General features: G+C 47.5%; 3 protein-coding genes and 1 pseudogene across 6 annotated transcripts; 2 read left to right on the top strand and 2 right to left on the bottom strand.

Moving 5' to 3' along the window:
• Window positions 1–3,034: 3,034 nt before the first annotated feature.
• On the bottom strand, window positions 3,035–7,666 carry LOC115313785 (annotated as a pseudogene).
• Window positions 7,667–26,618: 18,952 nt separating this feature from the next.
• LOC8043498 (protein transport protein Sec61 subunit beta) lies at window positions 26,619–29,664 on the bottom strand. Its single transcript, XM_002416349.3, has 4 exons — window positions 29,566–29,664; window positions 28,929–29,023; window positions 26,891–26,989; window positions 26,619–26,803 (listed from the first exon to the last, which is right to left on the bottom strand). Exons 1-4 carry the CDS (start codon window positions 29,566–29,568, stop codon window positions 26,716–26,718), a joined length of 285 nt encoding a protein of 94 aa, XP_002416394.1. The 5' UTR covers window positions 29,569–29,664; the 3' UTR covers window positions 26,619–26,715.
• A 351-nt stretch (window positions 29,665–30,015) lies between these two features.
• LOC8043499 (importin subunit beta-1) lies at window positions 30,016–56,542 on the top strand. 3 transcript variants are annotated; one of them, XM_029972781.3, is made up of 18 exons: window positions 30,016–30,261; window positions 31,010–31,068; window positions 33,070–33,252; window positions 35,923–36,300; window positions 37,546–37,671; window positions 37,789–37,899; window positions 40,949–41,050; window positions 43,342–43,513; window positions 44,419–44,663; window positions 45,403–45,533; window positions 46,028–46,395; window positions 48,779–48,861; window positions 49,126–49,233; window positions 49,746–49,889; window positions 50,221–50,326; window positions 51,861–51,975; window positions 52,532–52,696; window positions 55,424–56,542. In XM_029972781.3, coding segments are annotated over exons 1-18 (2,637 nt in total). In that variant the 5' UTR covers window positions 30,016–30,221; the 3' UTR covers window positions 55,425–56,542. The 3 variants fall into 3 exon arrangements, with proteins under 3 accessions (XP_029828641.1, XP_042144762.1, XP_029828640.1); XM_042288828.1 differs by having other exon boundaries at window positions 30,051–30,261; window positions 37,546–37,899; XM_029972780.3 differs by lacking the exon at window positions 55,424–56,542 and having other exon boundaries at window positions 30,051–30,261; window positions 52,532–52,700.
• A 1,864-nt stretch (window positions 56,543–58,406) lies between these two features.
• LOC8043501 (ankyrin repeat and IBR domain-containing protein 1) lies at window positions 58,407–99,126 on the top strand. 2 transcript variants are annotated; one of them, XM_029972766.4, is made up of 22 exons: window positions 58,407–59,054; window positions 60,324–60,525; window positions 62,305–62,361; window positions 63,182–63,307; window positions 63,400–63,456; window positions 63,680–63,797; window positions 64,367–64,572; window positions 65,884–65,966; window positions 68,432–68,576; window positions 69,970–70,127; window positions 73,835–73,923; window positions 76,497–76,627; window positions 76,897–77,031; window positions 79,442–79,528; window positions 80,945–81,157; window positions 84,604–84,834; window positions 89,082–89,259; window positions 90,275–90,382; window positions 91,220–91,337; window positions 93,961–94,095; window positions 94,386–94,459; window positions 95,719–99,126. In XM_029972766.4, exons 1-22 carry the CDS (start codon window positions 58,867–58,869, stop codon window positions 95,865–95,867), a joined length of 2,988 nt encoding a protein of 995 aa, XP_029828626.2. In that variant the 5' UTR covers window positions 58,407–58,866; the 3' UTR covers window positions 95,868–99,126. The 2 variants fall into 2 exon arrangements, with proteins under 2 accessions (XP_029828626.2, XP_029828627.2); XM_029972767.3 differs by lacking the exon at window positions 93,961–94,095 and having other exon boundaries at window positions 58,408–59,054.
• Window positions 99,127–101,848: the final 2,722 nt, after the last annotated feature.

Here is a 101,848-nt window from a genome sequence, read left to right as displayed (position 1 = left end):
TAACGGCGTGCTTCCACGGTTCTTTCGCCACGTGCATTCCGCACCATCAAGATTGCCGGTCTTAGCAGCCTATTAACCTGAGCTCGTTTCGAGCATGCGCTCTGAACATCGCCCTCAAATATGGCGTCCAGTGAATACTCCATAGGGCACTCAATGGACACCATATGTTTGTGCTGTTAAACAGCGCATGCTCAGAACGGGCTCATATAGGGAGTATTCACTGGCGGCCGTATCCGTGCGCGCTGCTGCTGAGCGCGTGCTGACGGCCAGCTTCCGCAGTCCTTTTGGAGCGTGCATTTAAAGGATACTTCAACGAAATTTAAAATATTCCCGTCGTGTTCAAAAATATCCGTAAATGACAATCGCACGTTTGAATTTTGAGTTTGATGGCTGTATTTTTCGCTATAAACGGTCCACTCTGGAGAGCGCTCGGACAAGGCCCAGCGGAGACCACGTGACATCCAACGCAATCGTGACGTAGGTCGTCTCAAGACAAGCAAAGCTACGGCGAGGCGGAGAGGATGGCCTAGTCGTTTCAGCCACCGAAGCGGCTGCTTTTGTACGAATTTTGAGTGACTGGTTAATCTTCTGTAATCTTGTAGGGGGACAATAGCGACTTCTGCGACACACAAAAGGCATTCTCGGGAAGAGGGGAGTTCCTCCTGCCCCTTTTCTCTCGTCGTGGCCGAAGGCGAGACAACCCCCGTCACTAGCTGTCAAGGTTCCTAGACGGGCATTACAAGCGAGGCGTTAGCGACATCCACCAGGTGCTCTTTGCTAATCGTTTAATTCGTTTTAAAATTCCTTTTCGTGACTTTTTTAACAGAAAATTGGTATGTTCGATGTGATGCTGCTCCTTTGAACACATATAGACCAAAAAATGAGCGCCGAAATTTCGTTGTAGTATCCCTATATGAAAAATGCACACGATGCATTTTTCTCGCGCATCTAGTGTCGCGAAATGGTTGCGCCGTCTGAACGAGCCCGAAAAGGACGCGCGCATCTAAAAAAAGTTGCGCGCACACCTCGCTTCTGGAGCGAGCTTTTGCTGAATCTTTGCCGAGTCCTGTCAATCACTCGGAGGGCGCCGTCAATGGCCGCTCAGAAACGCTCTCACGTGGCCCTTGAGGGGGGAAGCGAGCTGTTTGAGAAGACGACTTCACAGTGTCCTTGAACAATGCTTGCACTGCAAGAGCGCGCGTGCTTAATTTTTTTTTTTTTTTTTTTTTATTGAGTGTGTGTTTTTGATGACCCGCGATTGTGATCATATTTGGTGGTAGCGTCTGAACCATAGAAAATAGCACATGACTACGGAGAAGAGAGTGAGCGCGGCTCAAACCGCAGTTCTCGATCGACAATTTTCGGGCGGCAAGAAAACGAATTACGAGCCGAATGTTGTGTTCTGGGTAGATGGGCTCTCATATGTCATGTACAAATAAAAACCTTGGCGAGCATAAATACCCTGTCAATATCGGGTTGGAATGTTCGTGACTTTACAGAGGCGTATGGGACTGAAAACATTGGAATAAAAACGCGGGCGTCCTGGTGGGCATCCATATTAAGAAACCTTGAGACCAGGAACATAAGGGACAAGAACAACAGCGTACCATAACCAGTACTCAAACAATTTACCTAAGGACAAGCTTTTTCCTTGTACACTAGAAACACATCCCAACATCATCGGCAGTTCTACATCGTGAAGGTCTTAAGGAGGCACGCACAGATTTAAAGGCAGTCTGAAAAGTTCGGTTCACACCAACATTTATAAATGGTAAAACCATGACTCCCAGAAGCGACGGTGTGGGAAGCTTCATTACAAAAAGAAGGCGAACACCGCACTGCCACAGGTCACAGGGGGACTAGAAAGGCACAAACACTTGTGTCTTGGACGTACAAAAAGAAGAGGAGGATGTCGAGCAGAAACAAATACCACAAGAGATAAAGTCAACAAGAATAAACATATATTCACCGCACGGCAGAAAGGAACTAGACACACAAAAACGGCTGTGTCTCATCGTCCAAAGTCAGTGACTGCATACTTATACTATTTTCAGCCCGCCTAATGCTAATAGTTTCTTTAATTATCCTCTTATGATATTGTTTTTCGGAAACAATTCTTGGTGCTCAACAACTTCAGAATTGACGGAACTCGAGTTAACCAGCTTTCCACCGGAGAACGGAGTTGACTTACTTAATTTGAAATAATTTTTTGAAGCAAAGCTTACGTCATACATTTCTGCCAGGGCCTTTAAATTATGAGAAGGGAGATGAAAGAAAGGCACACACATCCATTTATCAGGCTTCTTCCGCGGTGCCATAATCATACCAAAACTATAAACTTACCAAAACAAAGCGTACTGGATGTAGTCAGGCCCGAGTATACTTGCACGAACCGCCATTGATGCAGAAGCTTCTTGGCCGTGGTGAAATTGCGAGGATGGCAGAGGGGCTATTTCTTTCAGCCTTCCCTTCGCAAAGCGTAATGATTGTCGCGCCTGCACTTCATTCCTAACAGTGAAGATATAGCCATGAAAATATTGCACCCTGTATTGCCTAATGACCTCTTCCAAAGGAAAGAAAAAAAAAAAGAAGAAAGAAACCTTGAAATATGGTGCCAACAAATACGTATTGCGTCTTATGATGATGTAATGCTTGTTTTGTTTTCGGACGCCAAGCGCAAAGAAAAATCAGTTCATTTGTTTCTAGCACAGCGGCACTTTGATGCAGTTCAAATGACGCATTTTATTCCTTTTCTGGTATGTTTGCTTTGCTTTTTGTGCAGAACTACAATATATAATTAAAAAAAAACAACCTTTGCATAAATATGCAATGCACAGTCATAAAGGATTATTTAAAAAAAGCAAATTTCTGAACGAGCATACTCCTTGTCTCATAGGTATAGATTAAAACGCCCGTCATCGGTAAGCAAATATTGCTATTAGTTAAAGCATCCATGCCGCACTTGTATGTATATGATTAAGCATATCAATGCTAGGCTAGCACGCTCGTGCAAGTATGTTTTGTTCATGATATGTAAGTGGGGGTATTTTCGACGACAGCGCGTGTCGCCATTTAAGTCGAGTAACACGTTCCCGATACAAAACGAGTCATCTTGCTTCCGTTCCGACAAGAAAAAACTTCGCTAAAGCCTGCGTTAAACATCAGTGGTACGTTACATCGATGACGCGGGAGTGTCTGGCCAATTAAATGATCGCCAGTACCGCCACCTGCCTTCGAGCACCACTTGAAACAGGAGCCGATGAAGAACAATTGCTCGGATGAGAAGCCGGCAAGTTCCGTCAGTAAGTTGAGGCCTTTGTGAACCTCGTATGCCGTCTGGAGGCCCATGACGTCAGCGAGGTTTTCAACGGCCGCAGCCTTAGTATTTTCCATCTTGCTACCAGCCGCTTCGTATAGTGACATCAGACAAGAGTGCTGCGGGCGCTCGACAGAGCCAATGAATGAAGATGCGCCAATGTCGATGTCACCCAGGGCTGCATGCCAGAGCTGATTGGCAACGCCGAGGCTGGCAATGGTGAATGACCAACTTTCTGGCACGAGAAAAAAACCGAAGAGCGCGGCAGGGGGTACGAAGATGCTTTGGTACCAGTTTGAGTACCTGGAAGTAGCCCTGAACACTGCCACCGCGTTGTCTTCTTCTCCAGCTATCTCCAGAGACCCTGGAACAGTTTTTATCTGTGCCTTCTGCTTGTTCCTCAGGCTCTCGATGGACTTGACGTAAATATCGATGTAGTTGCCTTTGAATTCAGGGAGGTACGAGTAAAACTCGTCTACCGCTGCTGGTTTATTAAAACTCTCAGGCCAGGCAACGATGTACCGCAATGCTCTTAGACGAGCTTCTGCCGCGCTTAGTTCGCTACCCGTGAGCCAGGAGAGGGAATCTTCCGTCTTGTTCTTGAGGAGGTCATAAAGAAGTCGAGCCTCCGTAACCATCTGATCCGTTAGGGCATCTCGGAACACGAGGCTAGCAAGAGCAAACGAAGTCAGCGAGCTGGCAGCTTGGGCACACTTGCCGGTCACGTACCGCCTCACTATCGACTCGTTCGAAGGTTTGCTGAACATTGACTTCACTAGCTTACGAGACGTGAAGGGCGCGAGTTGCAGCAATATGTGCAAGGCGACGTAGTAGCGGACCAGAGACAAATTGTTCTGGGTTAGAACCTCGCTGACCAGTTTGAAGATCTTGGGGTTGGCCGCGTAGATCTCGTCGTCGTCTGTCAACTTGGTGCCGCTCGACAGGTGTGTGTTGAAGGCGGTCAGCCAGACCCCAACCCGTAGAGGCTGAGTAGGCAAGTTCTTCAGCTGGACATAGCTTGGCTTGCCTGCTGAGGAGAATGCAAACGCGCTAAACGTCGTTGTCACTTCCGCTTCCATTTTCACGAGTGCGGCAGCAAGCATCGGCTTGGACCAGCCGACTGCCTGCATGATGCCGACAAACTCCTGAAAGCATTTAGCAATTGACATTGGTGACAGAAACTCTTTTTTGTGCCTCATCCAGTTAACGATCGCGGGGCTATAATTCAGCGCAATGATTCTCCTGTTCTTGGCTCGTGGATCTGGCACTATAAGGACTTCGAAAAGAACGGGGACGTTCCAATTCATTGCGGCAGCGACAAGCAGCTTTAGAACATTTTCAGCGGTCGGTACGTCTTTGAATCTTGCGTGACGGTTCAGCTTGTTCATGAGTGCAGCGGTGGCATCCAGTCCCTTGTCGTAGACTTTGGTGCACGAGAGAAAGCTCAGAGCTGCTTTCTGCCTCACGGTCTGCTGTTTGTCTGTGGTAGAAGGGAGTCGATCTTCTTCTTCCAGTCTTCCTGCCAACGAATCATAGACTTTAGCCTGCGAAAAAGGCGTAGCGGTTACCGTGGAGTCTGGCGCATTGTTCCTTGCATTGTTCATTGTAAATCGTTTTTATACGAAGGTTCTAAAAACGCAGGCACAGAGACGTAAAACGAATACGACAAAATACAGACGTTATTGCACCGACCACTAAACGATATTGAGCATGCATATGTCAGAAATAGAAAACTCTCCTTGTCAGTAACGTCCCCTCCAAAAAGTTTTGATGTGTCTGCCTCTACGGGGTGTTTTCTTTAACTTTGTAAAGATGGTACATCTACAGAACGCGACACAGGTGCCACGAACCAGCAATTGCCAGGTTTTCGATTTTTTTTTTAATTCTTTAAGTTTAAAAGTTGTGGTGAAAACTAGCACTGCAGCGAAATTTTCTGGGTATAGGGGGGGGGGGGGGGGGAGGGTGCGGGTGTTTCTAAGAGGTGTTGGCGGTCCGCCAGAGGTGCCCCCCCCCCCCCCCCACATACACACACACACACGTGACTGGGACGCGTGGTATCCGGAGCCCCCCCGACCCCTCCCGTTGCTACACCACTGCAAGCAAGCTACATTTGAGTATCGTAATCTTTCCGCGTGCTTTAGACTTTTAGTGCAGAATAGACACGCTGGTGGGAACTACCCTCGAAGGATCTGTTTTAGAGCACAGCTCTTAGGGGCCCGTTTCCAGCCTGAGCGGCGTCGGCGTCGCCGTCGGCGTCAGCGTCGGCGTCGGCGTCGGCGTAACCGGGGGGGGGGGGGGGGTCACGTGCCCCCCTCCTGAGGTCACGTGACCCCCTTCCCCCGAGGTCACGTGACCCCCCCCCCCCCCGAGGTCACGTGACCCCCCGGGGTCACGTGACTAACCGCAGGTGACGTGACCCCCCTCAGTACCCTTCCCTGCTCCTCCTCAAGAGCTGCGCTCCAATTCGGCGTTACAGGGATTTGTAAACGGCTTTCATTTTTTTTTACTACAAAAATGCACTCGTTTGTAGTGCACACATAAAAAAAAATGAGTAGGAACAAATAACAATTTGTAATGGTCGCTAAAAGGGGAGGGGGTGACAAGATATGTGTCGAGTTGACAGTTTTGACTTAACTTGCGAGGGTTAGACATGAAACCAGACCACGCGTAAGTTCTTTTTGTAATTCTAACTATTATTATCCGTTTCAGTGATCTGCCTTCTGTGCGACCTGCGATTCTCGGCTTCTCCGCTCGGTGTTCGACAGAGAACTCAGGAGAGAAGCCTCAAGGTCGCACACGCAAGAGGATGTCTCACCTCAAGAAGATGGAACTGGTCGTCGAACTCGGGATGCGACTTCGGCCACAGACCGCAGACGTACTCGTAGAAGTCGTCGCAAGGGTCCGTGGCCAAATTCATGGACGTGTGCAGCTCGTCTCGCAGGTTGTAGCAGGTCAGGTTGCGGCATGTCGGCCACGCACGAGTCACCCCGGTCGGTGGCGGAACGAACGCCACTAAAACCATCAGCAAGGCGAACAACAGCACATTGAAGAACAGCAAGGTATTTTCGTTGGCGTTCAAGCACAGGTCTTGGTCCGGTACACGATCGTCGGCGGTCCCTGCGGCCTGCGTTGCCAGCTCATCGTCGGTCAAAGGCCGAGACCCGAGGTTTGATGTTAGCGCTGTTGGATGTCGCGATCCTGGTGGTCGGTATAGTACAGAAATGCTGGCGAAAAAAGCGAGCGAATGCGAGGGTCGCTGTCGTCGCGGCGTCCCGTGTTTGGGCCTGCTTTGGTTTCCGTCGATTCCTTAGATGCGGAGCAAGCTACAGCAGAACATGTGTCTGTTGCGTCCACTTCCGCTACTGTGTAACCGCCGGAATCACAAAAGGCAACAACATGACATTGTTGTGGAGTCCTCAGTAAGTAACCGAGAAATCCCTTTTGAGGACGGAGTAAACGCATCAGCCGGAGACGCGCTCCAGATGCGAGCGAATACCAGAAGCGACGAGAGCGAGCCCCGGGCTTTCAGCGTCCCTGGCAAGTCCCCTGCGGCGGTCGTGCAGTGCTGCAAGCACAGTTCAGGGGAACATGCTCGTGCTTGTAGATTCCACTTCGCTCGCGCATAAAGTGAAACGAATTATAGCGTGCTACGGACGGCACTTCTCTACAAAAGTATAAAGCTTGTGTTGAGGAATTCCAGTGAGCTTGCTGCTAGAGAGTTTCAAAAACAAAATTGTTTTTACAGCTCGACGGTTTCTTCCAGCCTACTTCTATAGGCTTACTTTTCCCCTAAACCGCCGCGGTGCATTGACATCTTGGCAGGGCCGGATCCAGAACTCCGTTCGGGAGGGGGAGGGGGGGCGCAAAATTTGTGAGGATACTATTCTCCCATTCTTTCGTGTGCATCGGGGGGTCCACCCATGTCAAATTGCCCTCCAAGAAGGGGGGAGGGGGGGGGGGGTCAACTTGGTTGGGGGGGGGGGGGGGGGGGGGCGGCCACCCCTGTCGCCCCCCCCCCCCCCCCAACCTCCCTTGGATTCGCCTCTGCATTTTGTTGATGCTTGCCTGTTCTGCCTGGTTTGAAACGCGCTGAATGTTTGTGAAGGCGTGAGATTGTTCTCAAACTCTTGCAGACTTTTGCCATCGATAGCGTTCACACCAGTTACCTACATGCAACACCCATGCGAGACAACGTACGTACATGCGGTAGGTCAGCCAAGTCCGTAGCATATTATTAATACACTTACCTTTGAAGATTCCTTCTCCTCAACCTCAGGCGCCGCTTGTTTTTTCCCAGGGGCCATTTCCGGAGGCCTAAAACGTCATCTGAGTTGCTGCACTGCTGCTAAACATTTGTATTCCCGGAAAGTGCCCAAGTGTGCCCAAATGAGAAGAACGGCTCGCGCTGAAAACCTTTGCTTCTTTCTTGTCACTTTTCAGAGATTCTTTCGCGGATATGTTTATTTTTTTTTAAGCATGCTGGAGATGGGCAGTGCAATCACTTTCGTTATTGTTTTGTTCATTGGTGTATGTCGTGCATTACACAAGTGGATCGGTTATTCATTTAATTGAATGAATCGCAATAACAGCACGTAAAAGGAAATGCACGATTCGAGATATTTCGGTATGAAACCATGCTCGCGCTCTACGAACTCACGACCCACTATGATTTTAAGCGAGAGCTTTCTGCATATGCTCGTGGTGTACACGCGCGTTCACTATCAAACCCTCCCCAATCAGAGATTTTTGTGGAAATTAACTTTAAACACGCGCCAGATTGAGCCGCCATTGCCGACCTTCTCTTGTCTTACCGAGATGCCGAGCCACACAAAGGCCTATGCTGGGGAGAAGGACACAGTAACGTTTCCTGCTGTGGCACTGATGAAGTGAATCGAACAGAATAAGAGGGAACAAAAAAAATGAAAGCCGCTTACAACTCCCTGTAACGCCGAATTAGAGCGCAGCTCTTGAGGAGGAGGAGGGAAGGGCGCTGGGGGGGGGGGTTAGACTAACCAGGGGGGGGGGTCACGTGACCTTGGGGGTCACGTGACCCCCAATGCCGATGATGTCATCCCTGACGTCACTGATGATGTCATCAGTGACGATGACGATGCGGGTACCGATGACGTCATTAGTGACGTCACTGATGACTTCACCAGTGATGATGACGATGACGATGCGAATGTCGGTGACGTCATCAGTAACGTCGCTGACGACGTCATCAGTGATGATGACGATGCGGATGCCGGTGACGACATCAGTGACGTCACTGATGACGTCATCAGTGATGATGACGATGACGATGCGGATGTCGGTAACGTCACCGGCATCCACATCGTCATCGTCATCATCACTGATGACGTCACCGGCATCCACATCGTCATCATCACTGATGACGTCACCGGCATCCGCATCGTCATCATCACTGATGACGTCATCACTGATGACGTCACCGGCATCCACATCGTCATCATCACTGATGACGTCATCATCATTGATGACGGCATCGTCACTGACGTCATCATCACTGATGACGTCACCGGCATCCGCATCGTCATCGTCGTCATCACTGATGATGACGTCATCAGTGATGATGACGATGTGGATGCCGGTGACGTCATCAGTGTCGATGACGTCATCGGGGAGTCACGCGACATCGGCGGGAGTCACGTGACCTCGGGGGGTCACGTGACCTCGAGGAGGGGGTCACGTGACCTCAGGGGAGTCACGTGACTTCGGGGGGTCACGTGACCTCGGGGGGGGGTCACGTGCCCCCCCACGAAGTCACGTGACCCCGGTGGGGGGCTCGCGCGGTGCACTATGGGACATTTCCCATGATGCACCGCGCGGTTACGCCGACGCCGACGCCGCTCAAGCCGGAAACGGGCCCCTAAGAGATGCGCTCTAAAACTGAAGGGCGGTCATGGCGGCGCCCATGCACAGCTTCCTGAATGCATCTATAGGCGATTGCAATCAGGGCGTTTGACCGCCGCCATGTATCCGCTCGTGCTGGCAAGTGCGTGCATTTACAAGCTTGCCAATGCTACATTCACGCGCACGATGCTACTGAGCTGTTTTTTTGCCAGGCAGATCTGCCACTGGCAGATCAGCCTTCTCGTGTGTGGGCAATGCATTGGGGAGCAATAAACTAGGCCACCCGGTTATTGCCACATCTACACACTAAGTCATCAATATGACGTCACATCAAAGCATAGTAGCAGGCTTTAAAACGGAGCATGCTGACGTTTTGCCTTTTCATAAATGGGTACTTCCGCATGAGCCGTGCCAAAAGTAAAGCCCCTTTATGGTTAAAAAAAAATTGGGCTTTCTGTGTGTGTTAATACAGCCTAGAACTTGGTCTGCCTCACAGGGGCGACGAGTCTCCCAGCTGTAGATGAGAAATTTAGCCAGTGCGGTACAGCCGCTAGCCTGGGGTCTTTAACGTGCATCACGCAGTAGTGATACACGACCGCACGCCGGTACGATGCTCATCCAGATCGAAACGGGCAGGGGTGGGGCTCGAACCCAGGATCCCTGGGTTCTGCAGCGCGAGCTTTCGCTCCACGTGCCTTTATGGTTCAGAAGTAGTGCACGGTGCGTCGATGCACGAGGCACGTGCAACGTGCAGCTCTTGTGAAGATCATGGCGGCACAGCGGAGCACTGAGCGGTTGCGATAAGGCGCCCGCGCGATTTTTCCTTCTCTTATCTAGCCCCAGCCTTGTACCTGCTCCACGAGTGGTAACTTTAGTACAATACTACGCTTCTCACTCGTCGAAAGTCTTTCTGAAAATGACTGATTTAGTGGTTTTCGATGACGCTGAGCAAGTTTCTAATTGAAACCATATGTCTGTCTTCATTAACTAAAAAGTTAATTAACGAATTTTAATGAATTAGACAACTGATCATTACGATTAGCCCCTTATATTATGTCCCCCTGGCCGTATAACTCACCTCCGCAAGCGGCATAAGTGTAACTTTCACGGCTTTTTTCAAACAAATCTGTTAAGCTTAAAAAAAACACAAAAAAAACAACAACACCCTGTATATATGATGATGACGACGCAACTGAGCAAAAAGAAAACGTATTTTCAAAATGTCACGAAAGTTTTAGGACAAGCCCTTTCAGTCTACCTTTTATAGAAATACTGAGCGGCAATCACAACGCTTGTTGATGCAGGCAAAGAATCAGGCAGAAAGGAGTGATCAAAATGGTTCACTCTATCTATACGCTACGCGTACCCAGATCAAATATCATCTGTAATAGCGCGTATTCACGTAAACATCCTCATATATAGGATAAACTGGCATAGCCTAGCTGTTGAGGTTTGTTCTTGAGAAGATGCCGATCAATTCAATTTTCAAATAAGCATGCACACCCCTTGCCAATTGATGATTTTTTTTTGTTAAATAGAACAACGTGGTATTTCGTGCACCATTGCGACATGGCAGCTACTTAATTTGTCACTTTCTGATGGTCTGCTTTTGTAATCGTCATAATTCCGCGTCCGCCCCTGTGTACTTTGTTTTTGTCCAGCTCACAGACACGCAAAATTGCTGTCCATCACATAAAAGAGGCAACACTATGGATGTGTCAGCAACACAGTTATTGAAATCAACTTCAAAATCAAAATTCCCAATCGAGGATGAAATTTCATCCTCAATTGGGAATCTTTTAGATAATTTGTGGGTGCATTTACTTAGGGATCTGATCGGCCTTTTTTATGTTAAATGTTCAGACAGCAATTAAAGGTATATATAATTTTAATCACCGATAAGTGTGGGTGTATGAATTTCACATAACCGCTTGAGACCAACGTAGGAGGACGATACTCGGAAATACGCCAGCTGTTTAGCCGAGCTGCGGAAACGTGCTTTATTGTTTGCTGTTTGTAAAAAAAAGCCGGGTCGCGGTGTATGCCAAAAAGGACTTTGTGCTCACACGGTTACGAAGGCAAATACACGAAATGTGCGTATGACGTTGCGGTCTAAACTTTGCCCAGATCTATTTTGTTGACCCAATTTGCTACAGTGAAACCCGTTTAGAACGAACCCACGTACAGCGAATTATTGTCGATATCGAACTCACGAAAAATTTAAATAAAAATGCACGTAAAAAGTACTTTTTATAAAGAACAACATATGGGATATATCAAACATTTCCCCCCGGGAAGGCTTCCAAAAACGCGCAAACGATCCCAGGCAGCACACCAATGTTGGACCTACATTGGGCCAACAATGGCACACGCTGGCTCCGGAGGTTGGTCCAACATTGGTATTCTGGCCGAGCGCAACTTCTTCCAATGTTGGCCCAGCCATTGGCACCAACGTTGGGCCATCGTTCAACCAATGTTCCAGCCATCATTGGCACCAACGTTGGGCCATCGTTCAACCAACCTTCCAGCCGTCATTGGCGCCAACGTTGGGCCATCGTTCAACCAATGATCCAGCCATCATTGGCACCTTTTTTAGGCCATCGTTAAACCAATATTTCAGCCATCGTTGGCATCCACACTATGTCATTGGCTATGCCAATTTTGGCTTTCACACTAATTCAATGGCTATGCCAGCATTGGTATACAAGTTCAATCATTGAATAGGCCGTTATCTGCAGTCAAGCTGATTCATTGGCATGTCCCAGTGTTAATGCCATATCTTTAATGCTGGCCATGCAATGATGGCAATGTGTTTAAATCCTGGTTATTCCAACATTGGGTTTTAAGAACCCCTGGCCTGTTTCTTATTAGCAGCCCACTGCAAGAAAAACATTCTGGGCACAAATGGCAAGGTCCTCCTATGCTTTGTCTGTGCACTATTTTATCTGGCGAGCAAATGACTATTTCAAGACCAATTAATACTTTTTTCGGAACTTTTATTAAAAGGGGCTAGGGAGGAAGCTCAGCGGGGAGCCTATGCCTGGTCCTGGGGAAGGTCCTGGGGCGAGTCCTGGGGCTGGGGAGCCATTACGGCTTCCGAACGCCTCTTCCTGCAGCCTCCCCTGTCGCAAGACCCTGGCAGCCACTTCAGCACCATTTTTAAGCTGCCGATTCTTCAATTGTTAGCTTCGCACTGATGGCATCTACGAAAAGATCCAAAGGTCAAAGATCAACGCTTTCAAACCCACATTGGTCTTAGTAAAGCACACTCCCAAGCAGCACTTCAACAAATGTTAAGGTTTGAGTGTCCCCTAAAAAGTCCCTCGCTCACGACTTTTCAGTCCTTGCGGCGTAGCACCCGTGGTAGCCGATGATCAGGGGTCTACGACGTCAGGGCCGAGGTCCGGACGTAGTGACGAGGCAGTTGACCGATGGCCGAAGGCTTGAATCAGGCCCCGTACGCCGGTGGCAGCCTATGACCAGGTGTCCGCCAAGGTCTGGGCCGAAGGACGTAGCGACGAGGCAGTTGGGCGTTGGCCGAAGGCTTGAGTCAGGCTCAGAACGTCTGTGGCACGGAGTGGCAGCGGGTGTTCAACTGCGCCACGCATGCAGTCTTGTCTACCTCCGGAAGGTTGGCGCCCGGACTGCGTGAGAAGTGGGTTGTGGGTCGGGCCTCTTGACGTCTGGTCACGCCGACGGAGGTCCGGCCTGGTCGCGTCTGCACCGTCCTTTGTCAACCGCCCGAATCCCCTCTCGCGCTCCTCGCATGCCCCCACCTCGTCTTCTTCTTTCTCGTCCTCTTCGGCTGGTCGCGGGATCGCTCATCACACCAGACTAAAGCCTGGTTCAGACAGTTGCGTTTGACTGCGTTTGACTGCATTGCGGCAGCGAGAAACCAGGACATCCCTGGTGCTTATATCGCGTGCCAAGATGATTCCTTGGATTGGATTCCACGCTTCATACGAAGCACAGATGTGCCGGTGACTAGCTTTCCGCACTCGACGCAACGCAGTCAAACGCACTCAAACGCAAGTGTCTGAATCGGCCTTAAAGCCTGGTTCAGACAGTTGCGTTTGACTGCGTTCTACTGCGCAGTGTTGTACGGAACGGCGTTCCAAGGAACGGCGTTCCTGGAACGCGTTCCTTTTAGGAGGAACGAAGGAACGCCGCCGTTCCATTTTGCATCGCTGGAACTGGAACGGGAACGCGTTACATTTTTACTGGAACGGAAAGAGTAACGAAGTTACTTTTTTTCGTCCAGTGGGATAATTTTTATTTTATTTCTAACAGGGAAAGTATGAAAGTACAAAAACAATATCTTTACGAAGTGCAGGATCTCGTTAACTTTTTGGCTACTAATCTTATAAATTATTTTGTGTGGTCCTCGCTTGCTAACAGTTAAAGGTGCAGGAGAGCTGGTGAGCATTGATTCTTTTTTGGGTGCCCGAAACTGCGGTACAAAAAGCAAAACTTTTAGTAGTAGGAAAAGACAAAAAAGGAGGGTTGTTTTCAACTCAGTTACTTTCTTTGGTTCCACGAATCCTTATACACCCAGAAATCGTATTCCGACTAAAGCAATTTCTGAAGTTCAATAACGAGACCTACAATTACAAGATCACAGATTGCCAGTTATCGGACTTACCCTTGTATCCCGAACATTGGTCACTTAAAAGATAAACAAAAAATAACCTTTATTCTTTCTCTTGTCCCCCACCTTCAAACTGAACAGCAAATCCAAGCTTCACAACGAAGTATTTCTAGCTTTCAAGACTGACTTTCCAAAAGCCCTACCCTCTCCTTTACTTGCTTGTCTCGCGAACAGCAACATCGAGAAGCAACTGTTGTTAAGTTCTAACAGGGGAGTCTGTTAAATTGAAACGTGTGAGGTTGTTGTAAAACGCTCGTGCAATCTTGGGTAAAAGTACATTTGGCTCGTCTGAATTGTGTTCTACAAGCATGGACATGGTTAATAGCTGAGATTTTTAACATGAATATATCAACAAATGAAACCCTGCTTCCGCGTGTTTTCTTCTCCTAGTGCCCTTCCATCACGACATACAAACTCGTATGTTGATTATTAACGGGATAGATAAAAAATATTAAAACTCTGCTTGAATTAACTAAATACGGTAATTAGCAAAAATACAAATGTAACGTATATGTAACGATACGTTCCATTTTTTTAAACTGTAACGAGAACGAGTTCCTTTCTCACAGATGGAACTTATTTGTAACGGGAACGCGTTCCAAAAATCAGAAGGAACGAGGAACGAGCTTTAGTTCCTTTTTTTGAGGAACGTGTACAACACTGCTACTGCGTTGCGGCAGCGAGAAACCAGGACATCCCTGCTGCTTATGTCGCGTGCCAAGATGATTCCTTGAATTGGATTCCACGCTTCATACGAAGCACAGATGTGCCGGTGACTCGCTTTCGGTACTCGACGCAACGCAGTCAAACGAAAGTGTCTGAACCGGCCTTAAGCCAATCAATTGGCGACGTGCGCGACCGAAAGCGTCGCTGTGGTCGGCCTTTCACTAGGGTGCCTGCATGTCTGTCTGTCTGAGGGTGAAGACATCCATTGTTGCCCTGAATGCCCAGCGCGTGACGCTCTCGCGCACTCGGTGCGTGACTTGAGCGGTAAAATGGCGTCTATGCATTAGCCAAAGCTACGAGCTCGAGCTGAGTGACACCGGATTGCGCGCACTTCAAAATGCATAAAAAAACGATTGGGCGGTAAAATGGCTGAGATGTCACCACTCAAGCAAAAGCGCGCGTGTGTATGAAGGCACTCTACCTTTCACGATTGGCCCAAAAGCTGACTATGACGTCGGAAAGGGTATACCATCGACGGAAATAACAAGAATGAAGGAACTTTAATTTCGACGGTGTTGGCAGTGTTCCTTTGAGAGCGCAATGATTTCAGGCTTCCACCATGCTATTTACAAACACCATCGAACTTGTTGTTCGCAAGGTAATGACGTCACAAGGGGGAACCATAGGAGGGCGCCACCAAAACATCTCGCCGCTAATTACCAACGTTGGTAGGCCACTGGCTAAGATAGGCAATTGGTGGCCAGCTTAAACCAATCGATTGCCAACTTTGGTAACCCGTTGGCTCTATTACAGCTTATATTTCTGAGGGCGTTGTCACTACCGTAGTCAGTACTGCAGTTGCCGTATTTTGCACGCACTTTGAAGTCATTTTTGGGCAAGCAGGCATAATGCTCAGCTTCTTTATAGACATTTCCAATGTTTACAAATCCACAGCTCAGCGTGCGATCTCCACAGCTCAGCGCGCGCGTGTGCGTTTTTTTTTTTGCTAAAAATATTAGTGCTTTTTATTTCTTTTTTTAATTTTGTCCGGTTCAGTCTGAATTATAGGCCGCGTTTTGCGGCTCAGCAAAGCGGGTTGCCTTGAGATTTTCAAGATCACATACAGCTGGCAATACACCCGTGTCCTCGGTTGGGGAGGCGGGTGGAAATTTCGGGGTTGAACCCCGCCCCGCCCCCCCCCCCCCCCCCCCCCCCCCCCCCCCCCTCTTTGGAAAGGTTTCCCGGCTGCGTCGCTAAATGGGCATAAGAGAAGAGGCACTACGCTTTTTGCCGTATAAACGTATACACAAATCGAAGGTAGCGTGCATTTTGTATTTTGTGTGGAATTTACTAAGCATAACTATCAGTTTTGGGAAGACGCGTGTTGGTTATAGTCGGTGACAGGTGGTAGAAGCTCCTCCCATCTTTTTCCATATTTGTAGATCGAAAGATCAGGAGGAGTCGACCTCCTCCCCAGCGTTTATTTTTAACCTGTCACCGAACACGGTTTTTTTCTGCGTGGACGTTCAAACTTGCTACAGCTCGCAATGCATACAGCGTTCTAATTCAGTTGCTAACTTGCTCTGCGTGTGAAAACAGAAGAATCGTTCCCCCCGGAGGCATAGCTAGAGATTGCTCTCAGCGTGCGCGATCAGCACATTAAAAGAACTAAGCCAATTATATATAACATTGGTAAGCCCCCTGGCTAAGACAGGCCAATGTTGCCCAGCCTAAGTCAATCGATTACCAATGTCGGTAATTGATTTGCTTAAGCTGGCCAACATTGGCCTGTCTTAGCCAATCGATTACCAATGATGGCAACTCATTGGCTAACATAGACCAATGCTGGCCAGCCTAAGCCAATTGATTACCAATGTTCGTAACCAATTGGCTAAGACAGGCCAATGTTGGCCAACCTAAGCCAACCAATAGCCAACGTTGCTAAGCCGTTGGCTGAGGTTGGCCAATGTTGGCCAGTCTAAACCAATCGATTGCCAACGTTGGTAAGCCATTGGCTGAGGTAGGCCAATGTTGGCCGGCCTAAGCCAATCGATTACCAACGTTGGTGAGCCGTTGGTCAAGTCAGGCCAACGTTGGCCAGTATATTCCAGTGTACCCAGGTAACACGAAAACATTAGAATAATGTTATTTTTATGTTCGTCCCAAACGTTCGAGGAATGTTCTTAATGTCCGCCTGTATAAAGCTATTTTAACGTTTGGCAGAACATTCTTATAACGTTTTGATAAACGTTATTTGAACACTTGGAAAACATTTTTGCAACGTAAATACAATGTCCGGAAAACATTAGCATAACATTACTCTAAACATTGTAGTAACATTTGTACAACATAAATAATTTTTTTACGCAGCGTTATTACAACAGAAATATAATGTTTACAAAACATTAAAATAATGTTCTCGTAAACGTTATAGTAACATTCGAAAAACATGTTATTACCACATTATAGTCGGTGACAGGTCAAGAACCAAGTAGAAGCTCCTCCCACCTCTTTCCACTTGAGCAGAGCAAACGCTGGAGAGGAGGTCGCCTCCTCTCCAGCGTTCGCTCTACTAAAGAGGAAAGAGGTGGGAAAAGCTTCCACTTGGTTCTTGACCTGTCACCGACTACAGCAAAATGTATGCAAAATGTTCAGAGGAGTGTTCTGAACCATGAAGATAAATATATACTGTAAAAGTCTGGTTGAGACAGTTGTGTTTGACTGCATTGCCAGGGCTGTTGCCGAGAGACGGTGAATTGCCATGGCAACACCTGTCACGTACGGTAACTCAGTCGTCTTACCAAGGTGCAAGCCCTGCAACACAGTCAAATTAGTGTTTGAAGCAGCCTTAGTTCAGATGTGCCCTACACACAGTATATATATGCCTTTATGGTTCAGAAGTGTTCCTCCAAACTTTGCAGACATTTCACCAGTGCAGTAACATTCTCTTCTGTTTCACAAGCTTTAACACTCCTTGAAACAATATATGGTCGGCCAAAACAATTCTACACAGATATGACACCCTAGCTATTATTGAGTATTGTTTACTCAGAAGATGGGGGCTTTGCAATGAGCATAAAAAATGTGAGGCACAATCATTATTAGAGCTTTTCAAAACAGCAGATTAACACATTTCAATATTCCACACCAGTGAAAAAACTAAATAAAACAAACATGTATGGTTTGTCTTCGTGACTCTTAACAGTCCCTCCAAACATTTTTTCATAAGAGCAATTGCATTTTTTTTTTCGTAAACACTAACCAAGCTAGGTGCGCTTTTTGCTAATACAATCGTAAAAAAAAAAAACAACAACAACAAAGCCACAGTGGCGTGCAACCTCGAACTATGTGTGCGCGTCCTGCCGGTGGCGTGGGGAACTATCCCCTCTAATACTGGCAGATTGCGAGATTAGCGACTATCAACACCCAGTTATATTACCTGCACTGCTGCCGTACTGACAGTCATTTGCCTAAAGTGGCGCACTGTACACTGACATTGAAATGTTTTGTCAGCTGAACAGACAATGCGCTTTTCAAGAACATTATTTGCAACGATGCATGCTTTTGGTTCAATATGGTTGTCGTGATGTGAATCAAAGCTTATTGTGCTTCACTGGAACTGTAGCGAAAATAAAAAGGAAAGACATTCTGTTGCGTTCCGCAATTCCAAGTACACACGATCAGCTTATTCGATACAGATAACCAGCCTTATCGAGATGCAGTGTAGAGAGTGCCACTCTAGGCGTATGGTCTTTAGTATGGTAGCAGGGCGGCAGAGCAGGTCATCTTAACAGATGCTGACAGCAGCTAATTTCACAGCTAGCTGCAGCAGCCATCGATACTAGTTCTTTTCGCTGCCGTCATGAAGTGCGCGAGTATCTCGAGGCCGCACGCTCCTGTGGCTTCGTTGAATCTTTCCACGTCTGTACATATATGTCAGAAAAGGATTCTACTCCAAATGGCCTTTTAATTTATGATTATTGTAATATCTTTGCACTCTTCACCCAAAGTTTCAAGTGAGATGTAAGCAGAGAATGATAAACAAGCAAACAAAAGTTGATCTATGTTTATCATTCTCCCAAACTTGTCAAATCTGTTTGGCCATATACTGGTTGTCCCAGTAATTGAACAGAGTGTGTTTGTGAGAGGCATAATAATTTAAAATATTGAACACTAAACCATCACAAAGCTTCTTTGTGACAACAGATGTAATCATAAATATAGAAAGACACTTGTTCTGAACATAAACAGCTGTGTGCGCCTCACACTTTCCCGGGGAGGAATAATCAGAAATTCATTTATTCAGCTTAGCCATAATGCCACTCGACACACCACTAATTGAAGAAAAAAGTGTTCCCTTGGTAGAAAGTGTGGGATACAACCATCACCAGATTTAGCACAGCACAAACAAGCTACCATACAGGTGATTAATTTTAGAAGAACTTGTAGTTGGGCTAGTTGGTGAACGTTGGAAATCATAGTGTAAGGCGCAAAAAAGCAATGGACACAAGAGAGAAAACAGACATACAGGTGCCACTCACAACTGTACTTGAAAAGTGCAGAAAGAAAGGAATACATACATTGTCATCTTCATCACGTCCACGCATGCGCTTAGCCATGTGTTAGATGAGGCGTATATTACATGGCTAAGCGCATGCGTGGACGTGATGATGACGATAGATGTATTCCTGTTTTTCTGAACTTTTCAAATATATATAGTCGTGAGTGGCACCTGTATGTCTGCTTTCTCTCTTATGTCCGTTGTTTTTTTTGCGCCGAACACCATGATTCCCAGGTGATTAATTACAGTCTACCCCTGCTGTGAAAGAAAACAGTTTGGTACATGTTTATGAGTACATTTATTAACTCTCCAAATTGGGAACATTGAAGTGTACATGAGCAGCGACAATATTGCTAGACTATGCAGTTAAAATTATTTTCCCTCTAAAAAAAAAATTAAAGTAAACAATTATGAAAAAAATTCACACTTTCGAAGAAGCTTGAAGGCCTGTAAATTGGGTTTATGAAGCTCACATAATTAAAGAAAGGGGCGAGAAAACTCAACAGTGTTTCTCTACCGCAAAAATAAACTAGACATCACAACGACCTCAAACTCTGGTAGAATGTAGCCCTGGCGATTGGAGTAGGGTGCAAAAGTTTTAAAACACGACATTACATAGATCAGAAGATAATAAAAAAAAAATTCTCTATGAGTTGACGTCCATTTTAAGCCCAATTTGCGGTACATAAAAAATAGCACCCAGAATGCTAGCACTAATTTTGGTGGAAAAAGCTTGCCATCATGAAAGAAAGCATAATTATCTTTCCTGCTCACAAACTTTCTCATTAAAATGAATGCTACAAGAACTAAAATGTCATCTTACGGTTTTACAGTGGACTCGCTTCATACCGAAATTGTTTCTCTTTATTATAATTTAATAAATGTTCTCAAACGTTCACATCCTACTCCAACCGCGAGGGCGTTTCAGAGGAGTTTGAGCTCTCCGCATTCTCATACCGAGCAGCTATAAATGTTCAAGTTGCAAAAGTAAAAATAGAGCTATAAAAAGCTTAAAAACCTGTCTGGAACACATGATTAGGAAAAGGTTTTAAAAGAAATGTCCACAACTGATGACTAGATGAAAGCAAGACAAAAAACAAAAACAAAAAAAAAAACATTATTTCCATACTGAGCAGGTGGCAAATACTCACGAATAAATTGTTTTTAAACGATAAAATAAAAGTAAACACAGAATGTCGTCTTTCTAGAGCTGAGATTCGCACCAGCACTTCCTGCTTTGGACACGATGCTTAGGACTTCTTTGCCTGCAAACAAAACAACACAATACTAAATGCAAAACACGTAAACTTGTTAATAAGGTGCTATAAAGGAAGCATAGCATGCTTTCCTAAACTTACTTCGCTTAGTTCAATATTCAGCCCTTTGTCAAAGATTTGCAGGGATGACGGAGAGATAATGTGGGCAGTTGTCGACTAATAGCAAACATTTTTGTTGAAAAAGTAGTGCGAGTTGCACCTGTTTTCAAACAAGCTTCTCGAAAAGTTCTCCTGTCCTCCTTGCCATTGTGCATACCTGTGGGGACTGACACTTTCAGCTTTTGCAACAGGCAAAACAAACAGTCGTGTCTCCATGTGGGACCAGACCTCTCACTAGCATTTGCTCAAATTTCACGAAGAATTTCCAAAATCGCAAAGAAACTGCTGGGCACACCGTCGCACTGATGATCTAGCCCATGTCGCTACTATAGCTCGCTTGCCAAGCTCGAAAGACCTTACGACCGGATTTCAGTACCACCCGACTCTGAATCTGTGTCCACGCAAAGATCACTGAAACCGTTCGGTAGCACTGCTTAAAACCTCTTTCGCTCCGTTGTCGCTGTCCTCTGCTCTGTCGACCATCAAATCCCTATCCGCCGCCACAAAAACTGAGTTCGTAAAAATGTCTGCAAGATGGTCGCGGACGCTCTCGGCAATAATTATTTTTTGCCGGTTGCACAGACGATGTAACGGTTTTCTATGTATGTCATTTCATTTTTCCCCCTCTTGTTACTTTTGAAACAAAGAGAACGACAGGGGGGCTATGTTGCGCTTTTTGCACTCCCTGGGGTGCTATGTTGCGCTTTTTGCACTCCCAGGAGACTTGGAAGAGGGAAGTGACGTCAACGACACAGCAAATGCAGATTGGATGTTGACAGAAGAAAACGAAATCAACACCCAATCTGCGTGTGCTGCGTCGTTGACGTCACTTCCCTCTCCCTAGTCTCCTGGGAGTGCAAAAAGCGCAACATAGCCCCCCAGGAGACTAGGGAGAGGGAAGTGACGTCAACGACACAGCAAACGTAGATTGGGTGTTGATTTCGTTTTCTTCTGTCAACATCCAATCTGCGTTTGCTGTGTCGTTGACGTCACTTCCCTCTTCCAAGTCTCCTGGGAGTGCAAAAAGCGCAACATAGCACCCCAGGATACCAGTTTACGTCAGATTGTTTTCAAGAAAAGAAGCACGTGCACAGTGGTTATCAAAAAGGTGGTTACTTACGGTTCTCGAGTCCCGCCGTCCAGAAGCTGTTCGGTTGTCCGCTTTATCGGTCAGCAGTCACCGTTGTGGAGGCAGCTGGACGTAGCTTAATTGGAAATCAAAGTAACTCAAAGTTCAAACTAGTTCAAGCTATTCAAACTGTCCCAGAAGTTCGCTCGAAGAAATCGAACCGGCGAAACCAGCGGTGGCAGGGGCCACAGTTGCAGCAGTTGCAGTGGCGGGAACGCGGATGGATGAATATTGGCTGTTCCGGCTGGTCCCTTTATAACGGGCGGTAGCTTGCGCCACCTAGCTTTGAATTAATTAATTGAGAAAATTTCCTTTTTTCTTCTTTCCGTTTTCTCCCGTACTTAATCCTCTTCCTTCACCTCCTTGCAACTATCACAGGGCAGGTAGAGTACTTTTCAAAAAGACCTTTAAAAAATCGGGCAAAAAAAAAAAAAAAAGGAACCGGCGAACATATAGTTTTTACATTATTTTATTGTTTTACAAATAAAGTTATTTGAATGTTTTATTTTCAACATTATTTTATTGTTCTACAAATAAAGTGACATTAGCGTTTTATTATTAACACTGAAATAATGTTAGTAATGAATCTTCCAAAATCATTATTTTAAAGTTCTATTTTTAACATTATTTGACAATTACATATGTGATGTTACAATAATGTTTCAATATTAACACAGAAATAACGTTAGTAATAAATGTTCCAAAATCATTATTTGAACGTTCTATTTTGAACGTTATTTCACAGTTACATATGTGATGTTACATTAACGTTTCAATATTAACACAGAAATAACGTTAGTAATAAATGTTCCAAAATCATTATCTGAACGTTCTATTTTTAACGTTACTTCACAGTTACATATGTGATGTTACATTAACGTTTCAATATTAACACAGAAATAACGTTAGTAATAGATGTTCCAAAATCATTATTTTAACGTTCTATTTTTAACGTTATTTCACACTTACATATGTGATGTTACATTAACGTTTCAATATTAACACAGAAATAACGTTAGTAATAAATGTTCCAAAATCATTATTTGAGCGTTCTATTTTTAACGTTATTTCGCAGTTACATATGTGATGTTATATTAACGTTAATAACACAACATATAACATTATATGTTTTACTGGAACATTGTACTAATGTTTCAAATACAACTAAAACATAATATGTTAAACTTGAACGTTACATTAATGTTCAGGTATAACACATAACATTATTTAAACATACGCAACAATAAAATAACGTTACTACAATGTTTGGTGCTACCTGGGTACCGCCAATATTGGTTCTACGATGGGCACATTGGCCCAATATTGGACCATTGTTTGCCAATTGGATACCAATGTTGGCCCGACGTCGTGTGCTGTCTGGGATCGTTTTCTAGCCTCCCCACCCCCGAAAAAAAAAAGAGAAAAAAAGTGGGAAAGAAAGAAAATTCTAGCAAGCTCAAGTTGCGAACAAAATTGAGCGGAGAAGCGACTCAGAAGCAGGGTTGCCAGGTAGGTTTAGCTCAAACCGCCAAAATGCCAAACGGTGTAGCCCAAAAGTAGCCAAATGCAAAAAATTTGTATAGCCAAAAAGTAGCCAAAATCCAGCTGAGTGTCAGGGTCCACAAAATTCAAAATTATGCTCTCGCAAGTAGGAACTGGAGCCGGAACTGCATCTAAAGAAGCTTCCAAGAACAGCAACATCTTGAAATGTATATGAAACATTTTATTGGAAAAACACACAAAAAAGTATCGGCATTTTTAAGTATTGACACACGTTTGTGCAGTCACATAGAGTTAACAATCGCTCGTGCAGGGCTGGCTGACCTCATACATCAGTTACGAGTTGAAGCGCGCAAAAAATTCTTCTGTGGGCTTGAAGTCCTTGCAGCACTCTTTCTTCCCAAGGAATGCGAACTTCACAAACAGGATGCTTTCCAGGGTCGAATGGGACAATCTGTTTCTGAGGTCCGACTTCGTGAGGGACACCTAACTAAGCACCCTCTCAACGGCGGCATTTGACATGGGTAGTGTCAAAAGCGCGGTGCCAAGCGCAGGGAGCAACGGGAACATGGCTGCCCCGGAGCTGTTTCTTGCCTCCCTTACAATTTTCCAAGATAGCTCTAAACAATCATCAGACAGATCTCTGATATTCGTCTGGAGAAGCCTGTACTCGGACTCCATGGCCGAGATCACCGAAGTCTGTATAAAAGGCGAAAACGCTTTGTAAAAACTGTCAAAAGAAAACTGTGTGATGCTGCCATGCTTGAGAAACAACAAATCGTTGAGAAGCTGCATGTTCGCAGGGAGGCGTTTCATCACACTTTTGATACACGCAATCACAAACCTCCGACATACTTCCAAGAGCGCAATTCTGTCCTTCTCGCAAAGCGAGGACTGTTCAAGAGTATTCAGAAAAACACTTCCGAAGCCACATGCACGTACATGAAGCACATTCGTTTCCCAGTCCGCGCATTCGGGTGATGCGTAATTCGGCATGATTACTCGTTTCATCAATATCGAAGAGTTGCCCCTGCACGGCTTTGACCTAGATGTAGCCTCCCAATCCACCTCTTTCCTAGGAAATGGTAGGGTGATGAAAAGAAAGGTCAGGGAGGAGGATGCAGGGGCAAGGTCCTTCTTTGTGTGAACTAGGAGGCATAAGATAAGCGACAATGAATACAGAAGCGATGCCATTAGAACTGAATCTAGGTCAAAGCCGTGGTCCTGACGTCATGCCTACGCATCTTCACAGAAAACCTTGAAAGCAGGAATCCGTAAAAAATGGACTGTTGATTTGTGTCCATCCTAAAGTGTCTTTTATCTCTCTACCCTAAAGCAAGCACAAGAAAAATAAATAATAGAGATTTCTGTGTCTTCGTGTCCCCTTATATTGCCCGCAGTCTCAATGTTTGTCATGTTGAATTATTTTTCTCCGTCATGATTTGAAATAGCCCAAAAATAGCCACATAGCCAACCGCCACATTTTGACGCCAAATAAAAAAAGAAGTAGCCCAATTTGGCTATTAATAGCCCAATCTGGTAACCCTGCTCAGAAGGGGAGGAAGCTAAAAACTAGTCTGCACGCACGCACAGAAAAAAAGTTTCCATCCCAAAACGGTTGCCCGCGAGGAGAAGCGATTCAGGAGATAAGCTAAAGAAACAAACACTGTACGCATGTAAACAAAAAAAAAAAAGAGAACTTTTTAGCGCGTTGTAACAAGGCGGAAGTGAAGAGATTAGAAAGGAAGAGAAGCTCTCGCCTCAAGAAGACATCACGGAAGTTCTTTTTAAATGGTTTTACTATATCGAATCACTTGCTATATCGAACTGATCGTAGCGTTTCTTACTGTTCTTATAATTGCATACCCAAGCCAGTAAAACGTCAAACCGCGACCTCGAAGATGGCGGGTCGACGGTGGCGCTCCCTGGCAAAATCGGTGAGTGGCCCAAGTGGCGGTCACGAGAACTAGCGGCGCTGCAGTCGGATCTTGCTTCCCTGTCTCGCGCGTCGTCTGCTACCACCGCGTTGAAAGCTTCCCTTTTATTTTTTTTTTTACTTCCATGTGTACAATAGCAAATATATATATATATATATATATATATATATATGATGAAGTGTAATACGCCACAGAGATCAGAGTCAGCGCATTGTGAGTGTTCTTTCTTTGAGAGTTTGAAATTTATTTTTGTGTGCGTGTTTTCTTGCATTGTGAAGTGTTAGTATGACTCAACAACTCGCCCAAGCTCAAGTATTGCTAGACAGTCCGGAAGTAAGGCTCGACTGCAGCGCTGCTAGTTCTCGTGACCGCCACTGAGCCCACGTCGCAAGCGGAGCTGTGAAACTGAGCTTGCTCCAGCCTCCAGCAACGTTCGGCAGGGGTTCACTCTTTGGGCTGTAGACTTTGTTGCCAACTGATTACAAACAGTTTCATGGTGTCAAATGAATGCTGTGGAAGGTCGCTCCAGCCCCCGCACAGCAGCACGAAACAAATGCTCGGCATAGTTCATTTTTAGACAGCCCGCTCGAACCGCAATCGCCTGCCATCCCGCAACGTCACGGCAACGAAAAGCGCGGGTATATTCGAATCTTGGTTTTGGCGTCATTTTCCATGTCATTTTCCATTTACCGATTTCACAATAACTATTTTAAATTTCGCGATACTAAATAGCATACCAGAAAAAGATGGCGATTTCGAAAATATAGTTAGGTGGGGTTGCTCAAAATAGGCCGACGTACAATTCGCCCTTTCCATCTTTGCCCGCCTCCCCCTTTCTTATGTCCTCCAATCTTTACCCCGCCCCAGCTTGGCTTCCCACGCAGCTTAGGGAAGGGGAGCGTAAGAGGATTATCTTCCCTGCAGAAAACCGAGGTTGTACATCGTCAAACGTGAAAACAGCGCAAAAAATTGAACAAAGGAGCAGTGAAAGAAGTGTGTCCTTTGTTCAATTTTTTGCGCTGTTTTCACGTTTGACGATGTTCAACCAACTAGCCCAACTTACCGCCTTGTTGTACATCGACCTTTAAACTATGCCAGGACTAATACATAACATACTCAGCAGATAAAAATAGCAGATTGCTTCATTTTGTACAAACATACTACTAACACATCACACAGGGGTACACCATCAACACTGTACTCGGAAAGTGCCGAGTTTGTAACCAACGTTCCTTATACTACATATATTGCAAGCAAAGCAGTATTCTCACAGAAGGCAATCCCATCTTGTCACTTAAGTGCAGGTACTCCCAGCAGAGGGAATGCTGCTGCCACAGGAAATACAGCAGGTATAGCAAGTGCTGCACTCTGTTTGGCAACATTGTGGCAGAAAACAAAATCTAGAGCATGCACCAGACTGAGCATTCTAATACCCATTAGCACTGCCCTTTGACGTGTTCGTGCAATCCATGTAAGCAAACCATCTTCCCCGGCAAGCACTTGCTGAGGTACGTTAAAGTATGTCCGGCTTTTTTTCTCGACTCTATAACAAAAAAAGCGATAGTCTATCACAGATGCAACCACAACCAGTCAGAGAAGAATGGATGAGAGTCCAGGGAGAGAACATTGCACGTGTATTGATTGATCCATTGTACAGACAACTTGGGTGGAGCAGGTGGTCCCAGAGGGAGGTGAGGTAGAAGAGCCTTCACGACCTGGTGTACTTTCCCCAGATGTGGAGCATGAAGACGGAGGCAATGAAGAGAAGGCTCATCACCAAAACTGGAACTGGGCCACTGCAAAAAGAGAGGACCCCCAGTTATTCCCCAGAACCGACAGCAGCGTCGGCTCGCGTCTCGAGATTCGACGGGCGAGAGGCGTACACTTTGATTCCGGGCGAGTCGTCCGTGTAGAACTTCCACATGCCACCGCCTGCGGCATTGGGCGTGCGCGTCCTTCCACTGCTGGCGGTCGTGGTTTTCCTGCAAGAGCCCCCAAACATGTACTGCCAGTCAGATTCTCTCGTAATAAAAAAAAAAAAAAAAAAAAAAAAGGACAAAAAAAAAAAAAAAAGGTGCGCACATTTTCTGGTTTTTGATCTCAGTGGCTTGTGAGCACCACCAGCAAGGTCCCTTCTTGCACTACCATTTAAATGATGATGTCCTCAAATCGTACAGTTGGCAGAGATGTCACCAATTAAATGCTCGCGAGCCCCTCTTTTTTGTAACAACGGTGAACAGAAATGATGCTGCCATCCCCTTGGCTTTTAAATGTAACAGCTGTCAACCACACAACATTGCTCCTCCCACTGCTCGATCTCGCGCACGGTAGAATTAACGTGATTTTGCCACCATTCCGGCGGAAAAAGAGGAACCACAAGATGGTCTGTGCAGTCGCCTCATCTCGGAGGCCATGATGGTCATGCGAGGTCGTTTGGCATTCGCTCAACATTACTCCCACACCTCAAACGAATACACAGGATGCTCTCGAGCGCTATTCGGAAATAAACCAATGAACTGAGTGCAATAAATCTATCGCAGTGTTTAGCGTTACGTCCGACGGAACTCGAAATAAAAATTAAAGTAACGTCCTACTGAACTCGAAGTAGAAATGAAAGCTTCATTCAACGACGCACGAAATAAAAGTTCCGTCTTGTGTAACCTCCGCAGCCTTACTGAATGTTTTGCATTACGGCCGATACATGAAGTAAATACAAGAATAACGCGAATTATTACTGCATTACGTCCCATGCAGTATTTGCAAACCGGTTGAAATTGCATCTACATCTATGACTCCAGGTTTGTCGAGGGGCTAGGGCCGTGTTCCTCGCATAGGGAGGCTGCTCAAGCCGTCACATACATTTTCTTTCTTTTTCTTCTTCTCCTTTAAGCAGATTTATTGAATTTTTTTTTTTTTTCTGATCTGTGAACACTTTTTGCTAATACGACACCCAAAAGAAAAGTGAAGTAACATTAACCGAATGGAAACTAAACTGTCAACACACCCCATCCCCACTTTTTTTGCCGCACTTGTTATGCCAGCTTGTAGCCCTTGCTGAGAGCAAAGTAGATTTGGCTAAGGGCAGAGGGTCTTTTGTCATTCTCACACCTAGGCAGCTCCCCAAAACAGCTCTTTATTTAAGACAGTCTGAAAGAAAACACTGCCAAAGCTAGCACCCGTAGAGACTCGAGTGGTGGGTGAAACTTGTGCCAGTTTTTGTATCAGATGTCAGAACGCTAAACTCTGATTGGCTGATTGAAAAAAAAAAAAAAAATAGTGGGTAAACCTCAAGTATGGTGCCTGGAACGCGTCTCCGACTGGTGTGTTTACCGGGTTCAAAAAAGTGGTCCCTCGATTTCCGCCTGATGACGTCATAGAAGTGTCATGCTGTCGCCTGTTGCGACCCTGGCGGCGCCCCAACAGTTGTGGTATAAGTGGCAGACGCCTGTTCTGCTGCAGGTCGCTTTCCACTGTGACAGTTCATGGAAGTTGGAGCAGCCGGAAGTTGGGACGCCTGAAGGGACGTGGTGACGAAAGCGACACTCGCGTTCGCTCGTGCTTTTCGCCAGCATTTCTACGGCCAACCGCCAGGATCGCGACAGGCAACAGCATGACACTCGCGTCATTTGTTGCCACATTGGGACCACTTTTGATGTATGGGCGGGATAGGACGCTAAACACACCAGTCGAAGACGAGATCCAGGCACCATACCTCAAGGCATCTAGCGTTGAGGTCTACTCCACTATCCTTTCAATCAAAGCCAATCAGAGCTAAGCGTCGTAATGACGTCACCGGAAGTCCTGCGCAAGAAGCAGATGACTTGCTCTCCACATATGACCCCAAAGAAGCGGTCGCTTTTGCACCGCGTCCTCATTTCAAGGGGCACGTGCGGGGGGTCCAAGTCTGCGATCGAGCCTTACCTCTGTTTCACGGTGGAGCTAGCGCTTGATCGGGGTGCAGTTGTCTTGGGGGACCTGCCTCCGGCACCGACCGACGTGGAACTTGGTGACGCTGGCTGAAAAAAAGTACAGCCATCAGGAAAGGCCCATGACCGACATGCTGGTTCCCATAACAAAAGGGAGCAGAATCTGGTCTCGGTCGAATCTTTTGCGATCTGATTTTGTCACTTCCTCTGATCGCTTCGGCGACAATCCGAAAAGCAGGTACCGGCAGTGCGTAAGACTACATCTTCCCTAAAACATCGTAGCACTAGGGTATGTAAGCCATCTTTCTTTCTAATGTCACTACGACAAATAAAAACAAAATACAAGTTACTTCTGACGTTCTACTTTCAACAAAGATCAAGGGGTAACTTAGATTCTCGTGACAAATATCTTGTTGTAGGAGCGGCGTCAGGGTCAGGGCGATAGCGACGTTTGATGCGATCTAGCTTACAGGTAGCGAAGTGGCCGAAATGCGGCATCACGACATGGTGCATTAGGTTAATCTTGGCAGTCGGGGATAACAGCACATCGTTATGATGATTTTAGATTGTTTCATGATTGCGTTGTCTTAAAGAATAGGTTAGAAACGGGAGAAAACATCGGTGGTCTTTACCATTGTGACGAGCTGCGAGCCGAGTGAAGGAACTGAGAGAGCGCAAGCTGGCACAACGCACAACGTCACACAAAAAGCGAACACGTTGTTGCCCCCTTTAATAATGTAGGCTTGCTCCTTCGAAAGTGTTGTATCTCTCTTGGCTAAGGGCGCTGCATAACGGAGCATATATACAATCTTTAATTCTTAAACAATCAGTGGTTTGTGATATACAAAAACTTCCGAAATTCGGCAGCATTACATTGTCGTAATTTTATCTTGTTCATTAATTAATACAAAGTTACATTGATCTAGTAATGTTGGCACAAAAGATGTGAAGGTTCTCGTTTTTCTTCGAGGGACGTTCAAGAATTTAACCAATGATAACTAAAACATAGTTACTTGAATTTAATTCGTAAATTTATTAACCATTGAGCGGGATAAATTCTACGGGATTCCGCGTTGTTCCTCAGTTTCGAATGCCGGCAGACCTCAGCGGACCAATCGGCGACGAGCTGCGCTCAGAAGCGCTCTCTCGAGAGTGCGCACTGCTCGTGTGCGCACACCCATGTGCTTTGCGCTCGCCGGTAATGAAGGATCGTAGCGAGGCAAAGCCCAGGTTTTAAAGCGCGTAGTTCCCGTTCAGTGCCCGTCTTCCGACGGACTGGAAGACCACAATGGACCTAATCACAATTCTAGAAAAGACAGTTTCCCCAGGTAAGGCCTTTTTGCGGCTTGGCAACAGCCATCAGCAGCCATTCGCGGTTAGGCGAAAAAAAAAAAAATAATCAGCGTTGCGCTAAGCCTTACCGGCCGAGCTCGCCTCCGCAACGTTTGAATCGGAGCCGGCTTCAAATGCCGGCCCGTGACGACTGTCTCCTTCGACGCGATAAAAAACAACAAACCGAAAACAAAATTTTGGTTTGTCCACGTCCCTGAGTATCACGGGTAGCCGCAGGCGCCGCAGAACATAACGCTCGTGTGCGGTGGTGGTGGGGGGGATTCCTTTCTGCCTTTATGCCCCCCTCCCCCGTTCTCACGACCGGAACATAAAAGAGCGCGCTCGGCGAGACATTTTGTCGATAAACGTGGAACCGGCAGCGTACGTGAATGCATTTCACATTGTCCGCCGCTCAAAGTTCACCTAAAAAAGTCAAAAGAAAGAACAAAAAAACCTCCATGGTTTTGGAATGCCGGGGTATCGCGATAGCCGGCGCCCGTTATCGTGGGAGCAGTGAGCCGGCAAAACTGGCCGACTGATCTTCGAAACGGCATCGTCACTCTAGTTTAATCCCCGTGGATCGTACGACACAAACAAACGAGCACTAAACACGTTTTCGGGTAAACGAACTGCCCGTTGAGGATCGAAGTTCGACCCTCGCGGACGCGTACAAAGCGCGAAAATCCGTTGACGACTGTCGGGAGATCCTTTGTGGAACGCACGGTGTTTTCCCTTTCGTTCCAGACAAAAATGAACTCGAAGCAGCGCAGAGGTACTTGGAACAAGCCGCGCAGAATAATCTGGTGAGTTTGAGGGTTCACCACTGGTAGGTTGTTCGCTTCGTGTATCGTGCGGTGAGTCATCCCTTGTTGACTCTGCGGACGGTGACGTTCTGCCACTCACGGGCGTTTGAAACTTGCGCAGCGGTGTTATGGCTCTCAAATAGCTCTGAGAGTGCTTCCACTAGAAAAATTTATCTCTTCCTTGAAACACCAGATGCGGTGCAAATCGTGATCGCGCATTTGGAACTTGCGTGGAAGTTGTTTTGACGCAGGTTCAATCCATGCTGACCCCTTCGAAACGGGTGCAAATGTGTGTCACCTGTGCTGTTCTCACTCCAAGCTGAATGTCACTAACAGAACAATGATCTTATTTTTTATGTTGGGTGTTGGCTGTTTTGCATGAGCCAGGCTCTGTCAGGTGTGGTGTCGTTTTGGTGTCGCCTCACGATGCAAAAACAAGGTGACCACAGTTTTGTTGTACGACCTTGACCTCGCGAACGCACAGGGACGGGAGTAGTTTTGCACAAGTTTTTTTTTTGTGGGAGTGTTTGCTTCAAGGAAGCATTTCCGAAAGCCACATGCTCATCCACACATTTTTCACACATCTGCACCATTCTACGTCCGACAAGGACAGTAATTGTTTTTGCCAAGAACAAACCACGATCAAAAGTCTCGAGCTGGTGACTTGGGAGTAAACGGTCCACGCGGCGAGACGCTCATAATCAAGCGGTGCTATTCTGTCCAGGACGGCACCATTTGATGAATTATCAAAACATTCCACATTAATAAGAAAATGTCTCGCTCGTTCCAGCACTGGAGAGACTATAAAATAATGCAGTGCTATTTCTTGTGCTATGCGTGGTCACCGACACGGGGAGGAGCTTCAGTTGCCCCTCCTCCAATCTAGTGCGCACAGCTAGAGCTCATGCTCGGGCTTTGGCAAGAGGCTCTGCCATGCTCACTCTGTTAGTTTCACTGACAGCTCAAGGAACGCCTACTGTGATCACACCTGCTTTGCGAGTTGTTCTTGGGCATTCTTATTGCCCGCTGAATAATGATAAAATGCGTGGGACTTGTCACACCCTGCATTTCTTAGCTGCAGCAACTATAAAATAGGTCATTGTTGGAACTATGGGGCCACCAGATTGTGCCTACCAGCTTCCTTGAATATGCTACACTGCTGCGGTAATAGTTTGGGTCGAATGAAGAGGTAGGGTTGATGGAGCAACCTAATTAAAGAGAGTAATGTTAGAGCAGTTCGAAAGTGTGTTTTCATTCAGCAGTACCGACACCTTTTTGCTGCTGTAATAGTTTTACAGTGTATTGCTACCTGGAACTGTCGGAGAATTACGTAACATCTTGAAAAATCTGGGAATTGTTTGGGTTACTCCCAAGAAGTTGACTAAGTCGGGGAAAATGACTGATGAGTGGCGGGGAGGTTCACTGTGAAGCGCGAGAGTGTGGTATGCGTTGACGGTGTTGAAGACGTTTTCCGGTGCACTGAGATACAGTTGCCGAAACTTCGCAGGGCGGTGTAAGCGGCCTCTCAACCCGATTAAACGGGAACGGCCTCTGTTACTCTATCCTCCGGCAAGGACGACACAAATACCCTCGTTTTGGAGATTGGTTCAATGAACCAAGAGTGTTTTTGAACCTCTAGGCCATTCATGCGTGCAATGTAAGTGTGTTCTTTTATTGTGCTTCCTGCAGTTGTGTTTTCCAAACGAAGAAATGTAAGTGACGACGTCACTGCAGAGGAAGCGGTTCTTTAACCTAAGCTGGACTGACCCGATTTTGAGATTATCTCTTTTTGCTTAATGGTTGTTGAGCTTATTTGAAAAAATCTGAGGATCTGGAAGATGTATTTTGTAGGCACTCGACCTTCAGACAAGCACGTTTGTACTTGAAGCTGCCGGCAAAACGTTCCGTCATGCTTGCTAGATGGGTTGTCTAACTCTCAAGAGATGGGCCTGCAGAGAAGGTCCGTTCCGGCGTGTTGCAGAGCCCCCTCCCATGTTTCAGGCGGAGTTCCTCAAGTCGCTGTCGGAAGTGCTCCAGAATGCCGGCAACAGCCCGGTTGCTCGGATGGCGGCCGGCCTCCAGATCAAGAACAGCCTGACCTCCAAGGACGCCGACCTGAGGACACAGTACCAGCAGCGCTGGCTCTCCTTCCCGCAGGACACGAGGGCCTACATCAAGAACAACGTCAGTGGCACTTCTCTCGTCTGGCAGCTCATGGTTGATTGGGGGGGGGGGGGGGGGGGACGTTGGAGGCAAAGCGCCGGCCTGCGGATGCCTAGGTGGCGGGTTCGAATCCCGGCCCAGGTGCCCGCAATCCAACAGAGGCTCATTGCGGAGAAGGTGCCGTGCAACCTCACGGCACCTTCTCCGCGTTTGCGTGTGGTAACAAAATATGTTGGTGGCCTAGTTCATTGAACATCATAAAAAAATATTAGCCAAAAGACTAAAATATTAGCGCGAAATAAGATATTAGCACTAAAGACTAAAATATTAGTGCAAAAGGGGAAGGGAGGACAGGACAGGACTCCCTTGTCCTTTGTCTTTTGTGCTAACATTTTTTATGTACTCTGTGTGTGGGTGCCAGATGCCCTTCACTGGTTTTGCGCATAATACCCCAAATTTGATTGGGGGATGCAGATTCTGTAATGAAGACCGTAGTCGCCTCACAGCCTGCCTGACTCGTAGCTTGCAGCTGGCTCAAGGCTCGTAGCTAGCCTGAATCGGGTCAGGTTAGCTTGCTGCGAAGTAACTGATAAAGGGCATGTTAGTTACCATATTTTTCGGTCTGTAGTCCGTACCCTGTTTAAATTTACCGCACCCGGTAAATTTAAAAATAAATTTAGGTTGAAAAAAAAAATTCTTAGGTGGAGTGCATTTTGTGAATGGTCTGCACGTGGTGCCTAGTCCGCTCATAAAAATCTTGATATGCCGCAAACCTTGACAAATTCCACGCTCTAAGCATCCCAACAAACCCGAAATCACAATCGTGCGTAACTCATTTCCTCGTTAAAAGCGTGTTCAAAGATCTCGACACGCCCTTTTTGGGAAGCATTTTCTTTTGAGTGAAGTGGTCGACAAAGGGCTCATGTCGGCCAGTTGCAAGCGATGGCTTCTCCCGCAATGAAAAACACAAGTCTTCTCCAAATGTGTGCCTATCAGACCCTCTTAGAAACGAGTTATAATAAAATCATTCAGAATCTGCGCGTATTGTAGGGCTTTCATTGGTCCACACAGTGTAGTTTGCGAGAAAAAAAGGGTCCTATGTTTTTCTATTGCCCTGAGATGAATAGGCCGCTTTATAATTTAGGACTTGGTATATCTGAGAACTAACATATTTTAAACAATATCAGATCAAAAACTACCTTTTTCAAAACTGACTTTAGTGCCTCTTTAACTCTCAAAAAATCTTGTATCATTTACAAATCATAATTAACATACCCTGTCATTCACAGTTTCTGTTGCATCTCGTCTTAATGGACGGTATTGAAAAATCAAAATCCTTGTATAGTCGTCACTTGTAGATATTCTGCACCGCGTAAAATTTCAACTTTGAAATATTGCCATCTGCATAGCCCAGTTGGTATAGCTAAGTCGTCAGCGTGCTTGGCTCTCACGCAAAAGGCCGAGGTTCGATCCTTGCCCTCGCTTGTTTTTATCTTTCCAAGAGGTAATAGAAGTTTCTAGCATGTGTGAGAATCACAATTTATAGTTCCAGAACATGTGAGGTCGAATATTTTAGACTTCTAGTAATTTATAATTATTGTAAACAGCTTTACTTTCGCGAAAACTCAGTTTTTTTGGGAATTTTGCGAAAAGTCTGGCTGTTCCGTGCCCCGAAGTGTGGCTGACGTCCTCACCGATATCATACTCGTACGCCAAAGTTGTTTTGCCGTGCGTGGCACAAATCTGGTCCTGTGTGGACAGCCCCTAATCTTAAATATATTGAGAATTTCCAATCCACTATTGCTTAATTGTTGTCTTCAAATTCAAATCTCTAGCCACCAACGAAACGGGAGCAAGATTTTTAAAAAAGTTTGTGCTGCCGTCTGTTGGCAGTGCCACAAACTAAGCGACAAGCGAGCCTGGGTCGTCCAAAACGGTTGAGCGTGTGAACCGGGGAAAGCAGACGAGCCATACTTGTCCCAGAAGGTTTGGGGACGGCTCCACCTAGGCTCAGAGCCGTATATTGGGAGAGTTTGGCCAGTGGGTGTGGCGACGAAAGCGCCGGAGAGGAGAAAAGAAAATGAAAGGGAGGGGAGCGCCGAAGGAGCGAGAGAGGAAGAAGGGAGCAGAGAGGAGACGACCGCCATTTTTTAGCAACGCTGTTGGAGGCTGGTTGGAGAAGAGCACTGCTGAGGCTACGCGTCGTCTGCTACGGGCCGACTTCTTTTTCGCCTGAATAAAAGTCTCTGGCCATACGCCAGAAAAATCTTCATTTATTAGCTTTTTAACCCAACGAGGAATAACAGAATGTCATTTTCTTGCCAGAGCCAGCGATATAAAAGGCAATAATCGAGATTTAGATGCCGATCCCACGCATTCCGCCGGGAGAACAATCGAAGATGGTGGCCCTCCCCACTTAGGTGGGAGCAGCCGGGAGTTCACGCGCATGCGCTCATGCCTCTTGCTCTATGCCGCGTGCTGATTGGCTCACTTGGGAGGAGAGCGTTACGGTGGCGAGATCATAGACTGACCAAACTCTCCCCATATAAGGCTCTGCCTAGGCTCATCCGAAACAGTTACGGTGTCGACTGAGACTCCGGATGCGCGTCACGGGATTTCCCGGCGGTCGATTTAACTCTCAGTCCGAAGTGGGACGCCCAAGATTTACCTTGCCCGTTTCTCGCCGCCCAGATCGTGTCCGCCCTGGGCACGGAGACGATACGTCCCAGCTCGGCGGCGCAATGCGTGGCCTACGTGGCGGTGGCGGAGCTACCGCAGATGCAGTGGGCTGACCTGATCGGGCAGCTGACAGGCCACGTCACCAACCCGAGCTCGACGGAGATGCTCAAGGAGGCCACCCTGGAGGCCATGGGCTACATCTGCCAGGACATCGAGCCCGAGGTGCTCGTGGGCCAGTCCAACGACATCCTGACGGCCATCGTGCACGGCATGCGCAAGGACGAGCCCTCGGAGCACGTCAAGCTGGCCGCCACCACCGCCCTACTCAACTCGCTCGAGTTTACGCGCGCAAACTTCGAGAAGGACTCGGAGCGCCACTTCATCATGCAGGTAGGTCCCTCCTTAGCGTCCCTTGGTGCCCGGGACGGGTGCCTGCTTTTAAAAGGATGGTCCCACGGTTTCTGCCCGACGACACTGTAGACGTCATCGTCGGGCGAGATCCTGGTAGTAACATCCAGTGGTGGTGGATGTGGTGGACGCCTGTTTTGCTGATGGTCACCCTCCAGCTTGACAATATGTTGTCGGTATGGTCAAAGTTACGATTTGCGGCGGGTGCAGCGTGCAGTTAGCTGCTTCATGGTTTGTTCAGAAATAAGCGGATGATATGAATGGCTCGTTTAAGTGAACAAATAACCCTTTATTTCATCCTGAAATGTCGTATGTAATCGGCAAAACCAAAAGGTTAAAAAACAACTTTCAGCTCCACTCTGGTGAAGAAGGAAGACCAGCAAAGCTGTACGCTCGTCCCGTGTGTTTCTTCCTTGTCCTCGTCTGTTTTACACGCTGTTTCTTACAATGAATTCTCACCAACTTGCCCAACTATCCATTCTTCTATGATAGCTGGAAAGGTTGCCGCCATCTACGGGCGATGGCGGCAACCAGACTGGTTGCCATCGTTGCTCATAGATGGCGATAGCTGTCCAGAGTTCTGCATAGTTTTGTGTCGACATTTGTTTGCTACCAGACACGAAATGGGGAAACAGCTCCGCCGTTAAAACCTGAGGAGGGGGGGGGGGTTGGTGTGCGTTTCTGGGTGAATCTGCCGAGCGGTATCGACAGATGCCAAGTAGTTTGTATTTCCAAGCTACTAGTTTTTGACAAACCGCCATCGTTTGACTCTAAGAACTGCAAATATGCTGTCAAAGCGTTAGGGCGACACCTACATTTGCAACATAGGCGCGTCGCAGTACGGGGCCTGAGCGCGGCATTCGGGGAAGACGCCAAAGTCGGAAAATGTGACTGACCTAATAATTAGATGGGCTAGAATGGAATCGAGTGTGTGTCACTTTACTCTTGCGGTCCCCGACGAGGTAAGAGGGAAGATCACCAGCCGTCCCGCATCCTGCGCGAGCTTCCCACCTTCATCGACGCCTTGGGATCTTGTGCACCTTGAGCGTGCGAACATAGCCAAGAGACAACGAAAGACGCGTGCTGGAGGCCGCCTGTCTGAAAGACGCGCCGTCCTTATTCCGCAAGGGACTATAGAGACTGCACTCTGGAACGGCTTCCAGTAAAAGGTTCGAGGCAGACGTTTTGAGTGCATCGCCGACGGTGGTTCTTCCCTTTCGCCCGCAGGTGGTGTGCGAAGCGACGCAGTCCGCCAACACCCAGGTCCGCGTGGCGGCCCTCCAGTGCCTGGTGAAGATCATGTCACTTTACTACCAGTACATGGAGCACTACATGGGGCCCGCCCTGTTCGCGGTGAGTGACTGCGACCGCTGCGGGTGCCTGAAGCGCGACTGCCCACTGAGCTGGATCCCTGAAGTGGGGGAATGCCTGCCGAAACAGACCTCTGGAGTTGCCTTCCGTCTCCCGCAGATCACGATGGAGGCGATGAAGAGCGACATTGACGAGGTGGCCCTTCAGGGCATCGAGTTCTGGTCCAACGTTTGCGACGAGGAGGTCGACCTCTCCATCGAGGCATCCGAGGTGAGCTATGTCTGCCTTGCGTCTGTATCGCGTCCTCTTGGGAGTGCTTCGAAGGCCTACCTTGTTACCTCGAGTAAGGCTGCCGATGGCCATCTCGTTGGTAAATGAGCCGCCGAATCGTTCCTGTGTGCCACATAACAAAGCGTCCAACTGTAGAATAGAGCTTTCCAATTGGCTGATGTAGGCCATCCTGAAGCCGACAAAAGAAAATAATGGAGAAAGCATGTGAAGGTCCAATAATTCCTACACCAAATAAACCGTCTGTGTGGGGTCCAACAGCATTTACAAACCTTGAAATGATTTGTGTACTTCGAAAGGAAACCCTACGCTGTAATTGTAATGCTTCTCATGAAGCTCAAACACAGCCAATATTTTGGCGACTTACTTATTAAAATTTTTTCATCTATACTTATGCGAAGTGCAAGTTTGTCTGCTTCTAGCGCAGGGGTTGCGACGATGTCGGAATGCCGAGCTCTTATTGGCTGCTTGAAAAAAATAGTGGGTAGATCTCAAGGCATCTAGCATTGAGGTCTACCTACTACCCCTTCAATCAGAGCCAATCGTAGCTCGGCGTCGTTCTGACGTCACCGCAACTCCTGGGCAAGAAGCAGATGAATTGCTCTCCGCATAGGCTAATCCATACCTTTTTGTTGGAATTAAGACAAAGCTATCCCCGCTTATAAAGACCCGTCACATTGAATACTGGAAGGTGAACGTGTGCAGAACGAAGTTCCCATTGATATGTTTATTGATGTTGTCATTCTTCGTGGTTCGAAGCTCTTACTTGTATAAAAATGTTGGTGTTTATATAGGTTTTTTTAAATGTCCACTTTCACACTGTTTTCCTGAAGCACTTTCTGCCACACTAAGGCTGTAAGGGGGTCGAGGGCTCGCCAAGCTTCCTGTGGGAGCTTCTTTCCTCGGTTTCTGCCATCGAGTGATGGAAATAAATGGATTAATATTAAACCCGTGCTCTTCGGTACTAATATGTACGTGTGACAGTGGGTTCCTGTGTTTTTGTTCGTGATCGGCACACGCGTTATAGGTTCCTTGGACAGGCAAGTCTGTAGTGGGTTCCGGCATGTTCATTGCACCATAAAATTTTAATCTGTGGTATTGATTCGTGTAAAACGCAAATATGCTGCGTCCGCAATCTGGTATCCTCTCCCTTGATGCAGCCGAATTTGCTATGTACGCAATCAGTGCCATCAGTCTCAGTGTCAAGTGGTTTGTAGCGGGTGCCGGTGTGTTTATCACAAATTGTTTTAATTGAGTTTTGCTGCCGCATCCCCAAAGGTGTCCCACCCTATGTTTTTTTCCATTTATCTTTTCTTCATTTTGCGCGGGCGTCATTACAGGATTTTACAGAACCTGAAAGAGTTACCATCAGCGATACTTGCCGAGCACATACTAAGCTTGTTGTAGCAATGATTTTACTCTGTGGGGTCCAAACACAAAAGAAAAAGCTTTTTTTAAAGATCAGAGTGTGTTGCACATTGAGAACTCCGAATTCGTAAAGTCCAATTCGTCGTGCATCAGTCCGGGGAAGGCGGTCGGGCTCCTGTACGCCCGTCTTCCTCATTAGATACTCAATGAGTTCATACCCTCTGTGAATTCGTGTGGAATCCTCGTAGAGAATTGGTTCTGAAATTCAGGTCTCCACAAATAACTTGGACCTTGCACATCCCACGACAGATTATGTGCAACGGCGTTAACATGGTGGACGTTATCTCATGCCTTGCAATCTCTGAGATCTTGAGGACCTCTGTCGGCTACCAGGCAGCAGTAGCACGCATTCTTGGGAGCCCAGAAGGAGCAGACCTAAAAAGGTGCTGCATTGGGGACAAGACCGGCAGAGCGGGGAAAAAATAATCTTCATAAATATACGAAAGAGTCAGACGAAGAGGACGGACAGGACAAACATCTTTCGGTAATAAATTCAAAAATATACGAAAGAGTCAGACGAAGAGGACGGACAGGACAAACATCTTTCGAAAGATGTTTGTCCTGTCCGTCCTCTTCGTCTGACTCTTTCGTATATTTTTGAATTTATTACCAACGCGCTCAATCCAAATTTAAAATAATCTTCATGCATTAGTCACCGATTTGACAGATTCAGCGGGCACCTACGCTGCAAAAACTGACGTAACATGTGGCGTTGCGTACGGAAATGATGGAAACAACTTGGGAGTTCCCTCAAGGTCTTCTTTAAGGCTTCATTGGCAAAGTATTTTTTTCCCCTCGTACTTTCAAGGCTTGGAGGCATTACAAAAAGGAGCGGTTGTAGCAGGTGAATTTGTTGCAATGCTTCTCGAAGTTTATGGCTTCAGAGACGGCAACGAACGAGACGGAGAGGTGGTTCCAGTCGTTTGATGTTTTGGCATGAAAAATCAAAATAAATGTCTGTTCAACAGGCTGGTGTCTTAACCGTAAACTGATAACTGGTGTGAGATGGCACAGGCCGTAAAACAGCGGACAAGCGCCCAGTCAAAATATAGTGATAATCATGAAAAGATGGGGGATGGACGCTTGTCGAGCCATCAATTTTGCATATCAATGTACTGTGAATTTTTTCTCGGATCTTACAATTTTGGGAATGGGTGCTTAGTGTGGAATAGGTGGATGAGCGGTATTCTACAGTATGATTGGTGAAAGTGAAAGAAGCAGTTGATCTTTAGGAATCGTAAAAAAAACATTGACGAAGATAAGGTAAGCAGAGGGTTGATTGCTTTGATGAAACGCTGGCCGTACGGGAATAATTTGATAGGATTAAACGGGTGGTGCGGATCTGAATTGATTCGAGAAAGTTTGATAATGACCCAAGATCCAAAGTTGAACACTAACACTTTATATAGTCATAGTTTAACGGAAACAGTGGTAGAGATAAAGTATGCTTTGGTGCAATGATAAATGCACTTGCAATGGATTAAAAACATTCCCGTTACAACACGGCTGTTTGCGACATAGCATTGTGTCCTTGAAAGTCTTTGCAAACCCTCAAAGTTTTGTCTTTGAGTGGTGTGCGAACACTTTGCTGTTGTTCTTGCAGGCAAGCGAACAAGGGCGCCCTCCGGCCAGGACGTCCCGCTTCTACGCCAAGGGGGCTCTGCAGTACCTCGTCCCCATCTTGGTGCAGACCCTCACAAAGCAGGTCAGGCCCTTTGCTTGTTTTGCATTTTTATCTTTTCGGTGGGCCAAGATCTATAGCCTAGGTTCAGGGAAGTTAAAGGGACACTGAATAAATTTTTCTACTTTGAGGACACTTGACTATTGCAGGCAGCACCGACGCAAGTAGTGCAAAATGCAGCACAGTGGGGAAGAAACGAAACGTCAATGTGTTCGGCTGCTACACGCTTTGTTTCTCGGTTTGGGTGGTTGACTCCAGTTTAGTCACTCTGTATTCCGTGAAAAAGCATGTCTCGTAATTTTGGAGAAATGTCTAGGCAGCATAATGAACTTTGTTTTAAGAAAGGACCACTTTTAGTAAAGAAATGGAAATGTTTTAGGTGTCTGTCGACATTTAGCTAGAAAGGAAACCTTACCCCTTTTTGTCGGGATCAGCTTTTGTCCCCACCATAGTGAAACTCCTAGGCAGTGAGGTCATTTCTTTATTCAAATCTTGACCGTATTGGCATCTTTGCTAGATACCGATAACTGAGAAGCATACTTCAGCTTTCTCTTGCTACACTAGTCCATCGAGAGGTCTCGCTATTCGGCCATGATGGAGAACAGGGGAAAGGGGTGTAGGCGCTAGCTTTCCCTGTGATGATAGGTTTAAAGGAGCTGTGCAACGATTTTAACGTTGAAGGAATTGGCATTTTCTGCTTTTGATATTGTTCACTGTGTCACAAATGGCAGAAAACACACCTCTTTTCATCGCAATGTTGCGATTCCGCCGCGTAATAGCGAGGCAAAACTTGGAATATTTCCCGACCTGCAGCCACGAGCGGCGGCCATGAGAAACAAGCGGCGTGACGTCACTTGGGTCGTTGTAAGAAAGATAGCAAGTTGTGCGAATACCTGCTCGATAAAAGGTAACTCTTTTTACAAATCTTGTCGTTCCAACATATATATAAATGCGTCAACACCCTGGTATCATCGACAAAACTTTTATTATACGGAGTTTTAGTGGCGCCATCTATCCTAGGTCCACAAAACCGCGAACAGCCGCCAGAAGCCGGAGGGGGAGGGGGACAGCGCCACACTGGCAAGGACGGGTGGTCACGCGGTCGGCAGCGGATGAGTTCTCGCTGCTCGCTGATGGCTCTAAAGAGAGAACTTTTCCGGAACTCCGCGCCTACTCTAGTGACGTCACTGTGCACGTGACCCGGAAGACGATGCACGAGTTGAGAGGCGGCAAAAACCTGGATCTTTTTCATTTTTTTAAGTAAAAACTAGGGTATCCAGGCAAAATCTGTTTTCTGTAGTTCACTGCAGAAGTGTCAGGCATCAACTTCCACAATTATTTAAGCAAAGCCCTGAAATTGTTGCACAGCTCCTTTAACTTCGCGTCATCTGCCGCATACAGTTCAACGAGCGCGATCTAAACCGTGTTTTTGTGCTTTCGTAAGCCATGCACTTCCTGGAAATTGCGTATTTTGTGGCGTTTTTGCTGTTTCTGGGTCGCTTTCTTAAGGCCCCCACTTGCAACCGAGTACGACCGAGAGAGACGAGACCTGTTGAAACGTCTTAAAATTTGTTAGGACGAAAGAACACACTGGCACGCTGGCACCATCTATGCGGTGGCCCTGGAACTGCATTTCCCAAGAGCGAAGGTTTTGCGGGATTTCCGAGGTTAAATGTACGTAATATCTATGAGAAAGGCATGCTTATAACGTTGACAAAAGTTTTTCGAGCCAAGAAAGAAAGGATAATGCGCGAGAGAAATAAAAAAATATGCCGGACCATCAAGTTTACTATGCTACCCAATAGATGGCACCAGTGTGCTCTCTTGTCGTAAGGAACATTAAAGGGCAACTCCGCTTCATTTTTTAAATTTAGAAAGCTATGTAGCTCTCTACATAGTTTTGAAGGCGGGGTTGTCTCTACATAGAACGGCAGGGTTGCCGCTTCAGAACGGCAACCCCGCCGTTCTGAAGCGGCCCGAAATGAATTCCGGCCGCTTCAGAATGGCGGGGCATGCACGTGGACATCGGCGATCCCGAAGGGCCTACATTGCTGGCGATGCCTTAATATATACAAAGAAGCAGCAAAACGTCACTTGTAACGTCTGTGCTTAGATCCTTTTTAGCTTTTTAAAAAAACGCCGGCCTCCTGCATTGCGTAAAAATGAAGCCGACGAGCACTGAAGGCGACTTCAACTCGTCGCGGCCAAACGAACGCGCCTGACCTTTCGTCTGCTTTCTTTTTCGGATGTCGGCACTCGGTATTTGCCGCGTTGTGCTCCCTTCTTTACCGGTCCCGGTCTGCCGTGGCTTCCAGGAGGAGCACGACGACGAGGACGACTGGAACCCGTGCAAGGCGGCCGGTGTGTGCCTGATGCTGATGGCGAGCTGCTGCGAGGACGACATGATTGCCCACAGCCTACCCTTCGTCAGGGAGCACATCAAGCACCCCGACTGGAGGTACCGGGACGCGGCAGTCATGACCTTTGGTGAGTCAAAGTGGACCCTCGCCAGGTGGTTGAGGAGTTGGGGGAGGGACGCAGTCCTTCGAAAGTTTGCCTCAGTGGCGCTGGGGGTTTTGTTTGCCTCTGGGGCGCAGAGTGGATTTTTTTAAAACTGGCGGTCCCTGCCCCAAGTCTTTGGGGTGTTGACACGAAGCTCTGCGATGTAAAGCCCCGGTATTTTCGTGTTCCCTCGCGAAAGGGCAGAGTTGGCCAGTGTATTTGGTGTGAACACTGTGCATTCACGTTTCTGTGCAGCACCTGTAACTCTTGGAGACAAGAATGTGGTCCTGGTTTTCTTAAAAAAACAACAAAGGCAATTTCGGGTATTTTTTTTTTTTTTTTGCAATTGAACTGGGTTTTAGGCACGTCCCAGGCAATGTTGCCCAAATTTCAGTCGAAACCGGGCAAGTCAAGTCCTAAAGCGCGAAACACATGTACGACGAAAACCTTCCGATCCGACGTGCGGACTGCCGGAATGACCTTGTGGGGAGAGGGTTTTCGTAGCATCGGAGAGCTTTGAAAACCCTCGCCTCCGACCGTCGTATTGCGCGGTCGGACGTCGGATCGGACGGTTTCGTCGTACATGTGTTTCGCGCTTAAGACCCTCCATTTGAACTTTAGCTTCTTCCTCGTTGATTTCTGCCTTAAAATCTGCGGTTTGCTGTACTTCCAACGACCATACAACTGCCGAGCAGGATATGGCAGATGACTCTCCCACTCTGGCTTGCTCTCCGATCCAGCCAATCCAGCCAGAATGTCAGGCTCGAGCAATTTGCATCCTTCCTAGGAACGGCGTCGGGTCAAATGAGTCCGTGCTCTGATGCGGTGTGCCATTTCCGGTTCCCGTGGGCAACCCGTTTACAACGGCTGGGAAATCTTCCTGCGCGTAGGCTGTCTCCTGGAGGGCCCAGACCCAGCCATCCTCAAGCCCCTGGTGGAGCAGGCCATGCCCACCCTGATTGAGCTGATGTCGGACGAGAGCGTGGTGGTCCGCGACACAGTGGCATGGACCATCGGCCGCGTGTGCGAGATCATCCCAGAGGCGGTGGTCTCGGAGAACTACCTCGGGCCGCTGCTCCAGGCCCTGGTCAAGGGACTCGGAGCGGAGCCGCGCGTTGCGGCCAACGTCTGCTGGGTGAGTCGGCAGAGCGGAACACTCTGGACGACTCTCGACGTTCGGAGATGCGCGCGTATCTCAGAACGGCGTGTTTACTGCATCCCCAATCGTGGTCCCGCTCGTTGCGATCCTTGGCTCAGTGTAAACAGCGAAACTTGTTGCTAAATGAAGTGATTAATAAAATGAATAAAATGCTGTTACGAGGGTCTCGGTGACTCCGACATCAAAATTAACATTGGAGACGTGCTTAACTGTGGTGCCAGGGGCGATTCCCCTATTGCGACCCGCAGAATTGTTCCCCAGTTTTTAAAGTGCGAGTCTTCGTTCTGGAATGTAGAGGTAATATTTGAGCGTCAGATACGTGAACTGCCGCCGTAGATTCGTTTAACGACGCCGTTTGGAATTTTTGTTTCGCACCTTCGACGCCGCGGCATAACAGACAGCTACCAATGCGTGCGGTTCGCACGCGTTGGTCGCTCTGCGGACGGTCGACGAAAACCAAACCGGGCACAAGTTAGGACGATGCGACGACAACGACCTTTGTGTCCGCTCACCATTTTGCCGGCGTTCCTACGACCAATCGCCGGGAATGCGACATCCAACAGCACGACGCAGCGACCCCCGTGACGCAATTTGTTGCCGCTTTGTGACCGCTTTCGACTTGTGGACGAGACGGGACGCCAAACGCGCCATTTGAGGACACTTTACGGCGGAGTGATCTGAAGACTTTCGGGGGGCGACTTTGCACTCGACGCAGGCGTTCAACAGCCTGGCGGAAGCGGCCTTTGAGGCGGCGGAAACACCCCCCGACCGCACAGAGCCGGAGACCTACTGCCTGTCGGAGTACTTCCAGGGCATCGTCTCCAAGCTGCTAGAGACCACCGAAAGGTGAGCTTGGTTCCGCAGACGTCAAGGGAAGCAGACCTCTAGCCTGGTCTTTTTGAGCCCTTTAAGATGGACCCTCTAGTACCTATGTACTAAGGAATATCTGAGAATTGTGTACGATAAACCTACTGTCGGTGCACACGATAAACCTACAGTCGGTGACTGATTAGAAAACCGGCAGATACTCTGCCTCGAGCGCAAGCTTTCTTCCTTAGATAACAATTTGTGGCACGTGCCGACAAAGTATAGTGGAAGCTTCGTCTAGGTTCTTAACCCGTCGCCGACCGTAGGTAGCGGGTTCGAGTACCGTCCGAAGTGCTAGCATCTCGAAGGAGGGTTGCAGAGAATGCGACGCGCAGCGGGGTTTTGTCGTACGTGGAGATCCCCGGCACGTCTGAGTCAATCTCTGGTACCTCAGCGAGAGCGCGCTCGTGAGATCACTCCGGAGAGACGGCGGTCATTCACGGAGAGGCGGGGCGGTCCTCCGGCTTGCGCAGGGTGGATGGGGGCCAGGCGAACCTGCGCAGCGCGGCGTACGAGGCGCTGATGGAGCTGGTGAAGAACTCTCCCCGGGACTGCTACGTGTGGGTGCAGAAGACAACCATGATCATCCTGGAGCGGTTGCAGCACGTGCTGGCCCTGGAGGGCCACATCCAGAGCAGCTCGGACCGGGCCCAGTACAACGACCTGCAGTCGCTGCTCTGCGCCACCCTGCAGAGCGTGCTGCGCAAGATGACCCTCGAGGACGCCCCCAAGATCTCGGACGCGGTGGTCACCGCCCTGCTCCAGATGTTCAGCTCTAGTAGCTGCCGCTCTGGAGGGGTGCAGGAGGACGCCCTCATGTGTGCCTCCACCCTCGTCGAGGGTGGGCAAAGCCTTTGTTCGACTTCTTGGCGCATGGTGGCTCGAACGCGTCTCCAGACTGGCGCGTCCTAAAAAGTGGTTCCTCGTTTTATACTTTTTGCCGGAACTTCAACAATCAGTGTCCAGAGTCGCGACACCCGACGGCATGACACGCCGACGCTTGTGACGTTGTCGTCTGTTGCAACTTTGGGATCCCTTTTGACGCATGAACGGTGCGGGACGGTAAACACCAGTCGAAGCCGTGTTCGAGACGCCGTACCTGCGGTGCATTCGCGACTCTTTCAAAGCATACGAGGCTGCTCGCAGCGTCCAACGCGCGAGGTGGGGTGTCACATTGCATCAAACCTTGGAGGGGTTAGGGCATGTTGTATGTTTTTGTGTTTACGCTAAATTTTTTTCGAAAATGGCACGATGGTCTTGTGGGTAAATCGATTATTGTGCAGGACCCTCGTGTCCACCCCGTTAGGCCACCAGGTTCGTTGGGTAGGCGACATCATTCACCCAATGCGCGGCGTCCCGTTCCGCGTGCTCTTGAGTTTCGAGGTGCGGTTTCAAGGTAATGACATTGAGGGGGTGGTTGTTATCGAGAGATGTTGCAGGCCGGTAATTTTGACCTAGACCCGCTGGCGACCAGCTCCAGGGACGATGAGATCGTCACGGACGAACTGGGCGTCGTCCTCAACGATGTGGCACGTGCATGCAGGGTGGAAGGTTAACAGGCAAGGGGGCGAGAGCGACAGTAGCGTTGGGTGTAGCCAAGTGACGTGAGTTTGCGGCTATACTTGGTCGTACAGTGGCGGCGAGCATGGGCGCGCCCAGAAGGAAAGAGTGTTCATGATAACGTGGTTTGGGATAATGCAGTTTTGGGAAGTTTTTGGCTCCAAAGATTCGTGTCCCCCCTTAAGGGGGAACACTGGTCTTGGAGCCTTTTTTCTTATTTTATGACTGAACCCAGAGAAACCGCACAAGCTTGTTCAGCTTTTTGTGCTGATTTCATATTTCTGGTCATTTTCTTAGTCAGTAGAATTGTCCTCATGAGAATTAAAACTTGCCTGCCTGTGTTTGGAGCAACGATAGGGAAAGAACTGCCCAACAAAATATCCTTTTTAACACATGGCTAGATACTATGAACTGTAGAGAATACAATGTTGGAAGTATTCTTAAGATAAACCCATTTTTGGTGATTTTACCACACACTGAAGTTCAGTGCTCAATTTAGGGCTAACAAGTAATAAAACAAAATATCCAATACAAAATTTTCTAGGCTTATATTAAAAAATCTACTCTCAACATTGTATGCATCACACATTTAGCTACACATTACAGGAAAGGTTGTATTTCTATCAGCGCTAGATACTGAGATAGCCCTCCTGCAAATTTTCAAGGAGTCCCAAAATTGTGTTTTGTGAAAACAATGTTTTAGAGTCAACTTCAATACACATTCAGCCCGCATAGACATTATAAATTGATTTATAGCTCAAATATTCATCCACAAAATTAGAAGCCTGGTAGATTCAGAAGAACAGCAGCCATTGCCATTTTCAAAAGAATGCAGTTTTAGGAAGTTTTTGGCTCCAAAGACCCATGTCCCCCCTTAAATGGGTGCTGAACTGAAATTTTGAGCTCACAAAAGAAGGCTGGGGTGAGAGGCGGGACGTTGCAAAACCGAGAAACATGACTCATACAGCGACATCTCTAACGGATGGCCGTATTTTTGTCGCAATTTTCATTCCCTCTCCGCTTCGTTTGTCTGCTCGAGGAGGTGAAACAAAGTGGGGTTACTTCCCCTCCTCAACCGTTCGAACCGGGACGTCGTATTCCTCACTTGACCGCACCCTTCTTTTCCAAAGATACAGCCATCCGTTTGAGAAATCGATGTATGAGTGATGTTTTGGAGTTTGTAGCGTACCGTTCAACACTTCTGCGACCTTATTTTGCAAAACCCAAATATCGGTTCAGCATCCTTTGAGGGTTCTATGCAGTGTTGTATACAAAGATTGCATGCTCCACTCAATGGGCTGCCTGGCATGTTTAAAAATTCAAAGTCTGTGCGATTGTATGCGAGTGTGCAACATTGGGTAGAGTGCAATGCACATTGAGGGAAAAAAATTTTTTGGGGTTCTGCTTTGCATTGCAGCTAGTTTGAGTGGGAGTGGGCATTGGGCCTTGTGTTCTTTTATTTAAGTCACTGTTGAAAGAATTCACATTAAGGATTTTTGTTGACAGTTACACTATATTAACAATTTTCTTTCTTTAGTGGTAAATATGTAGCTTGGCAGCTTGACATCTCGCTGTGTGAATGTCCAACAGCAAGTTTGGCTCTTGTATGGGCGTGTGTGTGCCGTGATGGGAGCTCGAGCGTTGGGCCTGAATATCTGTTGCAGTGCTGGGCGACAAGTTTGTCAAGTACATGGACGCCTTTCGGCCGTTCCTGGAAATTGGTCTCAAGAACCACGCCGAATACCAGGTAAAGCTTCCCTTTGCATAGCTATGGGACGTTTTGGGATCATAACGTAAAGAACTCGGTGACCAAGGCCAATGCACATACATCCGCATTGCAGTCCACGCCCATATGACGTGGCTTTTAAGAATCGTTTCCACTTGCACGTCTTTTGCAGCAAGGGTGGCAACTGGTTCACCGCGATAGCTTTGACGTTGGGTGGTTTGGGCTCCCTTCGGAGCCCAAGCTTGCACCGAGGGATAGGAAATAATGACGTCTGCCCGTTTGCAGGTGTGCTCTGCGGCGGTGGGGCTGACGGGAGACATCTGCCGCGCCCTCGGATCCAAGGTGCTGCCCTTCTGCGACGACATCATGACGATGCTGTTGGAGAACCTTGGTGTGAGTGTCTCTCCTCGGTATCTACAGCAATAGCCGTTGTAGAGACTTCTGGGTGAATTTGCGGCTTCAACGTTGTGCCGGGCAGAGAGCTCCATTTTGTGCGTGCTCGCGCGTGGTCTGCCTGCTGACAGCAGACAGAGCACTTGGCTCTTGCCAGGCAGCAGTGTCTGCTACCTGCACGGTTGCCACTGTTCGCCGCTGAGTTCCTCACCGTTGGACCCTATTTGCATTTACTTTCTGATGTAAAGCAACCCCTACCCGTAACGGTCTTGATTTAGTCTTGGGCAGGAATTTGTGTGCAGTCTGCTCCCTTTCGTATGTGCTTCAGCGACCACAAAACTGTTGCGTGCGATCGAGTAAGTGAAGAGTGGATATGCATGGAAGGGCATGTTACCGTGTGCAATAACAGCCATCGCCACCACTTCCATGCTCACTTTAACAAAAGGCTTCGTTTTTTGTTTTTTCTCTTGCTGGGCAGTTTTTTTTATTGGGTACCTTCCTCCCTACTGCAGAACAACAACGTGCACCGGTCGGTGAAGCCCCAGATTCTGTCGGTGTTTGGGGACATTGCCCTGGCCATTGGGCCGGAGTTCAAGAAGTTCCTCGACATTGTCCTGCAGACCCTGGCACAGGCCTCGGTCGCGTACGTGGACAAGGTGCGTCGCGAATCCCTTCTTTGAAACCGGTCCCGAACTCTCGTCCGAAACGTCGGTACATTCAGTGTTGTTACCACCGAAGTGCATCTGAACTGATAAAAACGACAATTCACTATAGTTTCTTATGCTTTGTTCAGAGTTCAGCTACTTTCTTTTTCAGGAAAGGAAAGATTGTCTTCTTTTTGGGCAAGGAGAGCAATGCCTGCGCAGCTTTTTCATTGCTTTTAATATCGATGCCCGTCATCGTAGCATTTTCTTGACACGGGCCCGAACGGTCTTTGAGTAACTGGTAGCATTCATTGACTCTAACAAAAAACCTTATCAACTGCAGAACGACTACGAGATGGTGGAGTACCTAAACGACCTGCGGGAGGGCTGCTTGGAGGCCTACACCGGCATTCTACAGGGTCTCAAGGGGGACCAGAGCTGCCCCAGTGGTAAGGAAAGACTTCTGGGTCTGGAGTTGACGAGGGAGCAATTTGCGTCCTTGCAAATTGCCCCCTCGTACGTCGTGCGAACGGCAGTCTGCCGACATGTTGGAAGAGTACAAATTTACAAAGGTGCTAGGAGCATGCTCTGGGCACTTGCGTGTGTACTTGCATCTGCGGCGAGCACGGTCTGTTTTGTGCGACGTGGAAGCAACGTGACTTGGCCTCGAGGCTTGCCTCGTTGAACGTTCCCTGCCTTGCTCGAGCTGCTGGCAATGAACTGCCACATATTGTGGTCGATTCACGCCGTCGACTCGTCTCGTTGTACGGATGCTGAAAGCTCGTTTCTGCCACGTGGCACGGTTGGGGGGGGGGGGCATTCTGTCGCTTTTTCTGCGGGGGGAGCTGTAGTAGTTTTCGTCGGGTTGTTATCGGATGCCGTGGCGTTCTTTGGGCCAACCCTACGCATTGTATGCGTCGGTGGCTTGGTTTGTTACCGTTGAAGTGGGTGGGGCATGCCTCTGTTCTGTGCCCATTTCGGTTATCCGTTTGGTGGGTCGTGCACCCAACAAATGTGACACGATACGATAGCTTCTCAACGGCGGCAAATGCAGTTACCATGTGTTTTGTTATGTTTATGTACGTATTTTGAGAGAAATATTTGCATTGCAGTGGTGATACAACAAATGTCGGTTAATCATGGGGTGCCTTCGAGATGTAGACAGTTAATAAAAAAAAAAAAGATGTGAATTAATTTAAATGAAATAAAAAAAACTTTATAGATGTAAAAAAAAAATATATAATTTTTATGGAGCACCTAACCAATCTCATAAGGAGACTTCTACACAGTACAAGAGAGTACAAAAGGCTCTTGCCATTGAACAGCAATCCGTGCAGCAATTTCTACAGCAATTTTCGTGGGTAGCTTTTTTGAGGAGGAATATCAGGATCAACTCGCAGAGAATGTAAACAAAATATGTTTTTCAGAAAATCAAATATTTTATGTCTAGGGCCCTTTCCTTTGCGATCTGCAGTTATATTTTGCCATAGACTGTTTTTAAGTGCTATAAATAACTCTCTCCAGCTCAAGAAATGCAATATTAAAGTATCATTTCTCGGGGCTGTATTTTTTGTTTTTGCTCAACGAGCTGGTATCCTGGCAACCATTTCTAACGGTTTCGTTCTGCTCATTTTTTGTACCTTGTTACGGTGAATTCCCTTGGCTGTTTTGGAGCACGCCGGGATTGACTTTTCTGGAACGCGTCGATTTCACTGGGCGTCGGGACTGACGTGTTCCACTCGTCGTTTTGGATCAGCTCCCACTCCCGATCTCGATCCGTATCCGAGAACAAGTCGCTCCACCGATTTTTGAGGATTCGATCGGAAGCCAACCTGGCTTCCAATCGAAGCCAGCATTATGGAACCTTTTCCGTGGACGTGTCCTAGAATCGGGAAAGGTTCGAGAAATTCTGTTTTTAGGCAAAGCTTGTTGTCTTCGTTTTGCGTAGTGCCGACCTTGACGGTGCTTGCCTCTCTCTTGCAGCGGACGTGCAGTTGCTGTTGCCGCACGTGCCACACATTGTCAACTTTATCTCGTCCATCGCCCACGACGTGGATCGGTCGGACACCAACATCGCTTCTTGTTCGGGGCTCATCGGGTGAGTGGCCTCGCGCCGCCGTCTGGCCCCTGTCGTTCCCATACTTTCTTCACGTGCTACCTTGGCCGACGTGGGCAACTGCATGCCACGGATGGGATCAAAGTGGCGAGGCAGTCTCTGGCGTGAGCTTCATCGCCTTGAGTGAAGAGCCTCGTGAGCTTCGAACTAGCAGCCAAATGGGACGGAAGGCGCTGGAGGACGGGAAAGAAATCGTCTCGTCGGCGACTGTAGCAAATGTTGGTCGGCTCTCTTCCACGCATAGCCGGAGGGCTCATGGTCGTCTGCATTAGCGTCGACAATTTGTCGCCCAAGCTGGTGCCGTGCCTGCGCTTGGTTGGCTGGTACTAGTAACTTCGATGACGGCTTTGTACGAGAAAAGTAGGAAAAGAGAAACGGTAATTGCGAGCTAACTGCATCCCGCTCTGTGGACGTTGGTTCGTAGGCGGCGTTTAAGTAGAACGGAGTCGTGGGACCTCCTTCGACTTTGGGTAGGGGAGGTCTTCCGAGAGTCCCGCCGGCGACTGTTGCGAGCAAACCGGCGTCCTCTCGGCTGCAGGGACCTGTGCACCGCGTTCGGGGTGTCGATGCTCACCCTGGTGGACAATGACTCTGTGACGGAACTGCTGAACCAGGGACGGCGCTCCAAGACTACCAAGACCAAGACCCTGGCCTCCTGGGCCACCAAGGAGATCAAGAAGCTCAAAGGCGGAGCCTCCTCGTGGTGAGTGCCGTCCTGGCCGGTCGTTGCAACTTCGTTTTGCCAGCGGCAACACGACGCCCCTAGGACGTCGTCGGGCGAAAGTTGAGGGATCGCGTCTTGGGGTGCAAATGCCTGCGTTGCAGCCACTCATAACAGCTCGGGACGAGAGGGTGCACTGTCGCCATCTGTTGGGCGGCCCCGGAGCATTTCCAATCTGCGTGCGCTTTCTCATTTTTGGCCGTGTGCTCGTAACGGTTCTGACGGCGTTACGAGCGACCGTTGCTCGCAGATGGAACGTGGCCTCGGATCTTGCAGATAGTATGGAACTTTCGGTCTAGGTACATTGCAGGTCAGAAGCGTTTCCGGGTCAACCCGACAGACGGTGCCAGCATGCACCCTCGTCGTACGCAGTCGCGATCCATCGTAGTGCAGGTGATTGAACTCGAACGTGAATGTGTGACCTGGTCTCTTAGGATGTATCGAGGTTCGAAAGAGTCTGTCGACCTTCGCTTCTTCCCCTTGGTGCAGCGGCTACTTTTCTACGACTCGCGACGCAACTACAGTCTACTCATTAATTCAAACTCTCTTTATTCAAACTTGCAGATAATTCAAACTAACATGCAGGTCCCATTCTATGCGTCTCTATGGGAGGAAACTCCCACTTTGCTTTATGCAAACAAATTTTCAGTCCCCCTCGAGCTTGAATTAACGAGATTCGACTGTAGGTTTGCAAATATACATGACGCTGTCGCACTTCGGTCGTTGCGGTTGTGTTCCCGTCCATATGGAATCTTGATCCAAATCTGACGAAGATTCAGCTTGCTTCTTTGCTTTTGTTGTATCCTCCGGAGCAAGGGTTCCCGGACTTTTTGGTCTCGAAGAGTAAACTACTACTGATAGCTGAAAAGTCCAGTTTGGGCCATTGGTGCAAACTGGGTTCTCAGGAATGCCTCCCGATCTTGGCTCCTAGTTAGGCGTCAATGAGTGGTTCGGATCTGCTGAAATAGCCTTTAAATTGAAAATAAAATTCTTTATTTTTCTCTTAAAGTGAAGAGGGGAGGAAAGGGAAAAAGAAACCTCGTAGTTGCTTGCCAAAGCCTCTGCCTCTTCCAACAACAGTAACAGCAGATCAGAAAAAAAAAAGTCTGTGTAACAGAATGTTGGAAGGTTGGAAGTCTGTGTAACAGAATGTTGGAAGGTTTCTCAGATACCCCTGCCATGCAACGAGTATACATCGGCCAGACAAGCTGATGTATAAACGATACGCTAAGAGAACACACACTCTCGATGAGGGTGTGTGTTCACACCCACATCCTGTCAGATTCATTGTGACAGGATGTGGGTGTGAATCGATGTTAGAGGACAGTCAACCTGGGGGGGTATGACAGTAAACGAGGGAGATTGCCGAGGTGTACCACATATCTCAACGTGGAAATGATGTGCGTGTGAGTGCGCTCTCGATCACTCTGTTTGATAAAGAACTGGCGTTCCTGAGGGCGCGTGTATGACAGTCATGGTTCATGACAAGGTGATAAGAATTGAGTCCTGTTTATTCACGGCGATTTTTATCTGTTGCTTTCCAATAAAGTCCAGTTGAGTCAGCGCTCTATCTCCTCTAGTTTTTCTTCTTGTTTGCGCTGTTTTTAATTCTTCAGTATATATTTGAGCGGGTTTCACTAACCGCTTCCCTTCGCTCAAGTTGTTGTTTGAGTAAATATTTTTATTGTTTTGAAAATACTTTTTATAATAAAGGGCAACTTTGTAGTCATTGCAATTCAGAATTTGTATTATATTAAATTTATTAAACAGTGGCTTCGGGTGACTGTCGTAAGGAGCGTGGCATATTATACTAATTACCTGTTTTTTCTGGATTTTGAATTTGTTTAAGATTAGTGTACGTCATATTTCCCCGAACTAAAAAGGAGTACACTAGTTATACTGGGAATAAAAAAGAGAATTATAGACGAGCAGCAAAACCGAAATGGGGAGTATGTTGCGATATTTATGAAGTATACCAACACTCTGCATAGTTTGTTTTACATATACCATAGAATACCGCACATCCGTCCCCATTTCACACTAAGCCCTGTTCGCAAATTTGTAAGATTTGAAAAAATATGCACGGTGCATTTAATGTAAAGTGGATAATCGGAAAAGTTCTGATCCCCCATTTTTTCTAGATTACCTCTAAATCTTGAGTGGGTGCTTGCCCGGTATTTTACGGTATGTTACGGTATGCTGCACTGTCACATCCCATGAAATGGAGAAAAGGCGTCCAATTTTTTCATGGTATTGTTTCTCCAACAAACGCTCTGCATCAATGTGATATGTATCTGACAGCCGGTGCACCCTTCCATAGGCCCACGGGCTGCTTATGAGCACCAGAAAAGTCTAATAAATAAAAATAAATCCCACATCATATGCTGATTAATGACCATAGTATACCAAGAAGCTTTACAGTTTCTACTATATACTTTATTTTCACTAAGAAAAACATTGAGCGTACGAAAGCTATTTGTGTTGCGTGCTTTAAATAAAACTTCCTTCGTTTTGCTTGCATTTAGTTGCAATCAATTTCCTGCTAAATACACTTCACTTGGGGACAGCCAAATAAATTTCGGGAACCCATGAGAATGATTGGAAAAAAACCCTTGTTCCCAGGTATACCCAGTTTAATAATTCGTGCTTTGGAGCACTTTGGCGGCATTATGCGGCCCACGTGACCTTTCTTCTCCCGCTTCCTTTCAGATGACTGCTGCCGGCTTGGCTCTTTGGGGACCCCTTCGTCAACGGGACCCTCAAAGTGTGTGTGACGTCCGTGGCCAGAAGGGACCTCGGGGGAGGGGGACGACACTGTTGTCATGGGCGCCAAGTGGAAACCCCGGACGGCACAGCCTAGGGAGAAACCTCGGCACCCCCGCGTGTCTCCAGCCCTGCCTCTTTTAGTCCTTCCGCCTCGATCGACACAGTTTTAGGGAGCCCGTCGAGGGAAAACCCCTGTCCGTCTTCGGTTAGCCGACACGAGAGAACTTTCTTTTCTTCCTTGTCTTTCCCCACACGAGGAGCTTCGAGGAGTGTTTCAGCGAGGTCCTTGTCTCTCTCTCTCTCTCTCTAGGGAGTAACCCCTCCTCGGTTACTCTCTTTGGGGAGCGTTTATTTCTTTTGGATTGCGAGAGGAGAGGTTGCTCCCTTCGGGGAGCAACGTTTCCCCTTAGGTTGCTCGAAGCAGCTCTCGGCGAGAAGCTTTTGTCTCTAATAGGATGGTCCCGTCTTTCTGCACGCGGAGTGCAAGGACGCAATTAATGTACATTTTGTGAGCAGTTCTGGGGTCGTGCTTCCTCTCTAAACGTCTCCCGCCGACCACCCCCGCGCTTGATCGGATGGCGGGTTCGGGAAGTGCCTTAAAGTGAACAAGAATGCAGACAGAGGGAGACAGCGTTTTGCCCCTCAGATTCGTCGTCGGTCGTACTAGTAAACAAATCGGCTTGGTATTTCTTTTTTTGATACGACGGCGTTAGGTAAAAAGACAAAAGACAATGATGATGCATAGGTAACGACGTTTGCACTTGTGACGAGAGAGAGAGGATACCACCCTTTGCCCCCTTTTCTGCCCTTGTGAATGCTGTGCATTTTATCCTCCTACTGTCTTTCCCCTTCCTTTGTCCCCACCAATTAGTTCTATTTTTATTTGTACAGAGTTTGTATTGAGAAACTGCCGCCGCATTGGTTGTTTTGCGGGCGGAGTTTCAGCCCCTCAAGTCACGTACCGACGGGCTGGTGGAAAGACCGTCTCGAACGCTGGCGCACTGGCCATTCCAACCTTCCTGGCAAAATAAAAGAGCGGATGGAGTCAGCATGGTTTACTAACACCTGTCCAAGTCTGCCTCGGCACCTGCCACTGCCGCATTGTCCATCGAGCTGATTTTTCGAGACACCTTCCGACCGATGTGGGTACTGCTAGAGTCGCTAAACGAGCTGCACTTTGAGGGGAACGCTACAAACCCTGGGCGCTGACATCCGTGGTCTTGAGAGAAAGGGAGCGACAGAATAGCGGAGAAAGCAGTCGAAAGGTTAGGCATGCTCGTTTTACTGCGATGAGTTGAAAGTTGCTCAAGTGCTCGTCAACTTAGTTTTATGCATTGCACGGCTCCGGTGTTTTGCTGCAAGGTAAGCGGAAAAAGAACAAGGTACAGGACTTGCAGGTGATTCGCTGCCGCTTCGCGCATATTAAAGGTCGACGTACAACCTCGGTTTTCTGCAGGGAAGATAATCCTCTTGACACTCCCCTCTTAGCTGCGAGGGGAGCCAAGCTGGGGCAAGGTAAAAAGTAGAGGATTAGAAAAGGAGGCAGCGGGAAAACGTGGAAAGCGCGGAGTGCACGTCGGCCTTTAGGGCATCGCTAGTGATGCGAGCCCATCGGGATTGCCCATGTCCGCGTATTATCTCTGTGGTGTCTGTGCTCCATTCCACGATTATATTGTGGGCACCACCATTTCGGTGCAGAACAAAAACGCTAGTACTTCCCTAGCTTCGGTGCAGTGTCTGGGAGCTTGCTCGACATCATCTTGCTCTGTTGTAACTGTTTTAAAGGGATGCTAAACCGAAAATCGAATTTCAGAAAACGCAGAATCGATAGGCGGGATGCTACAAATCCTAAACCGTCGCTCATAAAGCGGTAGCTCCAACGGATAAAAAAAAAAAAAATCTGGTTTTTGAACTTTGAAATTGACGTGGAACGTAACCCCAAGTTCAGTTCCATGTGAAAAGATCCCTCCCATTCTGGAGCCGTCTGCAAACACAAACTCTAAAAATTTACTGTTTTTTTTTCTTGTTTTAATAATGCGAAAGAATCAACTGTTTCGTGGAGCGAGCTGACGTCATCAGTTTGAAGCGCAAAAACTGCTCCTGGTTTCCGGCGCCTTCGGTTCCATTGGCTCGCGCGCGTCGACGGGGCTCCCATTGGCCGCTGCGCCATGGCCTCCGAGAAGCGCGCGCGCGCTGGTACGCAGCAGACGACAAAGGGAGCGGACCAGCAGACGACAAACCTCAATCAATCTTCATTTGCATAAGAACAAGTGTGATTTCTTTCGGTCAAGTGTCTTCGCTGTCCGAAAGAGTCGGATGTGTGCATCTTTGATCCTAGTGTTTTAGCGTGCAATAGACGCGCCACGCCTGACACAGACTTCTCGCTCGACGGCCGTGGCTCGTTGCACCTTTTATTTCGCGGAGATCTGTTGCCGCAAAGTAGCCCAGTCAATTGCAAAGCATTATCGCACTTCAAGAAGCCAGTGGACGCGGAAAACATATCAGAAGACCGACTTAATTGCGGAGCGCACTAGACATAGCTGCAATGCTGCCCTCTAAAAGCATGCTAACAAAACCCGAACCGGAAGTGTTTTCGGCTCACTGTCATGGCGGCCGGAAGTGGCCCGAATACCCCAACAAGTTATAGAGATCAGTGGGATAGCGAACGCACATCGATGTGCATGCAATGCTCGACGAAATGCGCAGACAGCACGAGGGCAAACGCAAATCGTACACAAATAGCGTACAAAGCGCCCGCGGCTGCGCGGGCGACCCACGGCGACGAATGAATCAATGATAAAGGCTGCATTTTGTAACTGGCGGCAGCTTGCGCCACCTAGCTATATAGCCACCACGTGAACTCGGCGAGCTTCGCCAACTTTAGCGAGTCCTGCGTTTTGTCTGGCAACGCTGGAGTACGGTGTGTTTTTTGCGTTTTTGGTTTGTTTGTTTTGAGACTGGGCAAGTGTGAAGGAGTGATGAAGCGTCATGTGCTTAGCTGTTTACCGTACGCTTCTCAGCTGCCGCGAGCCCTCGTGCAGGGTCATTTCACCGCCGCCAAAGTCGGAGAGCCGTGTCCCGGTGGTCCGTGCGGTTGTCTATAATCGCCCTCGGTAAGCAAGGCAATGCAGTACGCCCGCCACTGCCTCCGCCGCATTGTAGACCAGTGGCGGCGTTGTTTACCTTCAGACAGTGCTGGCGTTTCATTGTTCGTAAGGTCGTCATGTGAGTGAACCGAGCAAGCGCGCCGCGGTTTGTTCGGAGAGACAAGACGCGCGGGAACGAGCTTTGAGCTCGTTTATCGGGCATCTTTCGGACGTCGCTGGCTCGGGGCTGGATGAGTGTGGTCTTGCCATCCGACCCGACGATCAGCTGACGGCGCGGCCATGGGTAGCGCGTCGAGCAAGTTTCGAAGGCACCTACAGAACGGCGACGAATACTCGGCGCTGCAAGTGTTCGAGACCAACCCCGAACTGCGCAAAACGGTCGACCCCAACTGTTTCTACTGGGATCCGGGGAACCAGTGCACGCCGCTGCACCTGGCTGCGAGGCATGCCATGAAGCCGCTCCTGAGGTGAGTGGCCCCTTCGACTTGGCCGCGCTCGGCCTCCGCGGACTCCTGCGCTGCTCGCGGCGCTTCGCTTGGCACGCACAGCGGTCCGCCAAACAAACTCCTCGGCGGTCTTATTATTTTTTTTTTAATGCTTACAACGAAATGAGCAGTAGCGGAACTTGGCGTAACGTGTGAGAAAGTTTGGTAGGACGGCGCTTGGTCATCGGCTTTGGTAAAGGGATCAACGTTGCACACGAGATTTGAAATGGCGGCAACCGGACACCTCGTGAAGCGCTGGAGAAATTGGACAGTCCGGAATATGGACATGTTGCACGGTGTTTACAGAGGATCAGTTGTTCTGTGAATCGCACTGTGGCGCGGTTGACTGAGGTGACTTTGACGATGATCTCTGGCGAGCACACGACATTCTAGTATCAAAGTAGCAACTCCCGAAGTCTTTCTTTTTTTTTTTTTTAACTTTTCTTTAAAGACATTTTTGACAGAACGTTTGGTGGCATCTTCGTTTTTAACGGAAGCTCCCTCGCCCGTATTTTTGCTTTTCTGTCTCACCTGCCTTTGTTTCCTTTGTTGCACACTGATAGGCGATGGATAACTAATTCCCGTTAATCTCGGGTGGCTTTGATTTGTATTCCACAATTTTAATCCATGGAAAAAAAAAGAACGAAGATTGGTTGCATTCTTTACTAAGCCACAAGAGTTAGCCCAAAGTTCAGCTACTGTTTAATACAGGTGCCTCAACTAAAATTTGTTGAATTTGGGCCCTCCACAAGGAAACCTTTTCCAAGCTCGACATTTCAGTGGGGTACGAGACAAAAAGTGCAAACCGGAACAAACTTTGTATGAAAAATATTCACTCTTTTGTGGCTCTGGTGAAAAGGAAAGTGGATGCTACCTTTATTTTACTGTTCGTCTTTCGCCTATCGTAGGGTTTCATATTGTAACAATGTGGGGAAGGGGAAAAGGACAAAGGAGAACTGAGCTGACGCACCTCTAAGTGTACTACTGGCCTCTTGCATCTGTCCTGCACTTATCTGTGTATACATGTGTCGTCCAGTGAGGAAGCAGGGTTGACCAGCCCCAGTGGAATTCCCAGCAACCCTTTGAAGAGTACATTATGAGTAGGTCTCTAAGTGTGCTATAAATTTGTGGTGCTCGCTCGTGGTAACACCAGGTGCCATGCCGTCCTCATCTCTTTTTCGCCTAATTATGTAGAAGTTTGGTAAGGAGTTTCCCTGGGGTCTCCAACTGTGATTCTATTGGGCCATGCAGGGTGTTCCTGGAGGACATGCAGGGTGATCCAAATGTGCGCACAGGCAAGGGAGAAACGGCCCTGCACCTGGCCAGCCGGGTACCATACAACGTCCATGCCAGGACATCTAGCGCCGCCAGCCGAAGAGCCGCCTGCCTTGCACTCCTCGTCCTGTGGCGTGGCTCGGAGGGGGAGACCGTGTTGCTGGATGCACAGGACCAGGTGAGGCGGTGAAGTTGCACAGCGATCCAGTTAGAGTGCCTTTGTTGAGGAGAGTAGTGACATGGTTAGAGGGTTGGGAGGATTGCTTTCCAGCTCTTGGACATCCGTCCTCTCAGTTTTGCATCCCTCTATCACTTGCAATTGTGCTCCGCAGTTTTTGCTTAGCAGACGTCGAGTGCCGGTTACAGCTCTTTATGGTGCGCTGTTGTCAGAGCTGCCACACGTGGATCGACATGCCTTACCGGCTGTTCTTGTCAGGTTGCAAGACCTGACAAGGACCTCCACTTCTCTTAAAGGGGCGGTGCAATGATTTTAACACTGAACGAATGTGCAGCTTGTATTTTTTATATTGTTTACTTCAGCATAAGTAAGAGAAAAAGTGCCACCATACCCCAAAATACCTCTATTTCGCTGCATAATCGCAAAAGAAAAAACCCTTTTTTTTCCAACCTGCGGCCACATGGTGGCCGCAAATGGAACCTGTGGTGTGACGTCATTCGGTGTGGTTTTTGTAAGTGATAGTGTTAGGCAATTGTAAGCTTGATTTAAGCTTAAGTTTAAAAAATCTTGTTGTTTAGGCATGCAGAAACGCTTCAAAAGCCTAATATTGCCGCTAAAAGGGTATGAATTATATGTGGCGCCATCTACCGCAAGTCAACAGAACCTGCCGTCGACGCCCGTGGCGCGTACGGCGGCTACACGAGCAACCCGGACGTTTTGTCTTTCCCTCGCTCGACGGAGTGCGTTGGTCGTGGTCCGTAGTATCGTGGTATTGTTATTGTTCCTGGTGTCTCGACCTCGACTTTGACTTCGACTGCCCGCCGCGCCGCCATGTTGGTCGGGGAGAGCGGCGAGCCTGGCGAGCCGGCGAGCACTGGGGAAACGGAAGCCAGAAGAAACCAACCGGACACCAACGTCACTCCGAATGACGTCACAGGCGAAGCTGGTGCCGCTTCAATGTTGAGTTGAGGGGTGCCGGTGATACCATTTCTTTTATTTTTTTTAATGAAAACTAGGGCAAGTAGGAAAGAATAGTTTTCGGTCCTTCTTTTTATGTGTGGCCGGGATCAATTCCCGCAATTAATTAGCCAAAGTCCGCAAATTGTTGCACCGCCCCTTTAAGCCGTCTGTAAATTTTGTGGAGATAGAGACTGACCTAGAATCAGCATGTTTCAAGGACTGTTGAGCCTTTGGGTAGATTGCATGTGTCAGCTATTTGATGTTCCGGCCTGCATGTAATGTCACTGTTACAACTACCGTAATATTCTGAGAGGACGTCCAAAAGATAGCCCACCCCTATTTTTGGCACGATTTGCTATTTATTTAAAAACTCCAAAAGATAGCCCTCTTCTAGTAATTGCAGGGCTCTGGCCAATGGTGATTTTGGGAGAAATTGTAGTTCTTAGCCTAGAATTGAGATAAGTGAACATTGCTGACTGGGAAGAGCAGTCGTCTTTGGTTCATTGCCCCTTCCTGCAGTCACAAGTTTTGCAGGCACAAAATCTAAAATTAGCATTTTTTAATCTTTTTTTTTTTGTTCGCACACCGAAAGTTAGCTTAGTCCTTATTTTTATCCAATTTGCTTTTGAATTTTGGGCTATCTCTGAAGATACTACGGTAGATGTTGAATTCTTATGATAAAAGAATCTTAAAGAATGAACCCGGGCAGGTCTGCAATAAAAACAGATGCTTTCTTGCTCACATTAAGGAATCAGTAGATAGGCATGATGTTTGTGGGCATGTCATTCTCTAACCCTTTGATGCATTGCCCTGCTTCAGGATGGGAACACTGCATTACACTATGCTGCTGCTTCAGGGATCAAGAAGTGTGTGGAGGTGAGACCGGTGTTTCATGCTTTCTTGGGTCTGCATATCTAGCTTATTGGATGTGTTTTAAAGATTTTATAACATAGATCATGGTAAGAACTCTGAAATTAAAGGACCTTTGTTACTTTGTCTTTTTCACCACAAATAGCAGATAATGACGCTGATTCTTGTTCTGCACTAAAATGTGAGATGGAGGAATGTCAGCAATCTGACTTTGTTCCCCCTATTCTTATTTCTTTTATCGAATAGAGCGCCATAGTCACCTATAGTCACTATGGCGCTCAATTCAATCTGTCTGATAAGGTCACTTTTTGCAAGTAAAGTTTGTTCACTATACATTAGTATCTTTGCTTAAATGCCTGTAACAGTATTAGAGGCATACTTCAACTTTGCTTCATTCTATCCGTGTCTTCGTTATAACAGTGTTTACTATGTAGAGGTTCATTCTTGACCAAGTGAGGGTCTAACATCTTGAGGTCCTTACAAGACGTGTAAGGAGGACTCTAGGTTCATGGGGCTGGGGAAATTTACGGCTAGAAAAACAGGGTATGGGGAGAGGGAAGTACCAGGGTGAAGCAGTGGGCAGTGCGTGGACTTCCGAACATGCGAAGGAGTCGTGAGAATAAAGAGTGAGGTTAGGCTCAACGACTTGTGCAGTTCTAATTTAACAACCACAATGCCAAACGGACTTAAAGCTTTCCTCTCATCCCAAGTGTTTGTGTCGTAATGTTTGAAAAGATACAACCTTAATGGCTTTAGAAAGCCACCCTATTAAAAGGAGTTGCACGGTGGAAACATTCGAAACCCTGTGTTCCTCCTTCCTCTGCAGCTCTTGGTGTCTCAAAAGGCGTCTCTGTTTGTGGAGAACAACCAGAAGGAGACTGCCTGCGACGTTGCCAGCCGTGCCCACCACACCTCCGTGGCAGAGTACCTCGAGATTAAAATGGTGTTTTCTGTAAGTTGGGAGTGAGCACCGCACACGCCACATATTCACAATTTTAATAGTATATCCTCCTTTGAATTTTCTCACTCTTGTTCTTCCTGCAGGACCGTGTTACCATTGAGCCAGAAGAACAGCACCTCACGGTCGATGCTTCTGACAAGGTGAGCCCCGGTTCTTCTACGTGTCTGCCTCCTTCATTTTGCTTCGTTCAAGCGACGTTGCTGGTTTCTGGCCGACCAGGTCAGATGCTTGACTGAAAGAATTGGGTTGTCGTCGCGTAACTGGCATAGCCTTAACCGACCGATCTTGGTGGGTCAGTCAGCAGTGTTTGCCTTCTTTGTTGAACTGGTGTGGGACGTACGACGGAGCCAATCCTTGTTGCAGGGCTCGACCGGACTTCGGCCACAGGACCTTCAGGAGGCCAAAGACCTGCTGCTTGTGGAAACATCTGACATGTTCCATGTCCCCCTCTTCACTGCAGAGGCGCTTTTAAGGACACACGGTGAGCGTCGGCCGTGCTGACCCCTGTCCGCTTGTCTGGGGTAAAGCGGTTGTTCTTGGCAAGGGAGGGAGCAAGAAGCGGGAAAAATGGTGGCCTCGACTCGTTGCACTGTTAAAGGGGAACAAAAGTCTGAGCAGTGTCAAAAAGGACTGGCCCCCAACTCGAGCGGAGCCAGAGTCAAAGAAGGATGTTCTCGCAAAAAAGCGACGGACGAGTGCAGTTATATTCTGTTCTGTTCCCAGGCAGCTCCATGTTCTTTTGCGTCAAACTATGGGTGTTTCAAGATTGTGTAGGGTGCCCACAGTGGATCGTGACACTATAAAACGAGCCACAAAAGTTGGCGTCCGCGCATGAAAAGCTCAAATTTCCTCCAAATGTGGATTTAGGAGGGTATATTTCACCTAATCGAATTTCAAGACACAGCTCCCTTTTAAAAAACGAGTCCAGCAAACTTGTCAGGGTCACCGGTGGGCGTCGACCCTCGAAAGGTTCCAACCTAAGATAGTTGTGTGTTCCAAACCAGGGTAGAGTGTTCCAACCCAGGGTGACCCAGTGTCTCTTCTGCCCAGACTGGAGCCAGGTGGCCCTGCTGGAGGCCTGGGTTCAGGACCCCGTAGGATGCTGCCTGGGCGCTGGAGTGCAGCCCACCACCTCAGCCCTCCACGCCCGGGACGTGGGGCCTGGTCCGGACCCCCGGCTGGTCACCCAGGAGTTCCAGGACGCCTCGCTCAACTCCCCGCGCGCCCAGGCCTGCCACCTGCCCCCCAAGACCCCCGTGAGGGACTGCCTGGATTTTAAATACGAAGACATTTATAAGAATAAATGAAACGGCGCAGAAAGGACACGGGGACTAGTGGAAGACATTCGCAAACATTGTGCCGACTCCCAATTGTCGTCTTCTTGCATAACAAAAAAAAAAAAAGAATGCTACAAAAGAAATTGTGAGTTGGTGCTTTTCCACTACTTGTCTCTGTGTCCTTTATGTGCCGTTTTTATTTATTCTTGACGTGCACCGGCTCGCGCAACTACACACCCAGCTGCATTTACGAGGGCAGCCCTTAGCGCCTTTGTGCCCAAGTATGGGACATGGCCTCTACAGAACGTGCAATTGCTGGTTGCACACTTTGCGTGCAGTCGGCGACCGCTCTTGGAACGAAGGGTTTTCTCGCCGTGTGCTCGGCGACGGCGGCGCACTTTGTTACGAAGGCTCTTACTTGCGCGCATACGACTAAAGCGGTGCAGGAGCGACACCAGCTTGTCTGGGCGGGAGGAAGAAGGGAGGCCAAACGAGAGCGTCAGGCCCAGCAGCGTCGGAAAGCCGGTCATCATTGTGCGGCGGCCGGTCGGGAGTTTGTGCGCCAGGTCACGGACAGTCTGTTCGACATGCAATCTACGACAGGCTGGTTTTGGTCGAATGCAAGCGAGGGCACTCTAAATGCTATACATTTAGAGTGCCTTTGGGAAATGCCGAAGGGGCTTCCCTGTTGGCTGCCGATCTTGTTATAACAGTTCAATGGAAACAAAGTTTGGAATTGTATCGCATTGCCGTAGCTTGGCGTCATCTGCTAATTTCAGCGGGCCGATAGGGCACATGGTGGGGCAGGCTTCACCACTTTGCACTGGCGTCAGGGGCGGATTCAGAGGGGGGTCCGGATGTCCTGACCCCTCTCTTGGATTCTGGATATGTCAAAATTTAGGGAGTGGGAAAGGGGGGGGGGGGGGGGACTTAAACATATGATACGCTGACCAACACCTGACCCCCCCCTCAAGAAGTACCTGCGTTTGCCCCTGACTGGCGTGCTTAAAGAAGTGGCTTATGTGGGGGACCTCCTTGGTCAATAAGGTGGCTCAGATATCGAGGATTGCCACTTGATCTATCGTTTGGCCATCTTTTAAATGTTTCAGAAGTAGCAGGTGTTACACCTTTGATGATGGGAGTTCATGCTCGGTCTTTTAGTGTACTTTTTCTATGATGTTAAGGCTTAGTTTTATTGGCTCAAGGTAGAACAAGGTTACCCATCTCGCTGCATCTGATTGGCTGCCAGTGCTCTCGACTACAGGTAATATCTCCTTGCACCTTGTCCAGTGCAACATCTGCTCCGAGCCGATGCGGGACGATCCTGTGGCTGTGCCCTGCCAACACCACTTCTGCTTCTCATGCTGGCAGTGGTAAGAACCGGCTGCTGTTTTCTTATTTTTTTTTTGTTTTCAATATACAACTATTGGTGTTTTATGATTAGTATTAAACTTGCCATTCTTTGGGGAAAGTGTCCGGTACTTGTTGTGGAAGGCTGTTCTCCTCTTCAGCGCTCGCGCCGCTACCTATGTACCAGCTGTGACCAGGTTCCTGCATTTTCGGAGTTTGTTTTGAGGCAAATTCAAGAGGTTGGTTTCCAGAGGTCGCAGTGCTCCCTTGTTATAGCGAAGTCAACGGGACAACAAAAAGTTTTAATGTAAGCAGTCTAATTCGATAGAAGCGAGGGAGCCCCAAAAAAAGAAAGTGCGACAGCAGCCTTGAAGGTGGACGGGAACACTGCAGAAGACTCGAAGCATACTGTATTTACTCGCATAGTGCTCACATTTTTTCCCCCGAAAAATGTATGCATTTTTGATGGAGCTTTCATTACGTGGGGTAGAAGTTTGTGGATTTACTCATTTTGCGTAAATGTCATTTTAGGTGCCCATCTGACAGGCATTACTGTGGCATGTGTTCTCTGATGGAGGCACTCCCACAGCTGGTCGCAAGTGCGACACAGTAACCATTCCCTTCAAATTGCGAACCTTTTCGCATAAAACATGCTTTGACTCATCAGGATGGGGGGGTCCAGAAATTTGCAAAGCCTACAAGTAAAGGTACTGACTAACTCAGTGCTGATTGGCTGAGCCAGCTAATGACGTCACACCCCCTAGCTCGATGCTGATTGGTTGGTTTAGGTATGACGTCATGCGCGAGGACACGTTCACTTGATGTTGATCGCACTCCCCCTCGTGCGCGACAGCTGGCCGTCCAGACGGTGGTTGGATGTCACCGGAGAAACTTGTGCATATGGAGGGTTCTGGAAGAGCGCAAGGGGTTTAAAACCCAGGTTAGCGCCAGTATCTCCACTCCAGGAATTACTGTAGAGTGTACATGTTACGCTTTAAGCCAGTCGTTCAGCTAACCGATGAAGAGCATTGAAAGCGTAGAAGTCATTCCCAGAGAATCGGACCGGAACCACACGTGTCAAGTGCAACACAATTGCCCAACAATTTGCTCTGCATTTCTTTTCTTATAGGGCGTCTTTGCATTCTTTTCTGCCAAAAAAAAAAGTGCCCTACTAAGCTTACTTGGCACGGTTGACGCCTCCAGTGTTTTTAGGCCTAACCACTTTCTCGATTTCACTGTCTAAAAGCAAACCGCAGATGACGGCGTGTTTGTTGACATCGGTGCGTCTGACGGACAAAACATCTCTGCCCCCAAAGATATTTTGTCCGTCGGATTCACCGATCTCAACAAACATATACGCCGTCGTCTGCTTCCCAGCCTTGTTGGCTGTGCGCGCTGCCTGGCCATGCCGTTGAACACTTCTGCAACTTCTCACTTGCCGCCCTAACGCATGCATGTACCTGACTTGGCCTCTTGGGGGCACACTTGACTTAGTGGCTGGCTTAGTTGGACGATTGTGTATGTGTCAAGGTGTGCGGGAAAATATGCTCTTTTTTTACAAATGACGATTGTTGTGGGGGTGTGTTCGTTATGCGTTCGTTAAACTTCTCTCGTATCGTGTGTGTCACAAATGCATTTTACCGCCACTTGAAAATGACTCTCGACAAAGAAAGCCGAGCGTTTGCGGTTGTTCTCCATCGCGACGAGCCACGATAATGTTTAAGGGGGGACACTGGCTGGAAGCAAACTTCTGAACTACTCAAGTGACAGGTATGAAATTTGCAGGCGAGATTTAACTTCAGGTGAAGCTGTACTCTTCAAACTTTCAGCTCTCTAGGACAACTTTACATACCTGCATAAGATGTGTCACTCTTCGTTAAGAAATCTATGATATGAAAATGAAGCTATTAAGCATCATTTTAACTGCTTGAATATAAAGTGGGGGATGTGGGACTTCGGGGTATCTAGTTTTTATAACTCAAATATGAATATTTCAGGATGAGTGATTACCTCAAAATATGAGATGCATATCTGTCCTATGTCAATTTCTGAAAACGTAGCTTTTTCTCAATGAGGACTTCAACCTAAAACAAAATAAAGTAGATTGCCCTATTCTCCAATAAATTTCAGTTCACAAACATCTTGATTGTGGTATCAGAATAAGTTTACCTTTCAACAAAAGATTCCTTCGTATGAAATTTGCGGCAAAAAGCGGTACTGAGAAAACTGCATTCAAACATTAAACTCCTTTACTTTGTTACTGCCTCACAATGTGTTGAAAATATTTCATATCAACTTAACTATTTGGCACATGATTATAAAATTAAGTGTAAGGGTGTATAATTAGTTTCTAAAACTGAAAACCTAAAAATTGAAAAATGAATTTTTTCAAAAAATTTTGGAATTTAGGCTTATGTCCCCCCCCTTAAACGCCGGGCCGCACGCCGAAGTGTGTTGATTGCTGGTGGTGCCTGTCCCGTTGCCCCAGCTACCTGACGCTCAAGATCCAGGAAGGCAGCGTGAAAGGCATAGTGTGCCCGGCCGTGGACTGTCCCCAGCTGGTACCCGTGGACGTGATCGAGCAGCTGGTCAGCCCGGAGATGGTGCGGCGCTACCTCCAGTTCGACATAGAGGTGGGTGCATCCCCCTTTTTGTTTGTAGAGGGACGAAACAGGTTGTCTGCTAGCCTGCAATGCAGAGTGCAAGTTCGGCTGCTTCTTGCACAGGAGTTGCGTCGACTTCAGAACACCGAGTTCCGATTGGCTCGATTGAAAGGATAGTGGGTAGACTTCAAGGCAGCTAGCTTCGAGGTCTACCAACTATCCTTTCAATCACAGCTCGGCGTTTCGACGTCACCACAGCCCCTGCGCAAGAAGCAGATGAACTTGCATAGACCTTTCTGGAAAATCCTGAGAGGCCTCTCGGGATTTTCCGGAAAGGTCTATGCAATACGTCTTGGAGGTGGCTTAGTTCCTTCTCTCTTACCGCCGCAAGTTCGGAACACGGAAGAAAATGAAGCGAGCACATCCCACAGCCAATGCGCACCCTATTTTGTCATTGTCCCGCTTTCTTTTGCATGCTGAAAATCGTACAATGCCACATCACCGCGAGTTGCTTCACCTTACGTGTACTCCTCTATGCACCATACATCGGATTGCCATAGTGCGTCGAAGAGACGGTGGCAGGTTCCGCGTATTAACGGAACGGTCTATAGGCAATTGCCAGTAGGGCGACTGGCTGCTGCTATGCTTCTGCTGGTGCAGGCACGACCGTGCAATTGCAAGCTTGTCAAAACTACATTCACACGCGTGGTGCATATGCTTGTACGCATGGGGCACCGGTCGGGGCTATACGCTTGCAGGCCTATTGTCGAGGAATTTCGAAGCACCTGGAAAATTGTCGGAGGAAATAGTAAAACATTGGCTAGATTAAAGAAAATGATATGCGAGAGTGCTGGGGTGGCACGCAGTGCGGCACGAGGATACTGGGTGCGGTGGTGTGGATGGTAGCAAAAATGTCTGTAGTTTGAAAGGATTTATCATCTCACTGAGTTAGTGTCCTGAAACGCTTCTAGGCAGAGCAAGCCACCCCCAATTAACCCAATCAAATGGGAGTGGCCCCGTAACTCTCACCTCTGGCAAGCACGACATGCTTACCCATCTGTTGGGCGTTGGTTCGTCAATTCCAGACTGGTTTCAAACCTTTAGGCTGTCCACGTGTGATGTGTGCTTGTTTTCATATAGAGTTTTCTGCCGTCGTGTTTCGAAGTAAAAATTAGGGAAAGTGATAGTGCCACTTTGGAAGCGCTCCTTTAATCTTAATCTAGGCTAGACCTGCCCGAATTAGTTTCCAGATTGTACTTCTTTTGTGGCTGTCGGGGAATCTAAATAGTGAAAGAAAACGTGGAAAAGTCGCGAAATTTGAAAGATAGTAGTGTGGCAGACGCCCCGTATGAGAACCGGCGTTTCGTCTGTATTTGGCTCCCTTTCGTCTCGCAAAGCGCGTCTCACCCGATTGATGTGGCAGGCCTTTGTGGAAACGAACCCGGACATCAAGTGGTGCCCCTGGGCAGGCTGTGGGCGTGCCGTCAAGCTGCCGGTCATCGCCAAACCCCCTGTGCTCCCCCACAGGGCTCCGCCGGTTTCCCACGCCGTGGACTGCGGCAACGGGCACTACTTCTGCTGGTGAGCAACTGCGCATTTAAAGACCGTTCCATGCTCAGAAAATAACACGTCGTGGTTTTGGCCGCACAGTTTAGACAGTGAGATATCGGTCCAAAATTAGTCAAATGTTTTTGCACGATCGGCCCTCAGCTAAAAAAAATTCTGCTACTAACATTTCTGCCTCGTTGCTGAGCGTACACCATAACTGTAACGTCAGTGACTGCTGGCTGTGTCGTGCTTCCTTCTAAGTGGCACAAGCTAGTGTCCGAGACAAAGGGTGCAGTCACAACTTTGTTTGCTTATGCATCCTCCTTTCCGCTTCTTAGGGGGGAGCGCAATACAAGTGCACAGGTGCAAAAGATGGAAATGTGCAAGGACGTCCACACCAACTCGCTACGTCGCCAGCCACTGTGGCACGAAGGTCTCTGCTTGTCTGTGTATCTGCCATGTCTTCTCACTCGTGGCACGGTGGAATGCAGCTCTACATTACGAGTTATAAAAAGACCAGTCAAAAACTTTTACAACGAAGCTGTATACCTCTACCAGCTAAGGAAATTTTCGTGTTGTTGGCATTGTAAGCAAAACACTTTTGGCGAACGATTGAAGGCAAAACAGCATATCTCCTTGGAAATCAGGCATGCAGCATACAGCTCAGTATCCGTTTCAATAAAGAAAACCACAAAGCAAGCATCAAAACCACATGATGGATGATAAGGTGCGTGTGACCACTAGGAACACCCTCCCACGCGTTCCGGTAAAGATTAGGTTTGCAGCTGCTTCGAAAGGGGTTGACGTCATTCGAAGCCCTCGTGTGATGTGCAAACCGCATATTGCATGATAACGGCGCCTGCGAACAATGCGAAGCACGTTTGTTCTTTCCGCGTGTGTTTCCCAGTAAAGATTAAGGCCTATTCACACTCTTGCAACTGAGTACTACCGAGAGAGACAAGACCCGTTGAAACCTCTTCAAATTTCTTAGGACGAGAGAACAGACTGGCACTCTGGCGCCATCTATGCGGTGACCCTGGAACTGCATTTCACAAGAGTGAAGGTTTTGCGGGATTTTCGAGGTTAAATGTGAGTAATACCATAAGAAAGCTCGTTTATAATGTTGACAAAAGTTTTTCGAGCCAAGAAAAAAAGGATAATGCGCCAGAGAAATAGAAAATATGCCGGGCCGCCAAGTTTACACTGCTACCCATAGATGGCGCCAGTGTGTCCTCTCGTAAGAGAGATTAACTAGGGGTGTGCGAATACCTAATAGTAGTTATCGAATCGAATACCGAATCAAATTAAGAAAAAAAAAGCTGAATATTGAATAGTGATTTTATTTGTGGGAATTTTTCAAAGTGTACTGCGGATGAGATCAATATATGTGCAGAGTATGCATCTCATACGGAACGAAAGCTCAACTGTATAAAAATTCTGGTGAAAAAAAAAGAAAAAAGCAGCTGTTGATGGACGTTGGGCACTAAAGATCCAATTTATAGTGCAAACATAATCTATCTACCCTATCATCAAGCATAATCTATCTATCTACCTAAGTGTCATAAAAAACCCTAAGTTACAGGCCACGCATGCTTTTTTTCTCGTTAAAAGCACGACCTAAGGGCATTTTGCGATATTTAGTCTCAATTCTAATAGAGAAAAAGGGCACCGGGAATTTTATTTTATGTAAATAAACAGATAGGCTTTAAATCTGAGTAAACAGGCTTAAACAATATAATCTGAAGTAAGAAAAAAAAAATGTGGCTAGGTGGCGCAAGTCACCATCCAACTGCCGTTATGCATCCATTTCTTTGTCCACCTATCCTGTTTCAGAGAGCCTAGATTCAAAAGAGGAAGCAAACAAAATTGAAACCACGGAAATGGCTCCTGCACGGTCGTAAGTGCGCATGTGTTGTGTAGCCGCGTGGAAAGAAGGCGAGCAAACAGAAGAGTGACGACGCAAAGTTGAACGACGCCTGCCCGACCGACGCTCTCGTCTTTTCGTCACCTTCTCGGATTTCGTAATTCAAACACGGCTATCGAACGGTTGTAGACCCTCTCAAATCTAGGTGCACTATTTTTCCGTTTGGTTTTGTTCCGAATCAGAATTTACGGCTTGCGGTACCAAAAGAACGACAACTCGGCTGGTTTCATCGGCGTGGTTAACATGGTTTTCATTTTGTGATCTTGCAGTCGCCGATTTCTGTGAGTGTGGCAAGTGAGTTCTACATCGGCGCTTCAGTTTGAAATGAACGTCTTTACTTGCGAAAAGTAGGCGTGGCTCGCAGTTGTGATTCAAGGTTAGATTGCGTCACGATCATGAGTAAATCTGCTTGCTAAAAAGTTTGTGGCGTTCGTCACTTTTCTTTTTTCTAACCTGCGCGTTAGACTTTTGTGGAACGGTGGGACCAATAGGTGTTTCTCGCATGGTCTGTCTAACATCACGGTGCTAACATCGGGAGAAAAAACGGCTCTTTTGTCAACTCTGCGCCGACCGCGCGCCTTTGGCCGAATGTATTGAATATTCGAGTGACCAAATACTAGGAATTCGATTCGCGAATCAAATTTTTCGGGAACTTGCTATTCAATTCGAATTTGAGTATTTGCACACCCCTAATATTAAGAGGTTCCAAGGCACCCAGTTCTAAGAGGGTCGCAAGTGTGGGAACGGGCCCTTACGATTGCGCAAGCTACTTTGAATGGAAAAGTACCCAACAGCATAGAAATCATGTAGTGACGTCACCACGCTTTTCAAGTGACGTCGCAATGGGTAATCGTTGTGGGTGTTGTTTACAGCTTAGCTGTCTAACCACCTTCACGACGTGGATTGGAGCCACAGTTTCTTTTTGTAATCAAAGTTTTTCAATTCTAGGCAAAAAAACAGAATACTTTGGAATGCATAGAGCTGTACTTCTCCGCCGTATGACGTGAAAGCTGAAGGCCGACTGTCCGTCTTCTGTTTGGACATCCACCAGGCAAACATCACTGCTTTCCTTCTTGCCTCCTCTGCTTTTTTGCGACCTCGGTGCTCAACAAACTTGACGCCGCACACCACCCGCCAATCATGTGCCTTTTGCCTGTCCATGTGACCTGCCGCGCCCTTGTATCTTTCCTTTTCCCATTTTTGGCACCTGAAGAGCGGCAGAGGCTTCGAGCGATTGACTGACAGCCAACAGAGTGTGTGAGTGACTGTTTGGACCCACGTGATGGGCACGCTCAGGCCTCTGTGAAGGACACAAGCGGACGTGGCAGAGAGAAGCTTTCCCCCCGCCAAAAAGAAACGGACGGATGCATACCGCCGCACTTTATTAGACGAGAAGTGTTGCTTCTCGCTCTCTTGAAGTGTCCTGTTTGGACAGCCCTTTAGCCAAATCAAAATGTGTTAGTGTTTGGGGCGTATCATGTTAAAGAACATATTTTGCAGGATTGTGCCACGGAGGTTCCACGGTAGGTGGTGTAGGGACGATTCAGAGAATTCCAGCCCTCGAGGTTCCCTTGAGAATACCCTGGGGAAGCCTTGGGTACCTAGGGACTTAGTAGCTTCAGCTTCTGAACATGTCCAAGTGATTGAATCCGGGCCTTCCGGCTCTCAGACAACTCGGATTTGATGTCCCTGGGATACGAAAGTGGCGTCACTTTCAGTTGCTTCTGGTGTCACGTCCCAGTACGTCTTACGCTGTTCCTTTACCCTAATGGCAGGGAGTTGGCAACGAGGGGATTGATGAGTGCTCCCCGTGCAGGGAATGCCGGGGTGGCGCACACGCACCATGCTCCTGTGACCTCTGGAAGCAGTGGCGCACCAAGGTTGCCGAAGTCAAGCCGGAAGAATGTGAGTTTCTTTGGCTCGGGCTAGAGTAGCTGAATGTTCCCGGAGTAGCATCGCATTTCATGGTTTTCGCCTGAGCTAATCGAGCTTTCGGATTGACCTAGTGTTGGCCATCTTGATGTCGGGAGAGAGCAAAAAAAGACAGATACACGTTCACATAGGGTTTTGTGCGATATGCGAATTGGCGTCACCTCGTAGACTGGTAGAGAAAATGGAGGAAGGAGTTCACCAGCGTGGTTGCACGTGGCTCTCCGAAAACGGAAGGAGCATTTCTGAAACTGGCATTTTGCATTGAGCTGTTCAGTGTCCGAGTGTGCTAATGCCAAGGAGGTTATAATGGGGAGGAGGTGGCTTCCGTATTCTCCATATATGGGAGCGAAGTATATATGAAGTAGGCTGGCTGCGCTTTTACTGCAGTCTCAGGTAAGTTTCATCACGATTGGGAAACTCAATTATAATTTTCTTGGGGGCAAACAACTGCATTGCCGTGGCAACGTGGTTGTTTGCCCTATTTTTACATGGCGTCCACCGAATCAGTGTTGAACAGGCGAGATAGGGAGCCGAACACTGGCCTGTTGAGTAGGAAGTAGGCGTGCGGCGGACGCTCTTGGCATCGCGCTGAGAGCGCCATCTAGGGTGAGTCATTGTAGCATGCGCAGCTTTGTCGAGGGGACGTATTGGGCATTGCATGCACGAACGTTGAGATTGGCATCAGGCTGAGAAGGACTGTAGAAGTCCTGCTTCCAGCAGGTGTTTGTTTCCTTGCGTCGTGAGGAGAATGCGTGTGCGCATCGAAACTTCTTTTGGTGCGCCGATTGTATCGAAAGCCAGCCATGACGGCGATCAGACGAAGCAGATCGCGGGTACGGAGCAGACGTGGCCTAAGCCTTACGTAGCCGACCGAGTAACGGGCAGATGATGGGAGCTTGGATGAGAGCGAGCGGGTCACTGCGCAAGGCAGTCTGGGATTGAGTGCTTTTTCCGGTGTCGCTGAGCATAGCGTCATGCCGGGTCCCGGGGTACTGTCGAGACCGGTTATAACAAAGTTGGGTATAAGGAAATAGCGGCTACAGCAGAGCGATCACGCTTTCCCATTCCCTTTTGCACTTCGTTGTAACCGAACCCGGTTATAACGAAATAGCGGATATAGCGAAGTGATTTTCGATTCCGGTTGACTTCGTTATAACCAGTCTCGACAGTATTTAAAAGTCCTGGGTTAATGCACTGCGGCTTGGGGTCCGCAGAGAACTCTGGCATTCTGCGTTCAGTCCCCTGGCCTGCCAGTTTTGATCTACCGGGTGATTCAAGGAGAAGGCAGGCTCTTTAAATCGACCGCAAAATTTGGTTTCTTAACCTATCGCGCTACGACCTTGTGCAGCGTTGCCCACAGATGGTGCATTTTTTTTATAACATTTGCAAAGAGCGAACTTACCTGAGGAAAAAGTAAAGAAAGAAAAAGGCTTAGCTCCTATGGAAATGCAGCGACGCCACCGGTCTGGAAACAACACGGCGCCGTAGATGAGAATTGTACCGGCGTATGGTCACTACTGTGTGGAGCACACCGATTAGGCTAGCGGTGGTATCGTGCTGCCCCACTTTCTGATCTACAGTGGTGAGAAAGTTAACTAAGTGACTTCTCGCTTTCGAAACAAACGTGGTTACTGAACGTACAAACACCCGTGTCCGTCCCGGTTTTTGGACTGAATATCCAAAACATGAAAATTTCTAAACATCGCCCACTCCTCCATTTCTGTCGGTATCGCGCAATGTCGGACGGGAACCACTTTAACTGCGCGACCTGCGGAATTAATACGTGTGACGAGCGAGTTTGTAGGGGTTGCTGCGTGTTTGTCGTATCGTGAAACGGGAACCTGCTGCGCCCGCATTCCGCAATGTCCGTTCCCACGTGTGAGCTCATAGTTAGGTCCCATGTTCCTTGTCCGAGATTAACACGTGCGATATTGGTTCCCATGATACTCGAGTTGGCAGTGGGCTTCCGCATGTTCATCCGACCATGAAACGCTCGTCTGCTGCGTCTGCATTCTGCAGTATCCGTTCCTTTGTCCGCGAGTTCGTAGCGGGTTCCCGTGCTCTTTTATTCAATATCTGTGATATTGGTGCGCATGATGAGCGAGTTTGTCGCTGGTCTCCGCATGTTTATTGCATTGTGAAACTCAAATTTGCTGTGTTGCTTGCGTGTTTGTGAAGCACGCAAGTTTGTAGCGGGTTCACGCCTATTTCTTGTCTGCGATCTGTGCGCACAATATCGGTTCCTGCGACATTCAAGTTTGTAGCAAGTTCCTGCATATTATTGCGTTGTGAAATGCAAATCTGCTACGTACGCTGTCTGTGGTGTCAATCTCTGTGTCACATGGTTTGTAGCGTGGTTCGATCACATTTTACTGTTGCATCTCCAAAGGTTGCCCACCCCATATGTTTCACCATTTACCTTTTCATTTTGGATGGGCGTTCTTACGGGATCTTATGGTAGCGCGGCGTTTCCTCGAAGCATGCGATGAAATTTTGTTGGAGTCTTCTCTTCCGTCTCCTGAGGAAGCTGTCGCATGTCGCTGCAGTGGAGAGTGCCTGGTGCCACACTGAGGATGCCGCTAACTCCCTCTGGATGGTGACGAACTCCAAGCCGTGTCCCTCCTGCAAGTCTCCCATCCAGAAGAATGAGGGCTGCAATCACCTCAAGTGCTACAAGGTGGGCACCAGTAGAGCGACTTGCAGTCAGGTGTTTACATGGAATTTCTCCTCACCCGATTTGCGTGAGCAATATGCCATACATGATTAAATTGCCAGCAGAGTGCCGTCATTTCGTGGGGACATTCTCGGAAAAGTTTCACGGAACTTTATTCTTTCGGCACGGATAGAGTTTCTTGGTTTCAAATGGAATACTGTTTTCACTCCGTCCTTTTACCCACCCTGGTGGTGTTCTTTAAAAGGAGGCATTTTCCTGGCGTTTTCTTTCAGTGCAAGCATGACTTCTGCTGGGTGTGCCTAGATCCGTGGCGCAAGCACAACTCTGCCACTGGAGGCTACTTCCGCTGCAACCGCTTCGAGGCTGTACACCGTGCGGAGGAGAGGGCGAACACCATCATCAGCGAGGTGAGAGAGGTCGCCGGTTACACTACATGATCTATAGGATTTTTAGGATCATTTACTGGTATCTTGAAGGGACGACGTAACAAAACATAATTGCGGAAACACTCTGGTGAAGATTAACCATAATGAACAAGCCTCGAAATTGAGGAAAGTGCAAGCGTGGGACAGCAAACGTGCACAGAGGTCTCGAGTTTGGGGCCCTGGTGAGCGCATTTTTGGGTGTGCTGTCTTTGGACTTGGGGGTTTTGTTCATCCTCATAAAGAGTTTACTCGTGGGACAACCTTTGCAGGTTTCATAAATGCAGGCTAATTAAAATTCTTCGAAGTTTTAATCCCTTTTTTTCTCCTTAGTTAGTACAGTCAAATCTCGATACGAATTTCATTGGACTCACAAAAATCGTTTGTTATTCTGAAATATCGTTATAATGAAAAACTCGTAAATTGTAATTAAATTTGAGCAAAGATAACATACCTTTGCAATAGGAATATCCAAATGCTTGGTTTTATCTTAAAAAAAAAGAAAAAAGCTACATGTGATTGAACACTGCATATTTACTGAAAGGAAAGGTCCAGCACAAACGCTACAGGAAGAACGATCCGACGTTGACAGTGACACAGGCACCGCTCAGTCCTCATGCGATTGGACACGGCACAGTTAATGGAAGAAATCCGAGATCATCTCCTGGTTGGTACAGCACAAACGCTGCAGGACGAACAATTCCAAGTTGTCCACCTTCCTGTGGACAGCCTCGGCCACATTGTCACGCCTTCCAAGGAATATGCGCAACTTGCCGATGAGGTACAGCCTACTTGAAGGAGAAGAATCCGAAGTTAGACATTTAGGCCTAGTGCACATTTATTTCCCGGGTCGATCTTTGATGATGATGATGGTTTCCATATGGTTGGGTGTCTTGGGAGCCACCAGGCAGCCAAAATGCACCTGTTGCTGTAACTTCAAATTTTTTTCGCTAACCACAATTGCTTTTGGCCGTTTTTTCTTTTTCTCTTTTGATATAAATTTGTAAGATTGAGGTGTTGTTTGCATAAGTAAAGAATTTAAATTATGTGCATTATTTTGAAATATTCGGTACTTTGAAATTCATAGCATTGAAATATTTTTGCATTGAAACTTATAGGCATTCGTAGGGGACTTTTGAAATGTTTGTAAATCTGAAAAATTTGTTATAACGATGTTCGCAATAACAGGGTTTGGCTGCACTATGTCATAAAGATTTGCTGGTTGCCAGTGGTCAAGGCCCTCCAGACCTAACTGCACGATTTTTATGATGAAACATTATGCTTTAAAGCGAAAGCTTTAAAGGGATAGTGAAACGAAATTTCGAGCTCTCGAACCAAGGGTAGACGGACAGGCGGGACGCTGCAAAACCCCAAAACATCACTCATACAGTAATATCTCTAATGGATCGCCGTATTTTTGGAACAGAAGTGCGCAATTGAACACAGCTGACGAGGCCGATGAGACAAATCACGTCACGATTCTCATTCCCTCTCCTCCTCGCTATGTGCCGTCGAGCTGGTGAACTGAAACGAGGAGAGAAGCGAGGCCGCTTCCCCTCATTCTCAAATTTTGCACGAGGACAATGACGTTAAAGACCTTGCTTGATCGCGCCCTTCTTTTCCAAAAGTACAGCCTTCCGTTTGAGATATCGATGTATGAGTAATGTTTTGGAGTTCGTAGTTTCCTGTTCCCCGCTTCTGCGGCCTTATTTCGCGAAAGTGAAGTTTCGGTTCAGTATCCCTTTAAGGAGCTTGTGTCGCAGAAAAGCCAGCCTTGTTGTCAGTGAGATCGGAAAATCCTGATTGATCAATAAGTAATTCATTTGCCTTAAAGCAAATAATTTATCACTTATTTGATCTGTTTCGCTCACGCCATCGACCTACTTGAACTTCTGCATCTCTGCTGTATTTCTGTGCAGGCACTGTTCACCATTAAATATTTAACAATGACAAAACATCATGATATAAGAAAACACAATCATATGACAGTGCATGATAGCGAAACTTTTGCCTGCCATTTCGAGGACGTCATGGAAGGGTATGTAATCCTTGTGATCATGTGTGTTTTCCGGAGCAGCGGAAGCCTACAGGTGGGGGGAAGGGGTGGAGCGAGAGGTAGGCTTGTCGTGTGTGAGAAATGAAGGGGGAGAGGGAGAGCGGTGCCTCTGCTATGGAGTGGGGTTTTGCGTTCGTACACGAGCATTTTTTCCTGGGAAGGGGCACTAACAGCTACTGCCATGAAAACCGGTTCCTTGTCCATGCTTTATGAACGTGAAGTGTTTGACTCGGTAAAGTGGACAATTGTTTTCTTATTAATGATGAGGGAAATTGAAGGAATTTCCAGGTTAGTGTGGTTGTACAGTCTACTTTGCCATCGTGGTGCTTTTTCGTCTAGGCCGAGGCCAAGAACAAGGAGATGCGGGAACTGCAGAGGTTTGCCTACTACTACACCCATTTCAAGGAACACGAGAGCAGTCACCAGGTGAGTGACATTGCCACTTGCACCACTGCTTGCACTTCTTCCCATTCACCAGTGGAATGGCACAGACGCTGCTTTGTGTAGGACCTGTATTTGTATCCTTCTCGGGGATGTGTAATGTCCGATTTGTGTGCTAGCATTGGGGTGTTGTTTGCTGCTCTTATTGCAAGAAGTCCTCTGGGACACCTTGAAATCAGCGTTTCATACCCGAGCCAGTCTTATTCGAGTAACTCGTAATTGCATCTCCTTATGCAAGCTGTTGTTGCCACGAATGAGCAGGAACAGTGCTCCTCAAACTTAACACCGCCACTGGGTTCCCAAATACTGGGCTTGTGTCGGCTACTTACTGTAAAATTTGTCACCAAAACGTTCGGGATGCCTTGTCAGGATGGGATATAGACCGAAAACCCAGACATTCTTCACATGATTCAATCGGCCGCTGCAGGGACTGTCAAAAACAGCAAATGCCGTGGCGGCGTTAAGTTTGAGGCGCACTGTACATGCAAAAGTGGAGCTTTCGGATAGGTCCAGCAGTCTTTTCAAATTAACAAGTTTAAATTCATGACTCTATTGAATCTTGTGGGGGCAGATATCTGATGTAATACATACCAACAAGCACAAAGTGCTGCAAGCGTAATTTGCAGCTTTGAAAACAAACTATATAGGAAATGAGCCAAGTCAGTCATCTCTACATACATAGCCCTCCCATTGCTACTGCTGTTTTTTCATTGCAGCTATTCCAAGGCAATTTCAAGCTTGCACTTCTGCCTTGCGACATGAGCAGACGTAGAAAATTCTTTATCGAGTTAGGCTTAATTTTTTTCTGAAACAACTTTTGAGCTCGAGGCAGGGTGTGGAGACTTCCCCGAATCATTTGTATAGATGAATGGTAGTGGCTATTGACAACCAAACTAATGAGGGTGCTCTGTCCAGCTTGTTTTCCACAGGGCTTGGTGTTTGCCCGCCACAAAGCCCGTGGACGAGACATCATCTTCCCCGGTCGAGTGCAGGGCGCAGGTGGTGCACGAGTGCTGCATACACTGATGGAGCCCCAGTCTAATGTTGACTCAGTCACAAGCCTTAATAATTGAGTTGACAAACAGTTGAGCTGGTTAAGCGTACGCACAATTTAAAAACTGGAGACGAACGGACAAGAAAGGGACAAATGCACACGTGTCAAGTTTGAGACGTGTGTTTGTGCCTTTCTTGTTGTCCGCTCGTCTCCGGTTTTTAAATAATAGAAAATAATTTGTGTTGTTGTCCCTATGTGTTTGGTTCTAAAGTTAGCCATTAGGGACATGTCTGTTGGATCTCCTCTCTATTACCCTTTGTGTCGGTTTGTACCCTTGCCCCACCTGGCCTACAACACTTGAGCTCGGAAGCAGCGTCGAGGTTGCCGTCACACTTATTTCTTTGCAGACGGAGGAGGCCCTGCTGGAACGGGCTGCAGAGAAGGAGGAGCTCTGGCTGTCTGAGCTCGGCCCTGGGGAGGAGAATCAGTCGCAGGCGCGTTTCCTGTGCAGCGCGGTGCAGGAGTTGCTGCGCGCGCGGAGGATCCTCTGCGGCTCGTATGCCTACGGTTTCTACCTGTACGAGGACGGCTACGGCCGCACCGTGTTTGATCTGATGCAGGTGAGGCCGTGTTGCCTTCCGGTCTTTGGCTTATGGCTAGGTTCTTTTCTAGTACAGAAGCGTGCACGAGCGAAACAAAGCGAAGGATTCTGAAGCACAGCAGTCTGACGTTGCAACAGATGGTTGGCACCGCTGAAGGAAGTGCACGAGCCTAATCGTTCAAATACGAAGCTCATTGCTGTTTCAACTCTAGCCTTGAACACTTCAACCACTTGTGTTTCCTCACACTACTGAGCCGACGCCGCCTAGAGTATTTGATGCCTGCGAACATCCTCCTCTTCCTTGGTGACGGAAGCACTGCGGCGTTTGCGCCGGACTGTGCCACGATCGCAAACCCGCTACATGTCTCGTCAAAATACCATTTTTGCGAAGAATTGCACCAAGATGAGCTTGAGCTAAGCAATGAAAGCAAAAAGATGGTCTTTGTAAAAGGGCTTGCGGTGCAATTGTAGCCATGAATGGAAATACTTCCCTTCGGCTTAGACTGAAAGTGAGGAGATGGACCAATTCAAGCAAGTAGTACGTGTGCGGGTGTAGAAGAAGTTTCTGAAAAACACGCACCCCGCCGCTGGCGTCGAGCTTCATCTCCTTGCACGGGAGCACACGTGTCAAGCTTTACTGCTCCGCATCAGAGCACTAGGAGCAGCGACTGATGGGGGAGAGCATTTGCCTTATCTCTGAGGTCTCCAAAATTATGCTCACTAGTAGCATTGGTCAACCAACAGTAAACTAAATAAGAAAATTAAAAAAAATTAGACCTACATTTTTAATAAAGATAATAGTCACCCAACCGTCAGTCGATCAACAAGTCACTACACTGAATTCTGACTCAGTTTAGCTCCAATACTGCTCATATGCCGCAGAGTAATGCGAGATGGTCGTTTCGAAGCACATATGTAAGTTTATACACTTTTTGTGGGTGTTCGTTTTTGCGGTATTCCTATAAACTAGGTGAATGTATTTTCATCAATCAACGTTTTACTGATTATGCGTGTATTGTGCTGAGATTTTACGGGGGTTGTGCTGGAGGGTGACGAGATGCATCGTCTAAACTGAAGTGTTGCACATGCTCCGCACGAAAATCTCTTTATTTGTCTGAGGAGCGGATATTTCAACCATTTTTTTTCCTCTTAATAGTACCTAATCCTTCTGCTTAAAACAAATATTCTTATTGCAAAAAGAAAAAAAAATGTAATGTGTTTTTATATGAAATATGAACCTTTTCGGTGATCATCAAAGATGGGCACTTGCGATGAGTTTTATTATTTAATTTCCGAGTAACGTGCTAACGTACATGCTAGCACTTGCTCCAAAAGCATCAGGTGCTGCTGCAAAATTAACATTTGGCCCACTACAGACTTGCTACAAAAGTTTGAATGCTGCTTCCATCGCTGCTTCCTCCATTGAACGTCATAGCAGTGGGATGTTGCCAACTGAGGAATTGACGATTTGCAGACTGCAGGTCGCAGAACGAGACTTTAACGGTGCGTGGAAGACTAGTCAGAAACTTAAAACTTTGACGCACTCGTGATAAAACATGCGGCAGGTCCGGTAACGCTCTTTCGGCTGCCGAGGGGGAGCCATCAGACTTCCCTTCCATCTCTATACGGCAACTATCCAAGCTTTTTCTCCCCCGAAAAACATGCTTGTCCGACCGAAATCTAAAAGAAACAAAAAAACGGGCACTCCCTTTTGTGTAAAATTATTTCTCGCAGTCATTGGCGGCACAGTGCGCTGGCATTATTAGAAACAAAGCGACCAATGATGCCGTTCTTGCTTCTGCGGCAGGCTGTTACAGTGTACGCCTAAAAATGGCATCACGGCTATTCGCTTTCGGCCGGAAAGGGGACACGGTATCGCTTTGTACAAGTGCAATGGCTTTTTTGGAAGAAGTCGTCCGAACATGGGCTTGCCTAGCGTCTTTTGACACACCGATTGGACGCAAAGCCCGGCCGATCGCCGACACGGTGCTCGCATCCAATTTCCGTCTGCTCAATCTCGCTGTGACAACATCAAAATTCTATTGCGTGGGTTTGAGTTATGAGTGCCATCTGGGGGCTTGTCTGCTAACTACAGTGGAATCTCGTTAATTCAAACCCTCTTAATTCAAACTTGCGGATAATTCAAACTAACATGCAGGTCCCATCCTACGCGTCTCTATGGGAGGAAACTCCCTGTAATTCAAACTTTGCTTAATTCAAACAAATTTTAGGTCCCCCTTGAGTTTGATTCAACGAGATTCGACTTGGAAACAAAGGGCAGCCCAACGTACCTTCGCCGGTCGGAACGCGTTGGCGACATACCATTGTATCGGTTTTCGTTGCTTTTAATGCCCCATACTACTGATACTTAGAAAAGAACTGTCAAAAAAGAGGAAATATGAGCTAGGATGAATGCTGGGAACACTAACCGTGTGGAAGGACGGCGCCCTCCGTATATGGCGACAGCAGGAAGCAAGGCCGGGTGAGAGGATTAGTGCACGTGCGGGAGCTTACTGGTAAAAAGGCTCATTCTTCCATGCAGTGTTGACTGAGCGCAGAGTCCCGATCACCCTGCAACAGTTCGATGCAGTCATTGACCGATTTTCTTTTACTGGAGGGGGTGCCGAAATTGTCTGAATAATTAAGTGGTTCGAAAAATCGATTTCAGCCAAATTATAAAATTTCTGCGCGTATTCCGCTGCGTATTGGCCACTTACCTCTTACTTAATGTCAAGTCTGAGTTCTCGTGCAACTTCCGCTTTATATTGTTCACTTTTCACTTATTTGTTTATCTGTTTGATCACGGTGGTGCGCTTTGTCGGCGCCTTCGTTGGCACAAACAGCGAAGTTGAAGTCAGCGCCATTTGGCACTATTTGGAAACAACGTTTCCACCAAGCTTGCTTCAATACTAACCCTATCGCCAAAAAAACTTTCGCGTTCGAAGACCACAAGAACGGCAGACAACTGCTTTTACCGCGGTCGCACTCAAAAAGCACGGATTACGAGAAGGACTGGAAGAACAGCGGCCATGTTGACTATGGCGGAACCGGAAAACCCGACTATAGCCTCAACCCAGCTTGTTTATTGCGTAGGACATGGTATCGAGACTACAGGGCAAGATCCAAACAACCAAAATGGTGGCGACTAAACTCGCGGGCGCTAACGCGGTGGCCGTTTTGTGGCTGTAAACTGAGGAAGTTACGCAAATTACGTCCGAAATATCGAGCAATAAGCTTTATGGCGTCCGAAATTTCGGTCATTGTTATACATTAACTCTATGGGGTGAGTGGCGGTTCAGCGAAAACGTCGGAATAATCAGAACTGCCCGAAAAATCGGTCGGCGACTTTACAGTACTCTCAAACGTGCGTGACGAGCTTCGCTTTCGAATTAGGCATAATTTTTTTCCTGGAACAACTTTTGTGCTCTAGACACGGTGTGGGAACGGCCATTTGTTTGTTCCTAGCGTGACCTCGAGGAAGCCTCTGGCAAGCTCTCCGGCATGCTGTGCGGGCGCCACCTGCGGTGCCCTCGGCGAGTCGTGGTCGAAGCGACTGACAGGGTGGCGCGTAAACGCCTGGAGCTGCTGCGGGCAGTGGCCCAGGGATTGGTACCCCCCGAGAGCCCACCCAGAGCCCCCCGGGGAGTTCGGAAGAGGCCCTACCCGACTGTGCTTGGGCTAGACCCTCCCGAAGACGTGAGTGGGTCTCGACCCTCCACTTTTCTGTGTCCTAATTTTTCCCACTTAGGTAAAATTAAAAAATTGCCTATTCCTGACGATTTTTCAGCTTCCCTGTCTCATTAGGGAAAGTTAAAGGGAAACTGAAGTGGTTCCGTATTTGAGAAAAAAAAAACGCTTAAATCGTCTTCATTTGGCCTCCAGGATCACTAATATCATTATATCTTAGATTGATGCGCCAACTAGCCGCTACAGCGCTTTCAAACTTGGGCTGATGAAATAGGGCTGGTGCATAATAAGGCTATGGCACGTTTGGTAGGAGGAGGGAATCGTGACATATTATATAGAAATCTCAACACATCCGCACCTTCCGCGAGTCTTACCCGAGTGGTCGAAAACGCTGCGTGCGGTCCCTCACAAGTGGTACGTGCAAAACTGTTAAAACCTCTGGGTATGACATCACACCCGATGGTTGGTTTTGTCTTTTTTTTATTCTCGTCGATCGATACGTCTGGGTCAAATGCGTGTGATATTCAAATTCACAGGACAAAACTATGCTAAAATTCACCTCTAATTCTTTCCTTTTTTCAAGAACCTCTTCATCTTTTTTTTTAAAGGATAAGGAATTCCCTATTCCTTACAACTCCTTAACATCTTCACTCTACTAGAGAAAGTTGGGGAATTCCTTTTTTTTACCAGTTCCCCAATTTCACTACGGAAAGTTAAGGAATTCCCTATTTCTGCTAATGCTCCATCTTCCCTACTCCTTTAAGAAAAAAACTTTTGCTGAATATTTATGTTGTTGGTTCCAATTTAGGTGGAGGTCATGACCCGCTAAGCCCCGCCCAGTGCTTACACTGCTTGCACCTCTCGTTGGCTGGAGAGATGATTGATGTGTGAAATCTTGGTCGTAAAATTGTTTCTCTGTGCTGTAACAGTTTTTTGTTCGACATAATTTTGTTTGATAAACAAATGATCTACTAGATATAGTCATTATTGTTTTCAAAAATATCCCGACATTGCCTTTTCCACTTTGGTTTCAAACGATTACAAGCAACACCACATAGCTCCTCGTGCTCGACTATTTTTACAAGTGCAAGCCATTTTGCATTCACTGAGTTGCTTAGGACAAGGTCTCCTCAATTGACGTAGTTTTCAGCAGACAACTGTCGCAAGTACACACCCTGGGAAGCATTGGGCAGGTTGTTTTTTTATTTGCGGAATCGGCATAAGCCTTGCATTTCATGTCAACTAGTTCACTTGATCTGGTTTGATATGTCTGTTTGAGCATGTTGATGCTGAATAAAGATGTTGGTTCCCGTAACAGCGGCCCCACTGCTTTGTGAATTGTGCAACTGTCGTGATTGTGACTGTGGTTTTAGAACTGAGAGGACACCTACATGGGTAAGCGAGCCATTCGGTCGGAATCAATTGGGTGCCCACCTTGCGTCATTTTTGTTTAGGTAGGACAAAATAATTAAAAACTGGTGGATTGTCATAAAAGCAAATACGAGCCTATAAATTGGCACAGTCTTTAGGAAAATGTGAATAAAAAGGCACTTTTAATGTGAAAGCATTACGCCGTCATCAACTGCCGCGCCAAACGGTAGCTAAACTCCCCTCTTCCAGTGGAGCAAATCGAAACCGCGACCTGAAGGCTCCAAGCTCTGAAGCCGCGCAAGAAGCCAAGCCAAACAACAAATACAGTGTAGACCGCATATAACGTATGTCTCGGGAGTTGCGAAAATCCGCACTATAAGCGGTACCGCACTATAACCAAAACATCAATTTTTCAGGCCAAAATACATGCCATGAGACAACTTACCTTTGTAAAAGAATTTATTTTATGTTAGATGAAAAATAAAGCTTAGTTTGAGGACAGTCTTTATTTCACCAGACTAGTACAGTTCTGTCTCAAGTGAGTCACACATTTTGAAAGAAATGAGCGGCTTTTGCCTGGCGCAGTCTTTTAACGGCGTCGCGGGTTGCGGACGGACGTTGCGAGCGTTCAGGATTGCTAACCCTAATCACTTTTCTCCGGAGATGAAAACGCGTGAAAATTCGCATTCTTCATACGGTACGCGCCAGTAATACCTTGAACTTGAGCACACGCATGAAATGCGCCAAATAAGAAATCCGGGCGATGTTCGAGGACACAAATGCTTAGAAATCACCACTGTAGTCGAAGTAAACAAACACGACGACACGGGCGTTTCTGCCGTCTTGAGAGCGCCGCCACGACACCGCCGCACGAGTAGGTGGATCTTCACTTCTAGTACGTGCTGGGTTATCATAGCGATACACAACGAAAATTCACAGCCAAGGATAGCGCTTTTACGCAGAACGATGAGATGCACGCAGTCTACGACGACGATCACAACCGATGCCATGTTTGCGGAATAGAAGCAGCCGGCCCCCCGCGACTGGCATACAACGCGCGCGAACACTTCTCCTCGACCTGCGATTGGTCTGTCGTTGCGGTTGTTTGTTTCTTTGATTCCAACGCAGCGGAGGGACGCATGCACGTGAACGACTCGTGCGTGCGTCCCTCCGTCGCTATGGCAACTGAAGCCTCTCTCTTCGCTTCTCCCCACGTTTTCGAGCAACCTCCTTGCCCCGCGAGTGCAGTTTGCGGCTCGCGCTGTCAGCGCCGTTATCTAGTGTCGCACAGGGAAGCGAGCTCGCTGCTCCGGTCGTCGGCGCGGTCGGCGGGCTGTGCCAAAAACCGCACTATAACCGGTATTTCCCTTCGCGCGCCTGCATTTTAAGCGGTATGTAATTACATGGAGTTCTATGGGAGGTGAACCGGTGGTTTAAAAAAACCGCGTTATACCCGGTCCTGCACTATAAGCGGTTACGTTGTAAGTGGTCTATACTGTACATTCCCCTCTCCAAGTGAAGCCGAAATCTGAGGGATAGGGAGGGCTCCCATCGGCTGGCGTGCGCCATAGTTTCAAGGAACAAGGCTCCCATTGGCCAAGGTGCGTCAGTTTCAGGAGAGCCACCCCATGGCGCTAAGTGTCCGTGCCAGAGCGTGCCGGGAAAATGAAGCGTATGGCTGGTGGGGCCTCCCAGAGAGAGCCCGCTTGAGCATACTCCGGAGCGCGGTGCAGCCACTTCACGAGAACGTGCACAAGAACGACATTCATGCTTTCGCATTCACAACTCATAACAAGTGCTTTAGGTGTACCTCGAGCCCTTTTAAACAAAACCTAGAAAAAGCCAAACAAATTTTTAAAGGCTGCATTTAGGTATTTGTATAGGCATCTATAGGCAAATGGCCTAAACATCTGGGCCCCAGTCATGACACTCACCCGCCTTGCTGGCAGATGCTGTGTAAGAAAACAACTGTGACAGAAAAGCTGGAAGAATCGCTCACTTTTTCTGTTTTTATTATCCTTTTAGCCACTTTACACACACCTGAACTGGACCGTAGCTTGTGCATGATGCAATGCTATACCATTTTTATGGTCGCGTCTTGCAGGCGATCCAACTATAGGTAGATGGCGACAGAATAGCAGATGGACAGAGGCAATGGCAGACGCTGACGTGCCATTTTCATGGTCACATCTTGCGGACATTTCAGGTGGTGGCAGAATAGCGGACGGCAGCGATGGCGGATGCTGACTTGCTTCTTTCGTGGTCGCTTCTTGCGAGTGTTCCAGATGGGGGCGGAACAGTAGATGCGGACAGCGGCAATGGTGGATGCTGGCGCACTGCTTTCATAGGCATGGGGAGCACAGTGGAGTGATAAAGTTACCACTCTTGCAGAAGGCGCAAGACACTACGGGTGTGATAACGCACTCATAGTGTCCGTAGTGTCCCTATCATCCATATTTTCTTGCTGCCAGCCTTGTGCCTGTTGGACGAGTGGTAACTTATAGCATGCTACTGTGCTTCCCATGTGCTCAGTTTTTCTAAAAATTACTGATTTAGTGATTTTCAATAACGTTCAGTGAACTTCTAATTGGAACCATATGTTTATTTTCACTAAATAAAAAGTGAATTGACAAGTTATAGTCATTTATTCGACTTTCCGTGACGATTAGCCCCCTATATTATGTGCCTCTGGCCGTATAACTCGCCTGCACAAACTGCATTATGCGCTTTTCTAAAACAAATTTGTAAATCCTATAAAAGACACTCTGTATAAATGAATAAGTAAAAATAAAACTTGGTAAGGAGTAGACATTATCGTGTATGCCGCCTTGTTTTCAACGCCTAGGGGTGAGTTGACGGATTTTTCTCCGTCCCACACGACACAGGAGCAAGTGTTGCTGGCGCTGTTGGAGTCTGTCGGAGACGCCCCGCTGGACGATCCTTGGGTCAAGGACGTCCGAGGATGCCACGCCAACGTTGCCGCCCTCTTCGACTGGCCTCCTGAAAACGACAGCAACTCCTCGGCTGACGAGGATGCAGAAGACCTCTTCGGCGATGTCCTTGGTAGGCTTGTTGCCTCTGGTTTCTTTCCACCGTCCGCCCGGACTATTTTTGAGGTTGGCGCGGTTGCAGGGTGGGCCGAGAACAAACTCTGTCATTACAGTGTCTGGAGCACATTTCCGGCTTGCACTATGCCGGCTCCCGCTGTGGCATTTGTCACATCTTCGGGACCACTTTCGATGTGTAGGTGGGATTTGACGGTAAATGCACAAGCCAACGATGCCTTCTAGGCACCATACTGTCGTCTTGTTGTGGTTCCCAGAAATGTGGTGAATGTGAGATTCGCGTCCTGAATGCCTCGAAAATCCTCGAATTGAAATGCTTGGTAGGTTGGCTCTTGAATAGTTCATGTAGAAAATTCAAGAGAAAATTCACTAGTGCCATCACTTGCGTTGTAAGGTCGGACAGTCTAGGGAACGGTCTGGAGGTCGACAGCAAGTACTGTGAAAGATCAGCGAGGGTGTTGAAAAGAAACTTGCTGTTTGCGTCTGAGCACCGCCTTAGAAAAGTTGTCCTCCCTTCAGTTGGCACGCAGCAAGATAGTGTCTAAAATACTATTGTCTTTTTTAGTACGATGGGATTTCACGGATTTTGCGTCCTCGAGAAGCTCTCGGCAAGCCACTTATGGTGTATTATTAGAGCGCAGCTCTTAGGCACCCGTTTCCAGGTTGGGCGGCGTCGCCATCGTCGTCGACATTCGTCGACATAACCGTGCATTGCATTATAGGACCTTTACCATAATGACGTCAGACGTGGCATCACGAGGGTCCCTAGAGTCACTAGTGAAGGTCATGACGAAGGTCACAACCTTCACGTGACCTTCAATCGTGACATGACCTTCGCTCGTGACGTCACAAGGGTCACGAGAGAGGAGGAGAGGGTACCCTCCTCTCTGTACCCTCCCCTCCTCCTCAACAGCTGGACTCTAATTGGGCATTACAGGGAGTTGTAAACGTTTTTCATTCTTTTATTTAAAAATCTAGGCATCCTGCACTGAGTACGCTTGTTGCGTCCACAGGTGTGTGCGCCAGGGATGGTTGCAGCAGGCCGCGGGCACGTAACCCCAGGACGCGAGAGATGCACGAGCACTGCTCCTTCAAGTGCCATCGGCTCGACAGAAACAAGGGTGAGTGCAAGGCTTCAGATTGCGCAACATTTGTTTATTGCAGGTTTCATAATACAATGAGTTGCAAGTGTGCTCTGCGGTGTGTGTCTTGTTTTACCGGTCCACGTCTTTTTAGCGTTTTCAATCGTCGCAATGCTGCGTCTTTGTCGGATGCCAGTGACGCTTACTAGGTATTGCAATGTTCCGTTGAAGGACCCATTTGAGTAGTACGACTTTCTTCAACAAGAAGCGACCGACCGACAAACGGGTGCTATCGAGCCCCGCAGCGAGGCAAGGGAGGGAAAAGCAGCGAGGCAAAAGATGTTTGGCTGAACATTTTTATCGGTAGTAAACAGCGAAGCTCAAGACTGCTAAAATAATGCTTAAAAAAAGAAAAAAAAAAAGTGCTTTGAGGTAGGCGTGGTCGAGGAAATCTAGGAGTTCAGAGAACCTCTAAAGGTCCGTTCACACTCTTGCAACCCAGTACGACCGAGGGAGACCAGACCGGTCTTTAAGCCTCTTGCGATCTCGTAGGACCAGCTCCGCTGTAGCGCATCCGGTCCTAAGAGGTCGCAAGAAGCTTAAAAACCGGTCTGGTTTCTCTCGGTCGTACTCGGTTGCAAGAATGTGAACGGGCCTTAAGGGTACTTCGGGGAATTCCCAGGCTCCTAGGTTGCAGGCTAAACCATGCCTCTATGTTTTCCAATCGGAGCTCCGACGAGTGTCCACACTCGCACGGACGGAGCGTCGCTTTTCCGAATGCAGAGCAGCTGTGCTATGCACACCCTTCTTGCTTCGGACAAACTGAGGCCGCATTTTTTGACGGGTCCTTCGGGTGTTCCGGTTGCCTGCTTCCAGACGTGCGGCCGGCGCGGTACGAGGCGGAGTTCTCGATGGACCTTCTCATTGCACTCGAGATGTCTCGGCTACAGATGATCGAGGACCAGCGTCGCTTCGAGCAGAATCAAAAGAATGGGTGAGTCTCTTTGTACTGGGCGTAACTGTGGGTGCGTGCGTTTGCATGGGTCACTGGAACGGGCAAGCATATTCCCGATGAATCGGAGCTTTTTCTCGGGTTGTACAATCTACGAGCTGTTGGAAGGTTTTTTGCGCGGGAATCTGCATTTTTATCAAACGGCCCATTTTGATATGGTAATGCTTGTCAGAGCGACATGCGGTCAAATCTTTTTAAAAAGAAGTTTCGAATAAAATGTTTTGGTATTCCTCATGTCTTTACAGGGGTCCTCTTGTCTTTTGATAAGTGGAACTTTTGTGCAGTGGAGCAGTTGTGCATGAACTTAAAGACATTCTGCTCCATTTATTAAAGTTCAAGGGGACCAGTATTTGAGTATTTATAAGACTTGTTGCATCTTTTATGGGATGTTTATTTTGACACAAGGAGGGGGGGGAAGAGGCAGGCAATAAGGGGGGGGGGGGGGAAATGTTGGATAAACTTTCTTGCTTCACCTGTCTCCTTGATGTCTATTTAAATCATAGGTTGGTGAAACTGTTTTCATTTTTTTAGTATTTTCTAGGATGTTTACATTACTGACTTTAAGGTTAAGATTCTAATAAAAAAATAAAAGACGCTCACTGCACAGCTAGCAAAGAAAGACATTACCGTATATTCGCAATGTTTTTCACACTTGTCCTGAGATGCCAGCAGTTTGTCATCTCTTTGCTTAAGTATGGCCTCCCCGAATTTTCTCAACAGCATTTCAATATTCGGATCTAGAGTCGTTTCAAAAGTTGCTCTAATTTATGCAGTAAACCATTTAGAAATGTTTTAATTATGCACGACTGCCTGATTCTCCCATCTCGTTGGCTGCCCTGAAGCCCCTCTCAAGCATACCTTAGCAGGGTGCTTTGAGGTTGCTAGTGTCGCTTGGCAACTCTAGCCGCTGCACAATCATTGTCTAACTTTTTGTAACTAGTCCTCTTTCACCAGAACTCTCTGGGTTGTTTGGATATGTAAAACACAGGCAAATTCCGGGGTACATGTGGTCGATGCCACAAGCACGGTATGTTCCAGACTACCGTAAAATGCCGTACGAATGCCCAGCCAAAATCAAGAGAGGTAAATGGTGAACAATATGGGGTAAACAATCTTTGAAGATGCGACAGAAAAATGTTAAAAAAGAAACTAGTGATAAACACAAACATGAGTGGGGGTTGCTACAAACCACTTGAAATGGTAACTGAAACCACAGATTGCGGACACGGCACATTTGCGTTCTATGGTCCGATACACGGGTGGGTATTTGCTACGGACTACCCTGTCCCGGGAAAGGAGATTACAGAATGTTGACGCAGCAGATACGCACTAAGTGGTGTGATAAACACGCAAATGCCTGGTTCAAACTCGGGTGTGACAGGAACCGATGTTGCATGCGCAGGTTGCGGACAAGCGCAGGAACCCGGTACAAACTTGCTTGTTATGAGAACGGATGCTGTGGATTGCGGACATGACAAATTCATGTTTCACGGTGCGATAAACACGCGAGAAACCGCTACGAACCAATATCGTGCACACAGATCGCATACAATGAAACGCAGGAATCGGCTACGAAATGGCATGTCACGGGAACGGATATTGCAAATCGCGGGGTTGTGGAGAGAAAAAAAAAAAATGCGGGAATGAGTTACAAACTTGCATATTGCGGGAACAGACATTGCAGATTTCAGATTCAGCAGTTTTGCGTGTCACTTTTGCAATAAATGCAGAAACATCTGCTGAACACACGCTTGTCACACGTGTCGCTACCGCAGATTGCGTGGTTGATCTGATTCCTGTCGGACATCACATGATTGACGTCTGGCGGGAATCGGGGTGGTGAGCTATGTTCTGGAATTTATATGTTATGGATATTCAGCCCAAGAAATGGGATGGGCAATCTCCCGGAGGCGGGCGTCCATTCAGGATTCTGTGGTATAATCTGTAAAAATAAATTTCAGTTGAAAAAGAAAGTTTTCCTTTAGGTAGTTCACACCTAATGCATAGTTTAAACCTGTTGCCTAGCCCGCACGTAAAAAAAATTTCATACACAGCACATTTTGACGGATGCCTGTTTTATTAGAACATAGAAGAAAGCTTGTAACATACGTAATTCATCATTAACATGCCCTGCCATTCTCAAGATCCATCGTGCGTGCCATCACAACGAATTATCTAGAAAAAGTGAATCCTGGTATGGTCTGCACTTGTGAATTGTCCGCACCGCGAGTGATTTCAACTTTTAAACGTGTACTATGTTTTCCGGTATATAAGACGCATCCCCACTTTTCGCAAGTTACTATGTAAAAATGAGTATATAAGACGCACCACCGAAAGTTGTAGAAAAAGCGTGCGTCTTATGTATGAGACGCATCGTTGAGACGCACTCACCACTTTTTGCAAGTTTCTAAGTAAAAATTAGTATATAAGACGCACCTGTTTATAAGACGCACCGCCGAAATTGTGGAAAAAAAGTGTGTCTTATACACCAGAAAATATGGTATAATCCAGAAATCATAGTCCCAAAAATATGGTACTACCCAGCTTTTTGCCTCCTTTCTGACATCCCCAGCGAGGAAGTAAAACTGGAACGGTTACCTTTCAGAGAGCCAGCGAGCAGCGGGGATGCGGGAATGTTGTCAGAGTCCCTGCGCTCGCAGTTAGCAGAACAGAGGGCGGAGGCAGAAGCTCTCGTGGAGGCCATCCAGGAGCACTACAGGCAGCACGCGGGTTCTGGCAGGTGACACACAAACACACATCTGGGATGCCTGGAGCGCTTTCCCCTATTGGCGCCGTTCAAGTCTTCAATTTGTCGCTCTAGTTTCTGTCTGCCAATGTTGTGATGGCGTACCATATTTTCTGGACTACGATTTGCAGCCGCAAATTTAAGTTTAAAGGAAAATGTTTTTCCGTAGGTAGCTTGCACCCGGTGCGTAGTCCATACCCGGTGCCTAGTCCATGCAAAAAAAAGTTTATTCTACGCTGCGCATCTGGACAAAGGCTGAGCTCGAAACCACCTTGTTTTGGCAGAAGCCAAGATACTAACTCGGAACGGCAGGAAGCAGGGGGATCGGGGGGTGCACTGTCTCCAGCGAGTCCATACGGTAAGCCAATGCTTCCTCTTTTTAATCAGTCCTTTTTACTTCTACCTTTGGTGGCATTTATGTAATTGTGAACTAACTAATTGATTGACTGAGTTATCTGTGCTTCTGACAACCTGTGCACACTTTTCTGGCAGTGCCCCAGGAAAGTGGGAAAACTGAAGGACAGGACAACACAAATTTCCAACTTTTTGTTGGAGATTGGTGTGGTCCTGTATTAGAGATTTGTGCAGTCCCGTTCTTCTATTTCCCCACTTTCCAGGGTTAAAAAATGTCTGTTCTTAACTGGCTCACCTGCATCCATGAGGAACTTTGCAGTCTGTTAAAGAATGTTTGAGCAGTTTAGATTTGCATCCGAAATTGGTGATCGGCACTTTCGCTGATTCAGGCGGGTCTGCTTATAGGTGGTCTGGGCTTTTCTTTTTTTGTAGCTTTAGCATGGGCTTCTAGACCAGGAACGTCAGTTAATTTCTTGACAAAGGCCTGTAATGTTGCTTAAAACTTTTTTTTGCCAAAAGGTGTAAAGACTAGCATTCCGTTTGTGCCGCAAACGAAATTCATGAAAACATGGTTGGGAAGAGCGGTACCAGAGATTGCCTTTTGAAACAAATGCCCTTTAGCGTCCTACAGTGAGCTGCCACCATTAAAACATGTGCTACGGGACGTGAACGGGCAAATGAATGTTATGGCAACACTAAACAAGAGGAGTGTCGATACCCTGACCTTCCGAGCGATTCGCGCTCCCTTTCAGTATAACTTGGCAAATGGCAAAAGCTCCGGTGAGCCAGTCGGAGAGGCGGCGTGAGGCACATGACAATGGATGTATGAAGGACGCTCCTGCTGTGTATTGCTGTCACATGTCGTGTCTTGTCACTGTCACTGGCCCAGTTGGGCTAGTCACGCTTAAACAGAGCGCAGTAATGTCAATGAAACCATATTGTTGTGTAGGATCAGCGTTGCCACCAGTATGCCCGATGGACAGGACGCTTTTTTTGTTTCTCCGCATAGTAAAACAACTTGCTGCAGGAGAAAACGGCATGGGTGGTCCCCAACACATAGTGTGAAGTGCAAAGAGTCTAACTTAAAAAATATCACGTCCGTTACTGTACAGCCGCGTACATCAAAACGACGGTGCCCGCGAGCCATTTTCACGTAAGTTTAGAGTGTTGCAAATGGACGAATGACCGTCATTGCGGCATTGAACGAGCTGACGACACTCTGGATCTATCAATTTTGCCGACTCCGATGTTGCTCTCTGGCAGGGGGCGCCACGCCGTCCTCAGAATCGGGGCGTGTCGGGGACGCGGGTGGCGTTCGCCCTCTGGGGACCAGAAACCTGGCCACAGGTGCCTCGGACAACAGCCACAAGCTGGACAAGCAGCTGTTCGGCACACAGTCCAAGGGACCCTGAAACCGACCTCGTCGGGTGTTGCTGCCCCCCACAGGGTCCCATCCGAGGCATCTCCCCTGCGTCAAACCTCTACCATTGGGAGTCTCCTATTTTTGGGCATTTTGGGGCAGTGGGTCGTCTGTTTCTGGAGTTTTGAGCTGCGGTCCTTTGTAAGGAATGGCGTGGGCTTCATTTTTCTTTAAATTTCACGTGCCATTTACTAGGTAGGGGAAATCTAGTGTCGTCGTGAAATTCTAGGCGATTCGGAGAAGTCTGAGATTTTGGTCGGGGAAAAGTTTATGTAGTCGTTAACAAGGAGGGGACGGCAGAGAGGGGTTTTGGTTGTCCTGCCTCTTGCGCATGCTTCCTACCTTGGAGAATGCTTCGTCGTGTACACCTTGGGTGTGCGCGCGCAGTCAAAGTGCGGTGAAAGGCACGGAGTGCGTACTTGAGCCCGGGCACCCCAAAGACGTCCTCTGCCGTTCTTGTTGTCAGTGACACAAGGAGATTGCTGAAAATGTTACTCTCTTACTCTGCGGGCACGCACGTTCAAAACTTTCCGAGTCTTTGATCGACCGTGCCAGCTACAGAAACCAGTCGAAATTCGGTTAGGTGTCGTCAAAGTTTAATTCCAAATTTATTTTGGGTGGCGGCGCGCCATTGGCATGAGTCTGGCGCACCTTTACTTTTCTAAAAAAAAATAATTCTAGACGTCTCCGTTCCGCCGAATATGGAAATGAACGCAACCTCAGTTGCCGGCGGAAAGACGGAAAACCGGGCGATCGAGAACCATAATCATAGTAGCCAACCTGTTTGTGTGTGTGTTGCGTGTCTGCTTGACAAATGTTCATGACGCGTTCCTCGTCCCTTTTTTAAAGGAACAATTTTTTTTAGAGTGTGCAGAGGCTGTCGAACGTTTTGGGTCGTGTCTGGTTTCAGGCACGACCCCAATCGCCGCTACTATGCCCCGCCTACACTAGTCTGCCCGGTCCGTAGTACGGGGCCGTATTTTAGAAGCGCGTCGCCAAGTTGTGTAATTGAGAGCCGCCGTTGCTGGTAACGGCGGCTCTCGCGCGTCTTGCCTCCGGTCACCCGTGCCTCTTTCCGACGCGCCGGTAGACGTACCGCCCTTGCGGAGAGCGCAACAACGACGCGGGCATAACGTCACGAGTTGCGTTGAAGGCATTTAAACCGACACCGTTTTGCCACTGTAGTGTATGACCGCGGCGAAGAATAGACAGAGTGCCTGAAAGTTCGGCAGTTTCTCTTTTCCGCGTCACTAGCTTCAATATTGTCGATTTAAAGAAAGATTTTTTTTTTTTTTTTCGTCTCAATAAGCCGTGTGGGGTTGGACTTGGGTGTACTGCCACTAGCGACAGGTCGAAGCAGCAGAAGAACCGGCAGCACACACACCGAAGTATGTACACAAGTGAAGTGCGTCGACGGAACCACGCTGCCGACGCAGTATTTCCGCGCTTCAAACGGGCGGGATTTTAACTTAAAGTGTTAGGTAGTTCGTGGCTAGTGGTCTTTGTGCTCCCGAATGGAGTAGCTATACTCTCGGTGGGGTTATATTTTTGTACCGAATGCCTTTTTGTATCTGCATGCGTGTGGCTGGCATTGTCGGCACCGCCACTGGTAGCACAGGGTTGAGCGTGACCCCAGTATTTCTTTTACTTCTCTCTAAGGGCACAGCCTTTTCTACTCCCTCTGGGGTGCTCGGTTGGTTTCGCCGGATCGAAACCGACGCGTTGTTTGACGCCCCTTGCGTTGTGTATGGGAAGTTCAGTGGTTTGGGCGGGGTGTGCCCGCCGCAAGAGTGACTGATGACTCCATCGTTTTTGCGGACGATCCCTCCTAAAAGCCACGTCCTTCGGACAAACGTTCGACCAACGCGTCTCGCAGATGTGGGAAAATCCGTTTGCTGCCGTCTGTTCACGTTTCGACAGTAACATTGTTTCTTTGTTTTCACTTTGTTGGTGAGTAAGGTTTGTCAATCGTTCGCCTAATTGAACTCTGCTCTCATAGCCTTGTTTTACGAGACAAACGTTGCACAAGCGCTGCTTACAGATACGCCACTATCGTCCTTCCTTAGATTTAAGCCTAAGAAAGGTTGATAAGAAGCGGTGCCGTGTGAGCGACCGCTTATCTTGGGAAGTGCGGCGTCCCTGACAATTTCGAGTGAAGTTAAATGCCGCTTCATTTTTAAACTTTCCCAAAAACTTTGGTTGAACGTTTCAACTAAAGTTGGCGATACGTCGCAAGATTAAAATATTTGAGCATAGGCTTCAAATTTTGAGCTCGTTGAAAAAGAAATGAATTCCAAACAAGAAGAGGCCGCGCGAAATTAAGGAAATATAATATAACGGACCGGTAACGAGCAAGACCGATCGAATCGAGGCCGCGTTAAGTCGGCATATAAATGCCCGACAGGTGGGCAAAAGCCTTAAGAGACTGCGTCGTCTGCCGACTGGCGTGTTTACCGTGCCCTCAACATTCGAATAATGCCCGACGACTTCACAAAAGTGTCGCGTCGTCGCCGGCCGCGATCCTGGCCTGTTCCGCGGCAGGTCACTCTCCACTGTGACAGTCTGCAGGAGCATTGGCAGCCAGGGGTTGGGACGCCACAGCCACTGCGACATTTGCATTTGCTCGTGCTTTTTGCCAGAACTTCCACTTCCAACCGTCGGCATGACACTCCGGCTTTTGCGACGTCATTTTTTGCCACTTCGGAACTGCTTTCGATCCGTGGACGGAAGGGACACTACACACACCAGTCGGAGACGCATGGCAGGCACCGTAGTAGAAGTTGCTTTCCTTAGTATGTCGGCGAGGAGCGTTGGTCGCTCGTTTGCCCCGTGGGAACGGGCCGCGAGGGACTCTAGTCCCTGTGTTTGCGGGACGCCAAGCATTTCTCTTACCTCTAAGTGCCTTGGCTGGTCGTGAAGCAGGCATTGTTCCTCCTTTCTGAGACTGGGTTTTAACTTATGACGCCGGGGATGCGCTCGTATTTTGCGCTTTTTTCCGACCGCTCCACGCGCATGGTGCGAAAAGAAACCGAGAGATCGACGTTTTCGTCGAACGCTCTTTCGTCCCGTGCAACGCGGTGTGCTTCCAGCTACGTTTTTTTTGTTTGTGTAAGCGTGAGAAGTTGAGTTAGGAGCTGAACGCTTGATTGTCGAAGTACCGCGTAGCTCTCCTTTTAGACGTTGCATTTTTATTTGTCATTGTACGGGCTGTGTTTTTCTCTGCAGTGCACAATAAACGTGGTTGAAGAGTGCTTTCTGGAGCCTGTGTCTGATGTGGCAGTCATATCTGCTTGCAGTTTGGGGTGTGGTTTCTGGGCACACTTCGAAGCACTACTGTAGTGTCTACATTTCCCAATTCTTCGAGCCTAGGTGAATGGATACCCTTTGTTCTGGGCAGTAGCTTGCGCACCCTTGCCCTTTTAATCTGTGCCTGCGATTGCCGGGCTAGTGCCAGTGCTGCCCAATTTAGCGGGTTTCCCACTAAATTTAGGGTTTTTTTTTCAGTTGTCTAGCGGGAGAAATGTCCGTTCTGCGGTTGGCGGGATATTTAGCGGTTATCGAGTCATGTTAGCAGTTTTATTAGAGATGGGTCGAACTTTTGCCGAATCGAAAATTTGGCGCCAAATCTTGTGATTCGGCAAAGTCGAATTTTTGCTGAAATTTTCTAAAGATTCTACAAAGATCCGGCCAAAAATACATTGTTGCCAGACCTAAAAGTTAAAATATAAATTTTTCATGTGAAAAAGTTTTTTTTTTTAATACATATTGACACAATTAATACTAAATAAGGTGACATTCTACAAGATAATCGTATTTGTGTCATTTTTGTGTGTTTACTGGTAATTTTAAAGTGTCTTTTTGCAGACGTGGTGTAACATTGGTGTAGGGTAGTAGCGGGCGCAGTCGGTGCAAGCCTGACTGCACCCGCTTATCAGGCCTTGTCAGCGCAAGCCTGCAAGTGTGTATTGTTGAAAAAAAAAATGCGGCAACACTGTGTTCTATACTACCTGTGCGAGTCACCGTTTCATGCACGAAAATGCATGCAACAACTGTTGAGCCTTCACCAGAACAGATAACATTATTGTAAATATGCATATTCTTCAATTTGAGTCACTTCAGCTTTGCATGGAAGTGTGCGTCCCATATTTGCAACGTCTCGTTTTTAACTTTTCAAATGCTGGTTTTTGATGTTGGGACACACCGGACATTCAGGAACACTGGAAGAGTTAGGAATGTCTGATGTGCAACGTCGAGCATGATTGTTCTGTGTTTAGTTGTATGCGAATAGATGTAAAGTGCAATATAACTAATTGAAAAGCAATATTATTTTGTTTGGGCACAAAGTTTTTGTGAGCCGAAAACAGGATTGCTATAATGGCGAGGAGTGCTTTAATGTACTTGTCAGTCAATCTTGCAACTACCTCGTTGCATCTCTGGAAAGATAAAATGAAAATCACGTTATCACGATTGAGACCATGACGTGATCACGATATCACAAGAGAACCACACTTGCAAAGGCTGACAAACGCATAGTTACCATGTCGCCTACTCCGCACCTTGCCGTAACCGCTGGTAGTACTGCACTGTACGATGGTAACCGTACCACTGCACTGCGTCCATTTGCAATCCATGGCCCCGTTGCGTTCTCGCGCATGCGCAGACGTTTGCCGAACGTTTGCCAAACTTTCCTTGAAAAGTTCGGCATGTGCCGAACTTTGCCGAATCTGGAGTTCGGCAGATTCGGCCCATCACTAGTTCTTAAGTTGGTCTCAAATGTTCTCAGGTTCACATTTATAAGTCGTAAAAAGCTCAATTTCTCTCGTAAGTTCGGTCATGGGGTCATTTTTACTTACTCTCAACAACATTGTTTTTTGTGGGAATAACGCTTGCGACACCACTGAGATATTGCAGTGGCAAACATTGAAACATGCATTGAACCCCGACCTCTTTTGAACTGATTTGTGCGTTAATGTACGAACCCATTTCCATGTCTGCCAGATGACAGGGGGGCAGGGAGCTATGTACAACCATTCAGGTAAACTGAGGGCTATAGGATTCTGAACTTCGAGACTGGCTACTGGAAGTTCCAAGCGGCCTCAGAAGACCTCTACTGGAGTCCATTTGTAAAGCATGTGAATTTGGTCACTGCTCTGAACTGTTACCAAATGTTGCTCAAAACATTCGAACTATGAAAATGTATGTGTGCAGGTATGACTAGGCAACGCACCTGGCAACAGCAAGTGGAAATCATTCTGTGCATGAAAGCACTCTGAATCAAATAGGAGAGCTCTCCATTAAAGGACCCCTGAAAAGAAAAAAAAAAGATGTTGTTTTTAAACAGCCTGGTTGGGACACGCGTGTCAAGAAATAAATTTTACGTGAAAATGTTTTTAGAGCATTATTGACGGCGTGAGATTTATTTGAAATTCTGCGCGCAAAGTCCATGACGTTACGAATGGTCATTCACTCTTTCAACCTCAATGAGATGGTCATTCGCTCTCTCCATCTCAACTTGAAGGCGAAGCCAGTCCATCTCTCCTTCATGCGCCAGAAATACCAAGAGAGAAAAAAAGTGGAAAGGAGGTGACTACCGACTAAATCGCGTCACGCGCGTCCCAACCAGACTGTTTAAAAAAAAAAACATTTTTTTTTCTTTTCAGGGGTTCTTTAAGGGTTGACTAATTATAGCATTAAATAGTCTTGAAAAGTAACTGTAATGGGTTCTTAATTTTGCAGTTGGTGGCATTGCTGGGGCTCTTGAAGATGACTTTTTGCAGTTGCTCGCAAAGATGTGCTGTTTACATTCACCGAGTTAGGCACAACAGAGACCTTGAGCAAACTGCTTCTGTTGTGACACTGTCTACACAGTGAACATGCACCGAGCTGAGCACAGTTGACGCTTCGCGTTTCAGATGGAGGTCGGATGATCGAGAGCCACATGCTTCCAGTTCTAACCTATCAATCTTTTGCCAT

This window comes from Ixodes scapularis, unplaced genomic scaffold, assembly GCF_016920785.2.
Source record: "Ixodes scapularis isolate PalLabHiFi unplaced genomic scaffold, ASM1692078v2 PGA_scaffold11__112_contigs__length_91849675, whole genome shotgun sequence".
Taxonomy (NCBI): Eukaryota; Metazoa; Arthropoda; class Arachnida; order Ixodida; family Ixodidae; genus Ixodes; species Ixodes scapularis.
This window is presented reverse-complemented; position numbering and strand designations above follow the sequence as displayed.

What these genes read in the sequence shown, in the direction of transcription:
- LOC8043501 (XM_029972766.4), top strand. Translation starts at nt 58,867, where the DNA reads ATGGGTAGCGCGTCGAGCAAGTTTCGAAGGCACCTACAGAACGGCGAC. An exon ending in ACCTCCAGTTCGACATAGAG is followed by an intron (nt 68,577 to 69,969) that starts GTGGGTGCATCC and finishes TTGATGTGGCAG; the next exon opens with GCCTTTGTGGAAACGAACCC. An exon ending in AACACGAGAGCAGTCACCAG is followed by an intron (nt 79,529 to 80,944) that starts GTGAGTGACATT and finishes ATTTCTTTGCAG; the next exon opens with ACGGAGGAGGCCCTGCTGGA.
- LOC8043498 (XM_002416349.3), bottom strand. An exon ending in AGCTCCACCGTGAAACAGAG is followed by an intron (nt 26,990 to 28,928) that starts GTAAGGCTCGAT and finishes GGGCTCTTGCAG; the next exon opens with GAAAACCACGACCGCCAGCA. An exon ending in GACTCGCCCGGAATCAAAGT is followed by an intron (nt 26,804 to 26,890) that starts GTACGCCTCTCG and finishes CTCTTTTTGCAG; the next exon opens with TGGCCCAGTTCCAGTTTTGG.
- LOC8043499 (XM_042288828.1), top strand. Translation starts at nt 30,222, where the DNA reads ATGGACCTAATCACAATTCTAGAAAAGACAGTTTCCCCAG. An exon ending in CTGCTAGAGACCACCGAAAG is followed by an intron (nt 45,534 to 46,027) that starts GTGAGCTTGGTT and finishes CGGCTTGCGCAG; the next exon opens with GGTGGATGGGGGCCAGGCGA. An exon ending in TCTTGTTCGGGGCTCATCGG is followed by an intron (nt 51,976 to 52,531) that starts GTGAGTGGCCTC and finishes TCTCGGCTGCAG; the next exon opens with GGACCTGTGCACCGCGTTCG.